The 137,352-nt window shown below is 40.8% G+C and overlaps 3 protein-coding genes across 5 annotated transcripts; 2 read left to right on the forward strand and 1 right to left on the reverse strand.

Annotated features, from left to right (window-relative positions):
• Positions 1-22,628: 22,628 nt before the first annotated feature.
• DYRK4 (dual specificity tyrosine phosphorylation regulated kinase 4) lies at positions 22,629-41,442 on the forward strand. Of its 2 annotated transcripts, none has more exons than XM_069490465.1 (11): positions 22,629-22,761; positions 24,335-24,498; positions 26,523-26,659; positions 26,972-27,112; positions 28,964-29,102; positions 31,330-31,411; positions 33,895-34,067; positions 35,747-35,807; positions 38,002-38,131; positions 40,376-40,551; positions 41,225-41,442. In XM_069490465.1, the coding sequence occupies exons 1-11, from the start codon at positions 22,644-22,646 to the stop codon at positions 41,440-41,442; spliced, it is 1,539 nt and encodes a 512-aa protein (XP_069346566.1). In that variant the 5' UTR covers positions 22,629-22,643. The 2 variants fall into 2 exon arrangements, with proteins under 2 accessions (XP_069346566.1, XP_069346567.1); XM_069490466.1 differs by having other exon boundaries at positions 41,228-41,442.
• A 1,801-nt stretch (positions 41,443-43,243) lies between these two features.
• On the reverse strand, positions 43,244-66,603 carry AKAP3 (A-kinase anchoring protein 3). Of its 2 annotated transcripts, none has more exons than XM_069490854.1 (6): positions 66,385-66,603; positions 63,978-64,101; positions 60,979-61,083; positions 58,109-58,204; positions 51,933-54,239; positions 43,244-43,623 (listed from the first exon to the last, which is right to left on the reverse strand). In XM_069490854.1, exons 4-6 carry the CDS (start codon positions 58,202-58,204, stop codon positions 43,468-43,470), a joined length of 2,559 nt encoding a protein of 852 aa, XP_069346955.1. In that variant the 5' UTR covers positions 60,979-61,083; positions 63,978-64,101; positions 66,385-66,603; the 3' UTR covers positions 43,244-43,467. The 2 variants fall into 2 exon arrangements, with proteins under 2 accessions (XP_069346955.1, XP_069346954.1); XM_069490853.1 differs by having other exon boundaries at positions 66,367-66,603.
• Positions 66,604-66,765: 162 nt separating this feature from the next.
• Positions 66,766-99,368, forward strand: NDUFA9 (NADH:ubiquinone oxidoreductase subunit A9). Its single transcript, XM_069489989.1, has 11 exons — positions 66,766-66,820; positions 71,307-71,477; positions 71,826-71,923; positions 75,274-75,365; positions 79,855-79,996; positions 83,690-83,792; positions 87,000-87,067; positions 88,294-88,370; positions 94,720-94,815; positions 97,302-97,368; positions 99,060-99,368. The coding sequence occupies exons 1-11, from the start codon at positions 66,772-66,774 to the stop codon at positions 99,228-99,230; spliced, it is 1,134 nt and encodes a 377-aa protein (XP_069346090.1). The 5' UTR covers positions 66,766-66,771; the 3' UTR covers positions 99,231-99,368.
• Positions 99,369-137,352: the final 37,984 nt, after the last annotated feature.

Here is a 137,352-nt window from a genome sequence, read left to right on the forward strand (position 1 = left end):
ACTGCTACTCATCCATGAAGACTCAAACGCAACTCAGCTCTTTCAAAAAAGGAAGGTCAGGCTTGTAGCCCTGGCTTGAGCGAGGCAAACGCATTTCATGTAACCAAAATGTTTGTACCCCCATAATATCCTGACTTTAAAAAAAGCGCTTCAATTTCATATTTGCTTTCTCCCTGAACCAGACTGTGTGCTCTTCGGGCCACACTACTGTCATTCAATTATGAAATGTCCTTTTCATGCTTCCTAAAACCTGGCGCAGAGTAAGCGCTTAGAAAGTGTTCAGGGAGGAATAAATTATATCCAGAATGCTCCTATGTGCTTCTGATGACGAGGCGTTTAGTTTGAAGAGGGGGAGAGCGGGGATAATTGCACGTCTCTGGTGCGGGTAGCCAGCTCTAGTCTGCCCCGGGATTTCGTTCAGTTCTTGCCCCATCCACACGTACTTTATCGACCTGGGCCAAGAGAACCGGAGCAGGAGGAGGAGAGATGTGTCGTTCAGGCTGATGGGAAAGGTGGTTGGAGCTGAAGCAAAGCGAAGCCCTTTCAGCTCCAGAGTCACAAAAAGGGCTGAAGTCGTTTCCATAGCGACGGAAGGAGGGTGTGGTCCTCGTTGCCCGAGGCAGGCGACCCGAGCCTCCCGCGGCGGCGGGCAGTCGCCAGCCCGATGCAGCTCCTGCCACCCGCCCGCACCGGAACGCGGTAAGGGCGCGGGAGGCGCGGGAGGCGCGGGCCCGCGGGCGGGAGCGCGCTCGAGCCAGCGGCCGGGCCAGCCCCTCTGGGGCCAGAAGCTTCTGGGGCCACGAGGGAGGGGAAGGGAAAGGCACACGGAATGCAAAAGGGCAGACGCGGGAGTGGGTCGGAGGAGAGAACCGGGCGAGGCGCGGCTGCGCAGAGAGGGAAAGTGCAGTTTTAAATCTTACTCTCAACAGCTGCACCCTCAGAACCCAACATCGGTATCCTTTTCTATTAATAGACTGTTGCATCTCGGCTCCCGCTGAGTGCGGGATGGGGACAGAGGGCTTCGAGGGGACTCGTAAGACACACCCCGAAACTGCTTCCAGCCCTGACCCCAACACCCTGGGACACGAGACTTTCTTCCTTCCCCCCTTTATCCTCTTCGCTGCATGTTAGCCTGGGGGCCATAGTTGGCCCAGACCGCGTCCTTGCACCGTGAGGATCTGGCTGGCCGTAAGCGGACCCCTCCCCGCCCACCTGGGCGCCCCGTGCCCAAGCCCAGCCCAGCCCCCGACACCCACCGGAGCAACACTTTCCTCTCAGGGTGGTACCTGCTCCCACTCTAGGGAAGTTCCCAAGATCAGCAAAGTTTTTCTTAAAAAGGAAACGAAGAATGCAAAATTTGAGGATTTTTAAAGTCTCGTTAATTTGTGGCATTTGCTGTGTTGACATGTCCACCAGCCCATCGGAGCTTAAGAGACGTGTGACCCCTTCTGACAAGTTTTGAAATGACTGACAGCGTCACCAATCTTAATTCAAGCTCACAGTTCAGGCTTAAGCGATTTGGCAAAAGTAGGGGCTGTTTAAATGGAGAAGTTCAAACTGTGGAAACAACAAATGGAAATGTCCTTCCTCGTGTTTGAGGGATTTGGTCACCTGCATGTGGTTAGGTGTGTAACACCTAGGAGTTCCAAGGAATTGTTCAAACGTGGACTATGCCTAACTGGTTCTGTAATTGAAGCCTACTATTTATCTTATTTGTTCTAGTCCCTATCAAGAGGGTAGAGGTGAACCTGAGGGGAACCTCCATACGCCAACCGCTGATGTTGCCTTCTCCAACTGCACGTTGCTCTGCAGCTTGGCTATAGAGTGCGTGCTTCTCAACCACGTGGAGGACCCAGTTCTGGCAGTTAGTGGTCTCAGCTGACTCCAAACCCAACATGAGTGTGTTGTGATGGCTGAAAAGAGCAAATGCTGGTCTACAATGCATTAATAGAAATACGACCAGCACATCAAGGAATGTAAAGGTCTCACTGCCTCGCTTAGCAATGATTAGAACAAAATCTAGATTCTAATAAACTGTGAACACTTTAAGAAAGACCATAAAAAACTAGAAAATAGAGAGTAAAAACCACAACAGAGGCTCTCTCTGCCATACCTTGATGCTCTAGCATAGGTTTGGAAAAAAACCCACAGAATGCCTGAAGATGTGTAGGTGCAGGGGAGAGAAACAAACTTTTTCTGCTCAAGTTTTGAACACTAAAGAACTCTTGAGTGAAAAAAGAGGGTAGATTTGTTCTTTGGTGCTTTGCGTACAACAGCAAGGATCAGTGGAGAGTATTTTGCTCAACATAATTTATTTTTCCAACAAATATGTATCAAGTACCAACCATATGCAGATTAACAGCTGAGTGTGAAATGAGTTGCTTGGGAAAACAATGCTCTCTGTCACACAAATATTCTAGCACAGATAGGACAACTGGAGTTGTCAGGGGTACTACAGAGAGGATTCCTGCCCTAGGTAGGAAAATGGACAAGATGGTCTCTGAAACCTCTTCCAGCTCTGAAGAGTCGTGAGTCAGTGAACTCTCAAGAATTCCAAGGATACATACAGAAGGGCTGAGGCGTTGTCTGTGACAGAAATGAGTGTAACTTAAAATACAGTTAGAAGAAACAAGACCTAGAGTTCGATAAATTAGTAATCTATAGTAAATAATAATCTATTGTATATTTCAAAATAGAGAATAATTTGAATGTTATCCCAATTACCCTGATTTGATTATTACACATTGTATAAATGTATGAAAATATCACATGTACTCCAAAAGTATGTACATCTATTATGGATCAGTAAAAAAAAGAAATGAGTGGAACTTTTAAGTACATTAAATACAGGACTCCCGTTCACAGAAATGCAAAGGGAATCCCTGCAAATCCTACACTGCCACACTTTCAACCCCAAAGGCAGCCCCGAGGACATAAATATCAAGCTACTGACAACTGCATTTGAAATACTGAGATCATAACAGGTAAATCTCAGAAGACCTACTTCCTGTCCAGACATTGAAGTACTCTATACATAGATAATGCGTATGTATAAAACACTGAAACGCAGCAAGTCTGGGATCACTTTTGTGGGTCTGTCTTGCCTTGCAGTCTTCGAACTCCTTGAAAACAAGGATTCTGTTTTATTTATCTTTGAATCCCCCATGCTTAGCACAGTAGCTAGCACACAGTTGATGCTCTGAAATTTTTTGAAGAATTAGTCTAAACTTGTTTAGATTTTTCTTTCTTCAGCAAATTTACACCAAGAGTCTTCAATAGACAAGGCATTGTCCTCACGTCTATGAGAAAAACAAAAACAAAACAAGCTCCCTATCTGTGTCCCCAAGAGACAATCAAGTGAGACAAAAATATACACCTAAGATAATTAACACTAAAGCTGGTGACCAAGTGACAAAATGAACTCCTTAGACAAAAGCACTTTTGAATTCCAGAGGAAAGAGATTGATTTGGAGAGGTAGGGAAACTCTGATCTACTGGAAGTTAGTGATGAGGATTTTTAAAATTTTAGAATCAGTTCTCAAAGGAACATTCACTCTATCTCTGAGCTAAATTTATTTATTTCCAATCCTTCATGCAATAGATACAAACACAATATAAAAAGCATTTTAGGCCAGGCGCGGTGGCTCATGCATGTAATCCTAGCACTCTGGGAGGCTGAGGTGGGAGGATCACTTGAGGCCAGGAGTTTGAGACCAGCCTGAGCAAGAGCAAGACCCTGTCTCTACAAAAAGTTAGAAAAATTATCTGGGAGGCAAGAGGATCTCTTAAGCCTAGGAACTTGAGGTTGCAGTGAGCTATGATGACACCACTGCACTCGAGCCAAGGCAACAGAATGAGACCCTTTCTCCAAAAAAAAAAAAAAAAGGCATTTTAATTCTTCTCCATATAGTCTACTACATATTTTGAAGATAAAAAGTGCCATTTGCAAAGCTTTGAATAGGGGTTAAGTGTTATTGTTAGAAGCCAGATTGAAAGCATAAAGAAAGAAAGACACAAAGTCTTTGATAACCACAGAATTATCCAAGAGGTGCCAATTATGGAATAAGTCACAATGGAATTTTTTTTCAGTCTGACAGTATTTTCATAGAATTAGAATTGAAGAAATTTAAAACCAGAAGGGACTGTAGAAGTCACCTGGTCCAGTCTTGTCATTTTATAGATGAGGTAACTGAGCTCAGAGAGACACTCACAATCATGGCACTGTTTGTTGTGCAGCACCAAGATTCGACACCAGCCTTCTTAGCATTTCCTTCAGGGCTTACACCTCTTTACCTGCAGAGCTGCCAGAACTGAACAGAGGAAAGCGTTCCAGCTGTCTGGAGCGATGCACGTTTATTTTTATACTCTTCCACATCACTGTGAAGTGGATGAAGGGAGCACTTGATTTAGAGTCTTGGAAGGAAAAATCATTGTGTTCATTTTTCCCCAGTGTTGCGGTTTTACAAAGCCCACATCCAGTTAACAGCCAGAACTCCACCTGTGCAGTGTCTGGAATCATTCCCAAGTTCATACTTCTCCTCTGTCCTTGCTGTCATTGCCCTGGTTGAGGTCCTCATCATCTCTTGCCTAGACACCCAGAATAGCTTCCTGAGTTCCTCCAAACTGCGCCCCTTGGGACTGTGACAGAGATGGCTCTAAAATACAAATCCGATCTTGTCAGCCCCGGCTTAGCATGGCCGGGTAGGCTCCAAGACTCCAGGCTGGACTATGTGACCCTTTACAATCTAACCCACCTCCCTGGCCCTCCACCAGCAATGTCCATGGACTATGCTAGAAATTTCTGGAAAAGCAATGTTTTTTCATACTTCTGTTCTTTCTGCGGCCTCGTCCATCTGCTCTTGACTCTGTGCCTGCCCTGCTCATTCTTCAAGGACAGTTCCATGCTACTCAGGTGTGCAGGCTTCCTCATCTCCGCCAGCAGGGTTGTCACCACCTTGACATGTGCTCCCTGAGCTTTTTGCACGTGCCTCTGTTAATGCGCTGAGCAATGCATTGCCCTGGTCCGTTTCCATGTGTCTCCTCTCCTGGATAACACGGTCTCCGTGAGGGCAGAGACCATGTCAAGAAGTGAAACTATGATCATTTGCAGAGAAGCAACTATCGTTAATACTTTTTGTTTGCTTTTACATAGGATTTTTCCATATTGTGTGTGTGTGGTGTGTGTATAATGTTCCCACTCACTCCTTCGGCCCTACTCATCAGAGAGAATTACTTATTTTCATTTCTCACTTTATTTTAATTTTTTTATTAGTGTAAAATATACATATATAGTTTACCTTTATTATTTTTAAGTGTACAGATTAGTGATAATAAATACATTTATATTCTTTTTTTCCTCGCTTCTTTTCCTCCTCCCTACCTGTTCCCAGAGTCTGGTAACCATCAATCTAGTCTCTATTTTCATGAGATCCACTGTTTTTTTTTAGCTCCCACATATGTAAGTGAGAACATGCAATATTTGTCTTTCTGTGCTTGGTTTATTTCACTTAACATAATGGCCTCCTAATCCATTCATGTTGCTGCAAATGACAGAATTTCATTCTTTTTTTATGGCTGAATAATATTCTATTGTGTGTATTACCACATTTTCTTATCCATTCATCTGCTGATGGGCACTTAGGTTGATTCCATATTTTGGCTATTCTGAATAGCCATTTTTTTAAATGACTGCATCATTCCATAGAACGTGTGTGCCATATTTTTAAACTTCCCATTCTATTTTTTTTTTTACCATTGCCCCCACCCCAAACTTCTCATTCTAGATGGACAAGTAACTTCTGATTTTTCAATATTTATGCTGCAATAACCGTGAGCATGACTTTTCTTCAATCTTCTGTATAATTTCAGAATTGTGGTGCCATCACCATTTATTATAGTATCTGGAAGAGGCTGCCAGTGGAGTGATTTGCAAACACTTTTGCTTGGTCCCTGTTCTGCTGCTATTTCCTGTGATTCTTGATTCCTTTAGCACTTGCTAGGGTTAGAGGCTGAAAAGGGACTTCCAAGGGACACAGAGCGGACGAAGTTTCATCAGTGCTCTGCTAATGTGACAAAGAGTGTAAGCGTCCTGAGAGCCCTCTAAGACTCACGTTTCACTTATATAAATCACTGCTTTAACTAGATTTCATAAATTTATGTGAGTTTTTTCCTCTTGCAGTGAGTTAATTATTCACAGAGCTGTGCTCTGAATGAAAGTGCAAACATGGCTGAATGAGGGAATGTGTTTCTGCCCACTGTCCCCCTTTTCTTTTCTCGATGGCATTAAACTGTCCAAGTAGCCCACAAATATGCCCGTATTGTGAGGGGACATTGTGACTGTGGCGAGAGAATGAGGTTTACTTTGCAGTTAGCTAAGGGAAATGGGTTTTTTTGCCTGGCGTCTTAAACAGCTAATACCTGGTTATCTCCTCCTCCTTCCCTGGCTCCTGTCTCTCCCTCTGGCCTCCTGGCCTCATCTGACCACCAGAAGGGAAGCAAGGGAAAAGCAGGGACCTTGCTCCGCTGCCTTCTTTTCTTCGAGCCTCCCTGCTTTCTTCTGTCCCTGGGTATGTGGGCCATTACTTACGTGTGACTCCTACTGCCAATGTGTTTTTCCCTCTCCCTCCTGCAGGACTCAAATGGATGCCAAAAAGCCAAGGAAACGCATTTTGACTTCCTTCCCAATTTTGAAAGCAAGAAAGAAACAGAATTTCACCTCTGTAAAGGTAAGAGATCCTTGAATTTCTGCTGGGGAAGAGAGGTGTCATCGTGAAGACTTGGGGAGCCAGGACCCAGTGGCGATGCTTGTGCCGCCGGCACCTTTGAGGACAGCAGGAGGGGAGAGGTGTGGAGGACCACACTGGTCGGCAGAGCCAAATCTTGGTGGGGTTGGAGGGAAAAGCAGCTGGAGGGCAAGGCCTTAATCCAACAGGCGACTTGTATTTGGGGGCCCTCGGCGAGCATATTCACAGTATCTTTTATTCTGCTCTGGGTGTCTGGGACCACACCAGAAGTATCCCGGAATAGTTCTGAGTAAGTATTCAAGAACATTTCCAGAAAAGGTCTGTGTTTTGTTTTTTTTTCTAACACAGACATGTTGTCTTTCTTTTTATTCTGCCTCAAAAACTAGTGAAATACAAGAGCTCTGGAGGTAAGCATATGATGTAATGTCTTTGTGATTACCAGCTATGGGATCAACTTCTAAAGCAGGTGTATTTTTCAGCTTAACACTACTCAGTTTGAATTTCTCAGCTTGTTCAAAAAATCATATTGTTTGGGATCTTTGTCCTAAAAGTTTTGCAGCAAATTTTAGATGAAGCATTCAGGTTTGACTTTCTGAATCCTGCCTGCATCACTGATTGGGAGAGCCGAAGTTCCACAGCCTACCCGAGGCCTAGTAAAAATCTCCTTCCACACGCCCCACACCAACGTTTAAAATTATGATTCTAGGTCACCTCCTCCAAGCAGTGTTCCTGATTTAACACTAGCCTTCTCCCCCTCGGGATATAACTCATGAAAATGGATCCTAATGCACAGTTTGTTGGCCTACCCCGCCCCCCCCATTACCACAAACAACAGCAAGAAAAAATTCATTTTGCCATTCACAGCTGCAAATTTTATTAATGCCTAAAAAATATATCTTTTTTCTTTTTTTCTGACTACAAAGACCCAAAAGAGGTAAAACATATTTCTCTCGATAAAATAAAAATTACTATAAAATATTTGAAATGGTAAATCTACAGCAAAACATGATAATATAATAAAGATAGCATTTTGTTAGTTCAAATTTAAAATATTATGCAAACAGAATGGTCTAGGTCATTTTACTTTACCAAAATCATCATGAGTTTTGCAACTTGCATTTTCTTTTTGTAGCTGCCATTTATTGAGTGCTGAGATGACTCTCACATGAACCTCAGAGGCAAGTGCTATCTTTGTCCCCATTTGACAGACGAGGAAACCGATATACAAGCAAGGTTAGCTATTCCATGGTCTTAAAGCTGGTGAGCGGAGGATGGAATTTAAACCCATATTCTCAACTGGTCTGTTCCATGCCTCTCTGCTGAGCAATGCCAACTCTGTTAAATGTTGTCCCATAAATTCCTTATACATTTAAGTTAATTTTAAGGAAAGCAAACTGCTGCAGTTACAATGACAGAAATTGTCAAAAATAAAATTAAAAAATATTCAAGATTATTTCCTTTATGTTGTATTTTACAACATCAATAACTACGGGCAAGTTTACAGTATCATTTTAAGCTGGCATTTAGACATATAACTGTTATCTTTAGATTGCTCCTTATTCTAATGGGCCTTAAATAAATGTCTCCTGGCCATCTGTTGGTTTCCTTCATACACTTTTCATCCAGTTGAATTTAACAGGTTTAAGTAAGGAAATGCAAACAAGTCAACTGTCCTCTGGACATGAAATCTTGGGTTTCAGTGGACAGTTATCATATTCATTAGAGGATGAAAATGAATCATATGAATTATAATCCCTTCACCTAAAAAGTGCTGAAGGTGAGACAGCTGTGAATCTTAGTATATCAACTGCCCCATGCAGATGTGGAAAAAACATTTAAAATATTTAAATAAATTAATAATATTTTTTTATTTTATAGTATTTAATATTATAAATTATAAATATATAAATATTTTAAATACAGGCTTGGTAATATTTCAGACGAGAGAGTTTTAAAATGCGATTTTTTTTTCTTTTTTCTTTTTTTTTTTTTGAGACAGAGTGTTGCCTGGGCTAGAGTGCCATGGCGTCAGCCTAGCTCACAGCAACCTCAAACTCCTGGACTCAAGCAATCCTCCTGCCTCAGCCTCCCGAGTAGCTGGGACTGCAGGCATGCGCCACCATGCCCGGCTAATTTTTTATATATCTATTTTTTAGTTGTCCAGCTAATTTCTTTCTATTTTTTTTTTTTTTAGTAGAGATGGGGTCTTGCTCTTGCTCAGGCTGGTCTCGAACAAGAAGCAGTACAGTTAATCAAACTGTGTGCCTAAACTGTTGGCACAGTTTTGTCATCTTAGCAGTAGCTTGCTTATGCCAGCAATGAAGAGGCCTGGATAGTGAGTGACGATGAAATTGCAAAAGGCATTTTCCACAGCTTGTTGAGAATTGAATATTTTTCCTTGCAAGAGGTGGTACAAAGCCTGGAAGCAGTGGTAGTCAGTGGGGACAAGGTCTGGTGAATACGGTGGAGTACAGAGAGTTTCCAAGTCCAGCCTCTGTAGTTTGAGCAGCATTGTGGGACATGTGGTCAAGTGTTGTCTTGCAAGAGGATTGGCCTGTCTCTATTGACCAATCTTGGCTGCTTAATTGCAAGCATCCTCATCATTTCATCCAACTGGTCGCAGTCAACATCCGCTGTAATAGATTGACCAGGTTTCATGAAGCTGTAGTGTATAATACCAGCACTGGGCCACCAAACAGACACCATTAGCTTTTTTTGATGAATATGCAGTTTTGGACTGTGTTTTAGCACTTCATCTTTATCCAACCATTGTGCTGAATGCTTACAGTTGTCAAAAAGAATCCATTTTTCATCACATATAACAATACGGTGTAGACATCATTTGCCTTTATGTCGTGACAGCAAAGAAAGGCAAGCTGTGAGATGATTTCTCTTCTGACACTCGTTTAATTCATGCAGAACCCATCTATCCAGCTTCTTTACCTTGTCTATTTGTTTTAAATGGCCCAATATTATTGGAATAGTAAAGTCAAGCCTTGCTGCTAATTAATGTGTAGGTTGAGATGGGTTTGCTTCCATTACAGCTTTCAGCTCATCATTATCCACCTTGGTCTCAGATTGCCCATGTGGGTTATTTTCAAAATTAAAATCACCATAACAGAACTTCTCAAACCATCGATGTACTGTATGTTCATTAGCCACATCTTTCCCAAACATTTCATTGATATTTCAAGCTGTCTGCACTGCATTGGTTCCAAGATGGAACTCATATTAGAAAATAACATGAATTTTTTACTTATCCATGGTTTCACAAAAATTGCTCCAAAAAAAATATGAAAGATAATTGCAATCCAAGGCATGCATCTGAAAGACTAAAGATGTACCTTCACAATAAACCTAAAACAAGAAATGTCAAAGTGAGATGTCAGATATATCAACTGTCAAACTTAGTACTTAAGGAAATTGGACATTTCATACTTAATAACCTAAATATTTATTGAGTGTGCCTACTCATTTCAGACATTGTTCTAGGTGCTGGGGATACAATGGAGAACAAAACAGACCAAAAACTCTCATGAAGCTTAAAATTAGGATTCTTTGTAGCAAGACCAGATGTTTGGGTTAGGTGCTGAGAATGGTAATGACCAGCCTTCATTTTCCCTGATGGTAAAGAGTTGGGTGTGAATAGACCAGTGGTCCTCAACCTAGGTTATATATTTACAGTCACTCAGGCAAGTTTTAAAGACTACTGTAATCAGATTCTCTAGGGCCCATGGACTTTTATTTAAAGTTGTTTTTTTTTTTTATTCTATCATGTGGGAAGAGGTGTCCATTTAAATACCAACTATGAGACTTTGGGTAGGTCATTAGGTTTGGTTTGCTGGTAGTGAAACTGCAATAATTATTCCTACATCCCCTGATGTGGTGGTATTAAGTGAGGTAAGTGAGCATGAGCTCTCTGGCTGGCAGATGGTGGAAGCCCCATAGACATTGGTTGCCTTTGCCTTCCCATGTTCTCTCTCCACTTAACAGAAAGGGGTTTCCTATAATAGACAGGCTTATAAACGAGTCTCACACAGAAGAGTGTATCTGAGTGTCATTCATTCTGTCTTATTTCTGTGTCTCATCAGCATTCGATATACAAAACACAAAAACAAAACAAAACCCTGATTTGACCATTTGGTATCCCAAAGGAATGGAAATCACAGTCAAAACTAAGGAGAGAGCAAAAGAGCAGAGATTTCAATTGCCAGTTCTGTCCAGGTTTTTTGGGTGCTACACTATTATTTATGTTAATGAATTTACCTTTTAAATGCAAATAGAAGGCTCAGAATAGAAGAACTTGTAATGATCACAGAACTACAACATTAAACTACTGAAAGAAAACACTGAGGAAATACTTCAGGACATTGGTCTGGGCAATGAGTTCTTGAGTGATACCCCCAAAGCAACCAAAGCAAAATTGGACAAATGGATCACATCAAGCTAAAAAGTTCCTGCACAGCAAAGGAAACAATCAAAAAAGGGAAGAGACAACCCACAGGATGGGAGAAAATATTTGTAAACTGCCCATCTGACAAGAGACTAATAACTAGAATATATAAGGAGCTCCAACAACTCAATAAGAAGAAGTAAAATAATCCAGTTTAAAAATGGGCAAAGGGTCTGAATAGCTATTTCTCAAAAGAAGACATACAAATGACCAACAGGTATATGAAAACATGCTCAACATCATTAGTCATCAGAGAAATGCAAATCAAAACTATAATGAGATGCCATCTCACCCCAGTTAAATGGCTTTTATCAAGAAGACAGGCAATAATGAATGCTGGCAAGGATGTGGAGAAAGGAGAGCCCTTGTACACTTTTGGTGGGAATGTAAATTAGTGTAACCACTATGAAGAACAGTATGGAGGTTCCTCAAAAAACTGAAAAGAGAACTACCGTATGACCCAGCAATCCCACTGCTGGGTATACATGCAAAGGAAGGGAATTCAGTATATCAAAAAGATATTTCGTTCCCATGTTTACTGCAGCACTATTAACAATAGCCAAGATTTGGAATCAATTAAGTGTCCATCAGTAGATGAATGGGTAAAGAAATTTTGGTACATATACACAATGGAATATTATATAGTCATAAAAAAGAATGAAATCCTGCCATTTGCAACAATATGGATGGAACTGGAGAACATTATGTTAAGTGAAATAAGCCAAGCATGGAAAGACAAATATTGCATGTTCTCACTTACTTGTGGGAGGGAGCTAAATATTTAAAAAAATCCATCTCATGAAGACAGAGAGTAGAATGATGGTTACCAGAGGCTGGGAAGGGTAGCAAGGACAGGGGCCATAAAGTGGGGATGGTTAATGGGTACTAAAATATAGTTAGTTAGATAGAATGAGTGGTATTTGATAGCATAACTATAAAGTGACTATAATCAACAATAAGTGTATACAAATTCATTTAGGAAAAAGAAAAAAAGAACTAAAACATTTGAAATATAAATACAAGCAGCCAATCCACAATTGGTGGGTCAATGAAAGATAGGCATATACTGCTACAGAATATCTATGTTTGGGGTGGATTTGGGGTCCTGAAGGAGAGTTTTACATACTTTTTCCCATTCTCTCCTAGGACCCCACTTTTCCTCCTGAGATCTACAGGGTAAGTATCCTTTGTTCTGCGTTCCCATTAGTGCTCTGACCTCCAATAAGAAAAGAGAACAAAGATTTGCGACTACCTTCGATTGCTATGGAAAGGATGTGGAGTAAGCAGGCATGGGAGAGTGTCTCCAAGTGCTAGAATTAATCAGAGCAATTGATACTCCTGCTGAAAGCTTTTTCAGGCCATGAAAAATAGAGTATCTGTTCCATATTGGAGGTAGGGATAAGAAGATGCTAGAAATGCAACCCTTAGCCTCCCCATATGTGTTTAGCTTTTTATATTTGCTCCTTTCAACAATGCTGATGTAGTCAACACCATTATTTTATGGGGAAGAAAACTGAGACCCAGAAAGATTAAGCAAGGTACCTAAAGTCATTCTGCTAATAAAAGCTGATATCAGTGTTCAGATTTTTTTTTTATTTCAGCTTATTATGGGGGATACAAAAGTTCAGGTTACATACGTTGCCCATGTACCACCTATCCCCCCAAGTCAAGGATTCAGATTTTATTCTGTAATTCCTGAATGCTTTTTAAAATTTGCTTTTATTATTAAATGTTGAGTATGCATAAAAGAATATTTAAGAAACAGATGTAAGATGTAAAAAAATAATGCTGTAATACAGTGAATGCCATTGTGTGTACCAACACAGGGTACAAGAAAGAAGTTCATGTGTGTACTCCTCATCATATCTTATCCTGTTCATTGTCCTGTCTGACATAACCACTTTTTTGACTTTTGAAGCTATTATTCCATTCTTCTTTATATGTTTCTAAATCTTCTAAACCATGTATTGATGGTTAATTTTGAATGTTTTGTGTTTTACATACATGGAATCATACTGTTAAGTGTTCTTCTATTTAGTGCTAAGCCAGCATACACTGATATACCATTTGGCTGGCTTTCACTTGGATTGATCTCTGTTCTCATTGATCATTGCCTGTGCTCTGAGTATTTCGAATTGTGAATATGATCTCTATGCTTGGAAACCCACTTATTAACTAATTAAACTGCTATGTTCCATCATATGGGCATACCACACTTTTCATCAGTTTCATAGTTGATGGACATTTAGTTTTTTCTTGTGTGTTTGCTGTTAAAAATAGCGCTGTTATCAACATTCCAGTGCATATTTGTAGGCATTTCTCTAGAGTATGTACCCAGGAGGGGAATTGCTGGATAACAGAGTATATAAATGCTTAATTTTATCAGATAATGCCAAACTGTTTTCCAAAACATGTTTTCCGAAACATTAGTACTTTGACACCAGCAGTTTGCACACGTTTCAGTCATTCCACATCCTTTTTATGACTTGATATTGTGTGACTTTTTATTTTGCCAATTTAGTAGGTGGATAACAATATTTTATTATATTCTATTAATAATTTGCATTTTGATGATTATTACTAGTGAGATTGAAAAATTTTTAATTTATTTATTGGCCATTTGTGTTTCCTCTTCTTTGAAACACCTGGTCATGCATTTATTGTTTAAATATTTTTCTATTGTGGTATTTGTCTTTTTCTTATTGATTTGTAGAATATTTTATATATTCTGTCTACTAATCCTTTTCCAGTTGTATGTGCTGCAAATTCCTTCTGCTAGTTGTTAGCTTGCCTGTTTTTTATGTACCTAATGTTTTTAGAGCAATTTTTTAGGTTTACTGAAAAACTGAGCAGAAAAGTACAGAGTTCCCATAGACCCCATCACTCTCCACAATTTCCCCTATTATTAGCACCTTGCATTAGTACATAGTTGTTACCATTGATCAATCAATATTGATACATTATTATTAAATGAAATTCATAGTTTACATTAGGGTACCCCTTGTGTTGTACATTCTATGGATTTTGACAAATGCATAATATCATGTATCCACCATTACAGTATGATACAGGATTAGTTTCCCTGACCTAAATCTGCCCTGTTGTCCACCTATTCATCCCTCTCTCCCCTCCCACTGAACCCCTGACAACTACTCATTTTATTGTCTCTGTAATTTTGCCTTTTCTAGAGGTTGCACTAGTTCTCTAATCATCAGGGAAATGCAAATCAAAACCACAATGAGATATAACTTAATCCCAGTGAGAATGGCCTTTATCAAAAAGCCCCAAAACAATAAATGTTGGTGTGGATGTGGAGAGACAGGAACAGTCATACACTGCTGGTGGGACTGCAAACAATTTTATAATTTTTACCGGATAATTCCAGTATTTGGATTTTGTTCAAGGGAGGAACTAATTCTGGTGCCTGTAGTTTCTGCTACTTCTCATCCACAGCACCTTATTTCCTTGTGTATTTTGTAACTTTTTCTTTGCTTTTGTTTAAGAAAACTGTGAGGTTACTAGTTTTGCAGAAAAGAAAACCGAGCCTGAGAAAGTATAAATGGTTTACCAAGGTCACACAGCTAGCAAGTTAAAGAGCAAGAATGCTAGTCAAAGTCCGTGGGACTCCAAAGTCCTTGTGCTTTTCTCTATCCCGTGAAGGCTTAAAGGCCCTTGACTGCTGAACTCTTTTATAAAAACATCATCCCACAAGTGACTATTGAGAGCTAACTCTGAGCCAAGCATTGTCCTTGGTGCTGGGAGGCAAATATAAACAATACACTTCTCCTTCTTGTGTGGTATGCAGTCTGGCGGCAGCATAAACATGTAAATGAACAAGTGACAATAAGGCATGGTAGTGTTCTCACCAAGGTAGAAAGAGAGTCCTCTGGGAGCCCAGACAAAGTTTTCTTAAGCCATTAGCTAATGCCCAGGGTACTACGTCATGCTTCACTGATGTGCCAGTCAGCTATAATACCATTACAGGGCATGAATTACTGGCCTCGTTATGCACATTTTCTTCTAAGTGAATTATGCCCCCTGGAGTTGTGCAAGGAGGCTATGTGTGGACTGGAGGGAGAGCATTTGAGGCAGAAGAAATAACATATGCAAAGATAGGGAATAAATCTAAATCAATAAAAATAGAGCCTTAGAAATCATCTACGTGAACCCAGCCATAGGATGCACAAATTCACTTTATATTACAGAAAATTTTGTGTCTAATTTATAGAATAAATGCTTGCTGAGTGTTTCTATTGTCAGCTGTATTCAGGTATTATCAGAATAACAGCATGATCTTATTTTTAATTAGAGACCTTTGGAGGGGAAGTATTTCATAATCCCTTGTCACCCAGTTTCAGGGCAGAACACAAATGAGGCCAGAGGAGATCGCTGGATGGCAGAATGACAGAGTAAAAAGACACTAGAGGGCTTAGTTCAAGACTCAGGTTTGCTACTCTTGTGTTATCTTGGACAAGTCACTTGGGTAACCTCAGCCTCTCTTTCTCCAACTATGAAATGAAGGCACCATACTATAGATTCCCTAAGATGCTTCCAGCATGAACACTTTCCAAGGTCCACTTAAGAGAGGTCCAGAAAGGGAAGTGTCGCCCCAGAGCCCATGCACTGAGTGCATTAGAAAATTACAACAGGTATCTGGACTCCAGGCTTGTGCTCTTGCCCTTCCCTCGAGGTTGGCCAGGGTCTTCTTCCTCCACTTCCACCAGAAGCAGAGCCCGCTGGGCAGGACCCCAGGGAGGATACTGCGTCAGTGAGGTGCAAACCTTGTCCTCCCACAGGGCTAGTCACGTGAGTCTCCAGAGTGCAGCGCAGCCTTGGCTGTGGCAGTAATGGGGAGGCAGCCCCCGCCCCGGCCCCGTCTGGGCTCCGCAGCCCCGCGAACGGCCTTTCAGGGCGGACTCTTAGCTAGGAGTGGCCGTGGGAGAGATGCTGCGGTTTGCTCAAGGCCTGTGCGGGCGATAGTAGCTTAATCCCTTAGCTGGGCACCCGGAGGGGCCGGCATCTCCGTTTCTCCCAGCTCCTTGGGAGGCTCTGCTGGGCCTAATTGTGTAAGTTGTTCAGTTCTCTAGAAAATCCCCGGAGAGTTTTCTTCTCTCTCCTCGTCACACCCCTTCCCTGCGTTAATGCATTTGTTTTGAACTCTCGCTCTTCCGGGCTCTGGGAAGGGATTACAGAGCCCTAAGGAGGAAGCTGTGAGCTGGTATCACAGAACTTGAGCTTCATCTGTCCTCCCAAACACCAGGCACTTGGGGACTTTTTTTTTTTTTTTTTTTTTTTTATGCAAGGAGGAAGAGAGGAGGAGGAGCCAGTTGAGAAAATAGAAAAATAGCTTGGGAGGTACCAGGCAGGATGGTTTGATGGAGGTCTGCCTTTCTGTAAAGGCTGGGTGGCCTGGGGGCAGAGGCCTGGGGTGGCCTGCTGCCTGCTGAGAACTTTCCAGATGAGGACATCCAGCCTTCGGTCTGAGGTAATAAGATGAGGCGCTGCCTCTCCGGTTCTGCTCTGACTGGCCCTACACAGTCCTGTTGTCCTTTAGCTCTTAGTGTGTGTGTTGGGGGGGGGGAGGGGGGTTGGGGGAGGGCAGGACATACCCTCCTTGTGGCCCTTGGGTAAACCCAACAGTGCTTTTGCCGGGGGAGGGAGCCTGTGTAGGTTGGGGGTCAGGGCCTGGCGTGATAGGGAAGGGGAAGGCAGATTGCGAGGGAGGGGACACTGATGTGGGATGGGGACTGGGGATTCCACCCTTCTGTGGGCCTCGCTCCTCCACCCTGACGCAGAAGGTACATGGTCCGGTCATTGCGATTCGTAATGGGAACGGGCTTCTGCTCAATAGGGTTTGTGAGGCCCTTCCTGCCTAAATCGAACCACCCTTTCATCTAGCTCCCCAGCACCTGAAGGTCTTCCTTGAGTAGCAATTCATTTATTTGAAACAACACACTTCCTTTTCTAAGCATTTTCTTTGAAAATGCAGTCGCCTTTGAGAGGCGGGTATAGGCAGGGCAGATCCTCTTGTGTGAATTAGCTGGTTAGGGGGTTTTCCTTCCAAAAAGAAGTGCCCGGAGCAGGAGAGCACTGGTCCCCAGTGGGAACAGAAGCCACTAGGAGTGGGGATGAGGCCACACTGGGGAAAGGGTGGACTTGCAACGGGGGGAGGGGGGGACCTGCACAAGGGGCTGAAGTTAACGCTCAGCTGTCTCCCAGGGAAGCTTAGAGTTGTCTCAAATCTTGCAGGACAAGAGCTAGGACTTCCTGCTCCCTTCCTTCCTTCCTTCCTTCTTCCTTTTCTTCTCTTCTTTCCTTCCTCCCTTTAGCAAATATTTAAGTGCCTACTAATGTGAGATTCCATGTTAGGCTTTGGGATCTCAGGATAAGACCCAGGTCTTTCATCAAAGAGTCTTACGGTCCAACAGAAAAAGAAAGGTGGGGAACAATTTTGTCCAGCCGGCCTCGGCAGGTGTGCAGCAGGGGCCAGTACACCGCAAGGACTAAACTGCACACTTCATGCAGATTCCTTAATTTTTACCCAATGTCCTTTTTCTGTCCCAGGATCCCACCCAGGGGGCCACATTGCATTTAGTCGTCCTGTCTCCTTAGGCTCATCTTAGCTGTGACAGTTTCTGACTTTCCTTGTTTTTAATGACTTTGACAGTTTTGAGGAATCCTGGTCAGGTATATTGAAGGACACTTCTCTGTTGGAATTTACCTTTTCCTCATGATTAGATTGGGTTTATAGGTTTAGGGAGGAAGACCACTGAGGTGAAGGGCCGTTCTTATCACATCGTGTCCAGGGGCCCTACTAGCAACATGACTTATCACTGTTGATGTTGACCAGGATCACCTGGCTGAGGTGGTGTTCCTCTGCTTTCCCGTCTGTAGAGCCACTCTCTCCCTCTTCCCACACTGTGATTTTTGGAAACCAGTCACTATGCACAGCCCACACTCAAGGAGTGGGGATTTACGTTCCCCCTCCTCTAGGGTGGAGGCTTTATGTAACTTATTAGGAATTTTTCTACATGGGAGATTTGTCTCTTCTCCTCCATTTGTTACTTTATTAAATCATTTACTTAGATCAGTTTGGACTCATGGATATTTATTTTTTACTTTGAGTTATCATCCAACACTACTGTTATTTATTTTGTTCCTCAAATTGTTCCAACTTTGGCCATTGAGGGCTCCGGTGTCCCTTTGACATGCTCCCGTCAATGGAGGTTTTTTGTTTTGTTTTGCTTTTTAGCACTTCCTTACTTTCTGTGTCTAGGAGATGCTCTAGGCTTGTCTTGTATATTTCCTGCCCCAGACCTAGAATCAGACATTTTTTCAAGGAGCCCTGGTTCCTCTTACTGGAGAATGGTATTAGAAACCATTTGGGTGCTAGGTGTGCTTGTTTCTACTGGGGTGTTATTTCTTTTTGGATTTCTCTCTTTTAGCTGACAGAGCCAAAAGATGTGTGTGTGCACACACACGTACATACACAGACTTATAAATATTTAAGTATGTAGCCATCTGTAGATACAGATATTAAGTTAAACATGAGTTCTTATGTCTCCAACTCTAATCCATTACCCCATGATAGAAATGTTGATTTGACCTTGCTGATCTATAAATTTACACATCAACAGAGCTTCCTACCATCTACCATCCATTTATTCAATTGTTCAGTTCCAGTATACAGGTATGGCAGGATCAGAATTGTTAACCCATCAGAGGTTTTGTTTTGTTTTCTTTTCTTGGATTAGACATTCTCAGCTCCTTTAGCCATTTCAGGCCCCACACCATCTTGCTCATCCTTCGTCAGTTCTGAGTCTGGATCTTCTGTTTCATGGGCAACGAGCAAAGATCACTGTCTCCTTTTTTGCAAATGAGGAAAATAACTCTGGCTAACATTTACTCTGAGTATATGCAAGGCACTGGTTTGAGCACTTTACACATACAACTCATTTACTCTTCACAACAGCCCTATGAGCTTGGTACTGATATTGTCCCCACATTACGTGAGGAAAAGCTAATAACTTGCTCAAATTCAAATAATGAATCGTGGAGCTTGGATTCAAAATGAAAAAGTATGACTTCGGAGTCCATATACCCAGGAACATTGTTTTATGTCGCATTGCTGCTAAAAGAGATCTTTCTGAAATACTGCTTTGCACATGTAACTACCAGCCATCTAAGCCAACGGTGGTTCACTATTGCCCACAGGATAAAGACCTAGTATCTTAGCCTAGCTTTCAGTGCTCTCTGCAATCCAGTCAACCCTCGGCTTCAGTTTCACCAGCATTAGCAGTGCGGACCCCTGGAGCACGCTCGGATGCTGTGGTTTCACCTAATCAGCATGTTCTCTCTCTCAAAGTTCAGACCAAGGAGACCCACCCGGTCTGAACAGCACAGCCCACTCCCACCTCCTGGGCGGATTACCTTCACAGTGATCTCCTCTTTGTTGACACTCACTGTCCATGCGCTTGGTTTGGTATTTAGCCTGGGTTATATTTGTTAAGGTGCTTGTCATTTATCTGTATACTCTCCCTGCCACATCCTCAGTGCCAGCTCGTGTTATTGGTGATGCTTGTGACTCTTAGCCCCCATAAACCTACTTCATGGGAAGCTGAGACTCAGTGAGATTTGTGATTGCAGTAGTTGCTCAGATATCATCATTGTCCATTTAAGACAGCCAAATCCTGCAGCTAGCGCACAGTAGCAAATTAACTAGCGTGGTCTGAGGCCATAGCCTGTGCTCTGTGCAGTCCCCTCTCCCTCTGACCACCTCCCTAGTCCAGGAGATCAGGATGATTCTTCTAAATAGTTCCCATCATTACAGTTCTGGGGAGGACTTAGTGCTGGATGAGATTAAGTTGGAGTTGTAGACGCAGATGTTATTTCAGTGGGGCAAAATTTTACGCAGGTGGGTCTGGCCCCAGCTGTGTCTCTGCTTTGGAAAATGTCTTTTGGTTCCTTCGGGAAGATCTGAAAGAAGGAGAACCCCTGGGTTCTGCTTCAAAGAGCAGAACTTCGATTCAAGCTGTAGCCTGTTGTTTGCTAAACTTTAGTCATTTCAGTGTAACCTACGTGATTTTTGCCATATCAACACAGTACTCACATTCTATTTTATTTTTTTACTTAAATTTTAATCTCTTCCTAAATAATAACAGTCACAAAATTACAGGTTCATTAGAACCTTGTACAGTTACAGTTTTTCAAATAGATATTAAAATAAATGCATAACCATTCGATAACTGTTCATCTGTATACTGCATGCCGCTCGCCACCCTTTGAAACACACTGTTCTAGTGGTTTGGTCTTCTCTTCCCCACCGCTTTCTGGATGTGACGTCTCTTCTGATCAGGTCACTGGTATTCTGCTGGGTTCCACTGTGGCACCTTTGGAGCCACACTGAGGGAAAAAGAGTTCCAGGCAAGGCTATAGGCATTTTCTAAAGAATGAGAGCAGCTCAGCTTTTACTCCTTCTAGTATCCAGGGATTTTAGTTAAGATTTTGTTTGAAGCAAGAGTTATATTGATTTTTTTAAAAGTGTGAAAACCATAGGACAAGTCAGTCCAGGATTAGCACTTCCGGAAAGATCATTTGTTTGGGTGGCCGTCCATTCATGCATTCATTGAGTGTATCTTGGAGCTTCTGTTAGCTATTCTAACTTAGGGATCAGGAGAGCCGCCTTCGAGTGTATCTTGTTTATTGTAATGAAACAAAATGAATTTCCAGGTAGCTTGGGATGAAGCCATGACAAGCACTATTCCAATTCTCTGCCACTTGATCCAGGTTGAGAGTAAGCCTTTGATTCAGGTCCAGAAGCCACCTTCCAATACGGCGAACTCCAGAATGACCAGATTCTTGCATAAGGTAGGAAGTATTGGTTACTGCCCTTTCTCTAGCCTAGAGAACGAGAGCAGGTGGATGGCCAGGCTAGTTTTTAACAGGCATTTTTGGTCAACTCAACATAACGTGATCAGAGCACTCTATCCACATCACCACGCTTCAACTCCACACAGTTTTAAATGTTGCTATTTACTGATAGTCAGATTACCTCTCTCCCAATCAATCAATGAATGCAGAGGACAGGATCCAAGTAAGTAGGTCAAGTCAATAATGTAGCCATAGAGGAAATTGGAGCTTATGTGGCACCAAGGAAGGTTTGCACCATATAGCAGAAAGTCCCTGTGTTAGGGTGGTAAGATATTGGAATGATGATAATGATGGCTAGCACGTATGGAATATGACACATTGATTGACTCATTTACCTCACAAAAGCCTTATGAGGTAGGTCCCATTGTTGTCCCCATGGTAGTGATGAAATAGTTGAGGCTTAGGGAGTCAGTGTGACCTGCCGAAGGTCTCCCGCTAGTAAGTGGTGGAGCAGGATTCAAACCCAGAGCCCATGTGCTTGATTACTCTGCTACCCTGAAACCTGCTTTTCTTTCCAGGAACTTAAGAATAGGTTTAGGTCCAGATTTGGGTTAGGCTCAACCACGTTGTGGGAAAGAGGCCAGAAGGAATGATCCCAAAGACATTTTCTTGCCTGAGCCTTCTGTAACTTACCCAGCTTATCCCTCTGTAGAACACGAACACCAGCATTACTTCACTCCCCTTTGTGGACACTAAGGGGAAGAAGAATATGGTCAGCTTCCCAAACATTAGCCAAAAAATCCTGCTGAAGCCACCTCTGCTGTATCAGGTGAGCACAGGGCAGCGGACGTGCCCTTGAGCATGCAGGTGAAAGACCTGATTTTGGTCCAAAACCAAGTTTAGAAAGGCCCAGGGTGGTAGGGAAATGCACAGTGTCAGCTTAAGAGTTGAGTTCTAGTCCCGATCTCACTTTTTACAAGAAATATAAACTTAAGCAAATAAGTCACTGACCTTCTCTTATCTACAAAAAGGGCTCTCTGTATGGTTGTCCTGAGGATTCACTGAGGGAAGGAAAAATGAAGTTCTGGTGTATAAATGGTGGAACTATACAAAATATTGTTTTCTTCCCATGTCACCTACTTTTTCTGTTAAGAACCAGATGAGATAACGTGGGAAAGTGCCAAGTTAAAGAGTGTTGAACACACATAAGTTCAAGTTTATATGCCTTTGCACAAGTCACGTTATCTAGTTGTGATCTGGCCTTTTCAAGCGCAGCAGTAAAAACGGTTCCTGTCTCTTCCTACAGTGAGATGTCACTGTGCTTGTCAACCGCTTACTGTGCTTGCATGGGTCTCTCGGGGAATGACGTGAGTCAGACAGATACTTCCTTTGGGAGAAAGACTGGGAAAACCTTCTGTCTCTTAGTTACTGTTTTCTCCCTAGAGAGATAGAAAACGGGCCCGGATGGATGTGGGTGTCCTTGGCCAGTTAAATGGTTTATGATGGCCAGGACAAGCCTAAGTGGCTCTTTATTGCAAACCTCTTTTTCCGGACAGGAGACTCAAACTCACAGTCGGATGCCATCCTCTGAGCTCAAGGTTTCAGAAATGCCTCTCCACTCTAGCATTAAAGTCCGGCACCCCAAGTCAGAGGAGAAGCCACGGAGGAGGCACAAGGTGCCTCTGACAGCGGCAGGTACGCCTGTGGGCAGGGGCAGGGTGTGTGGGGTGGTTACGGACTGTCAGGGCGTCCGGAGCCGAGCGTAGCTGGAGAGGGCTAAGCTGCCAGGTGCCCGAGTAGTCGATTAAGGCAATGAGCCAAAAGTAGAAGTCACGCCTTTAATCTCTTTCTGAGATCGTACAAGCAAGAGGCTAAACAGGGGAAGCGCCAGCTCCGCATGGTTCCGTTTTCCCCCACGGAATGGCACTAGGCCCGCGTAGACATACCAGCACGGAGGGACTTGTCTCGCTGCCTCGGGGGCCCAAACTAAAGGCTCCTGTTCATTTTATGGGCCCAGGGGCCAGGGGGACAGAAGTGAAGGGGGAAGAGCTAGGAATGGAAAAGTACTGAATGCTACTCAGAGCAGAGCAGAGGAGGCTGAGGCAGGCCTGGGGCTGGGGGGCTGGGCTAGCAATGCAGGGGTGTATGAGAGCGTGGCCGCAGGGTCTCAGTCCTTGGCTGCTGCTCCCTTCGGAGGCTGCACTGCACGGGCTGCACACCCCACGGGGCCTGCCAGGTGAAGCCTTTGTAACTGCCCGTGGCTGGGCCTGAAAAGTCACAGATAGGGTTTTGGCCAGGAGCCAGACTCCTCACAGGGTTCAAAGACTCATAGCCTGTTAGGGTTCAATGGAAGAGAGCCCAGATTGACTGAGCACCTACTGTGTGCCAACACCATCCAATGCTTGGAGCTCCTTCTACCACCGCTGTGAAGTTGAAATTGGTTGTCCTCCTCAGGCAATCTCAGGAACTACTCGCAAGGAGGTAGTTTCAGTTTGGAGCTAATTCTACCTTTCCAGAGTTGCTGTCTGCCTCCCTGCTGTCTTAGACCTTCGTTATGTCCTCCGGGCAAGGAACATGCCCTATGCAGCGTACACATGGCTGCCCTTCACATGTATGAAGACAAAGGTCTTGTCCCCCAGAAGTCTGTTTTTTTTTTTTTCCTCCTCACAGTTCCTTCTCCAACTCTAACAGTTTGTCAAATAACAGGGTGCCCTCCGCCCTAATCCTGGTTTCTCTTCTCTGAGAATGTTCCAGTTACCTATTAAAGTGTGAATTTCACCCCCTGACCAAACCAGACCCCCAAAGCGACTCTCCACTGGCCAGTGTGGAGTAGAGAGGTGCTGACACACGGTCCCTGCTGTGGTCTGGGGCACTCGCTGGCTCAGATGGACGTGGGAATGCCCTGGGCCTTCTAAGTTGCATTTATGTTGCTTCTCTGGCCCCTGGGGACATTATAGTTTTCAAAGCCTCTCAAGATAGCCTAGTTGTGGAGACTAATAATTCCACATCAACTTGGGGAAATGCCACCTTAACTTCTAGAATTTTTACCCACACTGCTCTAACCCGGAGGTCTTTGGGGACTAAATACTCCCCTTCCCTGCCTTTGTGTTTTCCTCTTGGTTTGTTGAAGTCAATACAAGACCTGACCACATTTCCACCTTGGGAGATTCACTCTGTGAGCCGAGGGGCAGGCTGACTGGCCAGGGGCTGAACGGGGTGCCATCATCTGTGCCCCAGCTTACCTGACAACCCTGCATTTTTCACACAGAGGCCCTCAAGTGTTTTAAGAAACAGCTGTCTGCTTACGAGCAAAGCGAAATCCTGGGCTACGCAGAGGTATGGTTCCTGGGACTTGAAGCCCAGAAGCTCAACGTGGCTGCTGAGAAGTTCAACAAGACATGTTTTGATGATGAACATGGCTCCTATATGAAGGTGACGGGGAAAGGGGCACCAGGACCTCAGGGGGACTGGGGACAAGAGAAAGTCGAAAGGGAAAAAGCAGGGTGTTTTATTGAGTTTGGTGCTGATATGTCGGGGACTAGATGTCTTGGCAAATTCTAGTAGGTGCTAAACCAAAGAAATACCATGTTTATAAATGGGGAAACATGCAATTTAGTATGTAAAATACTCTGCTGGTGGAAGGCTGATTTTCCCCGAGAGTATTTGGGGTAACAGGTTTGCATCCTGGGTGACCTCCCACATCCACCTCCCCTGCACAGCCCGGTGAAAAAGGCCAGACAGATATAAGATGCCATCTCCTCAGCATTCCCTTTTTTATCTCATTATAAGCCCATACAAGGATGCTTTTCTGTTTCATAGTAGATGTCATTTCCCCCACAGACAAAAAATGTTTTTGTCACTGCAGTCCCTGGTGCATAGTGCTTAATGTTACTCTGTTTTTCAAAAGTTGATCCCCACAACTCCTCTTCTGGCTATACCCCTGGGCTTCCCCGGGGTGGTGCCTCTGCCCAGGCTGAAGGGAAATGCCAGCAGTGGTTCCCACTTCTGAGGGTGCCTGGAGGTGTGGTGCTTAGTTCTCTAGGCTGCCGGCTGTTGGGAATGTCCTCTTGTAGAGATTTCGTCGCAGCTTGGTTTTAGGAGATAAGATGAGTCTTTGTAGAAGAAGTAGATTTTTCTTAACAGCATTTAGGGCTGTGTTTCTCAAGCTTTGCTATGCATAAGAATCATTTGGGGATCTTGCTTAAATGCAGATTCTTACCGGGCAGGTCTGGGGTGGGGCATGAGATTGTGCATTTCTGAAGAGCTTCCAGGTGATGCCTGTCCTGCTGGTTCTTGGAGCACACTTTGAGAAGCAAGGATTTAGTTTCTGTCACACACCTCTGTCTAGAGCCCTGGTTCCCGATATTTTTAGATCAATGATCCTCTCAGGAGTCTGATAAAAGCTATGGGTCCTCATCCCAGAAAAGGCAACCTGTACATACACAAAGTTTTAGGGGATTAATCAGTCCTTGGTGAAGAATCCCCAACACAAACGTAACCTCCAGTTCAACCAGACCTCCCCCACACTCCCACCTGAATCCAGAGTCTCTGGGAAATTCCCTAGGGGTGTCAGCACTGGAACTCAGTTTCTCAGTGTGAAATCTTGGAGAGCTATGTTTTTCGTGGGGAGAGAGGGATGATGTGTGCCTCTGTATGCTTGTAATCTCATCCCTACTACATTCCAGTGCACTCATCTTCACCTCTCCCAAAATCATGACTGTAACTCCAGAAATCAGATTCACAGAGCTTGGGGACCTTACAGATCATTTTATCCAGAATCTTCAGTTTACAGATGTGGGCCCTGCAGCTAAGAGTGGCTTGTCTGAAGCCACCCAGCTGATGTCTTTTTAACTGAAAATGTTCTGTGGCTTTGAGTAAACACCTGCTCCCTAGTTTCCAGCACGGGAGAGACATGGTGATTCTGGGTCTTGGAAAATATTTCTCTTCCTATTCAAGAAAGGCCCAAGTTCTGTACTCCTCACTCCAGGATAGGATTAAACCTGTGTAAGTCCAGGGGAGAACCAAATCTGGCCAGGAAGAGGTGGAGCAGACGTAAAGCCTTCTCTGATTGATGCAGACACATCACGGGTCAGAAATGGAACTTTCCTCAAACTGGAGCTGCTGCTCAACTTCAAGAGTCATGAAATGTCCAGACTGGAAGGGACCTTCAGGGCCACTTTGTACAACCCTCCTACTTTACAGGTCCTAAGACATGCAGAAAACCAGAGGACCAGGACTAGAACCCATGTTCCCAATGACCATCCAATCTTCTTTGCCCTGCTTGACATGGATCAAGCCTGTGGGACTTTCCCTGGTACCACGTGGGTGGCCTGGGAGCCAGGCGACAACCTAGCCATTGCAGTAGCCGTGAGATGAGGTGGGGCCCCAGGGGCCCCAGTGTCAGGGAAACCCTCCAGCCTGCAGCTCTGCTGCTCACCCTGGCCTGGCTTCTGCAGGTCCTGCACGACCACATTGCCTACCGCTACGAGGTCCTGGAGATGATCGGGAAAGGGTCCTTTGGACAGGTGGCCAAGTGCTTGGATCACAAAAACAATGAGTTGGTGGCCCTGAAAATCATCAGGAACAAGAAGAGGTGTGGCTTGGTGGGTGGCATAGGCCATAGAGGAAGGACAGAATGACTCTGGCCCCTTCGGAATGCCAGCCCTTCCCAAATCCACCTCTCCCTCTGATCTTCCTCTTCCTCCTCCTCTTTCTCTCCCTACCTCTCTGATTCCATGAAGGGGCAAAGAGGAGGTGAGAATGTGGTGTTTTTAGTGCTTGCTGCCACCCTAGACAGTCTTGTTGGAGCATGGGGAGGGCCGAATGTTGTGGCATGACGTGACATGACACCATGTTTTGTCCCTGTATCCCCCTCCCGCCCCCGGCAACTCACCAATCTCCTCAGGTTTCACCACCAGGCCTTGGTGGAGCTGAAGATCCTGGAAGCTCTCAGAAGGAAGGACAAAGACAACGCCTACAACGTGGTGCACATGAAGGACTTCTTCTACTTCCGCAACCACCTCTGCATCACCTTCGAACTCCTGGGGTCAGCTGCTTTTTCTTAACTCATTTTTCTTTTAAAAAGTTGCTTAAGTGGTAGAAGAGAACCTTTGAGGTCAGAACACTAGATTTTTTCTGGTTGTGAATATTTAATGACTAGAGTGGACACAACAGCCACCCAGTCATCTAGAAGGCCCAAGAGCAAGGAGGCTGGAACAAAAGTGGCCCATCTCCTGCCTCTTTTGGTGGCTCTGTCACCTGCCAGCGTACTGTGACACCGTACACACCATCATGCGCTGCTGGGTGCTGAGCCTGGTGACGTGACCAAAACAAGGCCTCTGCCCTCAAGAGCTAAACTGAAATATGGAGAAAAGACTCTCCTCTGCCACCAGGTTCCCCACTCATTGGCTTCCCAACCCTATGGTGCAGGGGTTGGAATCCAAAAAATGGGCAGCTGGCTGATCAGAGTGGGGAGAGAGCTTTGATTTTGAGCAGATAAGGACAAGAGCAGACATATTTGGCACGAGAGCAGAACCTGACTTAAATAGATTGGCATCAGCTGGCTAAAGATGGGAGCTGAAAAGGCAGGTTAATCGGAAGCGCATGCTAATTTGATTATTTTTCTCTCTGAGATCATCTGATACAATTTAAACAAAACTAGAAACCCAGAATGCATTTAGCAAAGGGGATAATCAGAGCGAACTCTCAGAGGTCCGGTGTTATTGGAGTCAGCAAGCTGGTAGCTTAGCGCTCCCATGACACCAGCGCTGATGGGGAGATTCTAGGAACCTGCTGAACTTGGCTCAGAAGGAAAGTTGACACTCTCACCATCATCACTGGTGATTGCAAAATGTGTTCTACCCCGCAATGTGCAGAGGCAAACCGTCTTCTCTGCAGCAAAGCAGACAACCCAGGCTGCGCTTTCTCGGCCATGAGTCACAGTGCACAGTTAGGATGTCATTGTCCTTAAAAGAGCTCTGGGAGGTCAAGAGGGGCAGGGGTGTGGAGGGACAAGCAAAGCCCAGAGAGGTGGGGAGTTGCCCATGGACACGAGTTGGGATGGAGCCAGAGTCAAGTGTCACATCTATCCCCATTTTGTACCCCTCAAGAATGAATGGCTTTCCAAACACTGCCAGAGTTAGATGACCTTAGAAATGGGAGGTTAGGAGAAACCAGCAAGGAGTTGATGCAGAGTCACTTCTGGGTCATGCTCTCTCCCCTCTCTCCCCATCTCTCAGTTTGTGCCGAGGTCACAACTGGCAGCTCACAAATAAATGTTTCTTTTTGAAATGCTTTGTATTAATTTCCAACATTTGTAAATCAGTGGATTTCATATAATATGGCAGGCTTCTCTATAATATTTTAGGCTTCTGCCACCATGGAGAATTTAGGGTTATCTGGCAATAGTCCGAAGGGACCAAGCAGCCACCTCGCTTGGGTGGAGGAGAGACTGTCTGTCTCGCTCAGCCCCGCGTGCCCACACTCTTGCTCCCTTAGTTCTCAGGAGCCTGGAGGCCTTAGACAGCCTCACTAGGCAGGAGTGGCTGCTAGAGTGACTAGCGGCCTTCCTGGGTCCCTCCCAAGGGCCTGAAGAACTATGAATATTGTGGAGGGTTGGTCCAACCTCTTAACCCACACGTGTAACAAAGTGCTTCAGTGGCCTTGTCACATAAGAAATGAGGGGATATCCAAGAGGCCAGCACAGTTGAACTTCAACCTGGGCCCACCGTAACTGAGTGGGGAAGCCGGATTTGTAGGATGTGAAAGCCCCGCCTCCTGGCCTGAGGCTTGTCTACTAGGAGAGGGAAACCACACGGCACAGGATTGTTTGCAGATTGAAAGTCAGCATGAAACTTTTTGCAACCATACACATCACTTTTTTCCCTCTCTTTCCCAGAATCAACTTGTATGAGTTGATGAAGAATAACAGCTTTCAAGGCTTCAGTCTTTCCATAGTTCGGCGTTTCACCCTCTCTGTTTTGAAGTGCTTGCAAATGCTTTATGTAGAGAAAATCATTCACTGTGATCTCAAGCCCGTGAGTACAACCTCAGTCCTGTCACACTGGCAGGTTCCCACCTGTGGAAATTCTTTGTCCTGTTGCATTCATTTCCTAGAGGTAGCTGGGGCAGCCAGCGCTTGCAGGGTGGAAGCCCCGCGGTGCTGTTTATAGGTTGTGTGAGCCCAATGAGATGCAGAAAGACAGAACGAAGCCATGAATGTTGGGGAAATGAAGAGAGATCTGGCGTGACTGAGCCAGACAGGAGCAGGAAGGTCCGAGGGCTTTTCTAGGGAGGGCTTGGCGGGGGAAGGGTGATGTCTTGAGCATCAAGAGGTACAGGAAGAAGTCCTGGGATTCTGGGTTTACCCTTTTTGCCCTTTCTCAGTGGGAAAATCAGCGGTCACCTGTAGCCCTTAGGAGCTCTACCCAGAGACCCTGAGTTCTCCCTCGTGCGCTCTGCAGTGATGTGTGCCAGGCAGACAGATGGGCTGCCCGACTCTGCTGAAGCCTCACTGTGTCCACTCTACTCTGAGTTGGTCCTAGGGTACTGCGAACCTCAGACCACTTTACCCCACATGAATGGGAGCTTCCTACGTGTCCTGCTGGTATTCCATCTAAGCTCTGTTACTGCACTGATGGCTTGTGTAGGAATTGATCTTTTATCCATATGCTGCACAGGACTGCAAGCTCTCCCAAGGTCAGGCACCATGTATTTCCCTGTTTTGTCCCCAGGACCTGACATGGTGCCTGGTAATAGTAATGGTAGGCTATAAGTAAACGCTTGTTAAATGACTTAATGATTGCAATTGTGAGGAAGTCATACAGAGAGATAGCTAGGGGCAAAGTATAAGAAGCTGGTTCCAAAAGCAACCTGACCCTCAGAGTTATGTAAATATCCCTGAACTGTTCCTCACTTCAGTCTCCCTGTCCCCAAAAATGGCTAAAAAATTTTTTTCTGAAGACTGTAACTCATTGGATGAATTGCAGATTTATAATTAAAGATTGTCAAGCTAGAGATGTTGTCTCAAAGCAGACTGGTAGGACCTCATGAGGATGGTGGTGCATTCATTTATTCTCTACATTCAAGTTCCTAACCCTCAGCTTTGCAGCTCTTATGGGTCATAGCAGCCATGGTCTTTGGGCTTAGGGGACTGGCTCTTACCAAGGAAATTCACAAGACACCTGATAGTCAAAGTATCAGGTAACAAGTTTCCTCCAAGAAATAGTAATAGATCAAGTAGCCTGGAATATGTGCACCCCTGGAGGGAGGTGTGCACACAGCCAGGAGAATGTTTTGTGAGTGTGGAGTCAAGAATCAGGGAATTACTCTCATGCACTTAATGGTTAGTATCAATGAGCTATGGTTACCTATTGCAGCCATTCCTTCTATCGTGCCATTTCTGCCAGTAAAACGGGATGGCCAGCCCTTCTAGTTAAGGAGCCTTTCCATTGCACTAGAGACACACTGAAGATTCTTGCTCTTTTAAGGCTGTTCCTGATTATCCTCCTCCAGTTAAGACAGCATTCTTAGAAAAGGGACTATGGGCTAAATTTGCACTTTCTTACTTTGTGGTGCCAGGGGCTTCAGACCAGGCCTGCTATGCCGTATCTACCGTGTCAGGGTACTCAGTAAGCAATCACGTAATTACTTTATCTGATACAGAGATCCGGGAAAACATGATTGGGACTTGAATCTTCAGCCTTAGCTAGGGCACTCTCATGCTAAGAGGAGAGCCCAGAAGCTCTGTCTTCTTATCGCTGACTCTATTGAAATACCTGGTTCACATTTTCCCCGCAGTCAGCATAAGAATCACAAACCCCAATCAAATCATTGTCTTTGAAAGTTTTTTCTGGTCTGCGGTCATAGCGTTATGTTAGTGGGGGCATTTAATGGAAATGTCAAACAGATACAGTCAATGACATTTCTAAGGCCTTATGCAAGCAAGGCCTAGAACCAGGTGCCAAAGAGGATAAAAAGAAACTTGTAATCTTCAAGAGTTATACAATCAATATGGGGAAAGAGACAAAACACATTCAAAAGAAACTCTGCAAAGCAGTGAAAACTGGGTCCAAATAAAAGATGCAGACCACAAATGGGAAGTACAGGAAGGGGAGGGGAGTGAGATTTTGGGGAAGATGTGGAAGGAGGCCTTTGCAGGTGGACGTGTTTGAATTAGGCCCTGAAGGATGGGGAGCATTTAGGTAAGCTGCAAGCCTGAGGCAGCACTATTACAGCTTGATGTATGTCTTTTCTTCTCTCTAGGAAAATATAGTGATACACCAAAAGGGCCAAGTCTCTGTTAAAGTCATTGACTTTGGATCAAGTTGTTATGAACACCAGAAAGGTAGGCCCCTGCCAGTTCTTTGTCTGAGTTTCCTGTTGCATTTCTCTTCCTTCACACATGAGGTCACTTGGGTTCTAGCCTGGGCTCAAGCCAGCACAATTGCCAGTGTGATTTTGAACAAGGTGCTTCACTTCTCTGAGCCTAAGTTTCCTCATCTATAAAATGAAAAAGTTGGGTTCAAATACCATAAGGGCCCTTTGAAGCTCTCTTACTCTGTAGACATTGAATTACCCAAGATCACTGGGTCCCAGAACTAACTAGATGTGCATCAGAATCACTTTGGGGCTCTGAAAAATGGTAGTTTCCAAGGCCTCACCCCAAATGTACTGAGTCCAAATTTCTGGGGAGCAGCTAGGAGTCTGCACTTTGGAAAACGGAGCCATTCTAAAGTTTGGAATTCACTGCCTTAGATGCCTACGTTTTATACTTGTTTTCAAGCTAGAGTCCATAAAGTAGCTCTGGAGTACACTTTGCACAGCCTGTACTGAACCTGATTTGATAGTCTGTTCCTTTGGCTTCTGTCAGGTGTGACACAGAGAACATGTACCAGTCATGTGCCAGCTGCTCTCCTGGGTACCAGGAACAAAACAACATTTCCTGTCCTCCGTTGCTTAAGTCTAATGCAAGAGGCAGAAAGAGAAAAAGATAATGCAAGCTGGGCGTGATGGTGCATGCCTGTAGTTTGGCCTGGGTGACAAAGCAAGACCCTGCCTCTAAAACATTTAAAAAAAAAATAATACGTAATACAATGGATGCAATGATTGGAGATATACACAGGCTATGTTCAGGGAACACAAAAGAGGGACTTCGGGAGCAGCCTTTATGGTGGCAGGGAGTGTCAGAAGAAGCCTCCTGAGGCTGAGGAAAAGACTACCAGGTGGATGTTTCCAAATACTCTGCAGAACCACTTCTGAGAACAGATGTCCTTTATATCTTCTATGTATGAATCCTATAAAAAGTTCCAGCTAGAAAACAATGCTTCCCGCAGAGATTCTGTGTGTTTATGCTTCTAAGATATTGAAAGCAAGGTAGCCTGTTAGTTACCATTTATCTTGGCTACCAGAATGCTCAGAACTGAATTTGCAATGATTTTATCCTTGTTTTTTGACAGTTATTAATATTTCCCCTTTTATATGCTTGCTGACTTCCCTGTTATCTTCATTTTAACTGTGAGGCAGTGTGGAGTGTGGACACTAGAATTGGACTGCCTGGTTTCAAATCCTAGCTCTGTCACTTATAGCTGAGTGACCTTGACAATTTATTTAACCACTGCATATGCCTTAGTTTCCTCATATTTAAAGTGAAGGCAATGATACTACTTGCTGCATAGGACTGTTGTAAGGGTTGCAAGAGCTCATCTGTATGAAGCACTTGGAAGGGCGCCTGGCACGTGTTAAGCACTAAATTCATGTTAGACCCTGTGTTTTGTAAAGTACCTCAAATCCATTTGGGAAGCAGATAAAGTACAAAAGTTATTTTTATTACATCTTTATTTTGTTTTAAATCACAGAATTATTGTGTCCTTAAAATAACCAATTTAAACAACAGAGAAGTGAGTACAGAGTCTGTTCCTCAGGTAACCGACCAATACAGTTATGTAGAAATAAGTATAATGTCCCATTTCTTCAACTTCTTTCTCATCTATAAATTCTAGTTTCCCTACAATGCTGTCTTCCATTCATCCTCATCTGCTGAGATTTTGTTGAGCTTTTCTTTCTGTACTTCATGTTACATAATAAATGCACGTTTTATTTTATATTTTATTTTATTTTTGAGACAGAGTCTTGCTCTGTCACCTTGGCTAGAGTGCAGTGGTGTCATCAGAGCTCACAGCAACCTCAAACTCCTGGGTTCAAGCAATTCTCCTGCCCCAGCCTCCGGAGTAGGTGGAACTATAGGCACACACCACCATGCCTGCTAATTTTTCAATTTTTTGTAGAGACAGGGTCTCGCTCTTGTTCATGCTGGTCTCAAACTCCTATCTTGGCCTCCCGGTGTGCTGGGATTACAGGTATGAGCCACCATGCCTGGCCTGAATATACATTTTTGATTTTTGAATTTTGTGTGCTTCCTTTCTAATTCCGATATGCTTCCTCCCTTGTCAAATCTCAATACTCTCAAATGTCTGCGCCAAATTAATCTGATAGTTTGAAAACTTAGTCTGATGTTTTGTTCCTTTGTTTTAAATTTGGCTGACTTAAATTCACTTCCCTAGAACAATACCTGGTTTGGAATTCCTTATCAATAAAGTGGCACAATAACACCTCCATTACAATCAGCTTGCTGTGAGGATTTGTAACGATAGGTAATGCAACTCAGAAGTGCTGGCCAGGGGCACTTCCCTGTCCTTGTAAAGCCCATAGCATTAGGGGTGGGGGCCATCTAAATTATTGGCCACCATGAACTGCAGAGCTCCCCTGGAGAAGAGTGTTCTGCAGAGGAGGAAGTTTTCCCATGTGAGTGTCTCTCTCTTTGCCCCACAGTATACACTTACATCCAAAGCCGGTTCTACCGATCCCCAGAGGTGATCCTGGGCCACCCCTACAACATGGCGATTGACATGTGGAGCCTGGGCTGCATCATGGCGGAGCTGTACACGGGCTCCCCTCTGTTTCCTGGGGAGAACGAGGTGGAGCAGCTGGCCTGCATCATGGAGGTGAGGGGAGGGGCTGTTAAAATAAGCTTCATGTGTAAAAACATTTTTTCTGATGAGTTATCATTAAAATATAACTAGTGCACACATTTTGATAATTATCAAAAATAAAATGTGAAGTTTTATGGGGCGTACAGCTCTTAGAAAAATGAATACAGCTGGGTTTCCCTTTTTCCAATCAATGCATGTACTTATAGGCGAATGTTACTTCTTGCTAGAACGCACAGGCTCAGGATCAGTGCTGTCCTAGTCGGTTGGAATGGAGATGTGAGCTCAAGAAGAAACCTTGTTCTAGTGATGTCATTAATTTGGTGATTCCTTCTGAGTTCTATGTAAGAATCAAATGCAGATCTGTAATCAAAAATTATTTTTCCCAGCCTATCAGCTGACAAGCTGATTACAATGTTGTTGAAAACAAAGAATTGGAAATTATCTGATTTATAAAAAATATGTATTATTCAGTCACTAATCATTTGCTATCTTATGTTTCTGAGAACTCCATCTCCCATAACAAGTCTTTACCAAGATGAAGCATAGGATTATTCATTATATTATTATTATTCTTTCACTTAAAGGAATCTTATTTTGGAGCTAAATTAGACAAAACAGGGGAAAATAACCCTAAAAGTTGGAAATTTCACATTTTAGGATTTTCCTAATGAAAAAAAGATCTATCCATGTGTGTGTGTGCCAAATTTTTACTTTCCAGATTGTCTCAAAGTTCCAGGTAGTGAGACACACATCCCCTTGAGAATTATTAAATATAGATAATTTCATTTCATGGCTGAAACAAATGATTAAATATTAAGATAATTTAGGTAAACATTGCCATAAATAGTACCCACACTGGAGTGAACACTGGCCGGGGAGTCAGCAAACCTTGGGTCCAGCCCTGGCTCTTTCTGGCAAGTCAGTTCCCCGGTCTAGGCTGTAAAGTGAGGGCATTCTAGGGTTGACAATGGATGGTTTTACGAAGCATCTCTGAACCATTCCTGCTTCCAGCATTAAGGAGAAGGGGGCCCAGGGGTGGAATTCATTTCCTGCTGCCCCAGAACTGACTCAGCTTCCTCTTGACCTCGGTGTCAGTGGGGCTGAGGAGCAGGAGGGCAGGTCATGCCCAGACTCTGGCCCGGAGCCCAGCAGCAGGGGTAAATGACCCAGGGTCTTATTTCTCTACCACTCTGCACCCCTGAAAGTTTCAGTAGGGGAAGGTGAACAAGTTTGTGCTCCATTTTTCTTTTCAAGGAGGTATTTTGTCTTATAATGGTCTGATCCCCATCGGGTGATTTTCATCTCCTTTTGTTCTCCTCCCTTCCCAGAGCTCCATGCTGGGATATGTCATTCCTTAATTCAGACATGGTGGCACGTACACTAGCTTATGTGCTCTGACAGCTCTGACAATGATGTCTGGCTGCTATCGAGGGTGGCCTACTTCTAGTACGTGCTAATGCCTGTTTGGAATAATACGGCCAGTGTCGGTTCTTAGGAAATCAAAACAGCCCTGGGTTAGGAGTTGAAAGACCCAGGCTCCGGGTCTGCTCTGCCACTAACTTGATGTTATCACTTAATATCTTCGGGACATTATCTGTAGTAGGCAAAGTGTGACCAAAGTGCCCTGTAGCTCTAACAGTCTTTGAATGTATGATCCCACAACAAGCGAGCCGACTAATTTGTACTTAAAGGTGCTGGGCCTGCCGCCAGCCGGCTTCATTCAGACGGCCTCCAGGAGACAGACGTTCTTCGGTAAGTCCTCAGGCCTAACTCTTTCTTCTTGGCTGTGTCTAATGAGGTATCACAGGCCTTGAAGGCACTTCCGTATCCTAAACCTCATTTAGTGCTTTCCCCGTGACCCCATACGAAAGGGCAAGCTGTGATTAGGAGCTTCTTTCAGAAAAGTAAACGGGTCATGAGAAGCTGAACCAGGTAGCATGATGGAGATGGGGTGGGAAAGTCAACCTGGGAACGGGGCCTTGGCAGTAAGAACGTACAAGGGCAGGAGAACGATTAGGTTTCTGGAAGATCTCTCAGCAAATATTGACACCTCAAAAGATTGTGACTTGGCCGGGCACGGTGGCTCATGCCTGTAATCCTAGCACTCTGGGAGGCCGGGGCAGGAGGATCACTTGAGCTCAGGAGTTCAAGACCAGCTTGAGCAAGAGTAAGACCCCCTCTCTACTGAAAAATAGAAAAATTAACTGGGCATGGTGGCTCATGCCTGTAGTCCCAGCTACTCGGGAAGCTGAGGCAGGAGGATTGCTTGAGCCCAGGAGTTTGAGGTTGCTGTGAGCCAGGCTGATGGCTGATGTCACGGCACTCTAGCCTGGGCAGCAGAGTGAGACTCTGTCAAAAAAAAGACAAAAAAAACAAAACAACCCAAAACATTGTGACTGTGCAGTTTCCCAGAAGTTCTCCCCGCCTCCCCAAGCAACTTGCCCTCTCACACTGTATACACTGTGCAGGAAAATCATGCTATGCACACTATACACTATGCAGGGTTCAGCCATATGGGGCTTCAAATGCCGTGTACTTCTGTGCCATTTGGTAAAAAGCCACCGCCCTGAGCCCTGCTACATCCACAGGCCCCGTGGCCCTCTCTCAGGACTCCCTGGACTCCCCATGATCCAAAACACTAAAAGTTGGAGGCCTAGCAAGTAGAGGGGTTCCGTGATCCTACTTCAGTGCCCAGACTGTCATCCATTCTGATTAGTTGGTCCCACGCCATTCATCCAGTGGCTAAACCTTGTAAACGTTACCTTGTAATTGTGGCTGGAGCTTTGAAGACCTTGTGTCTGAGCAGGGCAGTGTCCTGGCTGCCTTAGGACAGCGTCTACACATTCACCTTCCTTCCAGAGCAGTCTGAGGGTGGGCTGGCTCCCCAGTTTCACTTATACACGGAGCAGTGGAACTGGTCTTTGGACCCCAAATATATTTTTCCCACCCACCACTTATAATCTAGCCTTTTGGATTTTGAAGGCTCGGGAGGAAGAAAAGTGAGGATATTGATGTTCCCTCCTGGTTGACACAGGCATTGTGGGAAGAGTCTTATCTTGAGCCTACAACACTGAATTCAGGAGATAGCATTGAGGCGGACTAGGAGGAAGGGAGTAGAGAGCATCTTGGCAGGAAGGAACCAAAGATGGGCATGTCCCCTTCATGGAGTACCTGATTTCTACCATCAGCGCCAGGCTTTTTCCAAAGCATCCTTGGGAAACCTGTGGAGCTGTCTTCAGGACTTCGTCTCAGGGATGACAAATCATACATTGGATGAAGGATTTAATCAGCAGAAATGGCTGAAGACAGCCATTCCAAGCTATGTCTTAAGCAACCAACTAAGTTTGAACATTTCAATTATGAACAAAATTTTGGTGCAACTCTAAAAGAAGTAGTAAGGGTAATTGGCATGTGTGGCCTGTACAGGATCTCTGAAAACATTCTCCTAAAATGGCTTTCTTGTTGTACCCCATGGATGTCTCAAATTTCACTTTATTGGGCTAGTGGGGAAGGAGCAAGGGCGTAGATAATCCGAGAATGAATGTTATCCTTTTTGTTCAGAGCTGAGTGTTTTTGTCACTTCAGATTTATTTTATTATTACTATTATCGTTATCATTATTATTTTACCTTGGTTAATATTAAACCATTTAAACTATTTGTTTGAGCTGGGGAGAAAGTGCTGAGAAGGAGGCTCAGAACATATTGAATAGTTGGAAAAATTGTTTTTAAAGTTAATTGTATTCACCAGATAATCGACATGTGCTTATCTCAGACTGAGACTGTTGAGTGTGCTTGTGTGTTTGAGGTTGGTGGGACGGGGCTGGCGTGTAAGACAGAGCAAAAGAGCTGCAAAGACCACTCCAAGAAGCAGCATAATTGAGTGATGTGATGTGACCAATGATTATTTACACCCGGAACTAAATACGGAATGTTGTATCTCTAAAGATTCCAAAGGTTTTCCTAAAAATATAACCAACAACAGGGGGAAAAAAAGATATCCGGATTCCAAGGATCTCATGATGGTGCTGAAAACCTATGATACCAGCTTCCTGGACTTCGTCAGAAGGTGTTTGGTGTGAGTTTGTTGGGGTATCTTTGCCTCTGGGTTTCTTCTTTAAATACTATACTTTCACACATTTACTGGTGGAAAGCTAAGGCTGGGAGATAGTTATAAAGATAACAGTAATAAATGCTAGTGAAAAAGCTTTAGTCTACAAATTGCTTTCACATCTGTTGTCTCATTAGACGCCTCTCGGGCAGATGATTCGGTCCGTTTGAAGGTTGGCGCTCAAAGAGATTCAGTGACTTGCCGGGGATTACACAGTGTGTGGGTAGAGTTTGTTGTCTTCTTGGCCTCAAACTGCCTGGCAGTGAGATTGCAGGCTAGTCCTAGATGTCTTCTGCTTCTGTGAACTGAAGCCATCCTCTTTGGCGTGTCTGTTTTAATGTTTTGCACACACGCCCAGTGTAAATTGGTTTTAGGGCCCCTCCCCAGCCCCCTAGGATTTAGTGCCCAAATCCTCTTGCATTAGGGAGTTAGGGGAAAGGTGAGCTGTCAACCATTTGTCATGTACAACCTTTTACAATCTTTATGCATATTTCAAGCCTTAGAAATTAGGTCTGCACTTAAATCATAGTAAAAAAAAAAAAAAAAAAAAGAAGCTGGCACATAAAGCACCCAGCACGGTTCCCAGTTTAGAAGGTGTTAAGAAAATATTAGCTGTTATTACTACTTTACAACTTTTAAAGAGATTTTGTAAGTCTGTCTCCACTGAGTGGCAAGTAGATTACCTGTACGATATTTGGCAAGTCATTGTTTCTCTCTGGGCCTCAGCATACTTTTCTAGAAAAATGCTAAGGTCCCTTCTAGCTCTAACGGTCCTATAATTGTGTAGCGTTTTTAGAAGACCATATCTTTATATTCTCTCATTCTTCCAGTGGGCTGGAGCAGTTTTAGCAAAATCCTCTTCGGGCATTTGCGTAGTCCGGGGTTTAGATACTAGCTCAGAGGGTGAACCATCAGGTACTGCTGAAGGGATTCCCATCTTGGGGGGGGGGGCATGCTATTTATTAATCTGAATAATTGAGATAGAGGAGGATTCTGTAGCTCATCTTTACCCCTACCCCACCCTGGCCTCTTACTGAGGCTATAGAATGAATGTGCCTCAACAAATGACAGAAACTGACCCTTGAGACGGAGGGGCATTATCCAGAAGCCCCACCCATCTAGAACACAGCTCAGCACCAAGGAAGACAGTATTTTCTTCTTTAGTGTAAAGGACTGATTGCTCATAACTGGCAAGAGGCGGGTTAACAGCTGATGGGGACTGTTACCTTATCCATACGTTGCTAACAGCAAATTTTTAAAATGAGAGACTAAAAATTTTGAGCCAAATTCAGTAGGTGTAAATGGAAACCCCTGTGTCTAAGCTGTGTAGAAGCTAGAGGTTTTTTTTATAATCTTGATGAGTCTAGAATGTTAATACTGTCTCCCTGCAGTTAGAAATATTCTAAGCATGATGGACATCAGTTAGACAACAGCTGAAATTCCCTATCTTGGAAAGTGGTCATATGGTGAAAACTGTACCATGTGACCAAGTCGGTAGTGATGTACATGTTTTCAGGTGGTTGAAGGACTGTAACATAAAAGGACTAGTTATTTCATTTTGTATAATGCTAATGAGTAGAATTAGGACCTAGGCAAAAGTTACTGGGGAGGCAAACCAATTTTAGCTCCATAAAAATGAAGAACTTTTAAAGAATTGGAGTTTTTCCAAAATTGGAATAGGTAGTTCTGTGAGTTAGTGCCTTGTCACCAAAATTACTTGAGAATGGCAGGGTGATTCCATGTTGGAAGTTCTGTCAAATGTATTGTTATACATTTGAAGTTTTTCTGGATTATATCCAAGTCCCCTTCTAAAGCTCAATATTCAAAAATTCTATAATTTTCTTTGTGACAAATTTGGAGGCCCAAATTCTGTAGTTTGGAAATTGAAATTAAGCGTCTCTTTGTTTTTAACCTTCTTAACTTACCAAATCCTAAATCCCATTGGTTGAGATTTTTTATAACATTTCTTATAAGGGATTTCTAGGAATTCTGGAAGACTTGGATTCTAATATATTCCCCTGGCATATTATACAAATTTTCTAAAAAGATTATTTCCAGTGGTTGTTTCCAGGTACTTTTAAATTAGATGTCATAATCTCTGTTCTGTGATGATATCTTTGACATATAGCTTAAATAAAAACATTTGAGTGTTTTAGTATTTAGAAGGGGAGTAAAACAGTAACTGGTGCTGGGCTTTTCATTGGTGTGCAGATGGGAACCTTCTCTTCGAATGACCCCTGACCAGGCCCTCAAGCATGCTTGGATTCATGAGCCACGGAACCTCAAACCACATCCCAGGCCCCAGACTCTGAGGAAATCCAGTTTCTGTTACCCCTCTGAGACAAGGAAGGACAAGGTTCGAGAGTCTCATCACTCGAGCAAAAAAGGTACAGCCCCTCAAATAGCCAATCCTGTTCCCATAGTCCGGGGAGCCAGGCATCTCTGGAGGATTGGCATGTCAACTTTGACCTCAGCCTTGGCTACATCACTGCTAGCCTGCCATTTCTTACCTTGGGGATTTTCCTCCTTCAGGAAACTTGGCTTTAGCTGGGCTCCTCTTTTTTGACCCTTATCGTTAGCATTTTCCATTGTTCTCTATATTCAATTCCCTTCCTCTTCCTTCCCTTTTCTTTCACTGGGTCCACCCCTTTATGCCCTATAATTACCTTTTGAATTTTTATCAATGACAGATTATAGCATCGTGTATTTTTTTGGCAATATAGCCTAGTGCTTAAATACATGGTCACTGGCATAGGTTACCTGGGATTAAATCCTGGCTCTATCCTATATCAGGTTGTGGCCCTTGGGCACTTTACTTAACCTCTTTGTATCTCACTTATGAGAATAATACCTATTCTCCAGGGTTGTTGAAAGGATCAAATGAATTACTAAATGTATAGTGCTTAGAATAATGCCTAGCACATAAAAATGTGCTTAACAAAGGAACTGGTTTTAGATCATTACAACCATGATTTCCCCAAAGTGACTTACAGCCTAAAGGACAGTTAGAATATAATTCACATTCGAATGCTTGTTCCTTCTGTCTTCTCTCTCCTTCAGCAGATGAGCTCACCAAAGATACTACAGACAGAATAAAAGACGGCACCACTGAGCACGTTCAGAATTCAGGTGACCAGCAGGGCTCTGTCCAGCTGCCTCATCTAGCAGAAGCACCTGGGAAGGCACAGACAGTTGGGCTAGAGGTGTCCATCACCTCCACAGAACAAAGCAAAAACTCCTCCCCCAAGAACACAAACATTCTGCCACCTATTGTGTGACCTTTGCTGAGGGTGTGTTCTACTCCTTCCACCAGTGATTCGTATTAGAGACAGCACTTATATTGTAGAATACTTCAGATTGTTGTTTTTTAATACATAAAAGTTTGTTTTAAGAAAACAAAACTCTATTTACATGGCCTTTTGGCGTGATTCCTCTTATGAGCAATGCACCAGGATGGCCTGCACCTAAACTCACTCCTTATGTGTTTGTGTGTGTGTGTGTCAGGGCGGGGGGTTAAATTCTCAATGTTATAATATCATTAATGGAACTCTAAATAAAAGAAAAAACTTTTCTTCTTGCCCATGACTGTCAACCTATGTCAGTCAGGATTCTTGTTTGAAAATGGTAGAAGCTGAGTTCAAACTAGTTTAAACAAGACATTTATTGGCGTATGTAATTGGGGAATCAGAAAAGGTAGATGCAATTTCAGGCAGAGCAGGATCTAGCAATTTAAACAAGATCACAGGGCTCAGACTCCCTCTTCCTCTACCAGCCTTGCTTCTGTCTATGGTTAACTTCATTCTGACGACAGGCTCTGCCCAGAAGCTAGGGTGGCCACCAACATCCAGTCAGAAGATGCAGTCTTCCTTGCTGGCAGGACAGTCTCAGAAATGACTGTGCGTGAGCCAGTCACTGTGTCTGAGAGACTGGGATCCTCTGATTGGCCAGCCTGGGCCACACAAGCCCACACTGTGCTGGTGGGGAAAGCACTGGGGCTGCTGCCTTTCTAGACTAGAGCAGGGAGTGGAGGGTTCCCCAAAGGAAGGGAAGTTGGGTAAACAAGCAGGATCTAGTCACTCAGCCACCACACCCCAAATCCAATCATGTCCTCTTATTTATTTCCCTTTCTAGTCCTTATCTACATAAATATACAATTTCTATATGGTTGTAAATCATAGGGCAGATAGAATTTTACATGAAACTTAAGACCATAACATCATAAACAGCAGAGAATATACTTGGCATCATAGTTTCCATTTTAATTGCAGCCCAGCATTTCATAAAGGGAGATGCCAGGTAACTGAAGCCATAGGTTTGGATAAGCTCACCCAGGGAAGATGATACAGAGTGAGAGTAGCAGGGAGTCAAGGGAAAGTCCTAGGAAAGATAAATAGAGGAGGAGTGGAAGGAGCTGAGGAGATCCCCAAGATACCTAGAGAAATAGGAAGAAAAATAGAAGCCAAAAGAAGAGAAAGTTTCTGAAAGGAAAAAAGGGTCAAGAATATAAAATTCCACAGAAAGGTCAGGATAAGAACAGAAAATATTAAATGGGGTGATGTGGACAGTAAGTCAAAGCAGTGTCCTAAGAGATAACTTGTCCCATGATCTATAGCCAGAAAGCGAAAGCGGGTAGGCTCGGGTGGGCTCCATAGCTCAGTGGTTAGAGCACTGGTCTGGTATAGCCGGAAAGCCACAGAAACGGCAGTAGAACTCAGGTCTTGGTAACCTTTTTGACATGATATTCAAACATGGGTAAGGTTGGAGGTGGACAGATGTTCTGTAGCTCTATAGAGACAGGACGAGAAGCCAATTCCTCAACATCGTAACTAACATATTTTGATTGGATATTAGAAATTATTTTCTGAGTTTCTTGGCTATAAAGGCTGAAATGAATTCTTGATAAAGGCTTATTTTAAGTGAATAGTTTAAATGAGGGAGCTAAAAATTGTGGCACAGATAGGGAGACACAGAGAACAGGCTGAGTGACCTTTGGCAGTGATTATTAATATTCTTTCGCTCCTGAGATTTCTTTACCTCATTGTCCCATTGGATTCTAAGGAAACCAAACACCTGGAGCCCTTTAATTGTAATTTTTTTAATTTTATGTCCTTGCTCGCATGGACAGGAAAATCTGCAAAATCCAGTGACTAGCATAAGATGGCATGTCTTTGACGTGAGTGGTATAGAGATAATGTTAGGGCTCTGTGAGGATGTGGAGGGGGCGCTGTGGAAGTGAGAAAGAAGGGAGGGGTTAAGGGCTGGGCTCACTGCTGGAAGAGGGCAAAGTAGTGAGTGGGCGCCGATCACAGGTTCACCATCAGCCAATCCAGCAGCTGCAGCCGTGTGACATTTCCCACCGCCTCATCTAGCTGTCGCTCCTTCTCATAGCGCAGCACGGATTGCAGAACCTCACCCACGCTGCGTCCTTTGTCCACAGCAGCGGCTGAGAGCTGAAGTAGCTGTGGAAAGGAAAGAAAACAGTAGTGGAGGGAGAGCGCATCCCATGACGGCCAAGGCTAGGACAAAGAGGCCAGGCAGACTTTGGGAAACTGAAGCAGAAGGGATGCAAATCACGTGTTGATAACACTTAAAGTCTGCTGGCCTGTTTAGCCGAAGAAAGTTGGTGATATCACCCTTAATTTACACAAGAGATGTTAACATCCACCTGTCCATGATCTTGCTCTCTAAGAATTCTAAGATTCTAAGCTCACCCTAATATCATAAAACTGTCTCCACTGTTGTCCTAAGACCAAAAAGGGCAAGAAAGAAAATATCCAGTGGACAAATGTGGATGCTGCTTTCCATGCTCCATACACGAGAGAACTCTAGAATGTCAGAGATCAATTTAACCCTTATGAAAATATTGTCCAGAGAGGTGAAGAGACTTCTCAGAATCACACTGCTAGTAATTAGCAGATCCAAAATTCCCTCTGAGTATCTGAAGTCTGTTTAGTTTTCTTACCAAGTATAAAATGAGAAAAATTATTCAAGCAACCATTCTAATATGAACACAGTACATTGTCATTCATCTGGAATCCTAAAGGCAACAAACTAACTCAAATAACCAGATTTTTATTTTGTGCATTCTGCTCCTGACTTTTTATGAGTCAAAGGGCAAATGAACAGGCCAAATATCAGGAGCTTTTTCAGAAGGAGAAATGAATATTTCAGAAAACTGCAGTACATACGGATACCCTTGAGACAAGTGGAAAGACAGAAAGTATCAGCAAAGAAATAGAAATAAGAACCAAATGGAAACTTTAGAACTAAATTTACATATAAAATCTAAAATAAAAACTTACTGAGTGGGCTAACTAGCAGAATGGAGATGAGAAAGTCAGCAAACTTGAAGGATGATCAACAGGAATTACCCATGCTGAACAACATAAGAGATTGATTAAACCTCTTTCAAAAAAGATTGGAAAAATCTTTTTTTTCCATTAATAGCTCAGGGACCTGTAGGCAATACCAAAAGGTTCAACATTTACATCATTAGAATCCCAAAGGAAAAGAGAAACAGGGTGATGTGGAAAAAAAAATTTGAAGAAATAATGGATAAAAGCTTCTCTTATTTGTCGAAAGATATAAACCTATAGATTCAAGAAGCTAAAATAAAAAAAGCTTACTGTACCTAAAACAAACCCAAAGAAATTCACTCCAAGACCTACCATAATGAAATTGCTAAAAACTAAAGAATATAAAACATCTTGAAAGTTGCCAGAGAAAACCAGTGTATTATTTATAGGGGAACTACAATTCAAATGACAGCAGATTTCTCATCAGAAATCATAGAGGCCAGAAGGAAGTGGCACATTTTTAAATGCTAACAGAAAAAAATCTGCCAAATCAGAGTTCTATATCCAGTAGAAATATAACTCAGGAATGAAAGTCAAATAAAGACATTCTCAGATTAAACAAAACTAAGAGAATTCATTGCCAGCAAATGTGTTCTAGAAGAATTGCTAAAGGAACTTTTTCACAGAGAAGGACAATGATATCAGAAGGAAACTGGGAACATCAGGAATGAAAGAAAACCAACAGAAACAGCAAAACTCTCAGTATAAATAGTAGACTATCCTTTTCCATTCTTTAAAATATATTTTCTGGGAGGCTGAGGCGGGTGGATCGGTCAAGGTCAGGAGTTCGAGACCAGCCTGAGCAAGAGCGAGACCCTGTCTCTACTAAAAATACAAAAAAATTAAAATAAAATAAAATATATATATATATATTATGGCTGAAAGCAAAAGTAAAACTGTCTGAGGGTTTTTTCAATGTATGTAGAGTAAATACATAAGACAACTAGAATATAAAGGGGGAATGGTAAAGGAACCTATATGGCAGAAATATTTCTGTATTCAACTGTTGCTTCTACATAGACTCTGAAAAGTTAGTATGTATATGGTAATCCCAAGATAAACCATTAAAAAAAAAACCCCAAAACTACACAGAGATATAAAAAATAAAACAGATAAATTAAAAATGGAATTCTAAAAAATGTTAAAACAACACAAAAGAAGACAGCAAAGGGAAAACAAGAAGAAAAAACAGAGAGAAGAAACAGAAACAAAAAATAAAATAGTAGACTTAAATCCAAACATATCAACAAATTAGGCTAAATGTAAATAGTCTAAACACACAAATTGTCACAATGGACAAAAAAATGTGATCCAACTGTATGCTGCCTACAAAAAACTCACTTCAAATATAATAATATAAGTTGGTTAAAAGTAAAACTAAAAATGAAAAAGAAGTACCATGAAAACGCTAATCAAAAAAAGACATGAATCTAACATTTATGGTCAATTGATTCTTTTTTTATAAAGCGGATGAATGATTCAGAGAGGCCAGATACCCACTGGTCTTTTCAACAAATGGTACTGAGATACCACATGAAAATAATAAAGTGGACCCCTGGCTCACATCATACACAAAAATTCAAATCAGATCACGGACCTAGATATAAGAGCTAAAATTATCAACCATTTAGAAGAAAACAAGGAGAAAATCTTCATGACCTTGGGATAGGTCAGAGTTTCTAAATCTCAGCACTATTGACCTTATGGGCCAGATAATTCTTTGCTGTGGGGCTGCTCCTGTCAATTGTAGAATGTTTAGCAGTATCCTTGGCCTCTACCCACTAGATTCAGTAGCAACCTGTGCTGTAACAGCCAAATATATCTCCAGACATTGCCAAATGTCCCCTAGGGGAAAAAGTTGCCCCCAGTTGAGAACCACGGGTAGGCAAAAATTATTTGATATGATATCAAAAGCACAAGTGATAAAAGCAAAAAAATAATTATTAAAAACTTTTGCTCTTCAAAAGACTCCATTGAATAAAAAGACAAGCCATAGACTGAGAGAAAATATTTGCAAATCATATGTTATTAGATTAAGGACTCATATCCAGATATATAATGAACTCTTACAATTCTAAGCAAGAAGAAAACAACCCAATCAAAATATGGATAAAAGATTTCCATAGATATCTCACCAAAGAATACATATGAATGGCTAATGAGCACATAAAAATATGTTCAATATCCTTGGTCGTTTTCATGTCTGTAAGTCAAATTAAACCCACAATTAGATAACACCATAATAAATGAAAGAATAATGTTGACAGGATGTCGAGAAACTGAAACCCATATAAATTGCTGGTGGGAACATAAAATGGTACAGTCACTTTAGAAAACAATTTGACAGTTTCTTAAGAAATTGCACATTGTACTTATCATAAGACATAGCAATTCTACTCCTTATTATCCACCAAAGAGAAATAAAAACATATATCCACACAAAGACTTGTATGTGAATGTTCAAAGTAGTATCACTCATAATAGCAGAAAATGAATACAATCCAAATGTCCATTAACTGATGCATGGAAAAACAAAAGTAGTATATCCATATAATGAAATACTATTCAGCAATAAAAAAGAATAAACTACTTATACATGCTACAACATGGATGAACTTCAAAAACATTAAGTGTTAGGAGCCAGGTAGGTAAAATATGTAAGAGACTACATTTTTTATGGCTCCATTATATAAAAAAGTCAGAGAAAGGCAAATCTACAATGATAGAAAGCAGGTTAATGGTTGCACATGGGTGGGGATGAAAACTGGGAAATGTAAACAACTAAGAATAGCCTAGAAAATTCTGAGATAGAGAAATAAGGAGTCTACAGTCCTATCAGGTATTCAAAAATATTATAGAATTATAACAATGAAGACACTATGCTATTGGTCCAAGAATAGATGGATAATTCAATGGAACAGAGTAGAAAGTTCAGAAAAGGAACCAAAGACAGGCAGCAATTTGAAAAACAAAAAAGAATAGATTGCATTTCTGCCTCATACCTTACATAAAAATGAATTCAAAATAGATCAAGGTCTTAACTATATTTTAAAAATCATAAAAGTACAGTCATGTACCACATGACCTTTTGGTCAACAACAGACCACCTGTATGAACAGTGGTCCCATAAGATTACAATGGAGCTGAAAAATTTCTTTCACCTAGTGACACTGTAGCCATCATAATGTTGTAGCACAACATATTATCCACGTGTTTGGGGTGATGCTGGTGTAAACAAACCTACTGCACTGCCAGTCATATAAAAGTCTAGCATATACAATTATGTGCAGTACATAATATTTGATAATGATAGTAAATGATTATGTTACTGGTTTATCCATTTACTATACCATACTTACTATCACTATTTTGGAGTGTATTCCTCTACCTATATAAAAAAAGGTTAACTGTAAAACAGCCTCAGGCAGGTCCTTCAGGAGGTATCCAGAAGAAGGCATTGTTATCATAGGAGATGACAGCTCCATGGGTGTTGTTGCCCATGAAGACCTTTCAGTGAGACAAGATGTGGAGGTGGAAGACAGTGATATTGATGATCCTGGTCCTATATACACCTAGGCTAATGTGTGTGTTTGTGTCTTAACTTTTAACAAAAATGTTTAAAGTAAAAAAAAGTTAAAAGCTCATAGAGGATATAAAGACAAAATATTTTTGTATAGCTGTATAATGTGTTTGTGTTGTAAGCTAAGTGTTATTACAAAGGAGTCAAAAAGTTAAAAAAATTTAAAAGTTTATAAAGTAAAAATATTACGATAAGCTAATTGATTATTGAAAAAAGAAAAATATTTTTTAATAAATTTGGTGTAGCTGAAAAGTGTTTGGTGTTTATAAAGTCTACAGTAGTGTACGGTAATGTCCTAGACCTTCACATTCTCTCACCACTCACTGACTCACCCACAGCAACTTCCAGGCCTGCAACTAGCACCATTTTTTTGGTTTTTTTTTTTTTTTTTTTTTAACTTTTAGATGGTATTTTTACTGTACCTTATTTATGCTTAGATACACAAGTACATACTATTGGGTTACAATTGCCTAAGTATTTAGTACATTAACATATTGTGCAAGTTTGTAGGCTAGGAGCAGCAGGGGATACCATCTAGGTTTGTGTCAGTGCACTCTATGATGTTTGCACAGGGATGAAATCACCTAATGATGCATTCCTCAGAACATATTCCCACTGCTAAGTGATGCACGACTATACTAGAAGACAACATGGGAAAGTTTTGTTAATATCATAAAGTGGAGAATGTTTCCAAAAATATGACACAAAACCCAATAAAAATGAAAGAAAAATGTTTTAGATATGACCAAATTCTATACAGCAAAACCAAACTAAAAAAAAAAAAACACCAATCAAAAGACCAATGGCAAAGGAACCATATGTATTTAATATCACAAAGGCTAATTCCTTGTAATATATAAAACTCTTATACATCAATAAGAAAAAGACCTACAACACGATAGAAAGATGGACAGAGGTTATGAACAATTTATCCACAAAAAAGGAAATTCAAATGGCTCTTAAACATATAAAAAGATACTCACCCTCATTCCTAATAAGACAAATATAAAATAAGGCAACATCTGGTAAAAATCAAAAGTTTGGCACTCACTGTTGGTTAAAGTGTGGTGAAACAGCCCTTTTATATTATTTTAATAGGTGTGTAAATTGTACAAGCTCTATGGGAGACAATTTAGGAATATATATCAAATTATGCAAATACATATTTTCAGTGACCTTGAAGTTCCTTTCCTAGGTATTTGGCATACAGATACATTTGAACCTGTGAAAAATTATGTATCTTCAAGGATCTATAGTACAGCATTGCTTATAGTAGCTAAATATTGGCAAGTGAAATGTCCATACATAGGGGAGTGGTTAACTTACAAAACCTTTATACTATAAAGTAATATGAAGACACTAAAAAGAATGTGGCATCTCTATACTGTTGCAGAAGAGGATATATATTTATAATAATTTGTGAACTTTTAAAAAAATACATGCACATATAAGTATTTATTTGTGTATGTATATGTATTTCTGGAAGGATAAACAAGAAATTGATCTGAATTTTTTTTTTCTCCAGGGAGAGCAATGGGATGAAGCATACAAATGAGGAAAAAAATACTTAATTTCTACTGTGCATCCTTTTGTACTTTTAGATTTTGAACTATGCACATATATTACCTATTTATTTAAAATTAAATACAAATTTATTTAAAGGACTTGGGCTCACAGGCATTCCAGTGACACTAGCTTCAATCACCTGCATCAGTATGAGAATATTTGTATACATTAATCTCTTCCCCAAAAAAGTCATTTTTAGGTAGTTTTTTGGTATATGTCATCCAAGTATTCTTAAAAATATACTAATGTTTAGTGCAAATCTACTCATTAGTAGTTTTCTTTTTTTTTTTTTTATGAGACAGGGTCTCTCTCCGTCACCCTGGGTAGAGTGCAGTGGTGTCATCGTAGCTCACAGCAACCTCAAACTCCTGGGCTCAAGCGATGCTCCTGCCTCAGCCTCCCAAGTCGCTGGACTACAGGTATGCGCCACCATGCTCGGCTAATTTTTCTATATATTTTTAGTTGTCCAGCTAATTTCCTTCTATTTTTTTTTTTTTTTTTTTTGTAGAGACGAGGTCTTGCTCTTGCACAGACTGGTCTCGCACTTCTGAGCTCAAACGATCTGCCTGCCTTGGCCTCCCAGAGTGTCATTAGTTGAAGTTTGAATGTGCTGCCGCCCATTCCTTCTACTCTTTTACCTTAATAAAATAGATAACCATCTTTATCTTTAGAGTGGACAAAATGTGTGTGTGTGTGTGTGTGTGTGTGTGGAAAGGGGGGCTGCAAATCCATTGTCCCACATTAGATAAATATGTTCCAATTCAAAATAATCTAAAACCAGAATGTATTTTGTATGTTATGTATGATGGGTTTGACTTACAAGATGGCTATAGAGCATAAGGCTTTATCACACTTTGTACACATGAAGACTATGCTTATTTTTAGATTTTTCTCACTAATCTTTTTTTTTTTTTTTTTTTTTTTTCAGAATATAGCCTCCCCTTTGCTAATTGCTCTGTGCCCATATTGGAAATCCTGGAAGGACACAGAGCTTGCCAAGGACCCTTAGGGATATATCTAGTATTGGAACTTCATGTTCTGTCCTCTAGCCCAAACTTGAATGTGCACACAAATCACCTGGGTATTTTGCTAAAATGAAGATTCTGAGTCAGTAGGTCTAGAAGGAAGCCTGAGTTTCTGTACTTCTAACAAGCTCCCTGGTGATGCCTAATGCTGTTGGTCCACAGACTACACTTTGAGTAGCAAGCATAGTCTTGCTAAGACTAAAAGTCTTGCTAAGACTAAAGTGAAAGATCATACAGTTTCTTGTTTAGGTGTGGTAAAGCCTAATCTGGATGCTCTATAATCCTGTGTCTTCCCAGTCACCAGATTAACCCAGTTATTCAGTTACAAGCATTGCTAATACTACTTATTAAGCAGAGACAACTTCTTTCTCTGCATCTTCTGGTTTCTATGATGATCAATTTTTTAAAATAATCCCAGCCTTTTGTGCCACCCCTTACTAATTGATAAAAGCTCTTGATCCAGTTTTTCACAGTGAAAAGGTGAGAGAGAAAAAGAGAGAGTGTGTGTCAGTTGTGGGGATGGTCTCTCTGTTTGAATCCCCCCACTTTGGTATGAAGGAGCAACTTGGACAAGTGTGCACGCTCTCCAGACTAACTTTCCCTCCAGCGGGAGTCCCAAGGCTGGAGAAGCAAAGACTTAGAAGGCACACTTACCTTTAACAGTAATAACAGTGATAAGTTGATTCTCCATCTGCTTTATGCTTTAGTCTTAGTTATCAATTGATTAAGGTGTGAGGAAGAGGGAGATATTATTTATTGAATCATTTCAAATCCCCAATACCACCTAGATAACGAGCTAAGGGAGTAATGGCAGGTTTGAAAAGGTCATAAAGTCAGAGCCTCTGCCCCCTCCCCCACACATCCCAGGTATACTTTTTAGCAGCTTCAGCTCACTCTCTGCGCAATGCTGTCCTATTCAAAACTCAACCTAAAGCCCAGACCTGAATCTGACTTTTTCACCAAGTGTTTTAGAGGTTCCTCATCTCTGCACTCCTTCCACTAAATGCAGGAAACAAAGAAAAAATATAATTTATTCTTTTTTTCCCTTTGATATGCCTCTTGTTGGGCAAAATCTAATTTTACTTTATCCATTATCTCCATCAAGAGGCATGGTCTTCAAATCCTACTGTTCTCATTTACCTTTCCTGTGGCTATATTATCATTCAGAAAGAAAATAGAACTTAAAATCCTAATTAACCCTTAGTAAAGCTTTCCAAATTCCTCTGACTTTTCTTCCTTACCTTTTCCTGGATCCCTTCATCATCACCAGCAAAGTACAAAATAGGGACATTGAGCTCAGAGGCGGCCACCCATTGAAGGACAGCTTGGAGTTGCTTGTTCTGAACTGTATCTGTTAGGTTGTGATTGCTGACAATCATCTTGGGTGCTTCACACCCTTCAGGGGGCTGTCCTGATTTGCCTCTCAGTTCATTGTGGATAGCTTGGTAGGCATTCTGCAGGAGAGCTTCCGCTGTCCCTGTGCCCTTGACTGGTAAACACTCATATAAATTGTCTGCGAAGACTGATGTTGGCCTGCTGGCATCTCCACACTTGTCATCTCCCAGCTCTGCCAAGGGAGAGTCACAGGACTTGGCAATGATGAGACACAGCTTCATCACTGAGTCCACTAGGTGATCTACCATTTTCCCACTCATTTGGCCATCTTGCTGGTTGACAACCAGCTTAGTCAGCCCAGAAAAGGTACCACCAGCCTCATCCCCTTCACATAGTTTGATGGGACAAGGGGTTGCAGGTCTTTCACATGGGTTGCTATCTTCTTCCTTAACTGGCTGTTCTGGAACGTTGGGTTCACAGCTACGGTCATTCTTGAAAATGGTCTCACCAAGTAAGTTCCGGATAAAATTGAAGATAACACTCATAATATCCTTCTTTTCTGATTGTTCTTTGTCACATACCACATGAGTGGACCTAAGGCAGGATTCATCAGGAACTATAGGGAACTTGGTGGCAGGAAAGTTGGTGGTGGCTGCAGCTTCGAGGAAGCTCTGTGCATCCATTCTTCCTCCCTGGGCCAGGTGATACTGAATCAGAAGTAGGGCAGACACGATCAGGTCCTTGGCCCAGGAGTCTGAATCATACATGAAATTCTCAGGTCTCTCTGGGTAACACATAGGGGGGCTGAAGTTCCAAGGATCTTGAAGACAGTCAAAGGGAAAGTCGGGTGCAGACTTACACGGTTTGTGGGGAGCTTCAAATTTTGCACGCTGGAAACCTGGAGATTTGCATTCTTTCTGTTGATTTTTATGCCACAAGCATAGTCCCTCTTTGATAATGTGTTCACCCAGAGTTTCAGCACAAGTCTTCGGCTTCTCTGGTTTGGGTATAGGAGAATACATTTTTTCTCTCAGTTTAGCTTCAGATTTCATTGCAAAGTTCATATTTCGCTGTTTAGGGTCCCCCATTCCTTTCATGGAGACAACAGAATAACTCTCAGACTTGTCCTTGCTTTTCCTGACAATCTCAGGGGCTTTCTTGGCAAGCATGACATTGTATAGCTTACCCAGCATGGCATCCATGATATCTGTGGCCTTTTGGCTTCCATGAGAGAACAAACTTCTTTTCACAGCCGAGACAAAGTCTGTGTCAGTCATGAGGGTCCCTGTGACATTGTGGAGGTTCTTCATGAAGGAGTCAATGAGATCTGAGACCACCTCTTTCGCGTGCTTGAGCAGGACCTTCTTCAGCAGGATGGTGGCGATGGTTGTGTCTTTCACTTGGATCCTCAGTGTCTTCATGATGGAGACCATCATATCAGACACCACACTATTAGCGTAGGTCATGATCCCTTCACTAATGGAAGCTGCAAAATCATCAGGCCTTTCCTGCCCTTGGAACATCTTTCTCTCTCCAGGTAAGAACTTTCTACCCTCTCTGGCATCACCTGCATTACGAGATTCAAACACTTCCTTATAGAAGAAAGACTTCCTAGAAGAAGGCTTGTCATCGGGACTGTTGCTTTCCTTGGTGCTCTCCTTCATCTTCAAAGTGGTCTTGTATTTCACATTGGATCCTGAGGCTCTGTCTCCAGAGCCAGGAACCTTGTCTGAAGCAGCACTATTGGAACATGCAGAGACAGTCTCATTCACCAGCTCTGTTGCTACCTTACTCAGGGTTTTGGCAGGTGGGGGTTCGTCCCCCATGTAGAATGACTGATGGACACATTTGTTTTCAAAGCCATCAATCTTCTCATTGACCTCCTTGCGGGCCATGGCTATGACTAGATTTGTGAGGCGGTTAGCATAGAAGGAAACTTCATCTACAGAACTCCCATTACCAATTGGGACCCTGGGGCCCTGAGAAGGGTTCTCTCTGTGAGTCATCTCAAAATGGAATCTCCCTGGACTGCCCTTATTGGTGGTGGCGTAATAGTCTACACAGAAACCTTTGCTTGAGTCTCCTGAGTTGATCATTTCCCCACCAAGTGATGACTCTCCAGGCTTGAACTTAAGATCTTGGAACCCTGCTGTACTTTTCTCCAGGTCTCTACGGAGCCAGCTGAGCACTCGGACAGGATCCATTGAGGCCTCCTTAAAAATAGACAAGGATTCATCTGAATGTAACAAAGCAAAGATACGGGATATTCAGGACAACCTCAAAGGTCAGTTACAAATATTGTCACCCCTCTCAAGCTTGCTCCATCTTTGCAATAAAAGTAACCAACATTAATTGAGTGCTTACTATGTATCAGGCACTGTTCTAGGTATTTTAAGACAATTATCTCTTTTAATATTATTCTCATCATAAGGCTAAATGTTAGCTCTCTTATTATCTTGATTGTATGGAGGAGAAAATTGAAGAACTGAGAGTTTAAGTTAGTTACTTATTTGAAGTAATACAGCTAATCATTGGGGGAGCAGGAATTCTAACCCCAGCAGTCTAACCCCAGAGTCCAGGTTCTCAGTTACTACATTATATTGCTTCTAACAACATATACCCTTAAGATCTGATAGTCATCAGCTACATAGAAGAGTTAGAATTTGAAATGAATCAGTAGATTTTTTTTCTTGTATTGATATTAATTGCTATTTTCTGTGGCTTATTTGTTTTTATTTAAGTCTCTTATTAGAAGTATAGTTTTCTAAAAATGAGAAAATTCAAGGAAAATTGTGCCTTAATCACTTTGCCAGGCTACACGAGCACAATCTTGATACGTTAAATGGCTTCCAATGGTCTAGTTGCCATCACTTAAATTAACAATCTGATTTATAATTGAGGAGTTGATGTCTATGGGCAATTAATTAGTTTTGTTTGAATACAGATTCTTTGATGGACACTAACTGTGAGAAGCACATGTACAAATTCATACGTTTATATACTGGAAAATCTATATGTGGAAAAAACTCTTCACTGGAACATAGGATAAAATAAAATAATGCATGTGGAAGTATCCTATTTACTATAAAATGTCAAGGATTGATGTATTGGAGTTCATATACCTATCTGGGAATGACCACAAATATTGACCATCTTTAGAGAATAATTTGGTATTTTTATTACCAAAGTGTCATATACTTACTAGCTACTATTTGTTAAATTCTTGTAAAGTATGCCAGGCATTATGATAAATGCTTTACTCACATTATTTCGTTTAATCCTTATACTCACCCTGTAAGGTAGCTTTTTATTAATACTCTTCCAGTTTCACAGGTAAGAAAACAGAGGCTTAGAGAAGTTGAATAATTTGGCTAGAATCTCACAGCTCGTACATCTCACGGCCAGTACATCTCACAGCTAGTACATCTCACGGCTAGTATTCAAATCCAGTTTTGACTCTAAAACCAGTGATCTCCACCACTAGAGTACCCTGCTCCTACTGTGTTTTAATGACTTGGAAAGAAGAGGAAAGCAGCTGTACTAGTCCTCTGCAAGACTGGTGCAAGCTGCTTGTTACCATGTTGGGGTTAGGGCCATACTGCTTATTTAAAAATCCTCCCAGATGGTTTCTCCTAGTTTGAATAATGGCTACTACAGGGAACATTTTGTGCGGAAAACTACACAGTGTCTGTGGCATACCCTATAGCTCCGTAAACTGTAGATAATTGACAGAAAACAATGTAATTCTTGTCCACACACATGTAAGGGGAGGCTCAACTGACTCCCTCTCTGGAGAAGGTCAGCTTTGGCTCCATATGCACAGTTGCTTCAGTATTTCTGATCTGTATATTTTGAGCCTCATCAGCTCATTGTTAATGAGTTCAATGAAATCTTTAACATGTGTTCATTTTTTTATATATGTATGAGAGTCTTATTTTACCCTTCTCTGGAAATCACCTTTTAGTGGTTTTGGAAATCTTCCTCTAGGATGCCCAATAGATTCACCTAATATTTATAGAAGTAAATGGATCATGACAGAGGTGCATCATAAGTGTCTTTTCGTGGCCCCACAGTGGCAGTAAAACTTTGCAGACATTGTATTTTTCTAGTCTTAATTTTCCTTTCTACTAATTTTGTTTTTAGTTTTCACTTTGGTTCATTTATAGGCAATAATCATTGGTGGCAGCAATGACTGGAAATTTGGTTTTGCCTGACCATGTGGAAATCCCTTTAATGGCTTAATAGAAGTACCTACATTTCCTTTTCTATCAATACAGTTTATAATCAGCCATCTCTTCAAAACCCATTGCCCTCTTATAACCTTCTTCTTAAACATACTACCCTGAGCAGCTAGGGAAGGAGGATGCCAGATTGTCTCTGAGTCTTTCTTAAGGCCAGGGCTAATTTTCATGTCCATGAAGGAGAACATAAAAAGGGTTAAGAGGTCTAATTTTCTTGTTTATCCATCTTTTGCTTCAGCAGCTTAGTTTTAAGTCAACTATGTACCTCCCTGTCCTACTTCTCTTCTCCCCCTCTAACTCAATTAAACATACCTTATAAAATTTTCTCTGACCGTTTCTCATTTTTAAATGACCCATTCTTTAAACACCTATTACTGTCTAGAAAATCCATTTGGCATATAATCATGAACTGCTTTCATTAGTGTTCAACAGTTCTTTAGTGCTTTTACATTATTTTAATATTTTCATATTTTTTTAATTTTCCCAAATGAAAGATAAAGTGCACAAGGGTAGAAATGGTTTGTTTCGTTCTTTTTTTTGTATGTCTCAGAGTATTACTAACTTAATGAAAAAAATCCAGGAATTTTTGTTCATTTGATATAACATTAAAACGGATCTGCCTTTTGCTTTTCTAAATGAAAGGGTAGAGATAAATATAAGATATAGTAGAAGCAGTTTTGGCCGGCCCTTACTTTACAGTAATTGAATATTTATTATCTATATATATTAAATGTCTTATGTAGATTTGTTAGTGTTTTCTCTTTTCGGCTATGCATAGATAGACCAAATAGATTTTGGACAAATAGAAGATGATGGGTCATACAACATGACATGCAAATAGGTGTTTGATAAATGTTAATGTTAAGGATAAGGATTATAATAGTGATACCATTAAATTATAAGATTCTTAAAGGGAGAGAATTCTGTCTACTTTATTTTTGCATCTCTGACTCTGACACCTCACACAGTGTCTGTGCTGGTTATTAATGTGCTGCCTCTCACTCCAAATCCATCATTTTTTGCCTTGTTTTGTGATACCAGAGCTAGATCCTTTAAACACTTCTCTGGCAGTTGGTGTTGCTAGCAGAGGACACAGGAGGGCACTGCATGGTCACAGCAGGAGGAAAGGGCTCCCTGCTGGCCCACCTGTACCGCTGGCAAGTCTCCTGTGGCAGCCGCAGTCTCTCCAAAGAGATGGGAAGGAGCCTTGGTTGAGGGAGAGGGACCCTTTTGGGTTCTTAGTTTCCTCCTTGCCCGCTCTCTCTCTGCCTGGGGTTGTAGCTGCTTTCTGCATTTGTTATTCCTGGAACTCCTAGTGTCCTCTTTTAGGCCTTTTAGTGGTTAACTATCTTTTACTCATAAACAATTTTTAATATTAAATTACTGGTGTGGTTTCTATCCTCTGACTGGGCCCTGACGGATACAATGCCTGATACTAAGTAAGTATTTAATAACTGTTGTTGAATGAAGGCAGAATGACAATGTTACTTAGATGAGCGTTTATAGTTCTGAGAATTTTAAGGAATCCTACATTTCAGAAAGTATTTTCTATGAGCATTGGAGACATTTATTTCCAAGCCCTGTTTGAAAATTAAAATCTTCAAGCTGTAATATATATATATTCATTAGCTATAACATATTTCTTCTACTAAGTCATATGACAGTCATTTCTTTCCAAAAAACTATAGATGGGAACTTTCTGTTCTATAGGAGCTTAATCCCTCCCACCCCCAGAATCCCATCTTCTAAAGTAAGAGGTGTGTGGTGGTGATGGAGAGAATAAGGCATTCCTGGCACCTCACATATTCCTAACCTAGGGTTTAAAAGAGAGCGATGCTTACCGTTCTCCATTCCTGCTGCTGGCTGTCTCCGGGAGAATAGACATCAACTTTGCATACTCCATTTTGGCTTTGTAACCAGTCAACTCTATCCGACATCTGGAAGTAGCAATGAGAAGTTATTTATTGATGAGAAAGGGTCGTTAAAAGGGCAGATGACATGAAAGCAAGGAGAAACAAAGTGAATGGCTGTGGTGTGGGAAATAGGAGCAATGCTTTCAACAGAGACCTGCCTCAAGAGCTACTTCAGACCCACTCAGCTCGGGATCTCTTTACCCTCAGCATTCAACTGCAGGAAGAGTTCTTAAACACATTCGGGGGGCAGTAAGGAGAAGTTGGTTAATGGGTACTAAAATAAAGTTAGAGAGAAGGAATAAGTTCTAGCGTTTGATAGCACAGTAGGGAAATTTTAGTTAACAACAATTTATTATACATTTCAAAATAGCTAGGAGAGAATTATAATGTTCCCAACACAAAGAAAAGATAAATGCTTGCGATGATGGATATCCCAATTATCCTGATTTGATCACCTTATATACATGTATCAAAATATAACATGTACTGCCAAAATATGTACAACTATGACATATCAATTTAAAAAATACAACCACCCCCCCCCATATTTCTATCTCCAGTAATGAGGCTAGTGCCTGGTATATGCTACAGGTGCTTAACACATCTTTGTTAAACGCACGAACCTGGGCAGCCCTGTCCTGCTCTTTGTGTCCTTGCTTGATAACCCTCTCCTGCTTGGATTTTCAGTAGACACTCAAAACTCAGTGTGATCAAAATAGAGTTAATTTACTTCCCCCTTGCCTGTTCTTGCTCCACTGACTTATTTTTTAAGTAATAGATGCTTTATTTTTAATTAATTTCTAGGCACTAACTTACTCATACTAGCAGTAAGTCTGGTAGCTCTTCCCTAAGACCAATCCCTCCTCCAATTTGCCAAGGATTCCGGGGGAATTCTCAGTCTCCATGGTTAGCCAAATTTCTGAATGCTGGAAGAACAGAGATGTCATGTGCACCACCCAATGGGCCTTTGTCCACAGATGCAGTGATATCCTTGCTGATGTGGATTCTTTCACAGCCGTCTTGACACCTGGCTCTGTTTCCTAATTTCAGAAATGGCACCACCATCTACCTGGTCTTCCATTTCAGTTGTCTTCTTCCACCCAAGCTTCCCTCTAGATAATTCCTCTCTCTTATTCCATTTGTAGCCATTTTTCTTAAACAAATTGCTTATACCTGCTGCTTTCATGGTCACAAATGAGCACCATAGTACCTACTCCACATACACCTTTGGCCTTAGTCTCCTACACTTTCTACAACATTGCATCTTCCTTGGTAGTCTTTGAAAACCTGGCCAACAATCATGATGACTTAGAGTTACCCCCCGATAATCTAAAGCTATGAGAAGCTTCTCTTTGCCCTTTTTTCCATGCCAAACTTCCATTTCCAGGCTTTCACATTGAAGTTTCCCTTCTTTCATTACAAACTTTGCTCAGACCTGTACTTATCAATAAGCAAAGTGGAATAAGATGGCCATTTTTTCCTCCCTGGTGTCCTGAATATCTTCATGACACAGGTGTAAATCTCTGTATTTTGATTCCAACAAAATAGTTTATGATTCTGCTGTAATAAAGCCCAACAGCTTATCCTAATTTTTTAAATAGTGAAATTATGTTTTATAAAGAATGGCTTGAAAGAAGTAGAGCATTATTAGGGGATAAACATCTGGTTAATTGGAAGTATTTGTTTTAAAGGACTTTGGGCTGTGATGGGAGTAGACATCCTCCCTCAAAATAAAATCAACACAAATCAAAGACAGATTAAACACATGATTTAAACTTATATATAAGTGGATATGTTATTGTTTTATACAGAATATTATGGGTAATTATTAAAAAGAAAATAAAAGATCTTTTAAGGGCTACTTGTTTTGGCTGGGCACAGTGGCTCACACCTGTAATCCTAGCACCTTGGGAGGCCGAGGCAGGAGGATCACTTGAGCCCAGGAATTTGAGGTTGCTGTGAGCTGGGCTGACGCCATGGCACTCTAGCCCAGGCAACAAAAAAAAAAAAAAAAAAGAAAAAAAAGAGCTACTTGTTCTTTGCTCCCACAAGGATTTGTTCCCATTTTCATACCCAAATCACTGACTCAGATTACTGAGCTAGGAAAACAGGTAACAGATTTCTTGGGTAACTAATGGGTTCTCCACCCTAATTGGACCTTAGAATCACCTAGAGAACTGTATAAAGATACTGAATTTGACTTACGACGCCCAGAATAATCTTACTTCAATGACTTTGGTTTGGGGAAACTTAGGCATTAAATTGCTTAAAAACTGGTTGATTCTAATGTACATCCAGAACCGACAATTCCTGGGCCAGATCTTATCTGCAGGGACCCTCTCTGAGAAAGACTAGCCAGTTTCCAAAAGATAATCATTTACTCTTTTCTTTAAAAATTTTCTTTGAGACAGATTTCCTAATCTTCTTTGGTATTTTATTTATGTTTTGTTACTTGAACAAGGAAGCTGTTAATGTATATGAGGTTAAACCCTGTATTGTCCTCAGAAGCTCACTATTATATATAAATATTCTTATGTTCATATCATTACCATGAAGAAAAAAATGAACGGTACTGTTACTTGGCCAGAGACTTGGAAGACTTAAAAGCAGGTTGTCCTAGATTGTCGACAGTGCAAGCCAGAGCTAGAAATGTGTCTCCAGTTTATATTTCATCCTAAGGAGTTGCTTCTAATAGAAAAAGACAAAATCAACGGATCTTTGCCTTATTTAAACTATATATCACAATCAGAAAGGCTGAAATTCAATACAAAAAGTAAGGAAATTATGTGATCACTTACTCTTACTGAGGATAGGTTCTGAGATATGAGGAAAGCTCTTGATTAATTTGTTGTCTTCACTATCCCTAAGTTTACCCACCCCTCCTGCCATGTAATATAAGGAATCTGCAACAGAAAGACACAAATACAAATGACTCATTTTACAAATGAACCTTATTGCTCTTATTGCCAAATAATAATTTTGACTTTTTTTTTTTTCACATGCACACACAAGTGAGCACAAAATGACATCCAAATTTCACAGAGGGAGTCCACATCTTACCCTTGGTGCATTCTGATGGTTCCCAGATGACAATAAGGTGTCCACTTTCTGGCCAATAATTTCTTAAATGACTACTGTTATTCTCCACTTTCAAATCATATGTATATGGGCTTATGTAACAATGAGGACACTGAAAAGTTTTTAGCCTAACCTCAAACTTGTTTGAATAGGAAGTTGAAAGATAAATAGCTGGAATGAAGAATTCTCTGAATTTATGGAACTCCAAACACTTTATAAGCATTCCTTAGAGTACTTGAGAGAATCATACATCCTCATGTTATATAGGGAGTTCACAGACAATGTCTACCAGATCAATCAACTTCCATTTACTATCTCTACTAAGATATTTCAATAGAAGACATTAGTGCATTGTACTCTCATCTTGAATATCTACCCAGCCCTTCTATAAATCCGTCTCTAAATCCCACCCGTACTTCATAGCTCAGATGAAAAGTTACCTGAAATATTTTCTAAGTTCCTAAATGAATGTGATTGCTCCCTCATCAAAGTTGCCACTGTATTTTGTTTCTTTCTTTCTCAAACTGGAGAATCTTAGAACAAAAAAGAAATCACTTGCTCAAATTTGCTACAGTGGTAAGCCACATATTCAGGCCTTCCTGAAGCTTCACTTCTTTGGGGTATAAGTTCACCCCAGAGACTTATCCAGTGACTTTCTAACAGACCTATTCCAATAAAAATAAATCAACACCTCAAAAGTGATTCTGTACTCTTTTCACAAACATAAAGTGCACTTACTACTTAAATATATCCAGAAAACACTTCCCTTACATAAATTCTAATGTTTTCGCTCTATTTTTTGTGCCCTCTGGGTGTTTACTTGCATCCATGAAGCTGGTTTTAGACTTTTACAGCTTCCTAAATTGTCCTGGAAGATAGCATATACAAAGAAGTATTTAAATACTTTTTGATGATAATGATATTCAGACTACTCAGTTAATATCTACATTGTCCATAATAAAATGGAAAAGAAGGAATATAAAAAGTTTGATAAAGTCAATGGATGGATTCATAAATTTATTTACTATAAGTTCAAAAGTGGGTGAATAATATCCAGGAGTTAGGGTGGAAAATAAAAGACAAAATAATGCTTTGTGTTATCTATTAATTTTGATAACGAAAGAAAGCTGACTACATACAAAATGTAAAGATAAATGGGCCTTAGAAACCATTTATTCTGGCTGGGCATGGTGGCTCATGCCTGTAATCTGGGAGGCTGAGGCAGGAGGATCACTTGAGCTCAGGAGTTGGAGACCAGCCTGAGCAAGAGCAAGACCATGTCTCTACTAAAAAATAAAAATAGAAAAATTAGCCACGCGTTGGTGTGCGCCTGTAGTAGCAGCTACTGGATATGCTGAGGCAGGAGGATGGCTTGAGCCTAGGAGTTTGAGGTTGCAGGAAGCTATAATGATGCCATGGCACTCTATCCAGGGTGACAGAGCAAGCCTCTGTCTCAAAAAAAAAAAAAAAAATTATCCTAATACTCTCATCTTACAGACTAGGAAACTGAGGCCCAGAAAGGAAATATTAGAACCAATGGATGTATTTCCTTATCTATTCCGGCTCCGTAGTTTAATATCCTGGAAGTTGTGAAATTTTCCTGTGGCCAATAGGGGGATCTGGTGGCCAGGAAGGGGACTGGACTAAAATGGTCCTCAAAAATGCTCAAGTGACAATTACCCCAGGTTGAGAAGGAGTGCAAATCTGAACGCCAATATGCCACACAGGGGCTTGGGTATGGGCGCTGTATTCTAGACCACACCTCCATCTCAAGACAGTTTTCTCCTGGATCCATTTGAAGCAGGAGGTTCCTGGTTACTCAAGGTTCCTAAGCTCATGGAGAAACTCAAATTACAGAAAGCACAAATAAAGCTCTTGCAGGGTTACTACACACTTGACCAAGTTTGGGGGTTTATTCAACCAGGTTTTATTACTAGTTTTAAAAGGGAAGAATACATTTAATAAACCCATTCTTTTTCTCCCTTCTTTTCAATATCTGGTACATTGTAGAAACTCAATAAATTTGGTTGTTGCTCAAATCAGAAATTCAACTGATTTTATTTAAATAAAGATGAGAAGTTTGTGTGTGTGTGTGTGTATTTCTTTCTCTCAGTGGCACCATTCTTGGTTAAGCTTTCCTGTGAATCTCCTTTATTTACACTTTCCCTTACTAATAGCTTCTTTCTCTAGATTGAGAACAGATACTTTCTCTACATGTCCTGCCATATATATAAATATTCTGCCCTTCCCCAGTTTTCTGTTGTCTAACAAAGCCTTCAGAAATAACAATGAGAGGATGAAAGTGGGTAGGAATTGGACTCAGAGCTATTCCAGTTCTGTTTTGTTCTTTGAGCACTGGAAAGAAAAGAACTTTTGCAATAAAGAGGGAAAGTCAGTAGATAGTCACACTCCACTCTATCAAATTGGGAAGCAGGAAGTAAGACCCCTCATGTCTCCAAAAGTATGGCCAACGTCATCTGGTCAAATCAGTAACAAAAAGAAAACTTCAGCAGCAAAGGTGGTAGGTTGAGTATTAATACTGCTGAAGGAAAGGCTCATTTATTTCCAGAGGACTCAGAGGTAAAATTAAAATTGGCTGGGCAGAAGAACGAGGCTGGGTTGAACAGAAAAAGTTGCCTATCACTTGTCACTGAAGTCTCCCTTCTAACCACAGAGGATCAGAAATGGGCTGTTTTATCAGTCCAGTGGGATTGCCTACCTCTGTAGCACTGGAGAAGACTCCAGAATATACTTTTAAAGTCAATGAAGATGCTGGGATGTTCTTGCTCAGCTTAAGATCTTGTTTCCTCCCCCAGCCTTCCATGCACCTCCCTCTGTTGGGACTGGAGAGTGACATCAGAATCACAACTGATGATATCACTGTCTCTATAGCAACAGTGGTGAGGCTATCAGAAATTGAGTAGTCAAAAAGACAAGAGAAAGAGTGAAGAGACACTCTGAGGCTCTGAGGTTTAGTTTGGAGGAACTAGGCTTGCTTCTTCCGGATTAATTCTCTCTTCTGAGTGTTTAATTTAGGTGAGGGAATATATGAGGGGGAAATTTTGCCAATGGATTCCACTTAAAACAGCAGAGTAAGTATTATGTATTAACAATTCCAGATGGCTACAGAGAATAAAAAATAAAAGAATTGAGTGCCTACTAAATTTTTTATGCAAAGCCTATGAAATCACTTCATTTTGTGGGATCCAGCCTGGGCTCTCCTTATTTATAAGCATCTTATCTCTTGTAAAAAAAATTACTTTTGGGATATTTTGCCTAAACTAACCATCTCTGGGTTAAAATTTGTCTTAGATGGTCAAAGATACAGTAGCACTAATCCAACCTTTGCAATGCCTGACCTGAGAAACTTTACTGGGATAAACCAGACTAAGAGGCATTTGGTTGGTGAGTCCTTCTAGGTTAGAGGAGGACTTTATTTATTAGTACATTCTCTTGGGAAATGTTGCCTTAGGTACTCTGTACTTAATGATTACATATAGGACTAATATATAGTTTCCAGGAAGCAAAAATAATTTCCATCAAAGCCGACATTTTACTACAGGCGTCCTTCAACAAAGTTATTTATCTGTTGATGAGCTTTTATATTAGGTCTGTTTCTTCATTTTTAAAGCAAAGAAATTAGGCTTGTTGATCTGTTAGGATCCCTTCCAGCTCTCACATTCTATGATCTTAATACTTCAGTGGGTATTTGAATAGGATTGCATGTACCTGCATATAGCACTTTGCAGTAGACAAAGCATCCTCATATCCATTATGTCACCTGATCCTCACAATAACCTGTTGAGGTGACAGGGCAGGTATTATTTTCCCTGTTAGGCATAGAAGCTTGCCCAGTTCACAACTCATAACTAGTGGAACTGGGACTGGGATCCAATATTCTGAATGTTAAAATCAGTGCTCTTTCAACAACACCTTGAAACTAGAATTGAGACTATGTAGCAGTGTTCTACTTAGAAGTGTTAAATAATATAATTGGCATTGTTATACAGGGCTTAGGAGATTGCTGATGATTACTGGAGGTCTGTCAGTTTAAAAGAATCAGGATGACCCCAGAATCAAGTATCAGCAAATTGTAAGTTCCAAGTGAACAGAGGACGAGGCAAAGAAATATAACAGTGTAGGATTACTAAGCTTCTCTGATAAAATTCAAGGGTTTCTTTCCTCTTCAATTCAATTTGGTAGGTGACACTTCAGTGAACAGTAAAGGTAGGATAGAGTGGAAACAGCCAATCTTACAAGCCTAGTAATAAGCAACCCCTCCTCACTACAGCTCTTTTGTTTATCCCAGCAACACATACTCTTTCTTCCTGAGAAAACAAAGCACTTGAAAGGGTTACTCAATGTAGAAAGACCACCCAAACTAGGTGGTTTTCTGATAAGCCCAAAGTATGTTTCCAAGGATCACTGATTGCTGTCTCTTATTCAAGAATCTTGAAAGGTTGCCCAGAATAAGGTATTTTAAAATTCAAGTGCTTAGACTAAGCTTTCTGGAATTTCCTCAGGCTCCAGATGGCTCTTTGTAGCACAAGTCAGATTCTCAAAGGGGTCTATAGTTAAAAGAAAAAAAGAATTACAAAACATTGCTCTAGAGAGAGCCATCTGCAGTTTCTCCTTAGACAAATGTTCAGATGGCATACATGGCCACTAAATTTTACAGAGGTTCACAGATTTCCTGAAGCCCACTCATGAATTGCACTCCTGGTTAAGAACGCCTGGATTCATATATTATACGATAGTGCTTTCATAAGTAAATTAAAAACAAAAAGCAGGATAGGTGGAATAATCACCACCTTGGATAGGATGGTCGGAGAATCTTCTCCGAAGAGGTATCCTTTCTATGAGCAGAGACTTGACATCTGAGTGGCATTCCAGGAAAAGCCAACAGCAAGCGCAAAGGTCCGGAGGAGAGGATGCGCCTGGCAGGCTCGACGTGCATTTATTTATTTGGGGCACATCCTCATTTCTCTTTCTCTTCCCCACTTTCCCCCTCCTTGTCCCCGCCCCACCCTTCTTTTACACCCTTTCTCTGCCCCGGGCCCTGGACACCCAGAGCGCAGGGGCCACGCCTCCTCCTTCCCCAGCCTCACCAGGCTGCTCTGACTGACGTTTTCAGGGAATAGTGAATGAGAGTGAGGAAAGCTGAGCTCCTCTACGTCGGGCTCTGCCATTTTCTATGTCTGAGTCGTCCGTCACTGGTTAACTCGGATTTCACATTCTCGGCAATATGAGATTATCTTTACGACCCATTCCAGATCTGAGATTCCGACCCCAAAATTCTTTCTGTTTCCTTTCCCCCTCCTCTCCTTCACTTTCTCTCTTTTCCTGTCTCCTCGTCTCTTCTCCCAACTCCCTTTACCAACATTACCCCAAACTCCAACCCGTCCCTTCCTTTCCGGTTAGCGCCTGCGCAAACAGGCGTGGGAGACAACTTTTGACCCAGCTTAGTAGCCGTAGTCGGGCGGCGCGCCGGCCGTGGGGGATTGTGGGAGAAGATGGCGGCCACCGTTCACCCTCGGATTGTTCGGGCCCTGCCAATGTCACGTAAGTGTCAGCGGGAACAGCGGCCCCTGATCGGGATTCCGAGACGGGGATTTAGGGTTTTGGGAGCGGCGTCATGCCGCAGCGGTCACCCCGACTCCCTAGGCATCCTGGTTTTTCTAGGGTCGGAGCTGCCTTTGTCAAGTTTTTCCTTTCTTTGCCTTTCCATCTCCCCAGGTCACATATTAAATTGCTCACTTTGGAAGGGAACAGTAGAACTTGAGCAGTGGGAAGCAAAGAGGAGAAAGTGGGGAACACGTAAAAGATTGAGAGAATAAGAGTTCTCATATGGTTGTAAAGGTTTGCGGTTATGAAAAATATTTGTATGGGGCGGGGCGGGGGGAAGTCTGAAAGAGAGAAAAAAAGGATAGTGGAGAGAAAGTTTTTCATGGATTGACTTTATGACTTTGTGCAAACCTTTAAGGGGTCTCAGCTTCAGCCTCTTCATGACACAATGGTAATGATAACACCACGATGTCAGGAAGTCTCTGAGAAGATTAAATGAAGTAATATTTATAAAAGCACCTTTTTAACCAAAAATGTCTCTACAGTTGTAGAATGTGTTGAGTCGAGGCGCTGGAATATGGGGGCAAGAGAGATGTTTGTGGAGAAAAGAGGAGCTTAGTGGAAAGGAAAATGAAGAGTGAAGGGTATCTTAGAATTTGTTAGCATTATTCATTTTCCCTTCTAGTCTGATCGATCTATTCTCAGTCCTCAAATCAAAAACACACATTTGCTGTTCTACCCAAAGAGAGGGTAGAAAAACAAAGAAATTAGGAATACAGTTACACTTCAGTATTCTTTCACCTCTACTCCTCCACAAACATGTCCTAAAGGTTGTATTTTTCCATAGTGTATTTTAGTCATTACAGAATATCTTTTGCTTTCGATATTGGCTCATGTCAGAATCATTGTTAGAGCTTTTTAAAAAAAAACAGAAGTGTGAACTTACCATTGTAGAGCCATAGGATCAGAATTTTTGAGATTAGCTCCTTGTACCTTAAGTTTTTAAAAGCACCATAGGTAGTTCTGATGTTCAGCGTGAGGCAAGAATTTGTAGTGTTTAGGGGATCCTTTTTTGTTTTTCGTCTTCTGTACAACTCCCTGCATACCACTGGGAAGCTGGTGTTGCACATCATTTATATTGGATGGTTTTGTAGCCATGACTTCTTTGCAAAGAAATTCTGTTTCTTGTTAAAACTATTAAATTGGTGTGACATAATGTAGATTGTGAATACTAATAACTGCTATTTCCTGAGTACTTGCTGTCTGTTAACCACAGTTCTAGATATTTTCATCAACTTTCTCCTTTAACTTATTTTTCTTTAACTGACACCATAGTTTGTGCACTTTTTTTTTTTTTGAGACAGAGTCTCACTCTGTTGTCTGGGTTAGAGTGTGGTGGCGTCAGCCTGGCTCACAGCAACCTGATCCTGGGCTCAAGCGATCCTCCTGCCTCAGCCTTCCAAGTAGCTGGGACTACAGGCCTGTTGCCACCATGCCTGGCTAATTTTTTCTATTTTTAGTTGTCTGGCTACTTTCTTTCTATTATTTGTAGAAACAGGGTCTCACTCTTCCTGAGGCTGGTCTCGAACTCCTGAGCTCAAACGATCGTCCTGCCTTGGCCTCCCAGAGTGCTAGGATTATAGGCGTGAGCCACCACACCTGGCCTAGTTTGTGCTCTTGACCACTCTGCTTTATTGTCTGGCAAAGTAAACTTTTGAGTAAGCTCTGGAGAGGTAAGTCTAGTGTGTAACATAATCCAAACACTATAGAACAGAACTTTGTAAAACAATTCTATATAGTTAAGTGTGGCAAGACTACTAAGTATCATAGGAAATCAGAAAAGAGAAAGATTAGTGTCATTTGAGATAGTGAGGGAAGATTGGAAAGCCAATGGAGAATTGTAGCACTCCCACTGATCTCCTTAGGGTTGTTGCCATGTGGAAAGTCAGAAAGGTTGGGCATTTTCCACTGGCAGAGACAAGGGGAGTGAGAATGGAGTCATGAGGCACTCAGGAGGCAGTGAAATGACTAACTGTATATCAGGGATAGTAGGAGAGAAGGAGGAGATTGAATGTATCTGATGGGATCAGATAATGGAGGCCTTTGAAAGCCAAGCAGAGTTTAGACCAGTGGTCTCCAAAGGGGGTTCTGTAAGAGGACCCAATAGGATATGAAAATATTATATTAGAACTTGTAGAAAACATTTTCTGTAATAATAACTGATTTAGTTTTTATCCTTATGTTCCTCAGGAATAACAAAGAACAAGTCTAATACCCCTTCTACGTTAAGTATAGCAGTTATATCCCCACTAAATACTGTTTTCTCCAGGTTAAACATTCACAGATCTGACAATTATTCTTCATTTCAAAAGCCCCTCCCTGTCCTCGTGTTCCTCTAGTCCCATTTCTCTTTGCCTCTTAATGCCGTATCCTTCTCAAAAGGATTATCTATGCTCTTCCTCCTACTTCCTCACCACAGTTTTTCTTTTACCTGCCCCAATCTGGCTTGCAGTCTCACTAATCCAATAAAATAGCTCTTGTTAAGGCCATCTGCAACCAACATCGTCCAGATTCTAGGTCCTCTGTTCTCTTCCTACTCCACTTTTCAGCAGCATTTGATGGAGCTAACTCTTTTCTCCTCAAAACACTTTATTTGGTGTCTGGATACCATTTTCTTTGTTTTTTTTCCTATCTCACTGGGCTGCTTTTTGACCTCTTACTGGCTCTTTGGGCTAGTCACTAACCTCTCTGAGTTTTAGTTCTTCATTTGTAAAGTGGTTACAAAGATATCATTAAATAAGATAGTATCTATTAAGTACTTAGAACAATGCCAACACCTGGTAAGAGCTCTGAAAATTTAGCTGTTGATATGACTTTTTTTTTTTTTTTTGGCACTTGAATGTTTATAGCAGCACAATTCACAATCATAAAGATGTGGAAACAACCCAAATGTCCATCAATACATTAGTGGATTAATAAAATGTGATATACCATGGAGTATTACTCAGCCATAGAAAATACCTAATACTTTTTATAATAACCTGGATGGAACTGGAGACCATCCTCCTAAGTGAAGTATCGCAAGAATGGAAAAACAAACACCACATGTACTCACCATTAAATGGCTACTAAATTATCAACACTTATGTTGATAATTCATGTACCTTCATGTACCATATGTACCTTCCTAGGTATATATAGTAGTAAAATTCAACGGAAATCAAACAGATGGGAGGGGAGAGATGGGGATGGGTAAATTCACATCTAGTGGGTACAATGCACACTATCTGGCTTATGGACACACTTATAACTTTGACTCAAACTGTACAAAAGTAATTCATGTAACCAAAATGTTTGTATCCCCATAATATTATGGGGGGAAAAAGGCTAATATTTATTTTAAAAATAAGATGTTATTATTTTATTTTTATTATGTGTCTGGTTTGTGATATTTGCTTTTAGTCTCTGTGATTGTGATCACCATTCAGTGAGCTAGGCTATTTCTCCAATTCTATACTTTGGATAGGGAAGAACTTGGACTTCTGGGAAGCGATCACTAATTCCCCTAATGGTGGAACCTTCTTTCTAGCTGTCAGAATGGCCCAAATCAGAGTGGCCTGCTACACGAAGAAGTAGTGAGCTTGCCAGGTGTGTTCAGGCTAAGGCCAGATGGTCTCCTGTGCACATACTGTAGAGAAGGTATAAGCATTGATGCACAGACACTGAGGGTTCTTCCTAGTACCAAGAAACTGAGTCTATGAAAAAGAAATGGTGGGAGATTTGACAAATCGCTTGCCGTTAGCCTTTCTAAAAGAAAATCTTTTCTTAAGTACTTCACTCCTTGTATCATCATTTTTGATGTTTTTCAGTTTTTTAATATTAAGTCTGAACTGCGCTCTCTTTTTTATTTTAATGTTCTGAACTAACAGTCCTCTGCCTCCAACCCATTTCATCCACTTTATTTTCTAGTAGCCATCAATTTCAGAATCTGTTTCAAATAAGTCTCTTGCTGTTGCCCTGTGCTGGGAATATTCATTCCTACCTCCGCATTGTTATATGTTTCTCATGGAATTCTATTCTTTCTGTTATTCCTCTTTAAAACCTTTTTCAAAACACTTTATCTAGGAATCCTTCATGATCATGTGACTTATGGCTCTCTTATTTTGTATTCTCAGTTCCTTTCACCATTTATACTATCATATTTTGTAACCGCCTAATATTTTTTTCTTAATGTGATTTATCTTCCTAGGTAAGTTATATCCTATGGGGTAGAGAATTTACTTTCTAGTTTTTATAGGTTTCTTCATGTCCTATGGATTCTATGTTGCAGTAGTTTGTGTTTATTGTTGCTGTTGGTACTTAAATTACTAAAGTACTGGTTACAAAATTATGTTACAAGTTTCTAGGGAAAGAAGCATTTGTATTCACAGTTACTTTTATATTAACATTTGCCACCTTTATGTGTTCTGGGTTTTTGTTTAAGGTTCTGCCATTGCTGCAGTAGCCACGTCCGTGTTTCATGGCCCACCCCGTCGCCAACTTCATCATGCCCTTATCCCTCATGGGAAAGGTGGGCGTTCCTCAGTCAGTGGGATTGTGGCCACTGTGTTTGGAGCAACAGGATTCCTGGGTCGGTATGTTGTCAACCACCTTGGTAAGTAAAGTTCTTTAAGTTCATTGTGCTCCTTTGGCTTGATCAGGACTGCCTGATGAAAAGCTAAAAGCTGTTTCTCTTCATTTTAACAGTATTATGAATTACTCCTATCTTGGATTTATGTAATTTTTACCTGCTATGGCATTAATAACATACCTATGCTTCCTATATAGGACATTAAGATGGGAGTAAGGGACTCTGAAAAAGTTATGGTAACTTTAGCACGGCAAAATATGCTTTTTGCTAAGTATAGTATCAATTCACATATCATACTAGATTTACATATTTATCAAATATGTATACATATTATGTTGATGTTGATCCTTGTTTTAATCCATTCTCTTTTAGGACGTATGGGGTCACAGGTGATCATCCCCTATCGGTGTGATACATACGACATCATGCACCTTCGTCCCATGGGTGACCTGGGCCAGCTTATCTTTCTAGTAAGAGCCTTTGTGACTGATTATTGGAGTTGACAAATGTCAATTACTAAGGTCATTTTTAGGAGTAAGAAGCAATATAAGAAGTAGCAGTTTCATCCCAAACTGCACCATGGGCATCCTCCATCCACAGGGCATTCTTTCAGCTAGGTCCCTGTGTCTCATGTTTTGGCATGCAAACTTTTCCTGTAGAGGGCCAGATAGTAAATATTTTAGACTTTGCAGATCATAGAATCTTTGTCTTAATCACTTAGCTCTGCCCTTATAGCCTGGAAGCAGCCATAGACAAAATGTAAACAAATGGGCATGACTGGGTTCTAGTAAAACTTTATTTACAAAATAAGGCTGCAGGCCAGATTGGCCTATGGCTGTATATAGTTTGCCAACCCCTGCTCTAGACCTATGCTGTGCAGTATGGTAGTCACTAGCCACATGTGGCTAGTGAGCCCTTGAATTGTGGCTAATCTGAATCGAGATACGCTGTAAGTGTGAAATGCATACCAGATTGCAAAGACTTACTATGAAGAAAATAATATACAATATATCATTAATAATTGCATATATTTACTACATAGTGAAATAATATTTTGGATATATTAGGTTAAATAAAGTATATTATTTTAAAATGAATTTCACTTGTTTCTTCTTACTCTTTTAAATATGGCTAGTAGAAAATTCAGAAAGTATAATATTCAAAAAGTAGAAAATTCAGAATTACATATGTGCTTCATGTTATGTTTCTATTGGATAGCATTTCTGTAGACAAAAAAATCACAAATAGAGTGTTTTATAACTTGGTTTATTTAGCATTTAACTTAGAACAGTCCTTTCTAAGAGCATTCTCCTTTATCATTCTTTAATCTACACATTCTTTCTTTAGAGCAATAGTTGCCAGTGGGGCAAGGCATGGGGAAAGGGGTTGGGAATGTATTTAAGGGAGTGATTGTGTGTGGGACTCTTTTGGTTGTCATAGTGATTGGAGAGCCATACTGGTTTATTAGAGGCCAGGACAACTCCTTTCCACAAAGAGTTGTGCTGCCCAAAATGCCTGCATCTAACCTACTGATTGCACTTTCGGAGCCTTGATGCTTGGATCTACAGTTCTTACAGCTAACTTTCTACTTTAATCATCCTGTGGAACTGAGCTCTTCCATTTATACACTTTCCCTTTTAAAAAATGTTTGGCAAACATCCTTAATATCTCTGGCATTATATGCCCATAGATTATTTGTAATCCCTTTAGATTTCAACTCTTTTTTTTATTTGAGGCAGAATTTTACTATGTTGCCCAGGCTGGTCTCAAACTTCTGGGCTCAAGTGATCCTTCCCACTTGGCCTCCTGAGTAGGTGTTGAGTTTCTTTGAATGGCATTTTCATTTGTTCTTTGCTAAATGTTCACAAGCCAAGTATAATGCTTATATTTGGAAATTTCTTGTTTCTAAAATGTTTTTCTGTTCTGAAATCTTATTATCAAGTATCTTCTTGGTATTACAGTTATAGGGGCTTAGCTTTTTCCTAGTTCTTTGTGACTTAAGTTTATTGGTCACCTTGTCAATGCCTCAAAATTAAAGTATTTCAAAAGTGATTTGGGAAAACTTTTACCAACTTGCAAGTGTAGAACCATGGGAATTGAGCCATTTGACAGTTTTTGCATTCTTTCTGTAGAGCTTTATTTACTGAGTATCTGGCACTGAGCTGAGCTCTGAGCATGTTTTGATGAGCAAAACCACAGGGAACTCACAGTTTTACATGTTTAGTGTACCTTTACGTGTTTATTTTTCAGAAGGATGGGCCATTTTCAGTGTGGGGTGCTGATTTCCCCACTTTAGTCTTTGAAACTGCTGTCTGAATGGCCACTGGTTTATCAAACTTATTGTTCCCCCTGGGCCTTATCTTTGAGAGTTGAATTTCTTTTTGATTTCCCTCCAGGGCTCTGGGCCATTCATACAGTTATGCTCCAAGCCCTTCTACTCTGAGTCATCTTGGATTCTTCCTCTCCTATCCTTGGCACCTTTTCTGAAAAAGCCTTTTTGATCTCTTTATGTGTAGAGCTACTTTTTTGTTGAGTATATCACTCGTTATAGATTTTTTGTATATTTCACTAAATTGTCACATCAACCCCATGAGGTAGGCTGTATTTTCTAATTTTACATGAGGCGTAGAGAGGTAATTTGTACGAAGTTAGTGCATGGCAGACTGGTATTTGCATTCCTGTGTGTTTGACTCCAAAGCTACTATTTTATACTGTCTATTGTACCCCACTCTCCATCATCAGTTCTAATTGATTCTTCCTGCTGGGGCTTTGTTGTTTTGTTCTTGAATCTGATTTTGTAGTCCTTTCCCTCTTTTCTAAATTGCATAGGCATATGCATATTTGCATTCATTCTCTCTCTCTCTCTCTCTCTCTCTCTCTTTCTCTTTCTCTTCCTCCTTCCCTTCCCCGCTTTCTTTCTCTTTTCTCTTCTCATTCCCTTTCCCTCCCATTACACTGACTTTTGCACATGCACTTAGTAGTTGGCCCTAGGAAATTCTTTTTACTTATTATCTTCCATTGAAATGCTTACAAAATTTTTATTTTAACACAGAAAACTTTGTACCTTTGTCTAGGGGTTCTTAATATCTAGTCATTATTTTGGATAAATTTATCAATCTAATTTAAGTCCTAAATGATTTGTAGACTGCACAGAATTATACTTCTATACCAAAACCTGCCATTGGCTTGCCCTGAAGTTTTAGGTAGTTCACTTTTCTCTGACCCTTGTTTTCATGTCTTTAAAGTAGAAATTATTTCTTTGTAGACAGCGATTAAAAAAAAGTAGAAATTACTAGATCTGGGATTCTTAGAGAGAAAAGAGTTAAATAAGAAAATAGTCTCGAATGCTCCTAATTTAGTACTAGCTTTTAAAAAGACACTCTTTCTATCTTCAGCCTATTAGGGGTTGCTGTCAAAAAGGGAAAGCCTCTTACCTTCCAAGTGGTCTGCGGTTCTTTGGCTATATTTCAGGAAAGGAGACTTGATTGCTGGATTCCTTTACAAACTTGGTGGGGGGTAGTTGGGTAGACAAAGACATATCCTCCATTAAAAATGAACAGCCTCTTTTCTAGTTCTGTCATTTGATTACCTGAGTAAAGTATACTTTGACCTATTTGTTTCCAGAAGGGTCAGAGAATCAGCAGGGAATTTAAGACCTCAGAATCATTTCTGTTATAAATGGAGTCTGTATGAAAAGACATCATATTATGACTACAACAGATGGCCCATTTTGAAACTGCCTTGGGGTGGTGGGGTACAGACATGTTAAACACTGAGGTGCACCCCTGTGTTTTCATCTGCTTGGCTACTGCTGTTATAGGAATGGAATGGGAGAGATAAAGATTCTATCCGACGAGCAGTGGAGCACAGCAATGTGGTCATCAATCTTGTTGGACGAGACTGGGAAACCAAGTAAGTCTTTGACTCTCATTTCTTCTTTGTATAAGTCTTTCTTAGATCTTAATAGACCTTTATTGGGCACATTGTATATGCCAGGCATCATAGTGAAATTTTCAATTAGTTGATAAGGGTTGACTCCATACAATCACTATCATACTACAACAATCAGTAATACCCAGTGACACCCCTTGGAAGATTTATTTGGCAGTAAGTCTGTTGTAAGTCAGCAGTGTGATGTATTAGCGTGGCTGGTGTTACCATCTTGACAGAATGACTGGTGTTGGACCTGTGCTTGGATCTGTCTATCTGGGATGAGTTTAGGAAGTAAGATTTTTCCTGTTCAGTAAGCTGAACATTGGTTTTTTTTGTGTGAACAATGTTCTAGATCTCTTTTCCAAATTGTTAGTTGAAGATGGTGTAAGTACTGATTTGAATTGTTCTTTTTAGCCTTTTTGTGTGTTATCAACAAAAAATGTTTTAATCCTATAGTTCCACAACACTTTGTTTATACCTCTTTTTTTCAGCATTTATTAAAGTTTGACTTAGATTTATTTATATGTGTCTTTCTCATCAAGTATCCTATAAGTTTTTTGATGACTTGGAGAGTCTTATTCAGCTTTATATGCTCTGTAATGACTAACACAGTACATTTTACAGAATAAGCATTTAGTTAACGTTCTTGGGTTAAATTAGTGACTGACCTCAGGAACTAGAAAAAGAAGAACAAACCAAACCCAAAGCTAGCAGAAGGAAAGAAATAACAAAGCTCAGAGGAGAACTAAATGAAATGGAAACCAAAAAAGAAAGAAAAAAAGAAATACAAAGGATCAATGAAACAAAAAGTTGGTTCTTTGAAAAGATAAAGAAAATTGATAGATTAACTAGAAATATAAGAGAAAGGACTAAAATAAACTCAATCAGAAAGGAAAAAGGAGACATTACAACTGATACCACAAATATAAAATATCATATATGACTACTACGAAAACCTCTCCACACAAAAACTACAAAACCCAGAGGAAATGGATACACACAACCTCCCAAACTTGAATCAGGAAGAAATAGAAATCCTGAACAGACTAATAATGAGTAACAAGAATAAACAGAAATAAAAACTAATAATGAGTAACAAGAATAAACAGAAATAAAAACTCTCCCAACAAAAAAATAAATCCCCAGCCCGGATGGATTCACAGCTGAATTCTACCAGACTTAGAGAGAACTGGCACCCATTCTACTGAAACTGTTCCATAACATTAAGAAGGTAGGAACCCTCCCTAACTCATTCTATGACACAAGTATCACCTTGAGACCAAAGCCAGGAAAGAACACAACAAAAAGGAAAACTGTAGAGTAATATCATTTATGAACATAGATGCATAAATTTTCAACAAATGCTAACAAACCAAATTCAATAGCACATCAAAAAGATAACCCACCATGATCAAATGGGTTTCATCCTAGGGATGCAAGGATGGTTCAATATATGCAAATCAAGAAATGTGATTTATTACATAAACAGAAGTATTAATAAAAACAAAGACCATAAGATCATCTCAATAGATGCAGAAAAAGCATTTGATAAAATTCAGCACATCTTCATGATAAAAACCCTCAACAAACTAGGCATAGAAGGAACATATCTCAAAATTATAAAAGGCATAGACAACAAACCCACTGCCAACATCATGCTGAACTGGGGGGCAAGGGCGGGGAGTTGAAAGCATTCCCCCTAAGAACTGGAACAAGACAAGGGTGCTACTGCCTCCACTTTTATTCAGCATAATACTGGAAGTCCTAGGCAGAGCAGTCAGGCAAAAGGAAGAAACAAAGGATGTCCCAATTGGTAAAAAGGAGGTGAAACTGTCCCTGTTTGCCAGCAATATGATCTTGTATCTAGATAACCCCAAAGACTTTCCCAAAAGATTCTTAGAATTGATAAATAAATTTAGCTAAGTCTCAGGTTATAAAATCAATGTACACAAATCAGTAGCATTTCTGATTATCATAGTGATAACAGTCAAGCTGAGAGTCAAATCAAGAACACAATGCCATTTATAATACCTGCAAAGAAAATAAAATACCTAGGAATATGTTTAGCCACGGAGGTGAAAGATCTCTAAAAGGAGACTACAAAACACGGATGCAAGAAATCGTAAATGACATTAAACAAATGGAAAACATCGTGTGCTCATGGATTGTAAGAATCAACATTGTTAAAATGTCCATACTGCCCAAAGTGATTTACAAATTCCATGCAATTCCCATCTAAATACTAATATCATTTTTAACAGATCTAGAATATATAATCCTAAACTTCACATGGAACCAAAAAAGAGCACAAATAACCAAAGCAATCTTAAACAAAAAGAACAAATCTGGAAGCATTACATTACCTAACTTCAAATAAACAGCATGGTACTGGTGTAAAAGTAGAGACAGAGACCAATGGAACAGAATAGAGAACCCAGAAATAAAACCATATAGCTGTGACCAAATGATTTTTGACAAAGCAGATAAAAACATACACTGGGGAAAGGACACTCTATTCAATAAATGGTTCTGGGAAAATTGGATAGCCATATGCAGAAGAATGAACCAGGATCTCTCTTGCCATATACAAAAATTAATTCAAGATGGATAAAAGACTTAAATATAAGGCCAGAAACCATAAAAATTCTGGAAGAAACTGTAGGAAAAACTCTTGTAGGCATCAGCCTAGGCAAAGAATTTGTGACTAAAACCCCCAAAGGCAAATACAGCAACCACAAAAATAAGTAAATGGGCCTTAATATTAAATGTTTATGCACAGCAAGAGAAATAATCAACAGAATAAATAGACAACTCACAGAATGGGAGAAAATATTCACGAACTATACATCCATCCAACAAAGGGCTAATATCCAAAATCTACAAAGAACTCAAAACATCAGCAAAAAACCCAAATAACTCCATTAAAAAGTGGGCAAAAGACATGAACCAGAATTTTTTCAAAAGAAGATATACAAATGACCAATAAACCTGAAAAATGTTCAACATCACTAATCATAAGGGAAATGCAAATTAAAACCACAATGAGATACTACCTTACCCCTATCAGGATGACCATTATTAAAAAGTCAAAAAACAACAGATGTTGGCATGGATGTAGTGAAAAAGGAACACTTATACATTGTTGATAGGCCTGTAAATTAGTAAAACGTCTATGGAAAACAGTATGCAGAGTCCTCAAAGAACTTAAAGTAGACCTACCATTCGATCCAGCAATCTAACTACTGAGTATCCACCCAAAGGAAAAGAAGTCATTATATCAAAAAGACAGCTGTACTCAAATGTTTATCATAGCACAATTCAGAATTGCAAAGATATGGAATCCACTTAAGTGCCTATCAATTGATGGGTAGATAAAGAAAATGTGTGTGTATATGTACCATGGAGTAATATTCAGCCATAAAAAGTAATACATAATGTCATTTGCAGCAACATGGATGTCTATTCTAGCAACTGGAGACCATTATTCTAAGTGAAGTATCTGAAGAATGGAAAAACAGACACGTTCCAACTCATAAGTGGGAGCTAAATGATGGATACATATGGTCATAAAATCATGTAAATGACATTGGAAACTAAGAATGGTGGAGGGTAGAAGTAGGGTGAGGTAAAAAAAACTTAGGTCCAGTGTACACTGTTCTGGTGACGGACACAATAAAAGCCCTAACTTCCCCATTATACAGTTCATCCATATAACAAAAACACTTGTAGCCCTTAATATTTTGAAATTAAAAAACAAAATGGTGACTGACTTTTTTAGTTTCTTTTGTTTCCCCTCAGGGAAACAAAGCCTAAGGGTTAAGAAGTTATTCTTCCTCTAACCCCCAATACCTCCCTCCTCCCCACCAACCAGTATAGACAGGTTTTTTTTAAAGGGCCTCAGCCTCAGGAATCCTTGGGAATATGCAATATTATATATCCTGGATTTATAACTTAGAGTAAGTCTTATGTAGAGTAATGACAGTGTTTTAAAAGTTAATTTTGGCTTTAAGTTAAATCATTGCTGTTTAAAAATTTAGGTGTTATGGCTGGGCATGGTGGCTGACACCTACAATCCCAGCACTTTGGGAGGCCAAGACAGGAGGATTGCTTGAGGCCAGGAGTTCGAGATCAGCCTGGGCAAACATAGTGAAGCCCCATCTCTACAAAAAATTTAAAAAATTAGCTGGGCATGATGGCATGGGCCTATAGTTGTAGCTGCTTGGGAGGCTGAGGTGGGAGAATTGCTTGAGCCCAAGAGTTGAAGGTTACAGTGAACTGTGATTGTGCCACTGTACTCCAGCCTGGGTGACAGAGTGAGACCCTGTCTCAAAAACAAAACAAAAAAAAAAAAAAAAAAAAATTAAGTCTTATGAATTCTAACACTGTTGTGAAAACCAGCTTATCACAGAAAACTTTGAAATCCAAAGTCTGGAGTTCTTAACCATTCCCCCTTTTTTTTTTCTTCCAGAAACTTTGATTTTGAGGATGTTTTTGTGAAGATTCCCCAAGCAATTGCTCAAGTGTCCAAGGAAGCTGGAGTTGAAAAATTCATTCATGTTTCACATCTGAATGCTAATATTAAAAGCTCTTCTAGATATTTGAGAAATAAGGTAAGTAACAAGTTGATTTGGGAAGTGGTTCACAGAGCTAGAGTTTCTTGGCCCCTCTGAAAAATGATTTAAGTGAGAAGAGTTTTTTATCAGCATATCCAGAATTAAAAGGTTTTCTAATTCTCCATACCCAGAACTAGGGGTGTGTGTGTATTGTGTTGTATTGTGACGTTTTGGTTGAGTGCCTTCTGTTTGCAGGGAACTATGCTAAGGGACTTCAAAGTTGGATAGGCCATAATTATTACTGGTTCTCAGATGCTTAACGTTTCTTTGGGGCATAATAGAATTACATAGAAATCATCATAAAAGGTAGAGTGTGAGCCCTACCAAAGAAATCATACCTGTATCACCTACCATGGTTATAGGACCATCTTTTTTTCTGAAACCCCTTGCATAATAATGGTTTTATGCTACTCCTTAAAGGGGTGATGTGAAGGCTGAGAATGACAGGGAAAATGGCTATTTACATAGTACTTAGGCTCCTTTTACTCCCAGAAACCCCATGCCTAGAGATTGATCACTCTAGTTTGGAATCAGTCTATGACCTGAAATGTCTTTGTTATTAGGGACTCAGAAGAGCTGAGTGTCTGGGACTGCCCTTAACATTTGGTTTCTGCAATATGAAAGCCTGTTTTGAGTCATACTGTTAAGGACAACAGAGTTCCTTGACAATAGCTCCAACTTTTTGACCCTGTGTATTCATTTGTTGAACAAACTATTTATTAAGCACCTTCTATGTGTCACATACTGTGTTAGGCACTGAGGATATAGTAGTAAATAAAACAGACGTGGTCCTAGCTCATATTAAGTTTGTAGTCCATTAGGGAAAATAATTCTAAATGCACCAAGTGTTACAAAGTAGCAGACTATTCTATAGGAGCATATAATGGGGGAGAGACAGTACCTATCATTTGGGAGCATTTAATTACTAGCATCAGAAAATCCAGTGTAAATTTACTAAAACATATAGGGAGTTTATAGGCCCAAGTATCTCTTAAAAATCCAGCGATAGGGAACCTTAGGCACAGATGGGTGCCAGAGCTCATTAGGGCTCCAGCTTTGTTATTCTGATTCTCTCACCTCTGATTTTCTCTTTGGGTAGCTTTGTTTCTCATAGTCAAAGATTGGCTCACATCACATCCAGGCCTCACATTTCATATCACGTTGAAGAAAGAAAATGAGAGAGAGTGAGACCGCTTGTGTCTGCCTCTGCCTGTGCATTCATAAAATCATCTGAAGTTCATGATTGTTTGGAAGGGGGTCGGGAGTGTCAAATGGTGAGACAGAGAGAAGAATCAAAGATGTTCAGCTGTCTGGTTTAAGCCACTGGGTAGATGGTGGTACTGTTGATTTAGATGGGAAATACTTGAGGAGGATTAGGCTTTAGGGCAGTGGTTCTTAGCCCTAGTTGCGCATTAGAATCACTGAAGGGGCTTTTAAACATCCTGATGGCCAGGCTGTCCCAGACCAATTAAAACAGAGTCTCTGGGTTATGGACCTTGGGCATTAGTATTGTTTAACTCTCTGGGAAATTTCAAGTGCAATAAAGATTGAGGAGCATTATTTTACTTTAGAATATGGAAGATGATCCAGTTTTGGACTTAGTGTTTCAGGTGTTTGTCAGTTATCCAGGTAACAGTGGTAAATGGGGTTTCTGGTCCTAGAGCTCAGAAGAGAGATCTGGGTTGAAGATAGAAATATGGTAGTCATAAGCATTTGTTGTTAATTGAAGTAATGGGAGGGGATAAGATGGCCTAGTGAGGAATTGTAGCTTGAGAAGAGAGCTTTGGACAGGCCCTGGAGAAATACAAGTGAGTAGTGAACTGGTAGAGGTGGGGGAACCTGTGAAAACCAAAGGCAGACAAACAAAAAGAGTGAGCAGGAGTGGACATGATGAGGTAGGTGGGAAACCAGCAGAGTACAATGTCATGGAAGCCAAGGGAAGGCAGTGTCTCAAGAAGGAGGGAGCACTTACGTATGAATGCCACGGAGATGTCAAGTAGATGGGAACTGTTCAGTAGTAACCTTGGATCTGTTGACATGGAGGTTGTCAGGGATCTTATCGAGAATCGTTTCAGTGCAAGAGTTGGAGTGGAATCTAGAGTACAGGTGAGTGAAGAGTGAGTTGAAACTGAGGCAGTGGCCACAGTAAGGGTAGGTACATTTTCAAGTAGTTTGGCTGACAAGACAAAGATGAGATAGAGAAGGTAGAAACCAGAGGAGGGTGTGGAGTTGGAATTTTTTTTCCTGTTAAAGGTAGGGGGTCTACACTGTTCAAGTGCTGATGGGAAGGTGTGGTAAAGAGAGTGAGATTGAAGATAGAGAGAGTAAGAGAAAGTGAAAGAAGGTGGCATTAGAGGTGGCACTGCTCCTCCCTTCTGGTGACAGAAGAGGAGAAAATGGTGCTTCATGCACCTGTGTTTGTAGATTTAGGTGGTTTTTCTCTGCTGTCTTATGTTTTCCCTTTGAATTAGAAGGTAAAGTCATTTACTGGAAGGAAGAGAAAAGAAAGGGATATCTGAAATTTGAATAGAATAGAAAATGTTTGAAATTGTCATATGGGAGAGTAAATTAATTGGAAGAAAGGACTATTTCTGGGAAATGTTGAGGGCCCAGTTAAAATTGGAATTTAAAGTGGTACCAGTTTATGATGTTTATTTCTCTATTTTCCTCCAGCTGATGAAGGCAGTAGGACTGCATGGCTCAAAGGAGGCAAATGGGGCTCTTCCAGGTTTAGAATTTTGCCTGGAGGATGGAGTAGAGGAAAAAGGGACAAGGTAGTTTACAATATTAGTAAAGATGAGCTGTTGAATCTAATCTGGAATACAGAAGAGAGGCCAGGAAAATTAGGAGGAGCTGATGCAGGAGAAAGCAGGATCAGTGGACTAGAGTTTACTAAGAAGGTTGGGGAACAGGTATCCCAGGAGCAGATGAACAAAGAAGCAGGCTAGAAGTTATAGGAGATTGTCATCTGAGAGTAGGATGTCTTCTTTTAGTGTCTCAGAGGAAGGGCACTTCAGTTGTTGATATGGTTTGTGGTATGACTGAGTTGGGCGTGGCAGATGTGGAATGAGGAGGAGGTCTTTGGAGTTGAGAAGCTCAGGAACCTGAGAGTCCAAGTCCGCTTGGACATTGATGTCACCCACAATGGTGGTGTAAGTGGAAAGGAAGACTGAACTATTTTCATTGAACAAGAGGGCTTCTAGGAGATTAGTAGATGCTAACAAGTAAGGATATTACAGCAATTGAGATTAGAAAGGATAATGACTCTATCTCTGACCTCCTCTAGATAGGTATGTTCTGCTGCCACTTCATTTTAGCCCACTGCCACTGTGCTGTCCTTTCTCTGGCAGCCTGCTAGATTGTTGACACAAATCAGAGAATCTGTAAATAGAACGGAAAATGGAGGGTGGAAAAATTCTACCGTGATTTTTCTCCTTTCTTCATCACTGTAAGCTTCCATAAAATAAAAATGGGGAAAAAAACCAATAAAAGCTATAAGGGGCATGGCATTTTTGTGTGTTATTTTTTTTTAAAAATCTGTGTAACCGAGTCTTATGAATCATACCATTACCTGTATTTGGAGGAAAATACGACCTTTGAAATACAGGTTGTCTCCTGACAGTGGAAAGAAGGGAAGCTTTGTTCACTTATCTCAGAGTTCAGAACAGTTTTGTGTGGTTATTTGTTTAGGCTGTTGGAGAAAAAGAAGTGAGAGATGCATTTCCAGAGGCCACTATCATAAAGCCATCGGACATCTTTGGAAGAGAAGATAGATTCCTCAATCACTTTGCAAGTATGTATTCTTTCTCAAGAGAAGAGAAGGATACTGACTAACCAAGGTTAAGTTGAGGACAAGCTAGCAGTATTCTCTGATCCACAGACTAAGGTTATATATTTTTTCTCCTCCAGTTGCCTTTTTCTTCCTTTAGGTTATATTTTCATAATCAATATGGTCTTGTTACTCAGTATCATAAGAAGCAACTTAGATTAATGGAAAGAGCGTGAAATTGGGAGTCAGAAGCTTGAGTTTAAATCTTGGCCTAACTAGCTTTGTGATCTTGGCAGGATATTAGAATAGCATACAGAATAGTTTCAGGGCCCTGAAGTTCCCTGTGTTCTACCTGTTTATCCCTACTCCCCTACCTACAGACGCAACCACTGATTTTTTTTTTTACTGTCTTTATGGTTTTGCCTTTTCTAGAATATCATATAATTTGAATCATATAGTATATAGCTTTTTTAGATCAACTTTTCTTACAATATGCATTTAAAGTTCCTTTGTGTCTTTTCATGGCTTGATGGCTCATTTCTTTATATAGCTGAGTAATATTCCATTGCATGGATCCCATTGTATTGGATGTTTGTTTATCTAATTTTGGTGTTTTTGTCTTGTTTTTCCTCCTATTGCTTGTGTCTGCTTATATTCTGTATTAATTTCTACTTTTTTAAAAAATGTGTGTTAAAATATACATCATATAAAATCTGTCATCTGCTATGGACTAGATTGTGTCCCCGTCCCAAATTCATATGTGGAAGCTTTAACCACTAATATGACTGTTTGGAGATAGGGCTTTTGGGAGGTAATTAAGGTTAAGTAAGGTCATAAAGGTGGGATCCTAATTCAGTAGGATTGTTGCCCTCTTAAGAAGAGGAAGACAGAGAGGTCTCTTACTCTCCCTGAGCAAAAGCCATGTGAGGAAACAGGAAGAAGTAGGCTGTCCACAGACAGGAAGAGGGCCCTCACCAGGAACTATGTTGGCTGGCACCTTGATCTTGGACTTTGCAGCCTCTAAAACTGAGAAAATAAATTTTTGTCATTTAAGCCACCCAGTCTATGGTATTTTGTGATGGCAGCTTGAGCAGACTAAGACAGATTTTGGTACCGAGAAGTGGCATGCTGCTGTAATGAATACCTAAAAGTGTAGAAATGCCTTTGGAACTATGTAACGGGTAGAGGCTAGAAGAGCTTTGAGGCGCATGTTAGAAATATGGACATTAAGGGCAGTTTTCCTAAGGTCTTAGATGGAAATGAGGAACATGTTATTGGAAATTGGAGGAAAGGTGATCCATATTATAAAGTGGCAAAGAACTTGACTGCAGTGTGTTCTAGAGGAAGGTAGAACTTTCGAGTGATGAAATTGTTCATTTAGGTAGTGTCTGATTGGGGTTTTGATTTACATTTCCCTAATGAGCAGTTGAGCATTGACGTTGAGCATCTTTTCATGTGCTTTTTGGCCACTTGTATATCTTATTTGAAGAAATGTCTATTCATGTCCTTTGCCTATTTTTAGTTGGGTTGTTTGCTTTTTTGTTGTTATTGAGTTCTTTATATATTCTGGATATTAAGCCTTTGTCATATATATGATTTGCAAATATTTCCTCTCATTCTGTATGTTGTCTTTTCACTCTGTTGTGTCCTTTGATGTGCAGAAGTTTTAACTTTTATGTGGTCCAATTTACCTGGTTTTACTTTTGTTGCCTATGCTTTTGGTATCACATCTAAGAAATCATTGCCAAGCCCAATATCATGAAGCTTTTCTCCTATGTTTTTGTCTAAGAGTTTCTTAGTTTTAGCTCTTAGGTTTAGGTGTTTGATCCATTTTGTTAGGTTTTGTATATAACATGAGGTAAGAGTCCAATTTCGTTCTTTTGCTCCATGTGGATATTCAGTTTTCTCAACAATGTTGAAAAGACAGTCTTTTCGCCATTGAATGATCTTGGTGCCATTCAACCGTATATGCAGGGGTATTTCTTTGTATTCCATTGGCCTATATGTCTGTCTTTATGCCATTGTTTTGATCACAGTGTGTTGTTTTGATTATTGTGGTTTTGTTTTGAAATCAGGAAATATGAGACTGCCAAATTTCTTCTTTTTCAAGATTGTTTTGGCTGTTTGGGGTCCCTTTAAATTCCATATGAATTTTAAGATGAATTTCTTTATATTTCTGCAAAAACTGCTGTTGGGATTTTGGTAGAAATTGCATTAAATCTCCAGATTGCTTTGGGTGGTATTGACATCTGTCTTAGTCTGTTTTGTGCTACAACAAAATACTTAAGACTGGGTAATTTATAAAGAAGAGAAATTTATTTCTCACAGTTCTGGAAACTGGGAAGTTCAAGTTCAAGGTGCCAACATCCACTGAGGGCCTTCTTGCTGTGTCCTCATGTGGTAGAAATCAGAAGGGCAAAAGGGACAAATCCTATGTCCTCATATGGCAGAAAAGCAGAAGAGCCAGCTGGCTGAACGCTGGGTGTAGCCTCCTTTGTAAGGGCCTTAATCCCGTTCATGGGGGTTAATGCTACCATGTTGGCAACATTTGAATTTTGAAGGGGACACATTCAAACCATAGCAACATCTTAACAATATTAAGTCTTCTAATTCATGAACTTGAGATGCCTTTTTGTTTAATTATGTCTTCTTTAATTTCTTTCAGCAATATTTTGTAGTTTTTAGTGTGCAAGTCTTTTGCCACCTTAAGTTTATTTCTAAGTATTTTATTCTTTTTGATGCTATTGTAAATAATTTCTACTTTTAAATGCTTTTAAAAACCTTTTTCTTGCCTTTACATTTTAATCTGTTTGGGATTTGTTTTAGTTTATAGTGAGAAGTGAGCCATTGTCTTTAGAATTTTTTTCCAAATAGCAGAACAATTGTTCTAGCACCATTAAATTACATATTAATGTTATATTACATATTACATATTAATGTTGTATTAAATAACATTTACATTTCCCACAGATTTGTAATACTGTATTCATCATATACCGAATTCCCACTTTTACCAGGATCTTTTTCTAAGTTACCTGTGCTGCATCACTCATCTGTTGGTTCCTATGTTCCTCTTTAGAATGGGTACGGTTAGAGTCAAGTCTGGGCATGGCCATGCATTTAGCATTACAGTATTTCTATTATGCAAAATGATTATGTTAACCCTGAGATTGGTGGGTCTTATAGGAGCTGAAGCCTTTTCAGGACAGTTCTCATTCTTTCTTTTGCCAGATATTCGTTGGTTTGGTGGTGTACCTCTTATTTCCCTGGGCCGGAAGACAGTGAAACAACCAGTATACGTAAGTACCCTGGATGAAGGAGCTTAGAAAGGGGCTTTAACTAAGTTGAGGTTTGGGTGATCAAGTTTCTAGTTTTGTCTTAATCTAGTAACTCTGTCATTTTCTTTTTTGTTAACTTGCTTCAACTGGTTGCTTCTTAATTTACCTAAGAGGTACATTCCTTCTCGGTGTCTTCACTTGTTCATTCATTTAAGAAAAATTTATTGAATTCTTAATGTGCTAGGTACACAGCACACGTCACATGGCATTGAGGAAATAGAGATATTAACTAGACAGTCACAAATTGCTCTCAGTCAGAGGCACTTAAGTAAAGCAATTATTGTGCAATGTGATGAGTGCTATGATAGAGAGAGGGTTTTAAGTAATTGCATCAGAGGGGAACCTGATCCAGACTTGGACCTCTCAGGAGAAGTAACATTTAAGGTGAGACCTTAAAGATGACTTAAAGGTAAGTCAGATGAAGGAGGTTGAGGAAGAATATTACGGGCAGAGGGAACAGTATGTATAGGAGCCCAGAGGCGAAAGAGCATGTTGGATTCCAAGTTAGGTTGAACCATGCTTTCTCAGTAGTGGTACTATTGATGTTTGTTTGTACTATTGATGTTCTTTGTTATGGGGGCTGTGGTAGGATGTTTGGGAGCATTCCTGTGCTCTAGCCACTAGATGGCAGTTGCTGCTCCCCTCCCCCACCAAGTGAGGACAACTAAAGATGTCTCCAGACAGTTGTCAGATGTCCCCTGGGGGCCAAAATCACCCGTGGTTGAGAAGCACAGGGTCTAAAACCATCTAAAATTTCTATGTTTGAAATCAAATTGAAATGGTAGGATATTAGCAATTCCATGTGGTTCAGCCTGACAGTTTGTGCTGCCTTAGTGTCAGAGTTGGGAGGAGTGGTAAGAGATGAGATTGGCAAGACAGGGAGCAAAGGCAAATCAGAAAGGCCAGAGCCACCTAAAGATAAGTACATCCGACTAGGGAAAATACTCAGCTGAGCCTTCTAATGCAGGGATTAAGTGAGCTCTGGAGAAGGCAAGTTCCTCAGGAAGCTTTCTGCAAATAGACAATGCTATTATTTTAATTCTGTCACATTTTCATGGTTTGTGTGGCCTGCTTTTCTTTCTCCTTCCTTTCTCCCTCTCTCCTACCCTTTCTTCCTATCTCTCCCTCTGTCTCCCTCTCTCTCTCTATTTCAGCAATTACTTAAGCATATGTTATGATTCTTACAGGTTGTAGATGTATCGAAAGGAATTATTAATGCAGTAAAGGATCCAGATGCCAAAGGGAAAACCTTTGCTTTTGTTGGGTAAGTGCCTAGAGTTTGATATTAAAATTGTGCTATTGAGATGAGGGAATCAACTTCTAAATTAGTCACTAACAAATTTATTTGTTGCATTTTTATAGTATCAGAATCTGAATGCTTACATTAAATCAGAATTTGAGGGAACCTGGGAATCTACTTTAATAAATGATTCTTCTGTCACCAAAGTCTGAGAACCACTGCCCTAGATGATTACATGTAATATTTAAGATCAATTTACTTGCAAAATCAAATTAATTTTGTAAAGAGTATTGCAATGCCCGCAAAGGTTGAAAATGGCTTCTTTAGAGTACAATTGCTAGTGCTATGCAAGACTGATCATTTGTTATATGCTCTTTGTTAAAATTTGCTTTCAGGAAAAGTGGGCACAGCTAAGCTATATGACTTATCTGAAATTATTAAATCATGTCATACCTAGGTTTGGAATTTTTTTTGCTGAATTAACGATAAGTCAAAAACTAAGACTTCATCTGCCAAGTTGAGAATTATCAAATTCACCTAATAAATGTTTCAGAACCCTGTCATTCTGTGAAACAAACTAATGACACCTGATGTTCTATGAAAGATAGGATCTGATTTAACAATTCAGTTATAGCCTAATTCCTAAGAAATATTTGCGTGTAGCAGAAAATGACACTTTTCTCTTTAAGCCAGGAGGCATAGTATATATTCCCAGAATTCTGAATTCATAACGTTGTTCAGTTGTTTCACTATTATTAATTTAATTTAGTAAAATTTTGTCAATGACACAAAGTTGGTGTTCCATGTCAAGTAGCTGCTGCAAAATATATGTCTCTCTTTCGGTTCCGAGTTTGGTACATTAGCATGCAATCAGTTATATATTCTAGGAAAATTACTTACAAAAAAATGGATTCAGCACAAGTTTCATAAAATACTAGTCTCCAAAGATATCAGACTCCAGTTAAGAGGTATATGGACCTAGATTGCAGGGAATAATAATCAGAAATGGCTTTGTGAAATTGCTTGCTTGCTACTCAGTGGAATTGCCCAGCCACTGTTGTCTTTTTCAGGCCCCAATAAGTCATTCTTGTCTGGCATAGTGATGGGAAAAGTAATATTAGATATGACAGTGTGGGCATTTTTCCTTGTGAAATTGTAGATATGCATCTGTACTTTTCTTTTTGTCTCTTCAGCCTAAGGAAAGAACTTTGCTTATTTCCCTGATATTTTGAGGCTAAAGTAGGAGTATATGACTTTAATTTTGCTCCTAGTTTTATAGTTATTAATTATATTATGTTGGTCCATTTTATCTGTCATTCATTCATGAAATACTTACTGATACTACACACACACACACACACACACACACATACACACACACCCCTGTGAAAACTAATGAACAAATTTGGCAAAATCAAAATATATAAGATCAATATAGAAAAATAAGTTTCTGTATACCATCAACTGAATAATCTGAAAATAAAATAAAATTAAGAAAATAATTTTATTCACAGTAGCATCAATAAGAATAGAATACTTAGGTATAAATTTAACAGACGCATAAGGCCAGTACACTGTTCACTGAAAATTATAAAACATTGCTGATGGAAATTAAAGAATACCTAGTAAATGATAAGACATCAGGTTCATGGATTGGAAGAGTCAGTATTATTAAAATGATAATTTCCCTCAAATTAACCTATAGATTCAACTCAATTCTATCAAAATCCCAGCAGACTTTTTTACAGAAATTGACAAATTGATTCTAAATTTAAGTAGTAATGCAAAAGACCCACATTAGCCAAAATCATTAAATTTCCCAACTTAAAAACTTACTCTATAGCTATAAGTATCAAGACACTGACATAATAATAGACATATGGATGAATTAACCAGAATTCATAGTCCAGAAATAAACATTTGTGGATAATGGATTTTTGACAAAAGTGCTTCAATGGGAAAGGATAGTCTTTTCAACAAATGATTTTGGGATATCCACATGAGAAAAGATGAACTTAGACCCTTACTTCACACTGTACATGAAAAAATTAATTCAATAATTCATAGACCTAAATGTAAGAGTTAAAACTGTAAAAATTTTGGAAGAAAAATAGAAGATTTTCTAGACCTTGGGTTAGGCAAGGATTTTTAGCTATGACATCAAAAGCATAATCCATAAAAGGAGAAACTGATAAATTAGACTTCTTCAAAATTAAAAACTTTTGTATTTCAAAAGACACCATTAAGAAAATGAAAGACAAGCCACCAACTTGGGAAAAATATTTGTTAATCACACATCTAATAAAGGATTAGTATCCAGAATATACAAAGAATATACAAAGAACTCCTGGAATTCAATAATGAAAAGACAACCCAATTTAAAAAAATGAACAAAAGATTTGAATAACCATATCGTCACAGAAGATTTACTAATAGCTAAAAAGCACATGAAAGGATGTTTGATATCATTAGTCACTAGGGAAAATGCATATCAAAACCATAATGGGATACCACTTCACAGACAGAACATAAGAAATATTAGCAAGGATGTAGAGAAATGGGAATATTCACATCATTAGGAGTGTAAAATTGTAGAGCCACTTTAGAAAACAGTTTGCCATCTTGTTAAAAAGTTAAACATAAATTTAATGTATGGCCCAGCAATTCCACTCCTAGGTATTTACCCAAGAGAAATGAAAACATGTCCACGCAAAGACTCACACATGAATGTTCATAGCAGCATTATCATATGGCTAAAAATTGAGAAAATCACATATCCATCAACTGATGAATGGAGAAATAAAACATGTAGTAGAATGTTATTCAACAATAAAAGGGAATGAAATACTGACACATTTTACATGTCTGAACCTCAGAAACATTATGGTAAGTAAAAGAAGCCAGATACAGAAGATCACATATTGTATGATTCCATTTACATGAAATATTCATAAAAGGCAAACCTAAGTAGATTTGTTGTTGTCTGAGGCTGGAGTGAGAACTGGGATTAACCATAATTATTCTAAAACTGGCTGAGTAGTGCTCCATGGTATACATGTACCACATTTTATTAATCCACTTATGAATTGATAGGTACTTGGGTTGATTCCACGTCTTTGCAATTGTGAATTGTGCTGCAGTAAACATTTGAGTGCAGGTGTCTTTTTGATGAAAAGTCTTCTTTTCCTTTGGGTAAATACCCAATAGTGGGATTGCTGAATCGAATAGTAGGTCTACTTTTAGTTCTTTGAGGAATCTCCGTACTGTTTCCCATAGAGGTTGTACTGTTGCCACCAATTGCACCAACAGTGTATAAGTGTTCCTATGTCTCTGCATCCACGCCAGCATCTATTGTTTTTTGACTTCTTAATGAAAGCTATTCTAACTGGGGTAAGATGATATCTTGTTGTGGTTTTAATTTGCATTTCCCTGATGATTTAGTGATGTTGAACATTTTTTCATGTATGTATTGGCCATTTGGTTTTCTTCTTTTGAAAAGCTAAAACTGGATTATGGTGGTGATTATACGACTTGGTAAATATATGAAAAATCATTGAATTACTCACTTAAAGTGAGTGAATTTTAACATATGAATTATACCACAATAATAAATAGCATGGACAAGATTCTGCTTTTATGGAGCTTATAGATTAGTGGTGAGACATATAAGTAATAATGATGCAAAATAATATAAAATTAATGACCAAAAAGGAAAGTACAGTGAATTGGAAAGAAAACTAGGAGGGAGTTGGCAACTATATGGGGGTTGGCAACTATATTGGGTGCTTCCAAGAGGTTGAGTGAGTGGCAGCATGGAGATTCGTTTAACCTTAATGAACATAATGATCTCATTGGAACAAAGAACAGATAGGATTGCAGTGAGATTTGCAGTGAGATTTGAATGTCAGGGTAGGAAGTGGAGGCAACAGGTAGGCAACTCTTTGGAGAAGTTCTGCTATAAAAGGGAGCAGAGGAAAGGGACAAAGAGATGGTAGTGGAAGATAAATATACTGTCATAGGAAGTCCCACTCTGGATTAGGAAGATTGTAGATCTTGTTAATAAGTTGGTAAGAATGGTCCAGGAAAGATAGCAGTTGATGACTCAGGAGATGGGAGATTAAAAAGGAGCAAAGTCCTTCAGGAGTTGAGAGGAGTTAGTTACAGAGCGTAAGTGAAAATTTGGCTTCTATAAAAGGCAAACATAATTTTAACAGGCAAGAGAAGTCAAGGATATATGCAGATGCAGGTAGGTTGGTTATAGGGATTTAAAGGATTATCTTTACTCATTGGAATGTAAGGGTATCATCAGCTAAAAGGCAGGATGGAGTGGGCCAGAAAAGTATTAATATATGGGAAATTTAAGGACAGAGAAGATAGGAAGTGTTCCCTGGGAGAACAGGAAAGAGCATTTCCTAGGAGAGCATAGTAGGAATGCCAAACAGAAGTGAGGGTTCCATTGGAAATTACTGATCCAAAATAGAAGGTGAAGTCAATTAGTTGAGTTGTATTTTCTCTACAACTGTATCTTTTTGGAGGTTTTGGCCCAGAGAAGGCACATATTTGGGTTAACCAAGTAAGGGTTTTGCTGTTTAGTGGAGAGAGGGCTGGGAGACCAGGTTTAGCTGAGGATATTTGTTTGCAGAGGAATGCCTATAATGCCAAACCATGAAGTCTAAGCTGGGAAGACTAGGCTTCAAAGTACCTTTCTCTATGAGCAAAGACACTTAAACTAGTCTTCTAGTAACACTTACTGGAACACAAAGTGCTTTAGAACAGCTGAAGCGGAAATATATTACATATAATTAGTTTACCCATGGTATCAGGTCTTGTTTGTTATAAAAATTCAAGTTGTTCTTGGCATAACATGTATTATATATCCTGTAATGATCCTACAAATCTTTCTGGAATTTGAAGGCAGCTATTTAAGGGCTTTATCTGTTATTTCCCCAGCTGACATTTTCATGGTTTTGTGTGGTTTTTTTTTTTTTTTTTTGGTAAAATATGTCAGGATGATAAGGTTCTCATTGAACCTACATTCAGCTCTTAGCTATCATAGATTTTTCTGAGGCAAAAGGGATTAAGAAAATAGGTGAAGAGATATTAAAATGCATCATAAGCAGTGATAATTATTAAAGCCAGGTACTGGTACAGATCTATTCAGATCAATGGATTAGAACAGAAAGTCCAGAAACAGTCCCATTATATGTAACAATATATAGTATGTGATAACGGTGACATTTTAATATAAGGGAAAAGAGTTGATTCAGTAAATGATTCAGTAAATGGTGTGGAAGCAATTGGGTTATATCTTGGGAAAAATATAATTACATTTTTATATCACATATAAAAATATGTCACAGAAGGAACTTATTTTATGGTTTAAAAAATCTTAAAAACATTAGACAAAATTTGTGGAAATTTATGTCACTGTAGAGGGATTTTCTAAATATGAAACTAAGCCATAAAGGAAAGAAATTGGTAGTTTTGATTAAGTAAAATGCTTAAATTTTATATGCACAAAACATCATAAATAACATCAAAAGGCAAAATACAAACAAAAGATATTTCTAATTATATCACTGAAATATAAAAAACTCTTACAAATCATTGTTATGGACAGGGACTTCAGGAGGAAAGAAAAGATAAATGTGTAAATGGCCAAAAATATATTAAGAAAAAATTAACCTCTCATATTAAAGAAATGATAATTAAAACATGAGGCATCTTTTTTACCTTGCAGATTGACAAAAAAATTTTTATGACTAATTTTTGGTGGAAGAGGCATTCTTATTTATATTTTATGTAAATTGGTATAACCATTTTGGAAGGCAGTTTAGAAGTGTTCAATTAAAAGCTTTAAAATTTCAAAATATACTTTTCACAGTTTCACTTCTAGAAATATATTCTAAATATATAATCATGGATAAGTGTAAATATTAACTACAAGAATGTTCATTAAAGCATTATTTTATAAAAGAAAAGCATTTTTAATAGCTTAAAAATCTCAAAACTGGGAATTGATAAAATAATTATGGTTGCATACAATGCAGTATGTGCAGTAAAGATGCAATAAAATATTTTGTGACATGGAAAGATGATCATAATGTAATGTTAAATGAAAAAGACATTACAGCATAGGCTGGGTTGTATAATCTTATAAAAACAAAAAATGTATGTGCAAGGGGATGAGAAGGATATATATCAAATGTATTAACTTTATCTTTGGTAATGAATTATGGGTGATTTTTCTTTGTGCTAATCTGTGTTTACTATAGTGCATGTATGTTTCCTTTTTGTAGGAAAAATGTTTTATTTAAAAAGAAAATTTGTGAGGGGCAAATAAATTGAAGAACTTTGTATTTTCTTTTTGCAGGCCAAATAGGTACCGCCTCTTTGACCTGGTGCAGTATGTCTTTGCCATGGCTCACAGGCCCTTCCTCCCATACCCCTTGCCACGTTTTGCCTATCGGTAAGTAGGGTGCTGCTTTTGTGTGCCTTCTAAAAAGGGCAAACCCTATAACTTGTTCCTAATGCCCTCCTTAGGATCATAGGGAGTATGTCTGTTACTGTGAGGGTCTAGTCTCTGAATCTCTAACTAAGCGGGGCTCCTAGTGTCTAGGGGAGCACCAGTAGATTAGTGAGGTTAAGAATACAATGTGTGTTGGGAGATTAAATTTGCAGTTCTTCAGATTCTCCAACTAAAAACCACTGAGTTTAATTTTGGAGCTGTGTCTTGTTTGGCAGATTGTGTAAGGGAACAGTCGGGTTTCCTCTGTTTCCTATCACTCACTCAGAAGTGGGACTCACTCCATCAGTCTGATCATGTAGCTGGGGAAAGGAGCCAGGCTAATTCAGACTTGGCTTTGTGGTTGCCTTCTCTTTCTTCCCTGCGTCTTGATTCGCTTCCTCCCTTTGAGGATTTAAAATCTTGGATTTACCATGTTACACCCTAGTGTAACCCTAGTGTTACACCCTGGTCAGGGAGGGTTTCACATCCAGTGTGCCACCGACTGATTTATGAACCAACATGGCAATTCCCTCCTTCATTTGTTTTTCATGCCTTCATTCAACAAATATTTATTGATTGCCTCGTATGTCTTAGGCAATGTACTAGGTACTCAGGATGTTACAGTAAACCCTCAAAAAGCTTATGGTCTAATTGGGGTATCAGAAAAATAGGCAACCAATTAGAATATAGTGTGATGTCAGTATTTATTGAGAGTGTTTTATTTCTGAAGCTATTTACTTTGTCTCTTTTAATACAGCGATGTATAAAGTAGTAGGAAGAGTTTGTAGAGTGAGTAGAAAAGAGGGCTCTGGAAGCATGAGGAATACCTCCATTAAAGGACCCACGGAGTAGGAGAAACTTACCAAGGAGGCTGACTGAGAGTGATTAGGCAGAAATGAAGAGTGGGAAATGAAGAGAGTTTGGAAGTCTAGATACCAAAAGGGAGGGAGTGTTTTAAGGAAGGAATGGAGGGAATGGATGTTTTAAGAAGGGGAACATTGCTGTTTCATTAGTTTGTGTCTGTAGCTTATGGAACAATGGCTGGCACAGAAGGCACTCTGTGAATATTTGTGGAATGAAGTGCTACAGAGAAGTCAAATAATATAAACGACCAAAAAATATCTACAAATGACCATTTGTGACTGTGGCTTCAGTGCAGTGGAGGATGTGTCAGCCAGGCTGCAGGGGGGCACTTCCACGGTTGTACGTAAAATTGAGTTATAGGTGGAGTTGGCATATGCCCATGGCATGGTCTGCTGACAACACTAAAATAGAGACCAGAAACGGTATGTTAGTGCGGAACCAGAGCACAGAGAGCTGGAGTTTTGTAAAGGGTGTTTTTATTAAGCCATGTTAGCCCAATAAATTACCCTTTTGTGCCATTGACTGGAGTCTGAGACTATGTATGTTACTGGAGAAATTCTCGCCAGCTCCCTTTCTCATTTAGGTATGCCATCCATTGGGACGATGTTTTTCAAGCTTTTAAAAAGCTGTGGAACCCTGTATTCCCTGAGTTGTTACATAAAGACCCACTGAGTAAAATCAGATAAAAGCAGAGCTGGTCTGGTTGTAGTGATGGGTGATACTCAGAGCATATACTCACAACCCCTGACCCCTAGGCCTCTGTAGGGCCCCAGTAAACTCCTAGGGTTCTTCAGATGCTAGTTTAAAACCTGCGGCCCCCAGCTGTGGTGGTGCACGCCTGTAGTCTCAGCTGCTTGGGAGGCCAAGGCAGAGGATCCCTTGAGCCCAGGAGTTAGAGACCAGTGTGGGCAACGCAGAAAGACCCTGTCTCTATAAAAAAAAAATAAAAAGAAAAAAAAATAAAAGAGAAACCCAGTGCTTTGAGGATACTTAAGATCAGAGCTCAGATGACATGTATAAGCCCCCTCAGTCCTCATTAGCAGTGCAGAGATGGCAGTAGTCAAGATAGATTTTACATTCTCCACCTGATTTGAATTATAGATCCATGCTTCTTTTGGATTTTTTTGTTTCCAGGAGCCCCTGCTTTTAGGAATTAAGTTTTCTGTTGCATGCACCACACAGCTTGCCCTGCAACCTTAACAACAGCATGTTTGCGTGTCCAAGGCTTAGATTAGATTGAATTTCACAGACTTTATTGAATGTTGGATCTTTTTTGTTTGCTTTGTTTTTTTGTTGGTTTCATTTCATTTTAAGTTTCAAGATCTGTTGTCTCTTTGGAGGATAACAGGTATGCCAGCACTTACAGCAGTCAGCTGGGTTGGCTTGAAAGGAAACAGGGACTAAAAAGCCTCATAGGTAATGGTGCTAAGATGTTGGTTATTTTCTTAAAAAAAAAAATAAATAAATCAGTGAATTCCTGCTTGTATAGCAGCCTCTCTTCCTGTGGTTCCTATAGGCTACTTTAAATATTGGGCATAGAAACACTTATCACATGTGCCATATATATATATTCCTTTTTCCAGATTAGTAGCAAGAGTCTTTGAAATAAGCCCATTCGAGCCCTGGACAACAAGGGATAAAGTGGAGCGGGTGAGTGTACGTGTGCTAAACAGCTGCCTGGGAGATGCTGGGCAGAGAGCTGCAGAGATGGAGGAGTTAAAATGTATTTTTGTTTGCTTGCTTGGATATTTCCATGCTCTTGTCTGTTGGAAGTTCCTGCTGTCTGAGGTCAGCCTCTCTACTACAGCACTGAAACTCACCCACTCTCGTCCTGCTCCAGGGAGTGGCTCCTCCATTACCTTCTCTCTGACGTTATGGGTGTTTATATCTCGGCTGCATCATTCGTAGCACACATGAACATGCGTAAAGCTGCCCTCCCCATCTCACCTTCTTTTCAAGGTCCCACCCTCTCTTCTTCCCGTAGCTCTTTTAGCCTCTTTCCTGTTTGTCTGTTTCCCTTCATATCCTAACTCCTCAAGAGAGCTGTCTGTACCTGCTATTCACACTTTCTTCCTTCATTCTTTCTTTAACCCGCTCCTGTCATGCTTTTATTACCATTTTCCCCCTAAAACTGCTCTTTCCAAGGTCACCCATGAGCTCCATGCTGCCAAATTCAGTAGTCACTTCTCAGACTACTTCTTGTGTGCATGTGCACATGCTCCTGGGGAGGATGCAAAATAAAATAAAAATAAAATAAAAATACCATACCAATTACTGTACCATCTCAACCATTGAAGACCTATGGACCATATATTTATGAGAAACAGCCAACTGTCCTCTAAATAGTACCTAAAAGCTGAAGTGTAGAGAAGATGAGAAAATAGTGTTTAGGGAATGGATGTGAATGGGCAGCTTCATCCTCCCACCAGACAGGCTGTGTCTGGAAAACTGAGGCCATTTCCATGATGTCCCTTCTGTGTTCATGAAAGATTGGGCAGGAAACCTGACACTTCAGTTTATCTTACACTGATGTCCCTCTTACATTTATAACTGAGAAAGCGTTGATGCAAGGGACCGAATGAGTTTTGGATTTGGTTTTGAGACTGCCTTACAGCACTCTGGTAAAAGAATTGCAGGCTTTGAGGTGGGTAGGATGAGGGTTTGATGCTGCTCCAGATGCGAATTGATTCCATTCATGTGCTGTTGGATAGTCCTGCTCTTTGGAAGACTTGCAGTTCATTCTTCCCTACAAACAAGATGGGTTTCATTTTCTAGCTCTATAGTGAGCATTAGTCAGCCAGGTTGAGTATAGCTGGAGCAGAAAAAGTTAATGGCTTGTTTTTTAATGAGCAAGGAACAAATGTTACATTATCTCCTTAATTCAAAAGTTAAAACTGAGTCAGAACGCCTGTGCTCAGAGAACAGGCACAAGAGAGAATTGAGGAAGGGACTAGCTCTGCTCTAGCCTCGGTTTTGTTCCTGAACCTTCCTGTTAAGCCTCCCCTGGCAAATGGGATGACTCGCGCTTCCCTGCTGTAGATTTATTTCTGTCAATCTGTATGTGGAATGGCTCATCTAGTGCCAATGTCTTGTGCTCGTGGCCGCCTTCAGGGACCTTGATCTGATATTTGGTGATCTTGCCTTTCTTTTTTCTTAAGCCCTCTTTCTGTGTTCCACTTTATTGAGCTGTATGAATCAAAAATTGCCACCAACTCTTTGGAAGAAATTAAGTCTCAGTAATGGCACTCAGGCCAGCTTGAATGTTTAAATGTTTGCTAAGATAGCACTTTGTGTTCTTGACCAGTTTTCAGCATTCTCTATGGTCCTTTGTTTGTTCAAAGATTCACATCACAGACATGATACTGCCTCAGCTGCCCGGCTTAGAAGACCTTGGTATTGAGGCAACCCCGCTGGAACTCAAGGCCATTGAGGTGCTGCGGCGTCATCGTACTTACCGCTGGCTGTCTTCTGAAATTGAGGATGTGAAGCCAGCCAAGACCGTCAACATCTAATGCCCCCAGAGCACTTGGTTTTGGTGTCATTTGGGTCACCTGGCTGATGGCCAGCCTACATTCTTTAGCAAATCCTGTATATAGTGAATAAGGTCCTGCCCCTATTAAAACATCTGAGGTTAAATTCTGTGCATTTTCTTTTATGAAGATAAAATAAGAAATCTAGTCCTTTAGAACTTGAGCATAACTTTCTTTAAGTATACATATTTAATGACAATATATATTATTTATTCTTTGAAATATTGAAGAGTTTGAATTTTCTCATGTCAGGTCACTTCTAGCGTATGTTCTGGAAGACAAGGACCTCTCTTCAATATCAAAATATTATGAAGACCTCAAGTGATATGTGATTTAGTCTTCATTAAAATTTATTCTGATAATGTTCATATACACAGGAGAAATAGTATTACATATATATAAAAACATTACCTGTAGACATGGATTCTCAAACCCCTCACTGGATCTGAGCTGTCTGTGCCTCCAGCCTCATGCTGTTGGGACCACATCTAGATTATTCCAGACATGTGAATATAGATAGATTCTCTCCCATGCAAAAAAGATGCCGCAGCCTCTATGTCACTGATGCCAATCCTTAGGAATTAGGACTTTTTGCTTGTTAAAATTGCAGCCAAGATCCAAATAAATTGGTTTAGTGTTGGCAAATCCCCCAGTATAGTATGATTAAAAACTCCCATAATTTGTGGGGAAGCCAACGCATCACTATCCTAGGTGACTCAAGATTGGTCACTATGTTCCACCAGATTTCAGCCTCCTGATCTGTAGAATGCAAATGTTGGTAAAAGCCTTGTTCATTCACTTATAATAATGGCCACCTCATCCTTACAGAGAAAGGTACATGAATGTTGAAGGTAAGTTCTCTACCTGCCCTCTCTGCATGTTCAGAATCTTTTTGTCCCAAACAGGCCAAAGTGTGTCACTCAGAGTGTGGTTCCTGGATCAGCATCAGCGTCACCTCGGAACTTGTTAGAGCTGCAGACTCTCAGGCCCCGTCCAGCCAGGCCTGCTGAGTTGGTCTGTGTCTTAGCAAGGTCTCCGGGAGATTTGTGTGCGCGTTGAAGTGTGAGCAGCACTGCTGTCCAGAGAGCTGCAGCAGAGTTCAGTGTGCTTCCTGTTGCTACTCCAGGTTGCCGAGCCCTACCCTAGACCTACTCGATCAGAACCTCAGTAATTTTATTTTTATTAAACATGTCAGTTTGCTCCCATGCACACTAGTATCTGGGAATCAGTGTACTAGGGAAAGGATCACAACTCCAACTGCACGTTTTTTTCTTGAGATAAGCTACCTCCTGTTATTTTGGATGATACCCCTGCTGGCTATAAGCCAGCCGTAGGCAGACAGATGGGTGAATTTTATGTGAAAAATATTAATTATATACAATGTCTTCTCATAATATCTACATTTTCTTTTTTAAAAATTCTTTAAATAATTTTTATTGATACATAATATACATATTTTCAGGGTACATGTGATAATTTGATACATTCATATAATCAGACCTGGTAATTGGGATATACACCACCTTAAATATTTATCTTTCTTTATGCTAGGAACATTCAAATTATTCTCTTCTAGCTATTTGGAAATGTACATTAGAGTAATGTTGGCTATAGTCACCCTACCGATCTATTGAACATCAGGTCTTGCTTCTCTCTAACTGTAATTGTCTACATTTTCTAGCAATGCTGCTTCTCAGTTCTTTAACTTGTATCATAACTCAGGATGCTACATACTTCCTTTTTCTAAAACTGTAATCCAACCAGGATAGTTTTTCTTTCCTGTCATACTCAATGCCCCCTTTTATAACAAATATTTTGTAATGCACTTTTTATTATCCTGATATGAAAGTCATAGTTACTATAACCTATCTATACATATAATCAAAATATTATAATTGCCTTATATAAGCAAGAACTTAAAGGAAAGTAATGCTCAGTTAAGATAACATCCATACAGATACGTGAGCTTGACAGCACTGAAGGCACAACGAAGGTTGATCACTTGCGTCCATACAGACAAGGACCGTGGCTGCGATAGCAGCAAATGCAGACTGTTCTGATGCAGGCTTAGCTTGTTTTGGCCACTCATATACTGTGAGCAGTATTACTATTTGTGATGTCAACTTCCAAAAGAGCAAAAACTTCTTGCTTTATAAGGTTCAAAACAAAACAAAATATAATCCTCCTTAGATTTATATGGTACTTGCATTCTTAGAAAAGTCAGCATATATTAAACTCATACCAAAAAACCTTTATATCTGTAAAACAGATTCTAAGTTCAGATGACTATAAATAGGTTTTGAAAGTCATACGAAATGTGTTTCAATTCTTCATTTTCATGTTTTGACACCATGGTATGTGTCCTATTCCTGGTTCCCACCCACTAAATGCCTATAAAGCCCTTCAGTCATTGTTTTACCACAAAGAAATGATAAATGTTGGAGGTGATAAGTATGCTAATTACCCTGATTTGATAATTACAGAGTATATACATGTATTGAAACCTCACATTATACATGTGTACAATTGTTTCAATTAAAATTAAAATGTAAAAATAAAATGCTAAATTCTCAAATATTACAAACACTTTAAATGCCAAAATGCAGAGATTATTCTTCAATTTAACAAAATATTAATAAGAATCTGAGTGACTATATTCGTTATGTTTTCAAGAGGTTGAAGACCTTTATCAACTGTCTTCGTCCTTTCCTGTTGCTGTAACAAAATATCTTAGATTGGGTAACTTAGTAGTAGGAATTTACTTCTCATGGTTCTGGAGGCTGAAAAGTCCAGGCACCAGCCGATTTGTTTTAAGAGGTTTAAGTATCTTGATGTGATGGTGATGCTGGAGACAGTTAGGGGTTGGCCTCAAACACCAGGGCAGTGTGAGCTGATAGTAACATGAAAGCATACTAAACAAAACCTACTGTCAATGTACTCATGTGTAATTTTTATTTTTTTGTCACTCAACTTTCCTTTAAAATGTTTATACTAGAAAGTAAGGCACATGGAAGCAAGACTTTTTGTCTGTCATATTCATTATTGTATCCCCAGCACCTAGAATGGTGCCAGGCATCTGTTGAATAAATGAATGAACTGGGTGAGGAGAATCTCCTTACACTGAGATGAAAACTCCATTTGACCCCAAATTATTCTGGCCTTGTTTAGGTAATAAAAATTTCAATTCTGCAATAAAATCTTAAGTTATAATAGGCTCAATCTGTTAATTAGGATTGTCAATGGAAAACAACTCAAACTCTCTAAATAATTTAAAGAGGTTTATTCTGAGCCAAATATGCGTGACCATGGTCCGGAGAGCCACGCCCAAGAAGCCTTGAGCAAGTGGTCTCGCAGTGTTTGGGTTGTATTTTGGTTTTATACATTTCAGAGAGAAAGGAATTACACGTCATAAATCAATACATGGAAGTTGACATTGGTTTGGCCTGAAAAGGCAGGACATCTCAAAGCAGGGGAGTACAGATAGATTTAAAGATTCTCTGATTTGTAATTGGTTAAAGAAATGAAGCTTTGTCTAAAGGCTTGGAATGTTTTAAGTTAAGGAAGTCTGTCAGTCAGAGACAAGCCACTAGACATAGACTCAAGTTATCTGTTGAGTAAGTTGATGACCTGCAGGTACAGTTTAAGCTTTGTCTTGCATGGCCTTAGGCCTGTTAAAAAGTTACAAAGGATGTATCCCAGAAGGGAAGGGGGCATGGAGTGGCATGTCTGACTTCCCTTTTCATGGCCGGCAGCTCAGCTTTAGGGTATTTCTGTGGTCTCCTAGGCCAAGAGGGGGTGCATGCAGTCAGCTGGGGGGGCTTAAGATTTTATTTTAGTGCCCAGTCTTTGTAATAATTAAAACCCCACCTTTGTAGCCATAAACCTCTTCTCTGTCCCCAGCTGAGGTCTAGGAAGACCATGTGGCCATCTACTTTTCTGGTTTTTGTTTGTTTGTTTGTTTGTTTGTTTTTAACCTTCATCCTCAGCTTACCTACAGAGGTTGTCCTCTCTTTAAGACTGGGCCAGGGGTAAGAGGGGATTGAGGGAAAAGGGCAGTTTTATGGGGCAAGGGTATTCATTGGCAGGTGTCTGGGTCTTCTTGTCAGCAGATGTTTAAAGCTGAATCTGGTGGTACTTTTGGGAACGTGATGATGGTTTGAGATGGCAACAGAAGCTATAGAAATAGATGTTGCGGATAAAAGATCATATTAATAAAACATTGCCCAGTATCACCTTAGCACAAATTAAAGTAGCTACACCTCACTGATAAGGACATGAACGGCTTAATTAAAATTGAATGATTTATGGAGGTGGGGGAGGGGCAGTTGGATGGAAGCAGTAGTAAGAATTAGAATTAAGAAGTTATAAGGGAATTTAGATTATCTAGTCCAACCTCAACATTTTATAATTGAAGAAACTGAATAAAAACAAGAGAAGTGACAGCTTTATAGCATCTGGGTGGGGAAAAACAAATCCTTTCTGGGGCCAGTCAGTCCATAAATAGGACACTAAGAAATGGAAGTATAGAGGAAAATTTGTATTCCAGTGGAAAGATATGCATTGTCTGGAGTCTAGACTCTGGACTAAAATGCACCCTTCTGGGCTGATTCTACGGGAACTATTTTACAACTCTGTAAGCAGTAGATAACTGATAGCAATACACAGTAATTCTTGTCCGTAGACTTGTAAATTCTGTCCGGTGCTGGTTCAGCTGTCCGCCCTTCCCCAGTTTTGCCTCCATTGGCACATTTATTTCCATATTCCTGATCTTTGGATTCTCCTTGGAACTGATTGTAATACCTCACCATTTCCTTATAAAAAATTAAAATCTTTAACATGTGTTCATTTTCATACGTTTGAGAGTCACGATTTTTGCCTTTATTCCAAAATTAGCCTTTAACAAAGCGACTGGTGAACAAGGCAGCCCGTGCCTGTCGCTCCAGGTGACTGATTCCAGGTGGGGATGCTGGTCAGTGTTAACAGATTTCCAGTTTTTCAAGTGGAGCTGAAAATTTAATTTTTGTGAATGTGTGAAACTTCTTTATCTTTAAATACTGGCGACTAATTGAAAAAAAAGAATGTGTGCTTAAGAAAACTGACTGGTGGCCAGATCGGTTCCATTGGCCACCTTGTTGGGTCAGGAAAATGGGAAACCCGGATCCAAGGAGTCCTGTATGCTGACCTGAAGGTGACCGGTGCTCCCTCGTATGCCTCCTCATGCTGACTGCAACCCTGTGAAGTAGATACCATCACTTCATTAGTAGGATGGCCAACTGATGTGCCAAGTGTCAAGAGTACATAGCAGCAGCGGGACCAGACCCAGGTTTTCTGCCCAGGGCTGTTTTCCCGGGGGCAGTGAGAGGTGGAGGAGGAATGAAAGGGCTTGCTTTACAATTCTGCCTGGGGCCGGCCTGAGTCTGAGCCCTGTGAGATCATAAGAAAGGTAGATTGAGAGATCCTTTAACAGGGTGGGGATGGGTAGATTTACAAAGCAGCTTTCATAACCCACTATCTTCTCCAAATGATTTTCTTTTTAGTGATTACTAGGTTCTTTAAGACTAATACTTAGATTCTTTCCCCAGTAGAGTCTGAATCTAACGATCGTAAATCAAAATAAAAATAAAACCATGAATAAATTACTAGGAAAGCTGATGGGATCAGAAGGTGAATAAAAAACAGACCCTCCGTACTTTAGAGTTTCCTTAATACATTTCATGATGTATTCATTCATTCATTTATCTAAAAAATTACTGCCCTCCGACCAAATATGCCCAACACTGTAGTAGTGTCTACTTGGGGTATCAAATTCAGATACAACTATCTCTGCCTTATTTTACTCATATAAATGTGACAGGGAAAACCTTGAGTTAGACTCACAGCAACCCCAAGGGATAAATATCTCCATCTTACAGATAAGGAGAGTAGGTATTAATAGATTTACCTACAGTTACACAGCTGATATGTGACAAAACATCTTCTGATTCTAAGTCCAGAGCACTAAACCTGTATTCTATTGGTCCTGTTACTGAAAGTTTCTTCCCTTGTCCCCAAGGCTGCATCAGAAGAATGAGGACAAGTGGTTTGAGGAGAAGGAAAGAGAGATTTATTAATTTGCTGGCAAATGAGGGGGATGGAGACTCCTGTCTAAAATGACATCATCCTAATCATAAGGAGAAATATAGAGCTTCTAAAGGAAGGTTTTCAGCCTCAGGCAGTTGCTGTTCCATCCCATCTCCTGCGAAGATAATCTCATGACCTCAGCCCACCCTACCCACACCAGCCTGGCAGTTCTGCTGAGCCATCTCCTGTAGCACAAAGAACAAAGGACATTCCCCTGCCCCTCCTAACCACTGGCCTGAGACAGGGACGCAGGTTTTAGTCTTTGAAAAGGGGGAGAAGATTTTAAGGGGACAGAAAACATTTTTATTAGCTTTTTCAGGCCATTCCCTCTGTTACATATTCCCCACTGTCAATTTTACCCTTCTATATCTATGGGAGGAGGGATGACTACTCTGTTACAGTCCTGTGGGGCTCAAAATCAGTGTTAACAGAAAAAACCCAAACTGTAAAATAATTTAAAGAGGTTTATTCTGAGCTGAATGAGTGTGACAGGCCCAGAGCACATGGCCTCAAGAGGTCTTGAGAAAATGTGCCTGTAGTAGCTGGGTTACAGTTTGGTTTTATACATTCATGGAGACAGGAATGACATGTAAGATCATGCAGGGTGGGGAACCTGTGGCCTTGGGGCCACATTTGGCCTTCTAGATCCCTGAATGTGGTCTTTTGAATAAATCCAAATTTTACAAAACAAATCCTTCAAGGCAGGACATCCTGAAGCAGGGGCTTACAGGTTATAGGTGGGTTTGAAGGCAGGACATCCTGAAGCAGGGGCTTACAGGTTATAGGTGGGTTTGAAGATTCTTTGATTTGTAAGTGGTTAAAGAAATGAAGCTTTGTCTAAGGCTTGGAATGTTTAAACTAAGATAAGGACATCTATTGAGAGACAAGCATGCTGAATTTTCTATTCAGTGAACTCTAATGACATTTTAGACATTGTGCTAGATGCTGGGGATTCAAAGATAATTAAGAACTTGACACTACTCCAAAGAAGACCTCCTAATTGGTCTTTTTATGTTTGATCTCTGCTCATTCTGAATCTCATCAGTTGTCACGGTTTTCTCCTTAAAATATAAGCTTGAATTTCTATTCCCTTATTTAAAAACACTAAATTGTCCCTCTATAATACAGTAAAAACTCCTGAGCAGGTCCAGAACCAGAATGCAAGAGTTAGAAAGCGAATCAACTTTGATAAGGATAACGATGGTCCTTGCAGGCATGTGGACCCTGATGTGATTATGGGGAGTCAGACAGGAGGGGTCTCCAAGTTCATGGTTGGCCTTGTGGCTAACATCAACACTGGAAGTCAGATTTGGGAGCCATCGGTGCGGAGGCCCAGGGGAAAGAACAGCCCTTGAAACAGGATAGAATTAGGAGATGTGCTGAGGATGCTGGAAGGCTAATCTAGAAACTCTCAAGAGCCCTGGAGTCTTGGCATGGCCACCTTGAGTCCTTTCTGCATGAGGCCACTTGATTCCTTTGCTCTTGAAGGAAAAGGCAAATTTAATACAGATGCTTCTTGACTTACAGTGGTGTTATCTCCTGATAAACCCATCACAAATTAAAAATATAGTAAGTTGAAAATGTATTTCACACACCTAACCTACCAAGCATCATAGATTAGACTGCTTACCTTAAACGTGCTCAGAACACTTACATTAGTGTACAGCTGGGCAAAATTATGTAATACAAAGCCTATTTTATAATAAAGTGTTGACTACCTTATGTAATTTAATGAATATTGTACTGAAAGTGAAAAACAGCATAGTCGTATGGGATCTGGCAGTACGGTTTCTACTGAACACATACCACTTTCACACCATGGTAAAGTTGAACAAACAGTCATGAGCTGAACTTCTGTAAGCTGAAGACTATTTGTATTGCAACCAGTTCCCCAGGACCTGAACATAAGTGGAGATAAAGTTATCCTCACTCCTGGATAAAAATTGTTCCAGGAAAGCAGGTAAGTTACCATGATATAAATCTTTAGATTACATTTGCCCAGTTTGGAGATGAGGGTCAAACCATGTATATTAAAATAATATAAAGCCATAAGGTAAAAATAGTAATAGAAGTCTGATTTCTATAAAAGTATAGATATAGCCAGAAGTCAACCAGCCATTGTTCCCTATCTCCCTTACTGCTGTAACTGCTCACTGCTTAATGACACATATCTTCCCTGAGAGGTGCAAGATTTGTGACTTCTCCAACTGCTTCTCTAGGTAGCATTGCCGTTGTAAAGCCTAGGACTGGTCTTTGAGGTGTTTTTCAGACTCTGCATTTGGGGGACCCATTGACGTCAACCAGACCCGTAGACGTGTGTGCGGATGGATCCAACAAGCCTTGAGCACCCCACCCAGAGAATCTCCCAACTGAGGTTGCTGCTCCCCAACCCTGTGAGCTCATCCCCAGCCAACCAGCAGGCCCAGTTCCCTAGCCCTTTGTTTGCCAAACCGCCTTTAAGAACCTTGGCCCCCAAATTGCTGGGGGGATGGATTTGAGAAGTTACTCCCATCTCCTCACCTGGCGCCATATGAAACAAAACTCCTTCTCCGCGGCAGCAGCTGCTGTCCCAGGACCTTGGCCTTCACTGGGAGCTGGGCGAGGGGACGCCGCTAGGCTGGAACGAAATCGAGACTCACCCAGGCTTGCCCTTTTGGGGTGCTTGCCCGCGGTTCGGCAGCGTTTAGCCGGCAGGGCCGCACAGTCCTTTGTGGACAGGGGGTCACCTGCGGCGGGACGTTGTCACCCCACAGTGCGTAGAAACTCGGCCTGCGGCGGGGGACAGTTCCCAGACATCGGGACAGGGCCATTCCCTTCCTCTCCCGATTTGTTAGCCTCGCGTGGAGGCTTCGCGGCCCTTTGTGGGTCTGGGTCACCTTTCCTCTTAAAGAAAAGAGGCAAGTCTCATCTTGGGGCTGCTTCTCCCATCTGGACAGAGAGCAGGGGCCAGTCTGGGAGAACGCGCTTGAGAACTCCAGGTTGGAGCTTGCCTGGAAGGCGGCTGTTCAGCGAATCTACCGCCGTCGGAGCGTCTGTCGCGTCACCGCCGCAGTGCGGCGCCCCCTGGTGTCCTCGCGCCCCTGCGCGTCTCCCGCGCGTGTCCGGGGGTGTTGGGGGCGGGGCCTGCCCCTGCCGGAGTCGGGGAGGGCTTTGAAAACCGGTCCGTGGTTTTGTTCACTGTCTTCACAGTTCTCCCCCTCGGCAACGTGGTGCCGGCTGCTTTCTGTTCCCGGTCCTGGCCAAGCCCCTGGTCCTTGCTTCGATTTCTCCGTGAGGACTGCCAGACCGGAGGAACCACCGGGTGCTCCCTCGGGCGCTTTGGGCTTCTCAGCAGGCAGAGGGGAGTAAATATTTGATTTGGGTCCTTCTTGAATTGGGCATCCCTCCAAATCACTGGAGAAGCTGGGGACAAATTTTTAACACCAGTCTGACATGGGGCACGGGCGCCCGCTGGGGGGCTCCTTAGGACTGGAAGGTTTGGGGATACCGCCCCCCCCCCCCCCCACACACACACTCGGAAACAGTTTTCCTTTGTAACACAGCTTGGCCACAATACTCATCCGGGTCAGGAGAACAGTGGCCAGCAAATGGATCCCTTAACTATAATACAATTCTGCAGTTAGAGTTATTCTGTAGAAGAGAAGAAAAATGGGATGAGATCCCCTATGTGCAATGTTTTATGCTACTTTGGCAAAATAAACCAATGCAAAAGGGATGCAAGGTTATGATCCAAAAGGCTGGTGATGAGGAAAACCTTGTGTTGCCCGAACCCCAAGGAAAGGACGATGATATTCTGATTACTCTGTGTAAGGTAACCCTGAACCAGGGTCCCCACCTACACAGGGCCAGGGGCCCGGACACCAGGAATGATGTCCCCTCTCCCCACAGGGAACTCAATTTGCTCAGGTGCCACCACAGCGACAGGAGGCCAACTTCCTCTTCAGCAGATACCAATAGGGGCTGTTGATGGTGCCACAGGTCAGCCCGTGGGGCATGTCTGGGTCCACGCTCCTTCTCCACCTCTGATTTATTTAACTGGAAAAACAACATGCCTGCGTATCGGGACTACCTGAGAAAAAATAGAAAGCTTGTTCTCCTCAATATTTGCAGGCCACAACCCCACTTGGGCAGATGTTCAGTATCTGATTCACAGTGTACTGACCTCAAGGGAATGGAGAATGGTTCTAGACAAGGCCAGGGAAGCGCAGACCGCGTGCAGGCCGACTCTCCCTGCAACACGCTGAGGGCAACTGCTCAGGTCGCATAGCCCACCTGGGACCGGGCAGGGAATATCAATAACCAACATTACAGAGACTGCACCCTGGCGGGCCTCTGCCAGGGAGTGCCGAGACAGCGAAGTATCAGTAAACTACAAGAAATTAGGCAGAGGCCTGGTGAGGACCCCTCAGAATTCTGAGAGTGGATTTTTGAGGTACGTGGACAGTCCACGGACATTGATCCGGAAGCGCCAGCATATTCTAACATGGTCAGTATGACTTTCATCAGCCAAAGTGCTCCTGAAATCTGGAGAAAATTACAAAAGTTGGATGGGGCTTTGGACATGCCTGTATCTTAATTAGTAGAAATTGCTTTTAAGGTGTTCACTGATCATGATGAGGTGACAGAGAAGAGAGAACAATAGAAAACAAAACATCAGGCCAGCCTTCTGGCTGCTGCTTTGACTTAAGGAAATCAAGGAGCACGGTGTCCTCTGTCCAAGGTCAGACCCCCCCCCCCCACACACCCCTGGCCCGGGCCCCAGACCCGCAACAAAAAGGGACATCCCACGGCAGGTCCCAATCATGTGCCTATTGCAAACAGGAAGGGCACTGGCGAGGGATTGCCCAGCTGTTAAAAATGCTGATGCTTCCCCTCCGCATCCACCCACGCCTGAGCTACCCAAGGCTTGAGGCTGAAACTGTCAAGAATGGGGACCAGGAATGACAGGGCCAGGGCTCCTCCTGACCCAACAATACCTTTCATGTTTTCCACACGGAGCCCTGGGTCATGACAACAGTGGGAAATCAACTCTGGACTTTCTGGTAGATGCTGGCACCACTTACCCACTTACCCAGTGATAAACACCTGACTGTCCAAACTGTCTTCAGAGACCATAAAAGTGACCGCAGTCTCAGGAGAAGCCCTGATGAGGCCATTCCTTCAAACTCTGGAGTGCCAATAGGCCAAACCCACCTGAAACATAGTTTCCATTCCTTTGCTGGGGTGTGATCTTTTAACCAAACTGAATGCCAAAGTTACCTTCAGCCCAGGATGGCTGATACCAGCGTGCTTTCAGAACAGGCCTGTGCCTTGCAGGCTGCCCTGCTGCAACCACAAGTCTCTGAACCTGATCCCATACCTGAAGAGGTACACTGAGAGGTGAGTATGGAGGCCTGGGCAGGTGGGAGACCAGGAAGGGCTAAAACCGCCATCCCAGGGCGAGTCAAGGTGTGGGCAGGAATGGCACCACCACATTTAAAGCGGTACCCTTTGAGGGAACAGGCACGACAGGGAAACCAGCCTCTGCTGTCTGCTTTCCTTCAGTTTGGACTTATTAGACCTTGCTGGTCCCCATATAACACACGCATCCTATCAGTCCAGAAGCCAGGGACTAAGGAACACAGATTTGTTCAGGATCTGAGAGCCATTAACCACATTGCAGAAGACATTCACCCAGTGCTCCCCAATCCTTGTACGCTACTCACAACTCTGGCTGGTGAACTTTTAAATCTTATATTTAAAAGGTGCTTTCTTCTGCATCCCTCTGAGCCCAGAGTCACAAGAACTATTTGCTTTTGAATGGGAGGATCCAGATACAAAAACAAAGCAACAATACTGTTGGACAGTCCTTCCCGAAGCTTTCGAAAACTCTTCTACCATCTTCAGGGTAATCCTTGCTAAAGACCTCCCAGATGCCCAATTAAAAGATGGGACTTTACTGCAGTATGTCCATCACATATTAGTGGCTAGCATTACAAAAGAGGCATCTGACCAGAATACTATATTAGCTCTAAACTTCCTGGCTGAGTGTGGGTATAAGGTATCCAAGAAAAAGGCTCACGTTTCACAGCCTTCAGTTAAATATTTAGGGTTTGCACTTTCCCATGGACAGAGGGACCTGCTCTCTGATTGGAGGGAGGCCCTCAACTTAGCGACAGCTGCCAGGGCTTCCCAGGCATGGCTGGATTCATCCGTCTATGAATTCCTAACCTTGGGTTTATTGCTAACCCCCTCCCCATATGATGCCTTAAAGGAGGAGATAACAACCCTTAGGATAGAGTGGAGGACTGTCAAAAGGCTTTTTTTTTTTTTTTTTTTTTTTTTCATCCTGGGTAGAGTGCAGTGGCATCATCATAGCTAACTGTAAACTCCAACTCCTGGGCTCAAGCAATCCTCCTGCCTCAGCCTCCCTAGTAGCTGGGACTATAGGCACACACCACGATGCCCAGCTAATTTGTCTACTTAGTAGAGACAGGGTCTCACTCTTGCTCAGGCTGGTGTCAAACTCCTGATCTCAAGCAATTTTCCTGCCTCAGCCTCCCGGAGTGCTAGGATTACAGGCATGAGCCACCGCGCCTGACCTAAAAGACCTTGTTAAATTTCTAGGAAAAGCTGTTAACTGCTCCAGCATTGGGGTTCTCAGATATAAGAAAACCTTTTGCTCTTTCTGTGCATGAGAGACAAGGAATAAGTCTGGGAGGGAAACATTAAGAGACATTTTGCTTATTTATTTTTCAAAACAATTGGACATTGTTACAAAGAGATGGACGTCTTGCCTTTGGGCTGTTGCCTTCACTTGTGACCTGCTTCAGGAAGATAAAAGTTTACATTAAGCCAGCCCACCACCACGTACACTCCCCACTGTATACTTCCCTTGCCGAAGCAAAAAGGAGGGTGTTGGCTGACTTCTGGGAGGCGTGGCAGAAATCAGGCCATCCTTTTAGACAGTCCAAACATAGCATTGAGAGCCGTCTCTACCATAAATCCTGCCACCTTGCTTCCTCAAATGCCACCTTCACCTGTGCATGACTGTTTACAAATAATTGAGTAAGTTTATTCTAGCTGACCGGATCTGACAGGCATACTCCTAGAAAGCCCAGGCATAGAAATGTTTACCGATGGAAGCAATTTAATAGATCGGGGACAGTGGAGAGCCGGATATGCTATGGTGACTCATGGACAAACATTAGAGGACAAAGCACTTCCCCCTGGAACCCCAGCACCGATGGCAGAACTAATCCTTACTAGGACACTCAAACTAGGTAAAAGAGCACGAGTGCCCATATAGGTGGACTCCAGATATGCTTTTTCTGTTGTTCATGCTCATGGGGCCGTCTGGAGAGAAGGGGGACTCCTGAACTTCAATAATAACAAAAGAAAACACGCCCGGGAAGTCCTAGCCTTGCTAGACACCGTTTTAGCCCCCAAGAAAGTAGCTATAATATTAACACATTGCCTTGGACATCAGCAGACAGTCTGATGACAAGGAACAATCATCAGGCAGATTGGGCCACAGGAAATGAAAAAGCAACAACAAAAAAGGCCCCCAGGACTTTACTGATGCCCTTGCTGCCGGAAGTAGATCTTGGCCCTGGGCCTCCCACGTGCTCAGGGGAGGACCTAAAAGGAGCTCTCGACCGGGGGTTTGACCCGGACCACAGGACTCAGGAGCGGGTGATGTGCAACGAGACAGGACGCCCAAATATCTTATAAATGACACTGTCAGCATATTCGTGACCCCACCTACTATGGCAGGGATGCCACCCTGCAATGGGTACAGGTAGAGAAAAACACTTCAGAAAGTTATGGAAAAATATCTCTTCTGTGCTCAAAACAACCCTAAAACTAGCTCTTCTTCGCCCGTAGCACAGGAAATTCCGGCCAGAGGGGAAGGGCCCACAGAGGACTGGCCAATGGATTTCACTGTGATGCCGAGGGTCGCGGGAAGTTTCAAATGTCTACTCAGTTTTGTGGAAACCTTCTTGGGCTGGGTTGAGGCCTTTCCTTGCCAGATAGAAAGAGCTCGTGAAGCCATTAAAGCCTTACTACACCTGGGCACACTTTTGTCTGCGGCACGGGATCGGATCCTCCCTCGCAAGGGTGGGCCCGTCTCTTCCTTGTAGCAGCGCACACATAGAAGGTTCCTGTTGATGGGGACACATCGTGACCCCATTCTCTACTCATCTTCATGACAAGGTTCCAGCCATTGCCTCATAGATTAAAAAGAGGGCTGCCAGGACACTTGGGGGCAAAGCCTTTGAAAAATAATTCTTCCTAGCTATGGATTTTCCTAGCTATGATCAGAAACTTGTCTGTCACCCTGGGGTTAATTGCCAAGGAAACCGCAAAAAGCCTTAAGGGCTAACAGAAGTCCTTTAACTCACTGACACAGGTAGGTAGTCCTTGACAGCCAGTCAGTCCTAGATTTCCCACTGGGTAAACAAGAGGGAGTTTATGCGGTGCTAAATACCTCCTGCTACACCTGTATAAATGCCTCAGGAGAAGTTAAAAACCAAATAAAAAAGATTTCCCAGCAAGCTGCATGGCTACAACAGGTTCCTACTAGTGATCCCATGACTGACTGGCTCTCGGGGTTGTTCACCGCATCCCCCAAGGTTTCAGGTCAGCTCTACAGAGCGTGCAAAGTTGGGGTGCTCGCTGCTTCTGACGGGGCTCCTCATTTACCTTCTGAAGTATTGCACTAATGCAGCAGATAGGAGCACTGAGGTCTTTGTCATGTAAAGCTTGGGTCCCCAGCAAGGCACTGTGAACACCTACAGACAACCACAAAGCACCTTCATTCCTCTCACCCCGGGTCCGACCCCAACCACGCTCCTTGTCAGCAGGAGAAAGCCACCTCATTGGCCCACACCTCAGGAATGAGGTGTCATCAAGTCCAGAGGGGACTGAAATCGCCTATATTGAAATAATGTAAAGCCATAAGGTAAAAATAGTAATAAAAGTCTGATTTCTATAAAAGTATAGATATAGCCAGAAGTTGACCAGACATTTGTCCCTAACTCCATTCCTGCTGTAACTGCTTATTGCTTAATGACACATGTCTTCCCTAACAGGTGCAAGATTTGTGACTTCCCCAACTGCTTCTATAGGTAGCATTGCTGTTGTAAAGCCTAAGACTGCTCTTTGAGGTGTTTTTCAGATTCTGCATTAGGGGCACCCACTGACGTCAACCAGACCAGTAGACGTGTGTGCGGATGAATCCAAGAAGCCTGAGTCCCCTACCCAGGAAATATCCCAACGGAGATTTCTGCTTCCAAACCCTAGGAGTTCATCCCCAGCCAAGAGCAGGCCCAGTTCCCTAGCCCTTTGTTTGCCAGACCACCTTTGGAAACCTTAGCCCCCAAATTCCTGGGGGGATTGATTTGAGAAGTTACTCCCATCTCCTCGCCTGGCGCCTTGTGAGCTAAAACTTTCTCCGAGGCAGCAGCTGCTGTCCCAGGACCTTGGCCTTCCCTGGGAGCTGGGTGAGGGACCCAGCTGGGCTATAACAAGGGTCTAGCAAGCTGTGACAAAGGTTATTATTTCATAAATGGCCTCAACGCTGTAAGTAATTCTGAAAGAACATTCTGTACTCTTTGCCCACACTTCTGATTATTTCCTCGGGAAAGGGAATTACTGAGCTAAAGGGGGTGAACATCTTTAAGGTTCTTGATAACCACTGAGAAACTGGCCTCAAGAAAGGCTGGATAATGTACATACCCACCAATTGTAGCCATCCTTGCTAACGTTAAATATATTTCTTTTTTTTGAAATCTTTGTCTACTTGATTAGGGTATAAAGTATATTTTATTGTTTATTCATGTGTGTCACTTTGATCATGAGTGATTCCAATATCTTGCTTATGTTTATGGTCATTATACATCTTTTATGAAGGTTATTTGCATATTTCCTTATTGAGATAACTATCTTTTTTTAACTGACATGTAACAACATTTTATATAGTAAAATTGTTAACTCTATACCATATTGAATGTGACAAAACTCAGATTGTTTTTCCTCTGCCCTCACACCATGACAATCAACATAGAAGACTTCTGTGTTGCAAGCAATCAGTTATGCAGTGCACAGCAGCTGGGTGTCCTCCAAGTCAATTCTGACACCATCCTCCTGGCGATAGCGTCAGACCTCACAGGTTGAGAGCATAGTCTGGCAAGACTGCCCTCCCATCCATTCCAGTGGCAATCACAAGCCCCCGGTCATTTTTCCTGTGCTTTTGGCTGACCAAGTATAAATCAGCGTTCCCACAACCCCCACTCCTTGGGTGAAATTATTAATAATTTGCTAGAGCAGCTCATAGAACTCAAGGAAACACTTACTGACATTTACTGGTTTATTATAAAGGATATTACAATGGATATGGAGGAAGAGATGAATAGGGCAAGCTATGGAGGAAGGGGCGCAGGGCTTTCAGGTACCTCTCACGGCATCCCACCCTCTGGGAACCTGCGTGTATTCAGGTATCTGGAATCTCCCCAAATCTAGTCCTTTTGGGTTTTTATGGAAGCTTCATTACTTAGGCAGGACTGATTACATCATTGGCCATTGGTTATCCACTTAACCCTCAGCCTCTGTGCAGTGCCCAGAGGTAGGAGGGTAGAGCTGAAAGTCCCAACCCCCTAATCCAGCCTTGGTCTTTCCAGTGACCAGCTCCATACTGAAGCTACTAGGGGCTGCCAGCCACCAATCGATCAATCATTAGTGTACAAAAAGATGTCACTTTGGAGAGTCTAAAGATTTTAGAAGTCAGGAAGCAAAAGAAGACCATATATCACACATATATTGCAAATTTTTTTTTCCAGTTGATTACTTGATTTTAATATTTATATTAATATTTAGTCAAATCTATTGAATATTTTCATTTGTGGATTCCTCTATTATTCTTCTCTTTTCCAATATCAAGTTTATACTTATATTTTCTTTTTTTTTTTTAAATGTTTAACTCTAAAACATCTGAATTTTATTTCAGGAGACAGTATAAATCTGTGACTTCCTGTCCCTTTTCTGTTATTTACTAAATAATCTTTTCCTTAGCCAATAATGTGTGATACCATCTGTGTCAAAGGACAGAGGTTAGATGCATGCATTCTGGAACCAGCCTGTCTGCTTTCAAATCTCAACTTCAATAACTGCTAGCTTGGTGATCTTGGACAAGTTTCTTAACCTCTCTGTGTCTCAGTTTGCACATCTAGTAAAATGCTTATAATAGTGTCTACTCATATGAAAGTTGTAAGTATTAAATGAATTAATGTATGTAGATCACTTAGAAGCATGCCTGAAACATGATTAAATGCTACATATGTGTTGACTATTATCATATACCAAGTTCTGTCACTATTTGGGTCTGTTTTGAAGCTCTTCTGTTTCATTAATATATTTTGTGTCAAGTTGGATTCTATTTTAATTATTGTAGCTTTATAGTGTTTTTAAAATTCAGTGAAGTATACCTAAAATCCACTTTGGCACTTGATGGATCAATAGAACTGGGTTTAGAAAGGAAGAACACATTTTCTTCAAGAAAACATTTTGGAGAATTACCAGGTCACTGTATTGTTTTGTTCATTTATTAATTCTTTTATTCAACATTTATTAAGACACTACTATGTCCAACTCTATGCTAGGCTATGTAAGTCAGAGATGAAGGAGATATTTTCTCTGTCTTTAAGGAGTGAAAGTCTGGTGGGGAAGACACCTATATAAACAGATAAAATACGGCCAGCTAGTGCTGTTTCACAAGCAAAGCGACGTGGGAACACAGGGAGCACTTCACTGGCTAAGTGGGGAGTTAGGCAAAGCATTACAGGGAGGCTGAGGTTTGAGTTGGACTTTGCAGGATGGGAGTTTGACATGCACAGTGGAAGAAAGGGGGAAGGAGCTCCAGGCAGGAGAAACAAAGACACAGTGCTACAAGGAATTGCAAGTAGCAGGGGCCAGTCATGTACATATATAGCATGTTAAGTAGTTTGGACCTCATCCAGCTGGAAATAGCAGCCACTGAAGAGTTTGAAACAAAACAGATTTGAGTTTTGGAAAGATCTCTCTGATTGTACTGTATATAAAGGGAATCAGAGGAGGGTAGAACTGGAGGTGGGGAGACTGGCTGGGTCTGGAGAAGTCATTCAAGCAAGACATGATGATAGCTTGGAAAAGTGGACAGAGAGAAGTGGATCAGTTTGAAAGATATTCAGGAAGTTGAATCAACACATCTTGGTGATAACCTGGATGCGGAAGGTGAAGGTGAAGAATCAAGGATGTTTCCAAGGTGTCTGGCTTGGGAACCTGGCTGGGTGGTGGCACCATTGACCAAAGCATGGACTGTTACAAGGGGAACAGACTTACAAGGGGAAGAAGATGAATTAACTTTGGAGGTACCGTTGGAAAATCCAAGAGGAAATATTCAGAAAGCAGAAAGATATTTGACTCATAAGCCTACAAAAACAGTCAACCTATTTAGTAACCAAAGAAATGCAAACTTAAAAAACAATGAGATATTTCTCACCTATCATATTAGAAAATAATAATAATATCTCAAACATTAGAAAAGACACTCCAGTGGAAGTGGGAAGTGGTGTGGATGACAGCTCTGCGAGCTTGGTGTTCACCTTCTGACCTCTCCGTCATTTCCAAAGGCATCTGTGTGGAGTCCCTGGAGCTTCTCACTGGATGGTGGGAAAAACCACTGGCTCAGGGCACGGGGGATAAAAAGCCAAGCTCTCTGGAAAGGCAGAACCAGCCTTCATTACTGACAGAAGAGTGTCCTCGTGGCAAACTGCCCAGGAAAGGGAAGGATGGGCCAGGTCTTCATCTCCAGTTACCTTGGGGAGGGAGAAGAACACGGGGAGGAGTGTCAGGCTCTTTCCCAGGACACACCTCAGCCGTGAAGCACAGAATCCTTAGCAGGGCCACTCTACCAGTTTGAAAGTCATGCCGTTACTTGTCTGAATAAATAAGGCACATTTGGAATCAAGCAAAGATACTAATCATGCACACATACACACGCACCTAACAAATATATAGAATGGGCTGTCTCCTACCTTGGTTCCTTTGCTGCCTTCATCAAAAGGTGAGAGAAAATTTATATGTTAAAGCCCCAGAGGGATGGATAGGACTCCATTCTCAGAGAGCTAGAAGTATGACAGAATCTTTAAATAACTTTTTGAACACATTTCTCTCCTTGCCACCTAAATAAGCTCATTGTGGAAACATGAAAAATGCCTGAGGCCGGGCACTGTGGCTCATGACTGTAATCCCAACACTTCAGGAGGCTGAGTTGGGCAGATCACTGGAAACCAGGATTTCAGGCGTTCGAGACCAGCTTGGGCAGCATAGTGAGACCCTGTCCCTACGAAAAATGAAAAAATCAGCTGGATGTGGTGGCGTGCACCTGTAGTCCTAGCTACTCAAGAGGCTGAGGTGGGAGGATCACTTGAGCCCAGCAATCAGGTTACAGTCATGCTCTATGATCATGCCATTGCACTCAAGCCTGGGTGTCTCCAAAAAAATGTAAAATAAAAAAAATTAATAAAATAAAATAAAAATGGCCGAGAAAACTCACAGCAGTAGGTTGCCTCCAATCCTTCATGGGAACAGCAATCTTCACTTGCTCCAGCACGCAGAGACATGCATGCCGCTACTGCACCTGCCCCCACCATCGTGCCACTGCACGTGTGGGGAGCCCTCTGTCACCCGTGGATGCTTTTCTCACAACCTCTTTTCCTGCCTTGATGATGTTGCGCCCTCTCTCAGCCTTGGATGAAGCCGGAGTCCTGCCTGGGCTACTGCTGGTCCCAAGTCTGCGACTGAGTTCAGAGTCCCAAGGAAGGAGGAGAAGAAAGAGAACATCAGGAAGTGACTTTCACATTTACTCAGCAGCCTCACAGCTTTCTCACTCTCTGTCATTTCTTAAGTGACTTCAGGGAAAGGAATTTTTCCCAGAGTTTCCAGTCACCTTTAGTTTTCTCATTCTGAAAAGACATATGCTTTAACTGTATCATTAGAATCTTCTATTTTAATTATACATTATGAATATTATGTGAAAGTCTTTTTATGGACTAGTTTTCATTTCTCTTGAGTCAATACCTAGGAGTGAACATCTGGATCATAGCGTAGGTCTATACTTAACTTTGTAAGTGAGTGTTCTGTGAATGCCAGTTAGACCATGTTGATTATTATTTATTTAGTTATTTCAGCATACTATGGGGGTACAAATGTTTAGGTTACTTATATTGTCTTTGCCCCACCTGAGTCAGAGCTTCAAGTGCATCCATCCCCCAGACGGTGCTTCCAGTACCTATTACGTGTGAATATACCCATCCTACCTTGCCCCCACCTGCCTGGCACCTGATGATTATATTGTTCATATCTTCTGTATCATTACTGTGGGAGGCGGAATTCTAGGATGGGCCCTATGATCTCTACCCCCTGATGTTACTCTCATAATTATATCGTGTTATGTGGCAAAAAAGGATTTTGCAGGTTCAATTAAGATTACTAATCAGTTGATCTTAAGATAAGGAGGTTGTCTGAGTGGACCATTCATATGAGCCTTTTAAAGGCAAACAATTTTCTCTGACTAGGAGCTGCAGAGGAAGGCAGAGAAGTTTCGCCATGAGGAGGATGTGTTGTGCTGTCGCTGGCTTTGAAGACGGAGGGGCCAGACAGTAAGGGGAGCAGGTAGCTTCTAAGAGCTGAGAGTGGCCCTGCCTAACAGCCAGCAAAAAACTGGGGACCTAAGTTCTATAGCTGCAAGGAACTAAATTCTGTCAACAACCTGAATGACCTTGTAAGAAAATTCTTCCCCAGACTATAGATAAAAGCCCAGCTTAGCTGGCACTTTGACACACTTAGCAGAGAACCCAGCTGAGGCTGCCCAGATTCCTGACCTACAAAACTGTTGTTTTAAGCCACCAACTCTGTGGTAATTTGTTACTCAGCAATAGGAAACTAATACACTTACTTTTTATTCTAATTGTTTTATCAGTTACTCTCTCCACAATAGCAGATTTGTCTATTTAACTTTAGTTCCGTCGGTTTTTGCTTGCGTGTATTTTGTTGCTCTGTTACTGAAACCATCCTCACAGAGTTACACGACTTCTGGACAGACACCACGGGCTACATTTTGGCCCACTTCCTTGTCCCCTTAAGTCAGGCAGCGCCAGGTACTGACCATTTGCATCTCCATGGTTCCTGTGAGTAGGATTTCTGACCTTAGAATTGTAAGGCATCTGTTTAAGAATTAATTTGCTATTGTGAAGGGTACTGAGTCTTTGATTTTGTTCTCAGTTTGACTGTTATTGTCATATCTGAATGCCTCTGATTTGTGCGTATTGATTTTGTATCCTGAGACTTTACTGAATTTATTTATCAATTCCAGTAGTCTCATGGCAGAATCTTTGGGGTTTTCTAGATATAAGATCATATCATCAGCAAAGAGTGATAGTTTGACTTCTTCTGTTTGGATGCCCATGGTTTTCTTCTCTTGTCTGACTGCTCTTGCTAGGACTTTCTGCATTAAGTTGAATAGCAGTGGTGATAGAGGGCGACCTTGTCTGGTTCCAGTTCCAGGCTGGAATGCTTTCTGTTTATCCCTGTTTGGTATGGTGTTGGCTGTGGGTTTGTCATGTATGGCTTGTATCATTTTTAGGTAGGTCCTGTCTATGCCTATTACAGCCAAGGGAACTATCACAAGAGCAAACAGACAACCTACAGAATGGGAGAAAATATGCACATGCTACACATCCAATAAACGGCTGATAAATAGAATCTATATAGAACTCAAAGAAATCAGTGAGAAAAAAATCAAACAACCCTATAAAAAAGTGGGCAAAGGACATGAACAGAAACTTTTCAAAAGAAGATAGACTAATGGCCAAGAAACATATGAAAAAATATTCAACATCTCTAATCATCAGGGAAATGCAAATCAAAACCATAATGAGATATCACGTAACTCCAGTGCGAATGGCTTTTATCAAAAAGTCCCAAAACAACAAATGTTGGCATGGATATGGAGAGATAGGAACACTCATACACTGTTGGTGGGACTGCAAACTAGTACAACCTCTGTGGAAAGTAATATGGAGATACCTCAAAGAGCTACAAGTAGAACTACCATTTGATCCAGCAATCCCATTATTGAGCATCTACCCAAAGGAACAAAAGACATTCTATAAAAAAGACATCTGCACTAGAAGGTTCATGGCAGCACAATTCACAATAGCGAAGATGTGGAAAGAACCCAAGTGCCCATCAATACATGAGTGGATTAATAAAATGTGGTCTATGTATACCATGGAGTTCTACTCAACCACAAAAAATAATGGTGATCTAGCACCTCTTGTATTATCCTGGGTAGAGCTGGAACCCATTCTACTAAGTGAAGTATCCCAAGAATGGAAAAACAAGCTCCACGTGTACTCACCATCAAATTGGCATTAACTGATCAACACTTAAGTGTACATATAGTAGTAATATTTACTGAGTGTTGGGCAGATGGGAGGGACGAGGAAGGGATGGGTAAATACACACCTAATGGATGCGGCACACACCGTCTGGGGGATGGACATGCTTGAAGCTCTGACTTGGGTGGGGCAAAGGCAATACATGTGACCTAAACATTTCTATCCCTATAATATGCTGAAATAAAAAAAGTTAAATACAAAAAAAGAATGAAAAAAAAGATAGACCATAGTCTGGGGCATAAAACACATCTTAACAAATTTAAAAGAATAGAAATCATACAATAAATGCTCTCAGATCATAATGAAATAAAGATAGAAAGATATCTGAAAAATCAAAAACTACATGGAGATTGAACAACACACTTATAAATAACATATAGATCAAGGAAGAAACCTAAAGAGAAATTTAAAAGTGCTTCTTATTAAAACTTGTGAGATGCAATGAAAGCAGTGCTTAGAGGAAGATATATAGCATAAAATGTGTGTGTTGAAGAGGAAGAGAAATCTAAAATTGGTAATCTGAGCTTCCACTTTAGGAAATTAGAAAAGGAAGAGCAAATTAAGTCCTAAGTAAGCAGAAGAAAATAAATAATGAAAATAAGAGGAGAAATCAAAGAAATCAAAACTCAGAAATCAATGGAGAAAAACAATGAAACCAAAAGCTGGTTTTTTGAAAAGGTCAATATAGGCAATAATACTCTAGCAAGTCTTCTAAGAAAAAAAGAGAGAAGACACAAATTACTAACATCAGAAATGAAAAAGGGTGTATCCCTTACAGATCCCATGTAAGATCCTTTTAAATAAAGGATAATAAAGGAATACTATGAACAACTTTATGTCCACAAATTTGACAACCTAGAGAAAATTGACCAAGTTTTTGAAAGACACAATCTGCCAGAACATACAAGAAAAAATATACAATCTGAATAGGCCTATATCTAAGAAATTGCATCAGTAATTAATATAACATCCTTCCAAACCAGAAAGCATCAGGCCCAGAATTCACTGATTAATTCTACCAAACATTTAAGGAAGAAGTTATGCCAATTTTGTACAGTCCCTTACAGAAGATAGAAGCTAAAGAAATACTTTCTAACTCATTATATGAGGTAAGCATTATTCTAATAAATAAGCCAAAGACATTACAAGAATAGACCAATATCTCTCATGAACATAAATGCAAAAATCCTCAAGAAAATATTAGCATATTGAAGCCAATAACATATAAAAAGAATTAAATACCAGAACCAAGTAGAATTTATTCCAGGTACGTAAGGCTGGCTCAACATTTGAAAATAAGTAATATAATCCATCACATAAACAAGCTAAAGCAGAAAATTTACATAATCATACCAATAGATACAAAAAAAGCACTTGACAAAATCAAAAACTCATTAATGATAAAAAACACTTAGCAAATTAGAATAGAAGGAAATTTCTTGAACTTGAGAGAGAACATCTACACAAAAGCATACAGCTAACATTATACCTAATGGTGAGAAACTATGTAGTTTTCCACTCTGGTCAAAAACAAGAAAGGATCTCTCTCTCATCTCACTACTTCTTTTTAACATTGTACTGGAAGTAAAGCAATAAGAAAAGTAAAAGAAGTAAAAGAACTATCTCTGTTCACAGATGATGTTGCTGGGAGTTAGCTACTCTCCTAGCAAAACAGGTCCCAAGGCAGGATTGTCACAAGGGATTTGGAACCAATAGGAAATAAAGAAAGAAATAATATAGACAGAAAAATGATTGAGATGGAGACAAAGTGTAGTTTAAATGATGGGGGAGTTAGGGGTCCTCTCCAGCATTCCCGTCAACTGTGAGGCCATGAGTGATGTCCCACATCAGTATTTATTGTTACAGCACATAGTTGTCTTTTGTTAGAGAATTACATGTACAGTTCATTTTTTGAGGTTTCCAGGAGAACCTTACCTAATTCTGTCTACAAGAATAGACGGTTACACAATTTTTCTAAGATAAGGATGTTAAGCTGTAAGTTAGAAACAGATCTAGCTGAGCATACAAATTAAAGATAAAATGTATAAAATGAGAACACTGAGACTGTGTACTACTCTAATCTACTTCTAAGCGCAGAGACATGTAGTCAAGAGTGAAGCAGGAGTAACCTTGAAGTCTAGGATAGTTCCAGCTGCACATTATCTGCTGGGCAGGCATTTTAATCAGCTTCTACGCCAAGGACCCAAACCGAGCTTCTGCCTTGCAAAAAAGCTCAAGGCGATGGATGACAGCAAAGAAGAAACGTTGCTTTGCAAATGTCCTCTGACAATGCCACCCTTGTTGGAAGCAACTTCTATTCTGTGAACTAACATGTCCACAGATTCCTTCAAGGCAAAGCCCTGCTAAACTCCTGAAATCTTTTCATGTCTCTTAGCCTATTTCCCAACATGATATGACAGTCTTGGTAGAAAATCCCAAAGAATCACCAAAAACCTCCCAGAACTAAGAAGCAATTATAGCAAGTTTGCAGGATACAAGGTTAATATACAAAAGTCAACCACTTTCCTATATGCCAGCAATGAGCAATTAAAATTTGAACTTCAAAGCACAATCCTATTTACATTGTCACACCCCAAAAAAGATACACTTGGTATAAATCCGACAAAATATGTACAAGATCTACATGAGAAAAACTATAAAACTCTGATGAAACAAATTTAAAAACTAAATAAATGGAGAGATATTCTATGTTCATGGATAAGAAGATTCAATATTGTTAATAGGTGCATTCTTCCCAATGTGATCTATAGATATAATGCAATCCCAATAAAAATTCTAACAAGTTATTTTGTGGGTATTGACAAACTAATTCTAACATTAATATGGAAATGAAAAAGACTCAGAATAGCCAACACAATACTTAGGAGAAGACCAGAGTTGGAGGACTGACACTACCTAACTTTAAGACTTACTATAAAGCTATAATAATGAAGATAGGGTGTTTTTGGCAAAGAAATTGTCAAATAGATCAATGGAACAGAATAGAGAGACAAGAAATAGACCCACATAAATAGAGTCAACTGATTTTTGACAAGGGGCAAAAGTAATACAATGGGGAAAAGATAGTCTTTTTAACTAATGTTGCTGAACCTACCAGACATCCACATGCAAAAAATAAATAAATAAATAAATAAAAATAAATCTAGATACAGATCTTACACCTTTCACAAAAATTAACTCAAAATGGATCATAGACCTACATGTAAAATGGAAAACTATAAAACTCCTAGGAGAAAATCTAGATGTCCTTGGGTTTAATGATGAATTTTTAAATACAGCACAGAAGACACAATCCATGAAAGAAGTAACTGATAAACTAGACTTCATGAAAATTAAAAACTTCTTCTTTGTAAAAGACACTCTGAAGACAATGAGAAGATAAGCCATAAACTAGGAGAAAATATTTGCAAATGAATTATCTGATAAAGGACTGTTATCCAAAATATACAAAGAACTCTTAAAACTCACCAATACGAAAATGAACCATTCACTTTATAAAAATGGGCAAAATATCTGAACAGACACCTAACTAAAGAAGATATACAAGAGGCCGGGCACGGTGGCTCACGCCTGTAATCCTAGCACTCTGGGAGGCCGAGGTGGGCGGATCCTTTGAGCTCAGGAGTTCGAGACCAGCCTGAGCAAGAGTGAGACCCCACCTCTACTAAAAATAGAAAGAAATTATATGGACAGCTAAAAATATATATAGAAAAAATTAGCCGGGCATGGTGGTGCATGCCTGTAGTCCCAGCTACTCGAGAGGCTGAGACAGGAGGATCGCTTGAGCTCAGGAGTTTGAGGTTGCTGTGAGCTAGGCTGACGCCACGGCACTCACTCTAGCCTGGGCAACAGAGTGAGACTCTGTCTCAAAAAAAAAAAGAAGATATACAGATGGTTAATAGGCATATGAATAGTTGCTCAAGCTCATATGCATTAGAGGGTTTCAAATTAAAACAACCAGATACACACCTATTAGAATGACAAAAATCCAAAGCATTGGCAATATCAAATGCTGACAAGAATGTGAAACAGTTGAAACTCCCATTCATTGTTGGTGGAATACAAAACAGTAGAGCCACTTTGTAAGACAATTTAGCAGTTTCTTACAAAACTAAACATACTTTTACTATATGCTGTAGCAATCACACTTCTTGATATTTACCCAAATAATTTAAAAACTTATGCCCACACAAAAACCTGCATATGGATTTTCATTGCAGCTTTATTTATAATTACCAGAACTTAAAAGCCACTAAGATGTTCTTCAGTAGGTGACTGGATAAACTCTGGCACATCCAGACAATGGAATATTATTCAGCATTAAAAAGAAATGAGCTATTAAGCAATGAAAAGACATAATAGAACCTTAAATGCATATTACTAACTAAAAGAAGCTAATTGGAAAAGCTACATACTGTACGATTCCAAACACATGACATTCTGGAAAAGGCAAAATTATGGAGACAGTAAAAAGATCAGTGGTTGCCAGAGGTTAGGGGGAGTGAACATAGAAAATTTTTAAGGCAGTGAAATTATTTTGTATGACACATGCCACTATACATTTGTCAAAATCCACAGAATGTATAACACCAGGAGTGAACTCTAGTGTAAACTGTGGAGTATGAATGATAATCACATATCAGTGTAGGTTCAGGGTGGGCCCTAATGTAACTCCTGGAGTCCAAAGGCCAGCAAGCCTGGAGTTCTGATGTCCAAGGCAGCAGAAGAAAGGTCTGTCCCAACTCTCAGGGAGAGGCCAATTGCCTTCTGTATTTGTTCTCTCTGGGCCCCCAGCCAATTGGATCGTGCTGGTTAACAATGAAAGCAGATCTTCCCCAGCTAGTCCATTCAGACTCACACACTAATTTCCTCTGGAAACACCCTTACAGATACATCCAAAATAATGCTTTGCCAGGTTTCTAGGTATTCCTTAATTCAGCCAAGTTGACACCTAAAACTATATCTACAAGTCCATTACTTGTCAGCTTTGTACCCATATGCATCTCCTTAAACCACATTTAATTTCCAAATAACGACAATAACAGGGTACTAATTTTGCATAACATGATGGAACTATCCTGTGTACAACCAAAAATGCACCAATCCCTTCCCTAGAATTTGGCTTTTAGGATTTCAATATTTTGGATTTTAATCTTTTGGGGTTGTCATTTTTGAGATTTTAGATGTTAGGGATTTTAGACTTTAGGGATTTTGATCTTTAAGGATTTCAGCATTTGAGATTATGGCATCAGGAGTGTGTCTTTCAGGATTATGGTTGGCACTGATGCCATTTATTATTGTTTCCATAGTGGATTTTAAGGTTTTTTTCTAGCAGTTTGATTCTGGTGTGTTTATATGTGTTTTTAAAAAATTTATTCTGCTAAGGAAAAAATTATTCTGCTTGTATTTGCAGGTTTTTCTGATCTTTTTCACTAAATTTGGAAGATTTTCTCTCTTATTTTGATTTTTTTTCTGCCTTTTTCTTACCCTGCTCTCCTTCTGTGACTCCAATTACATTTAGACCACTTGATAATGTACCAAATATCACTGAGTTCATCATTAAAAAGTTTCTCTCTCTTTTTGGATTGGGTGATTTACATCAACATGTCTTGAAATTCATGACATTTTTGTCTGCAGTTGCCAGTCTGCTGTTAAGTCTGTTGAGTGGATCTGTAATTTTAGATACTGTAATTTTCAGTTCAAAAATTTCTACTTGGTTCTCTTTTAGAGTTTCTAGTTCTTTCTTGAGATTTCTCCATCTGTTTATTCATTATGTTCACCTTTTTGTTAGATCCTTGGGCATTTTTATAACAGCCATTTTAGAGCCCTTAGATTTTAATCACAGCATCTGTGGTCAGCTTGTATTGACTGCTTTTCTTGTTAATGGGTCACATTTTCCCACCTCTTCATATGTGCAGTAATTTGTGATTGTATTCTGGGCATTATGGATGAATTCTTTAAATGCATTTGTTTTATGTTGTTTTTCTTTAAAGAGTGTTGCAGTTTTTTTCTGGCCGTTAATATACTGATAACTCATTTTGATGCTGTTGAGACTTGTTTTTAGGCTTTGTTGGAGTAGGTTTAGAGTGGCCCTTACCCTAGGATGTAGTCTGTAGTCCTAAATAGAGGTCTTCCTGGTGGCTGAGCAGAATACACAGGTGTTCAGTAAGATTTTTCCATTAGGACTCAGACAGAACTCCTGTGTCTCCCAAAACTATGTGCCCTAGTGTCTCTGTTATGCTCTCAACCTTGTATCAGTTGCCCTAGGGTAGACCTTGTGTAGTTTCTCCCCTGACCCGTGCAGCTTATCACTTGTCCAAGAATCTAGAGAGAATCCCCCAGTGGACTTCTGGGCCCCTTCCTTCTATGTAGTCCCTTTAACTTGGGTGCCCTCTGCTGCAAACTCTGGGTGCTTTACCAACTCCCAAACTCCACTCTCTGACTCCCAGCTTAGGTAGGTCTGTCCTGCTCTGCATGGGGTTCACCATCTCATGCCACGGTTGTGAAATTGTTCCCAGGCTGACAGAAGAGTAAACGCAGAGCTCCCCACGTTTCCTTTCTCTCAGGAATCACGGTCTTTCATTGCCTATTTTCTGAAAACAGTTGTCTCATATATTTTGTTCAGTTTTATAGTTGTTTTGGGCAGGAGGGAAAATGCAGTCTCAGTTGCTTCTTTGTGGCTAGATGCAGAAGTTGATTCCAGATTGTTAAAAAAATATTGCGGTGCTTCTTCAAACTGTCGTCAGCTGATTCTTCAGTCAATTTCATATAAGGCAGTAATATTCTTCTCTCAAACCTATCAAACTGGCCTTTACTTGCCTGAAATTCCAGAGTATCTTTTCCTAAGTGCTTTTTCCAATTTTTGTACAAACTGATAGTTTCACCTCGAATTATTTAAAGTCTCACTAGAATGTCTAAATGAAATGGAAACTGAGCTCTTGGCTGGAAGGTAGCAGCTGGTCGGTAAGATGAGGCTTCAAATCACCATCCATCATATAACACGTGAAGAACTGAGTCTAAAGGCTTATGACAGAGAATTACATGGACAAGTATGGGCTACATGAAAATTTCGTCTATCCTTAAGTAGTTCTGATGGTAATGGCCAAGTCTTCTTTGTTAGGTCACTGATGAAACTCACAACAGGTGTGGTAAGCAAAAACAAACAAAAACCTAAATAAACAAACAAAAAAAAAACCCCTTATTTTGGTTCTGGTCCCAATTCTCTTCTTCTTTTGTTATCTTTTTCTGCAACCTTGGTCTATCTTCCAGGCTAATCTTTTTCCTTGAGTCCATTCTCTTCTTTTATAGGTACTCAGGGCTTATTAATTAATTGCAAAGAATTCTGTTACTCTGCCATTTCTCAGAGTTAAAGATTTATCAACTACATTGACTATGCCATTGGCTTATCTTATATTTGTGCTTTATGTGCAAATGCAATGGGTATTATGATGCTCTCCAATTCTGCAGTATGATTCTTTTTCTCTGTTGCTATAGTGGGAGAGATTTGTCTAAGCCTCTTAATTATTGTGGAAAAGATAATTTTTAAACTGAGTAATACCTGAAAGTTTTCTTACTCAACCACCTTTCTTATCTTACAGTTTCTTCCTGAGTCATACAATCTTTTTCTTTTTTTCTTTCTTTCTTTCTTTGTTTTTTTGAAGCAGAGTCTCGCTTTGTTGCCCAGGCTAGAGCGAGTGCCGTGGCATCAGCCTAGCTCACAGCAACCTCAAACTACTGGGCTCAAGTGATCCTCCTGCCTCAGCCTCCTGAGTAGCTGGGACTACAGGCATGTGCCATCATGTCTGGCTAAATTTTTCTATATATATTTTTAGTTGTCCAGATAATTTCTTTCTACTTTTTAGTAGAGATGGGGTCTTGCTCTTGCTCAGGCTGGTCTCGAACTCCGGACCTTGAGTGATCCTCCTGCCTCGGCCTCCCAGAGTGCTAGGATTACAGGCGTGAGCCACCATGCCCGGCCCTGGGTCATACAATCTTATGCTCCTCTTCCTTTCTGAGCACCCTAGGGTCAAAGCACTTGCATCTGTGTTATATGTAGAGCCCAGAAAAATGATGAATATATAGGCAGCCAATCCAGGTGGTCAGGAAGGACACTAGGAAATGGATATATAAGCAAAAGGAAATCTACCTGCAGGCTACCTGCACTAACCTCCCAAACTATAGCATAAAGAATTATGATGAAGACACTAAAATGAAAAAAATACAGCCTTATCTAGAGTGAATATTATTTCAGCTTCCTGTGATCCACAGTTTCCTTGCCCATGAAAGAGGGTAATAATTCCTGCATCACGGGGCAATTGTGAAGGCCCAGTGAAATCACACATATAAAATGTCTAACACTGGCTGACCCTTAGAAGGTGCAAACAAAATGTTAATTTCCTCTTTTCTTTTTTCCTTTAACACATGGTCACAAGCTATAAATAAGCTTTTTTACAGCCACCATTATCAACCATATTCCTTATAAAATGAATGACTCTTCTAAAGTTGCACAAATATTTGTAAGTGATTTAGTAAGGATATAGCTTAATCTCTTGAGAACATATTATCTCCAAAGAAGCAAAGAATGTGCAGAAATTTTAGTGATGAAATATGCAGGGGAAAGAAGTTTTGCCCTGAAAAAAATCAGCATTATGATCCACAAAAGCACTCCATTCTGAAATATCTACTGTCTAGCTGGAGGCTTTTGTGGCAAGGAAGAGAAAAGATAGATGTGGTTGAATCACTATTTTTTCCCTGGTAGGATTTAAGACACTATAAACATAAAATTTTCCATACTTGTTGAATGCTCCATTGTTATGCCTAGTTCCAAACACTTCTACTCTCAAAAACGCTATTCATTTCCTCTGAGGAAATTTTTTGCCCTTGAGGTCTCCGCAGAGCTTGAGAATCAAATTTCCATTTGCTCATTGGATATACCAGATCTTACAGAGGCCTTTCCAAAGAAACACAAGCCCAGATGACTTAGTTATTTCCCCTAACATCTGTCCTTCCCCTTTGCTCTCTCCCTCTGCTACAGGCACTACCACGCACCCAACTGCTAAAGTGGGAGGTTTCAGGGTCCTCCTTGTCCTTCCCCCCATGCCTCCATTTTCAGATGGCCACCGAGACTGGTGATTCTACTTTCAGATATCATTAACCTAGAAACGTTTCCCACATAAAGCTGATAGGACCGCATCAGAGAATAATTAAAAATAGAAAAAGAAAATCACCTATAGTTTTCCTAACCCCAAAACAACCATTGTTACCATTTCAGCATATTTCCTTCAGTCTTTTTATTATTATTATTATTGTATTTCTGTTTGGTTCTCTTGCTTTAGTATTCTTTCCTTCTGTCATCCTTCCCCACCACCAGCTTTTTGAGCATTTCCTTACTTTCTGGTACTACAAGATGCTTTCGGTTCATCTTGCATATTCCCTGCCTCAGTTTGAGAATCAATCATTTCTTCAAAGTACATTGGTTCCTTGTATTGGAGAATATGGACGTTGGATTTTCTTCTAACACTGCTGTAGTAATATTTACATTGCAGGGGGAGTGAGGTTTCCATCTGGTGTATAAGCCAGGCTCATTCCTTGGGCTTAGTCATCTCTCGGCGCAACTGGCAGAGTGGTGGGGTGGGCACCAGGGAGTCTACTGAGCCTTGGAGCCCCCTGGGGAAGAACTCATGCCAAGGAAAGGAGTCAGACACATGTGGTCAAAGACGAAGTCCTCGTCAGCCGAGGGAGAAGCATTTCCCAGTGGGTGTGGTAGGAGTCATTTGGATTTATCTCTGAGTCAACATTCCTCCCATTGCCCACTGGGTTTGTGTCCTAGGGGAAATGTGTGTGGGTTCTCACTACAAACTCTAGGGCGTGGAATACAAGACAGATTGGCTTTACTGCTCCCTAATCCAAAGGTATGGACTATGTAAACTAGGGATACGTTTTTCCAACTTTGGCACAGAAGGTCTCATAATTTTTGGCACGCTAAGATGCTGATGAGTGCACCCTCTGAAGAGTAGGGGCCTGTGTATTCCACAGAACAAAGCAGGGTGGGCTATGGGAGGCTGCAGTGTTTGGTGGAGAGACCACCCAGGCAGGGGCTCAGGGATGCTAGAGGAAGAAACTGTAAGATCCTACATGCAGCCTGGCTGGAGTACTTCTGAGACCCCTCTGGGCACATTTACAAATGCATAAGGAGATTTTGGAGATGCATGGAATCTTATAACAGCAGGCTCGGTAAGGGTCAAATAAATTTGGGCTGTTAGTGGCATTGTGACCTGTTTATGACTCCTGTAATACCTCATGTAGGAAGATCAGGTAACCTAAACAATTTTCTAGGCTTTCTTTTTTGTTTTTTCACTTAGCATGTTATTATAAACAATTTTCCATGTTGCAATATGGCCTTCAAAACCTTTTTAACAAAAACCATACCAATAATATTTAATATCATCCAATGTCTATTGAATATGCCAGACATTACAAAGGTTATCTCATATCTTGTAACAACTCTGCAAAGAAGGTTTTTTTTTTTTTTTTTTTTTTTTTTTTAAGACAGAGTCTCACTCTGTTGCCCAGGCTGGAGTGCTGTGTATGTGACACCATCATAGTTCACTGAAGCCTCGAACTCCTGGGCTGAAGCGATCATCCCAAGTAGCTGGCACCATATGCATGCACCATCACATCAAGCTAATGTTTTTATGTTTTGTAGACCGGGGGTCTTGCTATGTTTCCCAGACTGGTCTTAAAATCCCAGCCTCAACTGCCTGGCCTCAACTGCTTTGGCTTCCCAAAGTGCTGGGATTGCAGGTGTGAGCCACCACACTCAGCCAAGAAGAATGTTATATACCTCCATTTAGCAGAAAAGGAAAGTGAGGTCCAGAGAGGTGAAATGACTTGCCTTAGTTTACCTGGCTGGTAAGCAATGGAATTACTATCTTACTCTGAAGTCCATACTTTCCCAACCGTCTCTCCTCGCTACCTATTTTATTCTAATATTCTACAGAGTGGAGGTACTATAATTTACTTAGCTATTATGTACCATTAATTATTTAATCATTCTCTTGTGGTTGAGACCTTTAGGTCAGCTTATTAATATTTCTTGCTATTATAAACAAAAATGAGGTGAACAGTTCTTATCATTCCTATCCCTGTCTCCACGTCCACATTCTGACCACTCTTAACTCTTTGTCCTTCATTAAAATGATTTGTACTTTCTTGTCCCTGTAACATTCCTTACTCATGCTCCCTTTGCTAGAGGAACTGAAACTTACATATCTTTCAAGGTGCCACACCCCTAGGCAGAATGGTTGGTCACTTGCCCTTTTGTGGCCCTTGGCCCATGTTGGTGCCTTCTACAGGGTGGTAAGTGCGTTGACTCTGATTGTAAATCAGTCCTCCTCCCCCAGGGATTTGTGGGCTCCCTCACGGCAGAGACGCAAGCTTATTCATGTGAGGCATTTGTCAAAATGCAGGTGCCCAGGTCCCACAATGACCTACAGAATTAGGATCTTTAGACTTAGAAATTGCATTTTTACCAGGTTATCCAGGTGATTGTTATGAACTGAACATTGGGGGACCACTGCCACTGTGTTCCAAGAAGTGACTGGATGCATGAGAGGGCAATTGGTGTTCCCAGAAAGAGGAGTCTCATCACCTTCTTTGTGGAGAAGGACAGGTGCAAGCAAGAACGCAGAGAAAGAAATGTTTGCTGATCTCTCTAGCTGCCTGAATGTTCTATTCTACACAGCAGTAAGGTGACAATGATTCCGATGCAATGTTTTATCAAATTATTTATTTTTAGTAGATAATTCATGTAACGTGATACAAAATTTAAAATATATAAAAAGCTGTACAATGAAAAGTCAGTCTCCTTCCCACCCTATCCTCACCCCATTTAGGAAATGACAGAAGTCACCACAATTTTTTGTGTGCTTTTAATAAAGGGTTTATAGTTTCAGAAAGTGATCTACTTCATCGGTCAGTTTGTGTAGGATAAGGATCAGGCTTTAAAAAATACTTTTAATTTTGAAATAATTACAGATTCACAAAAATTTTCGAGAGTAGTACAGAACATGCCTGTAATCCTAGCACTCTGGGAGGCTGAGGCTGGGAGGATCGCTTGAGCTCACGAGTCTGAGACCAGCCTGAGCAAGAGTGTCTCTACTAAAAAAAAAATAAATAAATAAATAAAAATAGAAAAAAGAAATTAGCCAGGCAACTAAAAATAGAAAAAAATTAGCTGATGTGGTGGCCTGTGCCTGTAGTCCCAGCCACTCTGGAGGCTAAGGCAGGAGGATCGCTTGAGCACAGGAGTTTGAGGTCTCTGTGAGCTAGGCTGATGCCACTGCACTCTAGCCCGGGCAACAGAGTGAGACTCCGCCTCTGAATAAATAAATAAATACATACATAAATAAAGAAGAATAGTACAGAACAGTTCCATGTACCCCTCATCCAGTTTCCCCCAGTGGATGTATTTCTATAGCTATAGTGCAATAGCAAAACCAGAAAATTGACATTGGTATGGTGTATATATAATTCTATGCCATTTTACCACATGTAGTTTCATGCAACCACTGCTACACTCAAGGTACTTCAGAACTATTTCATCACCACTATACATATACAGCTTACCACAGTCTACTGGTCTCATCATTTGACAGTTCAAGTAAAATACAGACACCTTACCTTATTTTAAGTCATTTTGCCCTCCCTCATATTTAATTGTCTTAAATATCCTTTCTACATACTTTGAGAACCACATCAAGCAATGATTTTGCTTCAACTGTCAAATATAATTTGCAAAACTCAAGAAGAGAAGGAAAGTTTTTTGTATTTACTCAGATTTTTACTCTTTCTGTTGTTCTTTCTTTCTCCTTGATGTTCCAAGATTCCTTCTTTTGTCATTTTATCACTTAGAAAAATTTGTATAGTCATCCTTTTAAGGTAAGTCTGCTGATAACAAATTCTCTTACTTTTTCTTGTTCAAGAACGTTTGATTTCCCCTTCTCTCCTGAAGGGTATTTTTGTTGGATATGGGATTCTACGTTGACCACTGTTATGATGCTTGCTTCAGGTCTTTGTGATTTCTGATGATTTCTGAATGATAGAAACCCCATCATTCAAATTGTCATTTCTCTATTGCTACTTTCCAGTATTTTCCTTTGCCTTTAGTTTTCAGAAGTTTGATTCTGATGCATCTGGGCATGGGTTTCTTTGAGTTTATCCTATTTAGGGTTTTCTCAGCTTCTTAAATCTATAGATTTATATCTCTTGGCAACTTGGGGAAATTTTCAGCCCTTATATCTTTAAATTTTTGTTTAGCCTCACATCTCCTCCTTTCCTTCTTGGGTTCCAGTGACATGAATATTAGACCTTTTGTTATAGTCTCACAGGCCCTTGAGGCTGTTTATTTTTTCAGCCTACTTTCTCTCTGTTGTTCTGTCTTCAAGTTCACTGATGCTTTTCTCTGTCCTCTTCATTCAGCTGTTAAGGCTCAGCCAGTGATTTTTAAATTTTGTCTATTGTGTTTCAGTTCTAAAATTTCCATTTGGATCTTCTTCATATCTTCTATTTCTTTCCTGAGATTTCTATTTCTTTGCTGAGACATTTGATTTGTTTGCTGACTTACTATTTTTTTCATTTGTTTCAAGCATGTTCATAATTGTTCGCTGAAGCAATTTTACTACAGCTGCTTTAAAATCCTTGTCAGACAATGCCAACATCTGTGCCATCTTGGTGTTGGTGTCCGTTGATTGCCTTTTCTTATCCAAATTGAGATTTTCCTGATTCTTGAAATGACAAGTGATTTTCAGCTGCGTCCTGGACATTCTGAATATTATTTTCTGAGACTCTGGATCTCATTGAAAACTCCTGTTTGAGCAGACACTGCTCTGGTGGGGAAAGGGAGAGGCGGCCTTATTACTGCCAGGTGGGAGTGGAAGCCCAGGTTCCCACTTTGCATCTGCTGTCAGCACACTGGCTCAGAGGGCATGGGCCACTGCTCTCCACGTGGCCTTTGTTGAAAGGGTGGGTGTGGCATAGCAAGCTTTTTGGATGTTTGGCTGCTGTAGGGCAGTTATTGTCTACATATTTTCTGTCTTGCTAGGATGCCAATTTCCCATTCCTTCGATTAGATAGAGCAGATTTTTCTTGGGGCTTTCACTGTTTGTGCCCATTGACATTTCCAGATTGCTGCCTTCTCCAGAATCCAGTCTAGGATATATTAGGAAAAGGGAAACCTGTGAACTCGCAGCCGTGTTGCTCCTTGGGTCCTGAGAGCTCCAGTCAGCCTTCCCTCTTCTCTCCACCTTCCAGAACCTTCTTATGTCCTTTTTATATATAATGTCGAGAGTTTGTAGTTGCCCTTAGTGGAAAGGAAGAGAGATAAATGTACCTTTTCTATCCCGTCCCAGAAACACAAGGGTGTCATGTGTTTTTTTTTTCTTTTTTATTATTTTTTATTTCAAAATATTAAGGAGGTACAATATTTTTGTTACATGGATAGCTTTTATAATAATTAAGTCAAGGCTATCTATAAGTGTGCCCACCACCCAAATAGTGTTTATTGTACCTGTTAGGTAGGGTTTTTTTTTAATTATTATTTCAAGATCTTATGGGAGTATAAACATTTTGGTTATGAGTAATGACTTTGCCTCGCCAAGCCAGGGCCAGAGGCGTGCCCTTGCCCCTACCGTGCACGCCACACCCATTAGCTGTGCGCTTACCCACCCCCCACCCGCACCTGACCGACACCCAGTGAACATTACTACCATGTCAGCACATTAGTTTGGTTTGTTTTGACTCTAATTTGCAGGTGGGAACCTCAGAGATTTTCTGTCGATGAAAAAACAAAAGAACTGATTACTTTTCATTTTGTTCTTTTTCATCCAGTTTTTCCTAAAGTCACATTTCTTTACTTTAATCCACACGTCTACCTCAGCACTGGTTTGCAGATGTTGTGTTTGGAGACCTAGTCATTAGTCCAAGGGGCTGGGACAGGGTAGGAGCTATGATTATGGAGAGACTGAGAACTTTAAACTTTTGGCTGTGGGGAACAATTTTAGGCGTTTAATCTATAATGACGATAATTAGGTAATTTGTCCAAAACATATAATAAGTGTGAGGTATGGAGGCAAAGGACTCACTGGGAGCTGGGGCAGGGGAGAATCCCAGTGTAGGTGCAGAGGACAAGCAAGGGACAGAGACCAGGAAAGCAGGGTTGCCCCCTGAGGCTCACCCCTGGCTCCGCCTCCGGCTCTTCTCCACCTGCTTCTAGGCAGTGAGGCCCCAGGAACCCGCAGGAAAGTCTCTCTTTAAGTTTGGTGACCAAGAATTTCTTGCAAACCTATTGTATTCAAGACCCTGTAGAGTGAGGTAAGAGGACATCTAAGATCCTTGCTCTCAAAAAGTTTACAGCACAGGCGCCTCCCACTCTGTGGGTTCCTTTCTCATCCTACTTACCTCCTGTGCCCAGGGGACCAGACCTCACA

Source organism: Eulemur rufifrons, chromosome 16 (genome assembly GCF_041146395.1).
Source record: "Eulemur rufifrons isolate Redbay chromosome 16, OSU_ERuf_1, whole genome shotgun sequence".
Lineage (NCBI taxonomy): Eukaryota > Metazoa > Chordata > Mammalia > Primates > Lemuridae > Eulemur > Eulemur rufifrons.

What these genes read in the sequence shown, in the direction of transcription:
- NDUFA9 (XM_069489989.1), top strand. Translation starts at nt 66,772, where the DNA reads ATGGCGGCCACCGTTCACCCTCGGATTGTTCGGGCCCTGCCAATGTCA. An exon ending in TGGGCCAGCTTATCTTTCTA is followed by an intron (nt 71,924 to 75,273) that starts GTAAGAGCCTTT and finishes CTGCTGTTATAG; the next exon opens with GAATGGAATGGGAGAGATAA. An exon ending in GGACGAGACTGGGAAACCAA is followed by an intron (nt 75,366 to 79,854) that starts GTAAGTCTTTGA and finishes TTTTTCTTCCAG; the next exon opens with AAACTTTGATTTTGAGGATG.
- AKAP3 (XM_069490854.1), bottom strand. Translation starts at nt 58,204, where the DNA reads ATGTCGGATAGAGTTGACTGGTTACAAAGCCAAAATGGAGTATGCAAA. An exon ending in AGCAGCAGGAATGGAGAACG is followed by an intron (nt 54,240 to 58,108) that starts GTAAGCATCGCT and finishes TCTATTTTTAAG; the next exon opens with GAGGCCTCAATGGATCCTGT. An exon ending in ATGAAGGGATCCAGGAAAAG is followed by an intron (nt 43,624 to 51,932) that starts GTAAGGAAGAAA and finishes TCCTTTCCACAG; the next exon opens with CTACTTCAGCTCTCAGCCGC.
- DYRK4 (XM_069490465.1), top strand. Translation starts at nt 22,644, where the DNA reads ATGCCATCCTCTGAGCTCAAGGTTTCAGAAATGCCTCTCCACTCTAGC. An exon ending in ATCATCAGGAACAAGAAGAG is followed by an intron (nt 26,660 to 26,971) that starts GTGTGGCTTGGT and finishes CAATCTCCTCAG; the next exon opens with GTTTCACCACCAGGCCTTGG. An exon ending in TCATCACTCGAGCAAAAAAG is followed by an intron (nt 40,552 to 41,224) that starts GTACAGCCCCTC and finishes TCTCTCCTTCAG; the next exon opens with CAGATGAGCTCACCAAAGAT.